This window comes from Epinephelus moara, chromosome 13 (assembly GCF_006386435.1).
Source record: "Epinephelus moara isolate mb chromosome 13, YSFRI_EMoa_1.0, whole genome shotgun sequence".
NCBI lineage: Eukaryota > Metazoa > Chordata > Actinopteri > Perciformes > Serranidae > Epinephelus > Epinephelus moara.
The window spans coordinates 19,085,178-19,207,470 of record NC_065518.1 but is presented as its reverse complement, the minus strand read 5'-3'; the positions used below and the strand labels follow the sequence as shown (position 1 = coordinate 19,207,470).

The window sequence follows — 122,293 nt, the reverse complement described above, 5'->3', positions numbered from 1 at the left end:
TGCATAATCCACAAAACACCCTGTCAACTGTTTTCAGAGAAACCTTATGATAGTTCCAGAGGAAGTTGCTCACAGTGAGTTCTGCGGATTATCCAGAGTAACTGGGACACTGTTATAAAAACGACACAGTGCTGTTGAAGAGTTTCATTTTTCAGGGTGCCCCTGTGGAATAGTGGTGAAAGGCGTTTACAATGTAACTGCAACATAGTTTTTGATTCTGGCTGTATGTTGCATGTCATCTCCATCACTCCCTCCCAGGGTAGAAGCCAGTATTTTAAAACCTGAGATCATTCACACAAGGTCATATACATAGGCGTAGATTTTGGGGGTGGGAAACACAGGGGACACGTCCCCCTCAATATTAAGAACATGTTTTATTCCGTTTTATTCTACCAAAATTAGATCCATTTCCACAATAAAACGATGCAGAAAATGCACAAATTGGTGCATAGAAATTTATCAGAATGCAGGAAATTCGGCTAAAAATTTTCTGTCGGAAGACCCTCAAACACTCCATTTTATAGACATATGTGTCTGTCCCCCCAGCGGTTGGTTAGTGGTTAGCACTGCACTTAGCAAGAGGTTCCTGGTTCGAACCCTGGATGGGGGAGCCCTCCTATGTGGAGTTCGCATCCCCGTGTCAGTATGGGTTTTCTCCGGGTACTCCAGCTTCCTCCCACACTCTAAAGACATTAGGGCTGTCAAAAAAATTTTGAAGTTCGAAATATATTCGAATATATATATTTGTTATAATTTTGAACCTAAATTTGATAATTCGATTATCATTAATAATTAATTAATACTATCAATAATGTTGTATATCAGTGCCAACACCACCCACTGCGCTGTCCGCGATGTGTGACCTGTTCGGGGAGACGTACAGGGAGAGTGTTGCACCTGCTGCCTCCCTGCCTACCCTTTTTGAAGAAGAGATGAAACGTTACCAGAATGAGACACCACTACGAGCCGACCAGGATCCACTCTTGTGGTGGAAAACTACGCGCTGAAGTATCCAAACATTGCTCAGATAGCGAGGCAGAAGTTGGTCATACCTGGCACTTCAGTGCGGTCAGAACGGGTGTTTTCATCCGAGTGTCCCGTTCACATTGCGTCAGCAATAAGCATCTTATTTTTTGTGTTTTTTTGTAAAAAAATAAAAATAAATAAAAAATAATAATAATGCTAATAATAATAATAAATTTGAATATTATTCGAACTCTACTAAATTAATTCGAAAATATTCGAACTCAATTACATGGTGCTTTTGACAGTCCTAAAAGACATGCAGGTTAATTGGTGACTCTAAATTGTCCGTAGGTGTGAATGTGAGCATGAATGGTTATTTGTCTCTATGGGCTCTAGTTTCCCGGTGCAGCACAGGGTGGCGCAGGGTGGCGAACCCCGCGCAGAGCTAGTTTAGAGCAGCGCAACCCGGGGCAGACCGAGGTGCGCTGAGATGGGTGTGGCAGCGCAGCAGGGGGAGGTGTCGACAGATCCAGCTTGGCGCAGTGACAGTTTCGTGCCAAAAGGCTTCGCCGAAGGTGTGCTAAAAGCTCACCAACTGAAACCAGGTCTACTGTCAGCACAGGCGGAGCGCAGCCGGTGTAAGCAGAAGATTGGCTGACCGGCGGACAGTGCGCACACGTCACCAAAACCTCACAGGCAGGTTTCCAGAATATCAGGCACATTAACAATGCAATAAATACCCAAAAAAACACTATGCAATGCAACTATCTGCAATCAGCACATAAATGTATCTCTATATCGACTGTCCCGTCACATCTGATGTCAGATCAAAGGGGATTGGCACCATTTGGCACGTTTGGCATGCGTAATGGAAACCCGACCTGATTTGATTAACACAGCTGCAAACTAATGAGTTCACATCCCTCTCAGCCAACCACAAACAGCCGCAGCATCAGATAGGGAGTATATATTCAGCATCTGTCATCTTCTCTCGCGTGCACGAGAGAAACGCAACATTGATTTACAATTGTGATCCTCCCAGGCTACCTTTGCATCATCAGCCCGTGGAGGTCTGCTTGCAGTTCCGTATATTCGGACACTGTGAGCTTGGACCTCCCGGACCAAAACATCAGTTTCCTCCTGGGAGGAAACCACTTATGTATCAATTACTCATCTTGTGTTATGCTGAATTAGTTTTTCTTGCATGTATCCGGTGAACGAAGAATCCAAAAGAGGGTAAAATTCTTGATGAACTGAGGTTTTGGGGGTCCGCTTTAACAACATCAAAACTATATCAAAACATGTGTTGCTCAGTAGATTTTCACAAAAACATTTGTATGTAAAACTGAACTTTAAGTGAAACTTATCTATGTTCCCATGAAAGTCAGACTCCACTGACAAAAACAATAATTTTATGTTGCTGAACATGGGAGCTGCTGCTCTACGTGTCTGCCTTGATCAGTTAGTTTGTTTGTGTCATTGTGTGACTTTGGTGTTTTAAAGGGTCAGTTTGAATTCACCAAAGTCACACAAAAAACTACTGATCAAGGCAGCGGTAGAACAGCAGTTCCTGTGTTCAGTGAGGTAAAATAATGGTTTTTGTCAATGAAGTCTGGCTTTGAGGATAGCATAGGTAAGTTTACTTTCAGTTCGTTTCCCTGTCAGAAAGGGCATTTGGAAAGGGTTTGTTTGGGAAGTACTTAGCATACTAATTGTGCAAGAGTTTGTCAACCACTGTTTTGATATAGATTTACCGTTGCTAGATGCGGTTGCCTTCAATTCATGAGGATTTTTTTGTGTTTGGATTTTTTTCTTCACCATGGAGGCATTTGAGAAAAACAAAGCCTTCTGCTTGAATTCAGTGTAACACAGGATGACTAACTGATATACAAAGGTTAATTTTGGGAGTGAAATATACCTTTAATTTAGATGCTTAAAGCTCAATTACTTGCTCTATGGAGATTATAGACAGGAATGATTCATGAGAGAGGAGGCAGGAGACGACTGAACACACACATCAAGGCTAAAATGTAGCATTAATAGATACAGTCTTTGTTTATCATAATGTCCCTCTGTGTGCTGCAGATGCAGCCAATAGCCTGGAGGCACACTTACCATTCGTTATGCAGGTTTACAGTAGTTAACTCAAACGTAGGAGCTCCAAAAGTTCAGTAGTTGACTACAGGAGATGACCCCGAAACGTAAGATTTTATGGGTATAATAAGATTTATGTTGACACCCGATCCCCTGCAGTTACTCAAGCAACACAAATGAAAAGGAAGTGCAAAGAGCGGTCTTGACTGATGCAAATATTCAGCCACTTCTTCACTTGATATGAACTTGTATGAACACTAAGGAGGTAAATTATAAAGGAGCGCTGTTAAATGTTCTGAACTGAAGTGGAATAGGATTTATTTTGACACTGCCAGCCTCCAAAAACTCTTCACTACAGTGAAACGATTTTTTTTTTACTATGTAGTGTGAGTATTTTAGGCTCAAATGACAGATTATGGGTATCACTTTAAATTCTATGCTGTAGTTTTGCTCTGAGGGTTTTATGTGACAGATATTTGTCCAAGATGAATCCTTCGGTGGTTAATAAAACAAACGAATCAAGGCTTGTGTCTTTCATAAGATGAATGATCTGAGGGCTTACCAGTGCTACTCACACACCACATGCCTTAAGACAACATGCATGTATGTGTGTTTCCTACATGCAGTCAAGCTAGACAAACTGAGATGCCTCTGTGCATATGTACTGTATGGGCGGGGGTGCACTCATGCAAAACCCATACATGCACACAAGCGTTCCTCTCAGGGGTTCAGCTCCTGTCGGCCACTGCTCATTCATGCGCACATAAAACACAGTTTTCTCTGAGGCACTGCGCACATGCATCAACTTCGACTCCAAACACATACAGAGCACAGTGACGCACACCTGATCTCATGCTCCTCCTGTTCGCCCCTGGTTATAATGAATGAAACATGAACGCTACGATATCCCAGTTCATTTATTTCTTTGACTTAACACCCACAGCTCCTTTCTGTTTTTGCTCTCACAGGGATTCCAAAATCCCCGTCTCAAATCGCATCTTAAATTGTTGACAGACATGCCGGGCCTGAGAGGTTAAGTGGAGGTGAAGACGAAGGACACGAGTTGACCTTTGCACCTGAGGGTCTCATTACTGAAGTTCCAACATAGGAGAATAGGGAGGATGTATGGGGGGGGGTCTGTATCTCACTTTCATCTTCTTCATGTGTTACACACTCTTGCATGTGTGCACACATACCAACACTGCTCTTTAATAATGCAGCAGGTGCACAGTGTGCCACACATACTGAGCGCAGCAGAGGACCTATAACATATACAGTATTGTGAATAAAGTGCAGAAGAACACCCTTCACACAAATTTGGATTTTCACACTCGTCGTAACTCCAAACCTTCGCCTAACCTAAAAACATAATCCTAAAACCAAGTCTAAACCCTTAACCCTTAAACAAGCTTCTGAAGAAGTCTAAAATTGTCTTCACTTTCCAAAAATCTAAATTGGTCCTTACAAAGATAGGAATACAAGAGCACACACACTGCAACACACACATACAAGCTAATACTCTTTGACCTGTCAGCCAGCGGTTCCTGCATCTTTACTCGAAATGCCTGTCACAACTGTTCAGCATTAATCTTCACAGATGTCGAAGCCCTAATCCATCAATCAGTTGTTGACTTGGTAGACAGTAAAACATTGTGTGTACTTGTGAATTTACACATCTACTGTAAAGAACCTACTACTACTACTAAAAGAACCCTTCTGAACATACTGGAAATTCTAACATGCCAAAATAAAGTTTTGTTAAAGGTACACTGTACAAGAACTGTCAATGACTGTAAGCACGCTTGCCAGCTACAGTGAAGTAAAGCCAACCCCAGATTTACTGTCCTTTTTGAATGAGCTTTGTCTGCTTGGCATTTCGCCTGACCATGGTTTTTTTGGCACTGTGTCTGCGATTTTCAAAGCTTGCTACCTACTGCTTACAGTCCGGCACCTGGTCGCTACCTTTATCTAAAGTCCCCCAAGAGTGCTGTGAGGGTTATACGGCCAGAAACATGCCAAACACAGAAAACAGAAACAGATTATTACCTTGCTATACACATAGTGGCTCCCAGTGATGATTGAGAGGGATTTGTTTTTGAAGGAAAATCCTGCATTGTATGCCTTTAACAATCTAACTCACGGTGTCTTTACACCAGGGCCATGTGAGACTGCTCACAAGAAAAACCCTACCTTTATATTATATCTATGTTTGTCTTGTGCGTCAGGAACAAAGACAGAAGTAGTGTGAAGCTGCCTGCACTAACGCCAGCCATGCCCCATTACTTCTGTTTTTAATTGGGTAGTTTGTAAATGTAACTTAATCATTACCATAGTCAGAGAACAGCCATATGAATAATCATTTTAAAAGTTATTTGAAACAATTTTAGAAGCCACTGATAAACAACACTGTTCTGTGAATAGTGCCGTCCAAACCAAAGACGCTTATACTATGGGTTTTTACCAAACCACCCGTACACCCTCTTCCTACTAGTGTACTAGTGTACTGCTTGGGTACTGACTGAATTATGTCGGCCAAATGTCAGAAGTTGGGAGCGCCCCAAAGCTGGAAAGCCAGCCATGGCGCTTCGCAGTCGCTCCGTCGTCTTCCCAGTGAGCCAAAACTATCACTACAGTGCCAATCTGCCGAGATACTTTCGGTATCTGATCTATTTTCTTTTTTATGTCATTTCAATAATTGCCTAGTATCACTGCTTAATGAGCAGACACTCACACAGATTCACACATGAGCAGACAGACAGACAGACATAGAAGATTAGCTGTGTGTGTGATTAGAAAAGAGCAGAGGAGCAGAATTGCTTTTTAGTCTACTACAGCCTGCAGCTTGTTCAAAAATTAAAGTTTTGGTATTAAAGAGAAAGTTAAGTATTGAAAAAAGGTACCACTGGATACCTGTACTGCATTTCATGTGCCAAACTGATCAGTTCAAATGTGAACGGTACCCAAATCTACTCCCTACCCACTTCCACTCCATTTCTGCTTTCACATGGAGGGTCCACCTCATGGAGTGCCATCAAGAACCAATTAACAGGGAGTGGAAGTGGGTTATAATACCCTCCAACAGTGAGTCTGCATTGGTGCCGACTTCCCTAGTCCCTGTGCATCTGCTCAAACTAAAACAGACATTTTATATTGTCACACAGACCTTAAGTACTCAAAGGTTACATTGTATTTAGGATCAAATATACCCTACTCTATTCTAGAAATAGTAGATGTGTTCATTTGATTGTAAAGTGTTGTATACTTACAGGGACTGAAAAACCAAGCAGATTATAAACAGAGTGAATAAAAAGAAATGCCACCAAAGAAGCTTGGGAGTAATTTTAATTTTTCTCCATGGTTACAAAAAGTTACGACAGTTCTTTCCGCCAGGGGAGTTCGCCCAGAAGCTGTCCACTGTATTTATACCCTATACCCTAATGAACAGTGTTTCACTCAGCTGTGAAGGCCACGACAAACAGAGTTACACTCCGACACGGAGTAGGAGTTGGGAGGGTCGGGTTTGGAAAAGGCCCTTTATATGCTGTTTTGGAAGGAAATCCCCAACAATGTATTTTAACTTCATTTAGTTTGAGGTACTTGTTCGGGCATCCCTTCGAAGGCATTGCACATTAATAAAGTTAAGTCCCAATAAAACTTATGCAATGTCTGCAAAAGTAATCCTCCTTCCCGTGAGATATTTCCAGGTAATATGCTGTGGCAGACAGGGTACAGTGGGAGAGTTTGTTTTTGTTTGGTAATGAAAGAGCAAAGCCGTGTCAAGTCTGCACTTTGGCGATGCTGACCTGGGATCCTCCGTCGGGGGAGTTGTTGGGCTGAATCCCCACAGCAATTATCAAGGCCACCAATCTTAGTCAGTTACACTTTTGAGTAGAGCTAGAGGGAACTCATCTACATGAAAGTGCAGTACGGGTTGAAGCAAACACTGTAACTACATGAATAATTTGCCTAATTACACCCTCAAAGCAAGTGACAACAAATGCATGAGCTGGCACTGCAAACCACAAAACACACAGGCAATAATATGGATTTCATATGATGGGATTACAATAGGCATGGGACTCACACACACATACATATGCACACAGTTAATCCCCCCCAACACACACACACTACTTGTCCACATACAATTAGATAAGCGAGTGCTCAACAAGGCACTCAGCACCCACACGCTTCCATTTCAGAGCTGCTTTCATAACCGTAGAGCTCAACTCAACCGGCCCACTTTGACCAAACTCTATCAAAAGGAGACCCTCATCCCTCTCCAACACAGGGTGTCACATCCCGCCTGCCTACTCAAAACCAACTCTCATTTTCCCCGCTGTCACACAACGTCTAACCCTAATGGAAGCTGCCCTCCGTCTCCCCCCCGCCGTGCCATTAAATATGATTCGCTCACACTCGGCTAAACCACATTCTCTTATGGAGCAGTTGAAAATTGCTTTGCAAATCCAATCTGCTCTCTTTCTGTAATGGGTGTAAAAAGTCAATATTAGAGAGTTGAGCAGTTTGATGACTTTGATTAGATTCTCATTCCCAAATGCCATCAGAGAAAACAAGTTCTTTAATAATATTTTGGAAATGAAAGCGATTCATTTTGCTGAGCCGTCCAGGAGAAGAACGGACTAATCATTCCGTAATTGAATATGAGAACTCGTCTCTCTAATGTCAGTAGTTTTGTGAGTAAACAAGTAAAGACTGTGACTTCAGTCTGAGTTCAAAACGTACACCAACATTTACACACTAGTTTAATTTTATTTGACCATTTCTACTCTGCAGTAAAACAAGGCAAAAGACCAACCTCTCCTCAACAACGGACAAGTCCCTAAACTGATAAGATGCAAGTTCAATATGGGCATCGGTCTGCTTCAAAGTACTTATCGGATTGTCAATACAACTTTCTCAAGTCAGAATTGTGGGGTCTGTAACTTTCCAAAACCACCAATCTGACATTCACACCCACTTTCCGCCGTGATTGACCAGCTATGTGGAAGAGAGACATGGACATAACTTCATATCTTACATATCCGCATCTCACCCTTCTCTATAGCCAGGCTCCCATTCCATTTTGGTGAAAATTTCAACAAAATTTCCAAAAAAAAAAAAAAAAAAAAAAAGAAGCAAACTAATGCTAAATTTAACATAACCAGATTTGGAGATTTTTTTTAATCATTTTGTCTGATAAACTGACGGCTTAATTGTTTGGATTCTCTGTTCAACTGTGGGGACATGAGAAAAACATTTTCTTCAAGAAATTCAGGTAATGCATGCTGAGTAACTGATACACAAATGGTAATTTTTCAGGTAAAGTATTCTTTTTTCCCCTCTATTGATAGTTCAGCTTAACAGAGTCAGGTAAGATGGGAGAGAGAAGGGGGAATACATGCAGCAAGGGGCCGCAGGTTGGAATCCAGGCCACTACAAAGGCTTCAGCCTACGGGGTGCACACTCTACCACTGTACCTCTGTATTCTGTCAAGCTTCACATAGGCTTACATTACGACTGGCTTTTTTTTTTTCCAAAAAAATTTTTTTTGGAGATGGCAGAACTGTTGTTGTTGCTGTTTTTGCATTGTGACTAGCACAAGAATGTTTCCTTGTGTCGTTTTTTACTGTAGCTTTCTGCCTGTCATCGATGTAGTGCTGTTGTGCTTGTTCTGGTGTCTTGTTTCTTTGTCTTTCTTTTTATGTCAGTACCATGCTTGACTTGACTTGGCTTACGATACAATGACATCACAGTGCCTATCCATCTAATCACTGAATCTCACTTCTGCCTGCTCAGCACAGCAAGAGGGGAGACGGAGAGATGCAGCTGATGTGCTGCTACCAGAGGAGCCGCTGACTGATTTTAATCTGAACAGTCAGTAAGTTGCTTAAAGGGTCTAAAAAGTGCAGGTTTAAAGTCTTGTTTTGGCCTGCAATTTCTTTGTCTTATCCATTTTGGGACTCTTTGTCCCAGATGCTGTTTAATGAAGGCACTGAGTCAAAAAGGAGAGGTTTAAAGGTTTCATCGGGCCAGCCCAGTGTCAAATAAGAAAAGAAAAAGTACCACCTTGTGGTTGTATGCCTCCACCATCCCGTAAAGTTGCCCCCCCCTCCTCCCCACTTAAGATAAGTGTCACCAATTCAGTATCTGACCAAATGTCTCCCCTTCTGTTCGAGAGTTATGGTGTTAAATAATGTCAAGAAAAGCGTTTTTGTAAAACATTATGACGTCACGTCAAGTCGACCTTTGACCTTTTGGATATAAAATGTCATCACTTCATCATTTAATCCTATTAGACATTTGTGTGAAATTTGTTATGTTTTGCATATGATTTTCCTGAGTGGTGGCCAAAACAATGTTTTGTGAGGTCACAGTGATCTTGACCTTTGACCACCAAATTCTACTCAGTTCATGAGTCCAGGTGGATGTTTGTGCCAAATTTGAAGGAATTCCCTGAAGGTGTTCTTGAAAAATGTGTCGAGTGCTAGGTTACAGTGACCTTGACCTTTGACCACTAAAATCTAATCAGTTCATCTTTGATTCTAAGTGGACATTTGTGCTAAATTTGAAAAAACAGCCTTCAAGGCGTTCTTGAGATGTCACTTTCACAAGAATGAGACAAATGCAGTCCCAGTGACCTTGACCTTTGACCACTAAAGTCCAATCAGTTCATTGTTAAGTCCAAGTCGATATCTGTGCCAAACGTGAAAATATTCCCTCAAGGCATTCTTGAGGTATCGCATTTACAAGAAAGGGATGGACAGACAACCCGAACAAATAATGCCTCAGGCCCCGGCTACCACTGGTGCAGAGGCATAAAAAAAGACAGTTGGGTCAACCTAAAGAGCACGTCCACCCACAGGGAAAGTGCCCGATATGCCATATGGCCAGTCACGACACGAACATCTGCACGCCTTCTTGCCATATTGGCAGGATGTAGCAAGTTGAGTCCTCTATAATGACACCCTTCTTTGTGTAAGTTAATAGAGATGTTTATATGTATTTATGTAGAAGCAACATTCTAGCTACAGGCTGATAAAACCCCTTTAAAAGATGTGATTATCTCATCTTAAAACTGTCATATGCCGAATCACTGAAGGATGCACCTTGGACAAGCCATACATACACATGCAGTAAGGCATTGTAATGACTTCTGGGTGGTCACAGGTTTACAGTAATCTCTGCAGCAGCTGCTTCTGCCTACTCAGTGCTCTCGCTTTGTATAAATCAGCATTAACTGAAGCCTTTCAAAGGTTTGATTCTGCAGCCAACCATGCTAAAGGTGGATGCACTGCACTGTAGGACACAATGAAATATGTTAAGTGTGCTCCCTGGAGGTACCAACTGCATATTTGTTCACTTAGTTCATTGCACTTGTGGTTTTGATCCTCGCAGTCGCAGCTGAATGTGTGGAAGGGCACCTTGAGGGTCGATGGAGGGCCGCTGCCCTTCGAGAGGCTGACAGAGTCATTTGTCAAACGGGAAAGGCCATGAATTTGCTGCACCCGCTGTCTTATCCGCATGTTTAACCCCCTGCACTCCTTACACACACACACACACCACCTGCCCCTGCAGTGTACGCGAGGGGATCCGGATCTGATGGAATTAGAGTGAGATGGAGTGAGAGAGCGAGGTAGAGGGAAACAGGGAGAGAGAGTTTATTTAATTAGGGGAAGACAGGAAGAGGACTGAGTGACATCATTTCAATGTCGCCTCTCTCCCCCCGATACAGTTCACTGTCAAGAGCTCCATCTGGTAGACACATGACACACACACACACACACACACACACACACACTGCCTTTCAGTATCCACACGGACACACAGACCAACACGTACGCTGCATGCTCTCTCACTGAGTCAGAAGTTCAGGAAAAAAAAAAACGCTCCTCCATTTCACACATCCGCGCTATTAATCAGCTCCTTCATTGCCACCATATGGCTCTGACATTCTGCCCATGTCACTGTTCATGCAGGGGGCCATCAAACCAGCCCCTTCACATGTCACACACACACAACCACACCTACACACACACGTCAGATACTGCACCATGTGAAGACACTGACTGTGTGGATCAATTTAAAGGAGTAAACCAAGGTTTTTTGGGGGGGTATTTCCCTTTCAGTTGGGGCTGTCATGGTAACCACAATACTGCAATACCCCGCTACTGACAAGCCATCTGCAGGAGAGCACTACAACAGCTATGTTTATGTTTTTTTCTTTTGTTTTCATGGGATCATCGTGTATTTACACTCTGCTACAAATGTCAGCAATTTGACGAGGTGCTGAGTGTGTATTCTGCACTGAGTGCTGCACGTTTCCATTTTTTTGTGGTTGCCTAGAGTTGAAAAATATTCAACTTTGGTTAAAACGCTGCAGCTGCTCACCACTATTACTTTTTACACAGCATACACACATACACTCAGAAAGGAGGAGGGTCGGGACAAATAGCCTACCACGGAGACCAAACATCACATTGCTGAACAGCAGGAACAAAAGCGGTGAAATGAAGCCTAAACCCACACAGGCCGGTGGATCTGTCCTCTCTCTCTACAAGCGTCAGCCATCCCTTCATCCTGAGCAAGTACCAACCAGCAGCAACCAGACACAACAAAAGCGTATCAGGTGAAAAAAACACTGCGCCCCTTATTGCCACTCATGTCCGTTCTGTATTCTACATTTATTAACAATAAGCAAGCATTTCATTTGTTTAAAAACAGTCATCTTTCTCATTTAAAAAGCAATAATATACCATAGAGCAACAGCGACAACAACAAAATGGCATATTGCCCTTTTGAGCCACCCTTAATCACCACCAAGGAGATTCCTTCAAAGCCCTACTGTCACTCTATCGTCTCTTACAACGAGTCCGTGAACACCGAGCTGGCTTCATCAGGGTTTCTGACATGACAGTACACTCAGAGCGTATATAGCTTGTGTTCAATCAACCACTCATAATGAACTCTTCTCAGTCTCAACTTGAGGTCCACTTAATTAGCTTTAAAGACATGTCTTTACTTCATTAAAAAAAGACAGTTACATACAGCTCCAAAAAAATAGTAAGTGGACCTTGAGTTGAGATGATTTTGTCAAACAAGATATTGTTTGATTAGCATCTACAAAATGTGATTGTTGAGTGATTAAAATAAATAACATATGTGTGTCCCCAGTGGATTGTTTCCCAGTCTCCTTGAAAGTTGCTCAATATAAAAAGACTGATGAAACAATAAGTAAATTATGTTAGAAATGTACCATTCTGAACTGCTTAATATTCTGACTAATGCAAGCTGTGTGGAGCACAGCAGTGAGCTGTCACCTGAGCTGTAACTAGCCTGCATTAGCCACCTGTGGGTCCATATGGAGTTCTGTGTTATAATAAAAGAGCAGTCATCAGCAATTCAACCGCAACCAGGACTCCACCGACTACATGTGACGTTGTTTTAGGTTTGAATTGAGGATTTCAATTTATTAAGTGTGTAAAATGCAGATGGGCTCATTTTCCATAGAAAGTAGGCTAAAGGTTGGGATCACTGAAGTTGTACTTAGGCACAGCCTCACTTTGAGCTAAATGCTAACGGCAACATGCTAACATGCCCACATTAACAATGCCAGCATGTTGATGTTTAACAGGTATAGTGTTAACTGTGTTCAGCGTCTTAATTTAATGTATTAGAATGCTAACATTTGCTAGTTAGTGCTAGATATAAAGTACAGCTAATATCTATGTTATTAGTTTTGCAAGTATGCCAGGCCCCCAGGAAATGTGGCTGGTTTTAAAACCAACTTTCATAGTGGCCAAACAGTGGAATTACATTCGTCATGTGATGCACTGTGGGCCAAAAAGATTTTTCCCCATAGATTTACATGGGATACATTTATTTGAGCGTCACAACCCTCACAAAATTGCTTGTTTCACTATCAGAATATGATCCATTTGGTCCGAAAACAATGGAAAGTCTAGAGGAGCATTTAAGATAGCGGAGTGCTTTAGCAGAAGTATTGTGCTCGGCCAGCAGAAGTCACTGCTCTATGGGCCACACAGTGCAAAAGCAGTGCCGATCATCCAGGTCATTTTCAGGCCCCCAGGAAAGCAGCTCAGCCTTGCGTTTAATTTTTCCCAGTGGCCACTTGTGGTATTGCAGCGCAAAAATTCCCTGCAGCTCAAAAAGCGTTTTCCTCATTGGCAACATTGTAATGAGGTGTCTGTTAAACTGTTGACAGGACATCTTGAACTGCAAACAAGATAAATTATCACTCCTATGAATTTTTGATCCATGGAGGTTTTATGTATTTGTTAAACTAACTATGAGTCAAGTGGGAATTTGCTGGCAGAGGCAGCGGGAAAAATACTCTTGCGCATATTTAGTGGTCCGCATACTGTGGAAGTAAAATCTGAAGCTAGAAACCTTTTGGTGTATGCATCAGGTGGGCAACTCCACAGGACTGAACAGGTGCCATCTTGGGATCCGGTATCTAGGTATTATCATACATTTATGGTTGCTGAACTTTTTTTGGTCAAATGTCCACTGAGCAACTTTCATAGGAATGAATGGGGCCCTGCCTCCAATCTATCTAGGTCTCTTTATACATCCATTGTATTTGGTCATAGACTAAATTATTAGATACAATAAAAGTTTGACCTGATGATGGTGCCAGATGAAAAGTCAGGGGTTTGAACTTTGGTACAGACATCACTATCTATGCATAATTCCATGGCAATACTTCCAGTAGTTGTCAGGATATTTCAGTAACATCCAAAAATGTCAGCCTCATGGTTACGCAAGGGGAAAATTTACATATTAGTTCAGCCTGTTAGCATGCTAAACACATGCTAATTAGCACTAAACACAAAGTACAGCTGAGGCTGATGGGGAATGTCATTAGTTTTATTTAACAAATTAAAATTAAAACAGAGTGACCAACATTGTCATCCCAAGAGCTTCTAGCATGGCTAAAAACACAAGTTTATCTACCAGGGGACTTGTGCAGGACTGAGTGTCTCTGTCCTTTCTGAATCAGTAAGCAGAGAAAATGGGCCAATCCCTTTTAAACATGGTGTATTTCTTTAAAACTCCAACCATCGCCCCATGGAGGCTACAGAGCTACTGTAGCATACCTGCAGAGTCCCAGAAGTGTGGGGCAAACATGCATGCATTTTTAAACAGTATACAGTGTATGTGTTCAAACATAGGAGCCTTTCTCTACTCAACTGCAGTAAATGTATGTTCTGTGTGTGTGTGTGTGTGTGTGTGTGTGTGTGTGTGTGTGTGTGTGTGTGTGTGTGNCCTCCCATAGCTGGATCAGTGGCTAACCACAGGGGATGAGGTGTCCATAAGAGCTGTCAGTGAAATCCAGCATGACCGCATTTTATGCATGAGTAGGTGACATTTAATGGATCTGTTTACACAGATGGAAAATATGAAATATTAGTTAAAGAGGGAGACACTGTTATTGTTTACATGAATAAAATCTCTCTGTAAGGCACTGCTGCTTGAGGAGGATTTCAATACCAGAATTTCTGAACAGACTGAGGAAACTGCACTACAGCGAAATTAAAGTCTGAACTCACTCAAGACCAGAGGTGGGACTAAGGGCTCATTTACACTCAACGTTAGAGACAGACATGGACGGAGCCTTCTGTCTGTACTCTGTGTTCATTTCCTACATATTTATGCACGTGTTCTGAAAGCTTACAGACAAAACAGAGCAGAACCACCGAAGACTGTGGAGGCAGTGTAGTGTATTTGAAGCAAGATACGACCGTAGGAGACGACGCAGAAATCTTAGAAATGACGGAACAGAACGAATTTATAATGTAGTGAGGAGAACTTCTGTCAACATTTTAGGATGTATTTAATGACCTCACAGACCTCTGCCGTCTACAATGCTGCCTTCTCAACCATTGTTTCGTTTATTGTTGTGTGAAACATTTGGCTCCGCCCTCTGGAGCCATGTATCTATAGCCCTTTTTAGATAGGAATTGTGCAAATTTGCAGGAAAGCCCATTCAGTCTTTTTTCAGCATTGGCAGTATAAAAACAAAATCGGGGAGTGCGGCAAAATGCCGGCTACCTACTTTTGTTCATACAGAATGTGCCTTTTTCGGGGCAATGGGGGGCGTGAGCAAGTAACAAAATGTGTAGCTCCGTGTGTGACGTAAACAGTGATGTGGGAGGGAAGCCGTGGCTGCTAAGTCCTTCGGCGATTCTCTTATAAGTTGGCCCATTCTTCGCCGGCCCCGTCATCTGACGGATAATGGCCTCTTTGTTTGCGAGGACAAGGGGGCTGCACAATTCCTGGTCTTCCCAGTTGCTCATCTTTACAGTGTCTGTCAGGTTTGCATTTCCTTCTTGCTACTAGCTGCACGCTAATTCCTGCTATCAGTTGTTTCCTGTTTATTCACCGCCAGTGGCTCGCACGTGCGGCGTCATCAACAGCTCCTCCCTCAAGTCATCAACAGCCCCTCCCGTTGCGGAAGGCCGCCTCGGTCTGTTTAAATTAAAAGGGTTTCGCCAACATGAGTACCCTATGAGGCGGAAAATTGGGCACCTCGGATCAACTCACCTTGGATCAACTCACGCTCACAGCTTGCCAGCAAAACTGCCCAACATTCGCGGAAAATCTGGCAGTGTAAAAGGGGCTTTAGAAATGGCGGAACCGAATGGATTTATAATAGTGAAGAGAATTCTCCGTCCACATGTTGGGATGTATTTAATGACCTTACAGACCACCGCCGTCTACAACGCTGCCTCCTCCACCATTGCTTCATTTGTTGTTGTGTGAAACTTTTAGCTCCACCCTCTGGTGCCATGTATTGGCTGCATCTATGCCAACATAATGTGTTCACACCAAACGCCAGTGAATTTTCATGTCACGTTACTCGCGAGAGTTTAAACGCTAACATATTTTGTGTTGACTCGCTTCATATGCGAGAATAAGTCATGTCACGCATGCGTGAAATCGCTGAATCGATGAATGAACATACACTGGAACGTCTTTGACGACATATGTCCCAGGAGGATCTCAATGCTGACTGACTATCGTGGCACAAATTGGTCGCTGAAGTTAAGATTTTTCAACTCGTAGGATGCCAAACCTCGCTGACCATTTAATTTGCATATTTCATGTCATATTTATATCAGCTTTATCTGTAATTCACTCGCGCGAAGTTGATTATCTTAAATGTTCAATATCTTTAAATCTGACCACAGGAAGTATTCACTGTTATTTCAGTGAGCTGTACTCTGGTCAGGTAGAAAGCCTTTGAAACAGCATTTTACATTAAGTATCTTCTCACTGTTTAAACCTGACACCTCTCATGTTCAAAGTCATCTAGTGGGCCCGATAGGACCATTTGGCGGGCCAGTTCTGGTCCCCGGGCCTTATGTTGGACACCCCTGATCTATACAATCAGCACAGTTTCAATGTGGGCACCAAAGATTGGTATCACCAATTCAGTATCTGACCAAATGCCTACCCTTCTGTTCCTGAGTTATGACACTGAGTAATGGCCAGAAAAGGGTTTTTGCAAAACATTATGATGTCACAGTAAGAGTAATTGAAAGTAAAATATCTTTGCTCAGACGGATGATTAAGAGATACAGGGCTTGTGTACAAGGCCTTGCTCCGAATTTAATGCTGAAGGGCTTTATCAATGGATGGCATGTGCTTACAAGCATTTCCACATTTCTGCAAAGCAACTGGAAAATCAAAGTTCTTCTTTAAATGCTTTGTTTGCAAGTCTTGCATATCAAAGATGTCTAAAAAATCTAAATTATAATTCAACAATTTCAAGGTTTAGCTTGAATGGTAAACCTACAGTTTTAGTGTTATGTAATGTGTGTAGATACTTTTGATTCAAGGAAATTACAGGAATTTTCAAAAGAAAAAAAAATCTAACCTCATAAATCTCTGTGGGGGGAAACAAAGATACATTTGTGCAGCTACAGCAGGTGAATGTGAGCTCAAATTCATGCGTGTGTGTTTACAGGCAGACGAGTGCTGCTGATAAATTGCACAACTGTGTTTTTACCACTTTACAGGACTGACAGCTTATTTTAAGCTCTGCCTCCCATCCATCAAAGTAACCATAAGTGATCACAACAAAAACACACACAGTGGGCTTCTTTCCGATGCGTGAAAACGCTGCCGTGGCATTACAAGATGACCTCGGGGTCATGCTGAGACAGATCAGGAGCACACGACAGAAGCACCCAGCCAGCAGGAGCAGAAATCATCAGGGAAGCGGTAAAACAGCAGGAAAATTGTTTTGCTCATAACCCCTTGTCAGTAGGGGTCACGGTACAGATTATTTTACAAACACGTCAAAGCGTATGGGTGCCATTACTGGTAACACACGCTAGCGGGTGGAAATGGGGGGATCATGGTGGTTTTTTTCGCCAATAATAAACTCCCTTGATAGCAAATGCTTGTAATGGACTGCACTGAGGTGAGACGTGACGGAGAACAAAAAAGGAAAAATGCAGCTTTAGCAAGCGCCACAGAGAAACCCTTCTGCTGCTGCTGAAATTGAGTTTTTCATAGAAAATTGCTGATGTTGTATCACATTTATTACATCACTCCGATATATAAAACAACAGAGGATCCAACTATGACAAACCTCCCTGAACATTTGTAGATATTAAGGATGAGGCAAATAATGAAAAATCTAAATCATCTTCTGGACATTTCACGGTCATATGTTCTACTTAAGCACACACATATTGGCTTCACAAGCCACATTAGCACAGACATGAAAGTCAAGATATCGCGCTGCTCACAGAAAATTACACTCCTGAGGAAAATTGAAGTTCGGCACAGGAAATAAACAGACGGTTTGGGACTTAGAGGAAGAGACAGCTCTTTGATGTCACGAAATTAAAGTTGTCTGTGGCCGAGAAAACACTTGACTGTCTCTCTGCTCTGCAGATATGTGAAGAAGAACGGTATTAATTTTCACTTTGGAGAGGGTGTCTCTGCACATGTGCACATCAGGGGGACTGCAGGAGTGCCTACACTATGTCGGGCTGTACACTGATCATAATGTATGTTATATATAAATCCGTTGTGACAGTGCACGCTACGTGTGTGCGCTGACACATGCCGGGGAATTGAGTCAGCCGCTGGAGTTCATTACGTCCTCAGGGTCCAGTGAGGAGGTTTAAGCTGGACAATTAGGGCAGAGTCAAGTGTTTCCGTCAGTGCTACACACTTGACACTCAACATTCATCACAATTACACAGTTGCCATCATTTTTAATAGTGCTTCGATGCTGTCATCTGGACTGCAACAGAAGCTTGCAATTAAATTGCGGTATTTTTCACATTTACGGCCTGTGACACTGCAAATGCATTTTACAAATGGGAAAAGGCTGTTAAAGGAAACCATTTGAGACAATTAGAGAGCAGGTTTTAACTCTAAATCAGATGAATTGACAAAGGTCTGGCATCTCAGGGGATCAAGAAGAGTGTGACAAAGAAGATAGATACCTCCTTTCAAGCAAATAAAAATAAATTCCTCTGATAGATATTCAGGGAAAACCTTGATGTTGCATTACCCACATTTCTTTTGTCCCATCAGTGCTTTGAGGCGTACACACCTCTGCACCTCTGACTCTAAACTGCAGATGCCGGTGTTGGAATACATCTGGAAAATAGCCTTTCCACTGCTGCTGACTGTTGGAGATTTAAAAGAGATGGAGAAAAAAGGGTGGGGGAAGAATGGAGGCTGACATAGTGAGAGAAAGGCTGGGAATAAATGTAGGGGGAGATGGAGGGAAAATGAGAGCGAGAAAAAGGAAAAACTGTTCTAAAAATGATACATATTCAATGCGGCTGCACTGCAAAACACCTGCAGTGACACTGAAAGCCAGCTACAAATGTACTGATTGATAAATGTATGTATGTGTATGTATGCGTGTAGTGTGTGTGTGTGTGTGTGCAGGGAGCGTTACACGCAAAGGTAAACACACCTATAAAAGCAATTTCACAGCATCTGCGTAGGAGAATGAGTTTGTATAAAACCACGGGAGGCAAATATACTGTAGAAATAAATGATTCTCAAGACTGCTGATAAAAAAACAGAACCTCGCCAGATACTCGGGGCAAATATCTGATCTGCGGAAATATATCAAAGCTTAGGAGTACAAAACAGATGACTCAAGCCCAAAGCCCCCTGCCTCACTCTAAACACACTCAGTGACAGCTTTATTACACACACCACTCAGGATTCTCTTCCCACACTCCATGTTCGTCTGCGTGTCATGGGTGAACTGACCCTGATGCAATCCAGGTACAGTATGAACCCTCATCGAACACTCAGCTGCAGATTGTTTTTTAGAGAGGTTCAGAGGAATGAAAATGTGTGAAAAAATGTGGAATCACATTTGGAGACTATGAGATGGCTCTAACTTTAATACCATAAGGATACAACAGATTGAGAGTCTTTATATTGTCAATACAAAAAATAATCTGGACAATCAAAAGCTCCATGATGATATTAACTGTAGAGTCTGATATTAATCACAGATATTTTGGTATGTCTTAAACAATAGTGAACGGAAAGGAGTAGCTCAATATTTTGAAAAAATAACCCTACACTAATTTACTTTCTTCCCATAAGGTAAATAAGTAGACCGATGTCACTCTCATGCTTAAGCATGGTATCGGTCTTCTCTGAATTTCTAACTTTAAGTATTACTTACAACAAATTAACTATAGACTGTATAAAAATAATGGATGTAGCCACCGTGACGTCACCCACTGGTTTGTGGACCCACGTTTTGAAGCCTCAAGTGGCATTTTGGCTGTTGCAATCTTGTTTTTTTGGAGCAAGAAGCAACCATATTTGGATGAGAAGGTGAAGTTGTGAAGGAGGACTGATCTGACTCATAGACTATGGTGACGCCTCGAAGACAGCCTGTCACTCAAAGCAAGAACGCCTTTATTTATAAGTAAGTTTAAGCCTTAACAAAATGTAAATGGGCGAGGTCCTTAAAAATTCATTCCCATACAGTTCTCGTGATTTTTTTTCCGACCCATATGCTCTCACTCAGTGGATGGATGATGTCACAGGAAGCTTTGTGGTTGATAACTATGTCAATCTCACAAAGGAGGACGACACTTGAACAGTTTCCTTTAGTTTGTTTTGCTGTTGAAGCTAACGTTAGCTAATGCGCAAAAAGGTAGCGTTGCAGAGAAATCCAATATTCTTCTTAATACCTCCCCAGTTTCTGATCAGGTGGACATGATAACCCTTAATAGACATGATGTTATTCATCCCTACAACAGTAAATACTTTTTCTCTAACCTGATATGAAGCGTGTGCTGCACATGTGAGCATTTTTGATGATCTTCTCCGTCCAGTCCTTTCATTTTATCGCATTTAATCCTAGCTGCCTTTGTTCTTGTTGACGGGCAGTGGCAGCTGGTATGTGTTCAAATTTAAGATTTGAACCATGACTCCGTCTATTCTGTCTCCAAATAACACAACAAGACGTAATTGTAAGTCTCCTATGTAGTCTACAGCCCGGTGGTGGAGAGTCGTGTTTTGCCTCCAGCTAACAAACTGACGTCAGTGTGACGTCGGTCTATTGAAACCAAAACTGCTTTTTGTTCCAGGCCATAAACATGTGTATTTCTGCTGTAAAGTTGGGCGTTTTAAAATGGGGGTCTATGAAGATTAACTCGCCTCAGGAGCCAGCCTCAAGTCGCCATAAGAGGAACTACAGTTTTTGCCACTTTTACGTAGGCTTCATTTTTCAGCTCCAGAGTTTGACACTTGATAATAATTGAGCCATACAATGGTCAGATTTGTATCTAAAAACAAGTTACACTTTTTTGTAAATAATGCCTTTATTTTTGTCCTTTCTACCCAAATAATCTAACAATCATTTCAGTGAATATGCTGAAAAAAATCTTAAATTTAAAGTGTTTTTTTTTATGTATGGAACAGTTACATAAGAAATTGCAAAACTCCTTGTGAAAGTTTAAATAATCTGGTACTGCAACAGTGAAGATGTGATTAATAGTGAGGATGAAAACTGCAGCATGAAGTTGACATAAAAGAGACAAAATGGGCAGATGGTGGGAGGGAAAAGTGAAAGCACTGAGTTAAAGAAAAAGTTCAACATAAAATTGCTACCATTTTGTCATCTTGAATCTTTTCTACACACACTTGCTCAGATTCTTGCTGGCAGTCAGTGAGACAATGGCGGGAGTGCTACTTTGGAGCAAATCAATTCATATAAAAAGCAGGAGAGGAGGTATAATATAGAGACTGGAGGTGAGGAAGAAAGGGGGAGAAAACGATGACAGGACTGAGACCGTGTCCTTGCAGACCTAATTCAGTTTCCTCTGCCACAAAGAAGGTCACTCCATATCAAACAGTGGACAACACCATTTAGCTGGTGCCAAAGACCCGATGGGCTTAGCAAGGATTAGACTGCAAGCACAAAAAAGCTCACTGGCTGTAATAAGTACAGACAGAACAGGGTTAGCTGAGTCCCATCATCATGCTGAAATTATGGTTCAATTATAAAGCAGTCTCCTCCTGTTAAAATCCCTCAGACATATGTAGCAGAAAGCAAGTTTCAGTCTTCAAGAGGTCTGCAAAGCACAGTGACACCAACTATGGCTATGCTGTCTGTAATGAGCCTGTAATGACCCTCAACACCATAACTGAGGCTCTTGATTCTGATCATAGTTACTATCATAATACGTTTAAAGATTCTATTTGATGTCATGTAATTCATTTTGCAGATCCTGTGTCATAAAACAAAGAATTGTCCATCAAAGTTGGGTACAGACATCAACATCTGTACCAAATTTCATGGCAATGCATCCAGTCTTGTCTAGATATTTCAGTAATAGAAATGCTGATAATAAACAGTCCCGGCAAACTCACACCGACGGCACGACTCTGTCATTAGGGCTATACCCAACTCGAATCAGATTTGGCTGTTCAATATGAATATTTGACTAATCGTTCCTTTATTTTCATATAGAGTTTGAGAGTTTGAGGATCAGCAGTACGTTCAGTGTGTCATTGCCATTTGCGTAGGTCTAATACAGTAAACAAGCTAACTGTGCTAACGACAGATTGAGAATGTTTAACAGCATTTTTTGCTGACTCTACAGGTCAAACATAAACTAGAGGCTGTATCATGTTCAGCTGCTGTGAGCTGTAGATTCACCACTTCTAAGCTCTGAGTCTGACTGGACAGAGCCTCTCCTTCTCTGGGCAGCTTCCTCCGTGTATGCAGCTGCCTGTACCGAAGAACAGCAAAAAAGAGAGGAGCGCCTACTCTGCAGCTACATCTATGGACCAAAAACCCCCAAGTAGCTTACTCTGCCTACTGACTGGCAAAAAAATTAAACAACCGAAAAACTTGAAGAAATCTCAGTCGTCTGACGGGTGTCCCACTGATGATTTGAAACTTCTATTTTCAGGGGAAGCGTGTGTGATGCTAACAGTTAGCCCTGTCACTGTGAGTGAGCGGGGCGGGTAGACTCTCTGTCACTGGCACAGAGCTCACAATCCTGCAGCAGTTAGTGAGTGCGTTTACATGGACAGTTTAATTCCCTTTTCATTCGGAATGAAAGTTCATTCCAATTAAAAGTGATCTTGTAAACACCTAATTCGGAATGAAAATGGCCAATGCGACTGAAAATTCATTCCGATGTAAGGGGCTGGAATTTTCTGTTTCTAATTCCGAATGAAAGAATTTCTCGCACTTGTATACACTCATTCCTCTTTAAGTTCATTCCGGTCTTTCTGCGCATGCTCGTTTTCTTGCCCCTCTGGCACGATGATGTATATAGCGCGCGCACGACTCGTTGCCTAACCAGTTTCCATTCCCCAAATCACAGTCTTCTATCTCCCTTCTTCGACCTTCTACGTTCCTTCTCCTCCTCAACAGACGAAGCATTAACAGAACAAGGTTGTTGCCGTACTGCTGCTTCAAGAATATAAGCAAAACAAGCCCGAAAAAGGCACTAAGAATGGCGTCGTCAAGCATCTTGTTATCCAGAACGAGGACTACAGTGTTTTCTTCCGGTAAACGTAAACATGTAACATCCGCCCCGCCCCGTATCCAATCAGACAATGTAGTAGAAAATTTCATTGTGTAGAAATTAGAAAATCTAAAATGTAGGTTGTTGGTTAATGTTTAATTACTGGTTAACAAAGGTCGAATATTGTTTGCAAATAATAATAATAAGAATGATAATAATTAAATTAGCAACCCTGTTCCATAGCAACCAAAAATGTCAACCTCATAGTGACACAAGAAGAAAACTCAGGGGTCAAAGCATTTGAAAATTTTGCCTGGGAACTGTGAATGTTTGTACAATCTTTTGTGCCAATTCATTGAGTAGATATTGAGATATCTGACCTGCTGGTGGCACTAGAAGAAAAAGCACCAAAGTCATAAAGAGTTTTCTTTGAGGGACTTTGAATATCTGTAGCAAATTTTATGTCAATCCATCCAACAGTTGTCACAATATTAAGCTCTGGACAACAAACGTGAACCTCATGGTGGCGCTAGAAAAGGTTAGAGGCTCACTAAAGTCAGATGAGTCATTCTCCAGGTCTGTACAAACTATCATGGTGATCCATCTGACTGTGAAGTTATTTTAGTCTGGTGAACAAAAATGAGGATAAACTATGACCTCCAAGAAGTTGTAATGATATCTAAAAAGGCTGCCCATACAAAACCTGATCTCTGAAAAGTTTTTACTTTTAATTTGTTTCTATTCACTCTTCGTGAGTCATCTAATCTCTTCTCTCTTTAGTGAATCTTCTATAAACCAAAAAATGAGGTCTAAATTCAATAGTTTACAAATATGCCTGCCTTTAGAAATGAGTCATATTTTTTTCTTCTCTTTTTTCAAAGGCGTACAATACTTTTCTGCAGCCTCAAATTCAACAAGTGAAATTTTCTTTGGGAGTCCACGTTTTAAGTTTTATAATCCTGGTTGTCATGTTGACGTGGACTTCAGTGTACGGTGAGGTTTCAAATCCTTTCTGCAGTACTTACCATTTTGCTCTAAGCTCTTACTGAACACTGTTTATCGTGGCTTTGTCATGACTGACATATTCCTTTATCTGTATCCTCAAGGATAAAGGAATATGTGTTTACATCTGTCATCAGAGTGCTCTACAGATTTGACCCTGGCATTCCTTTCTAACTTGAGTCTGTATTGGTAATATCTAGAGGTCTTACTTTTTTTTGTGTGTGCGTGTTCAATGTGAGTTTCTCTGAATATCTCTTACATCCAAAATTGTGCAGCTCACAGTGCAGACATCCAGAGCACTGTGGGCTGTCAACAGTTTAGTGCTTTCTAACCTGTTTGAGCATCTCAGTGATGGCACCAAATCAGAAACAGGACAGGTGGTCAGAATCTTAATCAACCAATTCAAGAAGATATACAAAAATTGTTTTTAAGAGAAGAAGGGTTAATAAATTAACCAAATCAAACCTACAAAATGTGATCATAATAAAGACCCTAGCTTTGACAGCTGGATTAAAACAAAGATAGTTTTGCCAGCTAAATGCACTGTGTGAGCAGTATTGTGTTATTTTGCATTTAAATTCACAAGTACACCTTGTGGTACTTGTACTCCTGGTTGGTAATCACTACTTTATGGGATGCACTGTTTGACGCAAAAGACTGAATTTATGCATTTCGTTTGAATTTTTGAGTGAATGAGTCAGTTTGCTTTTGTTTGCCCTCAAGGATGCTGTGTAGGTGTTTCATTCCCATTGTCTCGAAAAGTCCATCTGTGTGTTGATCTGTTCGATTGTTTATCATGGTGTGTGGTACGCTGTGCAACAATAGAACAGACAGAATAGAAAAACAAATCTTAAGAACAAATATTAATTTACGTAATACATGACTGACAGCAGGTGTAACAACATGAAAGGGGGACTTTTCATTCTCACACATAAGTTGTACATACATTGCAGTTTCACTTTGTTCCTTCTATTTATCTCATGCTTGTAATAGAGTGGTGCAGGGTTGACATTTTTTTGCAGGCCAACCCCAGAGGTTAGCTTCGCCCTGATCCCTCGATAGAAAGCCAGTGAAATTTTTCCATTGGATTTTGGGTTATGGCAGAAAACTTTATGGTAAGTTTATGGTAATTGTGAACAACACTTTTATGATTTTTGAAGTGTAAATACAATCACCTGAAGCTAAAGTTAGGCTATAAACTAGGCTGACCAAACGTCCTCTTTTGCCCGGACATGTCCACTTTTGACGTCCTGTTTGGGGCGTCCGGGAGGTTTTTATAAATTGATGATAATGTCCGGTTTTCCTTGTGTGTGTGTGTGTTAGAGTGCGGCACGGGCCGCATATTTCTGTCCAAACCCGTCCGAACCTGACAGTCATTCTCTTCTGTTATGTCCGAAACCGAACCGAGCACATTATTTAATAACTAAAGCACTGAGTTTGTGTCACACAGTTGTTATGGTTACAAGCTATTTAACAGGTCGGGCGTGCACCGTGGGTGCTCCGCGGAGAGGGAGACTTCCGTGTTTGAGATGGGAGCGGGAGGCGGGAGGTCCGAGGCTTCCAGCGAGGGGAGAGGGAGAAATATAACAAAATAAGATAAAATAGGAAAAACCTGTCTCCTTCTTTTATTTAATTTTCAGCGTTTAAACAAGACGGAGGCTGGTGGCGGGAGGTCCGAGGCTTCCAGTGAGGGGAGAGGTAGAAACAAACAGCCAATATGTGTGTGTGTTCTGTTCAGGTGTTGTCACGTAAATAACGGTCCCCAAGCAATAAACAGGACAGACAATAGGATTTTATTTATTTTTACACTACATTTTCACTGAAAGCTGACCGAATCCGACCCGAGCCTGAATACAATTTATACATTTTTGACCGAACCCGGCCCGTCGGGAGCCATCGGGCTCGGATCGGATAGCCACACTCTAGTGTGTGTATGTGTCCCCTATCTATAGGGGCCTATCTGAATTTCTGTCTTTGAGAGATATTATTTTGTAATATAACTGAATTTTCTATCCATACATATAAATCTTAAACTATGTTAAAATTATAAGGCATCTTTGAGTAAACTGCGAGTATCATTTAAGTAGGCTATCTCGTGGCCGGGCCGAGTGTCCTCTTTTTTGGAAATCAAAATATGGTCACCCTACTATAAACAAATTACACCACGGCTACATGACATTAACATCACCACCCCAATGAGTAGGGCTAGGTATTGCTTAAAAAAGGACAATACCATTACCCCTAAAGAGAGACCATACCAGTACAGTAAAGCCATACATTTCTAATTGTTTTGGTGGCATCTCGGCACACTAAACTGCCACCTCTGTCAAACACACCATGCTCGACTTCACCACACCACAGACTGTATGGGTGCTGCTACTGGAGTTTAAGCTTCGGCGCTGGGGACAGTTCGGAGAGTCCACCCGGCTGCGCGCAAACAGTGACAGGGAAAAGTGTTAGCATCACACAGCTAATGTTACCTGATGATTATTAATGAGTTTAACAACAGAGTCAAGCCGCTTCGGTGTCGGTGTGAGTTTATTGGGATCATTAAATGGTTCATTGCTAGATGTTCGCTGCTGCTGCTGATGTGTTAGCTCATGCTAACTGGGCATACACTGACCTGACAGTTCAATGGAGGAAAGTGGCTCTCGAGATGGCAGCAACAGAAAGTTTGCTGATCTGGCGGGGAGTCAGGACGGTCCAGGATCAAATGCAGGTATCGTTTGACTGGAAATGTTTCGATACAACTTGATACCAGCTTATTTCAGTTGATACCTTAAGCCCCCAACAAGATTTTAGCTATCTTTTAAGTTTAGTGCAAGCTACACTGTGCGACATGGATGTAACGAACTTGGGTTCTACATCAAATTTGATGTATGCAGACTGTACAATGACAGTGCCTACTGAATCACAGGCAACAACGTATGATGCAGTAGCTTCCCATACTGAGCGTGCAAGGATGCTGCATGGATTATTACTTCTCTAACTGTGAAGCACAACATAGAAGGTCACATTATCAAATAACCTAAAGTATTGTGGGCACTATATACTGCTGTGTGTCTGTTTGCTAGCTGCTAGGTTGCTCACCTGGCTGCTGCAGCTCCGCCACTATTTCCTTTCCTGCTTTGTCCAACTTTTATAAGAGAATAAGAACTTAAGGACACATCATAGAGGCAAGGCTTCTGCTGCCACAACTCCACAAGGTTTTCCTTTTTGTTGGAATCCCATACATTTCTTTTACCACATTCTGCATCCATGGCGAGCTGCTAACTGTCTGTTTGTATGGGTTGAGCACCAGTACATAATCTCATGCTGCATTTCTATTGGTTGGCTCGTAGACGTACGTCGTAATAGCAGTCACACAGTGAGATGGTCATCCCAACTTTCCGACACTGTCAGAGTTTTATCCCAGGCTGTCTTTGATCGCAAGACTGTGACAACGGCCATCCTTGAACCTCTCTCACTGTGTGACGTAGGACCACTGTTTAAGAGCCACGACCAAAGATATCACCATGTTTCTTTCACGTTGGCCATCTTTCATCTGGGACAGCCCAAAATCGCACAGTGTATACCGGACTTTAAAGGTATCTAGTATCAATACCCAGCTCTAACAACAAGGCTGTCTCATTTAGCCACTTGTTAGCAGCTGCCTTTTTTATTTCATTAGTAGGGTTTTTACTTTACGAAGAATGAAAGTGGAAAAATAATCACAGACCTTATTTTCGGCGTCTTACCAAAAATCCAATTTAAAAATCCCACTGACTTCAAGACGAGAAAACAGAAGTGAAATAAGTACAGGTGCAAGAACTAATTTCTGGGTTCTTGGACTCATGCCTGCAGCACTCTCTTGCAAAATATATTGGAGAAATGAATGGATTCAAAATCCGAACTTCCCACACCATCAGCTGAGACATATCCTAGTGGAGCTTAGACAAATCCCTCTGTGTCTTGAGATTAAATTTTGGGCTTCTCCCAGCCTCACTCAGGTTAAAAACTTTTGGCATTAGATAATCAAGCGGCTCAAGTGCCACAATGATGGAGGTCTGCTACCTGGATATTCAAAAAGACAAGGTCAAGTAAATGCCACTCTGCATTAATTGGAGTCAAACAAACAGAGGTCCTCTTGCTGTCTGTGAGGTTAGTTGTGCCAGAGCCCCAGCTGTGTGTTGCCTAAAACCCCTCTGGGTGACTTGATGGTCAGGGCCGGCCTAAATGGTTTTCTCTCTCTTTCCAGCAGATGAATTGAACAGCAAGAAGATGATAAACAGGCTGAAATGATGGATGCGAGGGGGGGAAGATCTTTCAATCAATCTGTCATCCGCAGTTCCCCTCTCATCCGCAGGAAACAGGACTGATGTCATGGTCGATACAGGCAGGCTTTTGTCACCGCGAGATGTGTGTTTGTGTTTATGCATGCGTGTGGTGCACAGTACCTGCTTTTGGTGCAGCAATGGGAAGGGTATGAATTTGTTTGTTTTTGTTTGTATGTGTGTGTTGGGAGTGTGTTGTGCTGAAGTTAAGTGGGCAAACTGTCACCATCTGCTGCCTGGAAATACCCGCTGACGTTACAGTACACATCAGACAATATGAATACTCACTTCAGCAGTCGCCGCGGTGGGAGCACCTCTCCTAATCCAAAACATGTGTGCTATGCAAGTGTTTGATCTTGTTTCTTTTTTCAGTTAAATTCCCTTACAACAAGATCACCTCCCTAAAGACTCTTAAGATTCTATTAAAGGGAAAAAATACACTTTGAACTTTTTTTTTCTTTGAAATTTTTTTTTTTATATATCTTAATAGGCCTTGATATTTTGTTATATCACAGTAGGAAAAACACATATATAAATAATAAAAATGATGGCTGAATGTAAGTGAGCTGCTTCAGTTTCAGGGTCCTGGTAATGTGCATACTGACTTACTGATTCGCTGTCATGACTTATTGTATGTTATTAGTAACATCTGTGCTTTTAATGTTATGACAGGTTAAATTATCTGCTGTGAGACACATCTTTGTGCGTTAGGAGAGTGTCGGTTTGTATAAATTTATCATGATTGAGTATCTCTTGACTGATTTAGACGCAAAAAGTGGGGAAACTCAAAATAATGAGTTTGTCAGTCCTGATTTAAAACCTCTTTAGATTTTAGTCTGAGAGTAAATTAAGAAACCAGAAATCCTGTTTTCTAGACAGAACATTTTAGTAAGTACTCCTTCAATGACATCTAATGACATCCCGCTTTTAAAAACTGATCTTAAATCCAGGCTTTGTTAGAGAGCTTGTCTGCACCACCTCAACTGTTCAAGTTGACGAGGACAGTCTGAATGCATCATTAGTTTTGGGAGATCCTCCATCTCATTTGCAGTTGCAGGTCCAGCCTGCCTGTTTTCGGTCCCCTGGAGGACTCAACCCGGTAGGCTGTTAAATTGGAAACAGTATGAGTGAAAAATAACCTCAAATTAAAGGTCAACACAGTAGTTTTGTCAGAGTGTTTCACTGCTTCTCACAGTCTGCGTCAGAGTTACTTATTATTATTATGAGTTATTTGTGTAACCTGACACCAGGAAACCTGATGCCTGATGTCACTAATGCTGCATGTCCCAAATCCATATTACACACTAACTCTGAGCAAGTTTTGAGTGTGTATACTGGAAAAGAGACAATAAAATACATCCAATACTAAAAACTGACCATTTCTGAGTGTGCTGTTGATGTACACTATTCTCCTACAATGAAATACACTATAGAGGAAATAGAGGAGAAATGAATAGGGTGCGGTGGAGTTTCATGAAAATCAAAAATATTAAAGATGGCGTCTGTGATTCTGAGGAGAGATCATTGATATTTGAACTCAGCACCCAAACAAATACCCCCCTCCCCTCAGTGCTGCCTTAGAGGTTCCGTATTACTGTCCATCTTGCTTTAAATTATTTTGTCCCACAAAAGAAAACTGATATCCAGGAACTTTTAGAGCCACGTAGGACTGTTGATGCAAGATAAAATACTTGGGATTATGCCCCCAGACTTATGGTACAGTGATAAGAAACACCTTTCCATACAGGACTTGTCAAATTAAGCGGTGTGTCCCTTTAAGGGAAAAACAAGAAAACGCAAAGATAGAAAAACAGTGTTTGGCTTTACATAAAGTAAATATAGATAACCATAGGTATTACTGATGTGAGTCATACCTGATGGATCAGTACATATTCTGAAGAGCACATATCGTACAGCACCTTGAGTTAATCCCGCTGCAGCTCGTAAGCAGTCTGGGAGAAGCTGGCGAGTTCATCTCAGCAGCAGAAATCCAGAGCCAGAGTGCTGCTGGGAAAGAAGCCAGAGAGCAACATTGATTATCAACATTATCACCTTTATTCCTACTGATTCAGTGCGTGCATGCACACACACACACACACACACACGCACGCACAAACACACAGACGTCCAAGGTTATTGCAGGGTTGTCTCGGTTTAATATTGGCTGCTGCACTGAGAGCGAACAATGAATTTTTCAAGGTCTTGGATTTCCCACATAAAAACAAGAGTTTTTTTTTTTTTACCTTCCAAGCAAGCCAGGCGCTATTACTTTGTGAGTTATGTGAATCTGAAGGACTCGCTCGTCCTCCTCAAAGCCAGGTTCATCTCTGCTGTTCCAACTAATCAAACATCATACAATGAACAAAGGCTCCTTAATAAAGCAGGGGATTGATTGGCACTTTGAGACAATCAATTCTCCTTAAATATCTCATTTGGATGTGACGTTTATTAAATATTTTTCTTTTGTTATCCTGCTGTTTTGTTGATGTTTTCTTCTCTGCAATTATGACCTTGTCACATCTTTGGGCATAAAAAGTAAACAAAAATCAAATCAAACTGGTACTATTTTTGTCCTTTAAAAGTTTTGAGATCAGCACAAAGGACTCCTGTTCACGGGGAATGGGTTTGAAATGACAGTTTTGGCAAAGTTGAACAATTACTGAGGTAAAACGCAAGAAACAACAAAACAAGTCCACACTACTGCTGCCTAGAGTGAAATGTGGTAAACACACAGGGGTGTTTCATGTTGTGATGGTTGTGTCCAACACATGAGCAACATTTGAAGACGTCCCTCTTCAAAGCTTGGGTGTGGAGTTGAATTATGGCTTCATTGAGCAATAATCCTATAATTATCTTTAAGCATATTTTAACACAAGTGGACTGAGAGAACACTAGACTTCTGCATGTCCCTGGGTCTGAACCATTACCGCTCCGGCATACGATACTGTAGTGTAAAGATATTGTAGCCAGGACAGACGCTGGATCCGCAGCTCAATTTCAGCAACTAGAGTAGCATTAATGTCATCACATACATGGCCGATACAAACACAAACAAGTCAAGGGAGATTGGTAAGACAGAAAACTGATGAATGCCATTCAGGCGTAAATAAAATTATATTGTGAACATCACTGTTCATGCAGCAATTATTTGTCGACGAAGAAAGCTACCATGGCTTTTGCCCTGGAGGCTGACATTGTTGTTTGTTTAGCCAGCTGACAATTATGTGGTTGCTGCCGCTGGCTGACAGATTACACTTCATTTCAACAGTTTTCCCAGGCATCACTGTTACGTGTTCAGCGGTGCACTGAAATGGAGCGGACCCCTGACTCAAAGTCGGAGAATCCTGCAGCGAAAGTTTCTCTTCGAGCCTTGGCACCAACTGCCTACACTGCAAAGTAACCAAAAAGAAAGACGAACCTAACAAAATGAGTGTTTCAGAGATAAGAGAAAATGTTACTAATAGTTTAACCTTCTGCAAACAGGAGCTAAAGGCTCATGGCTGCTGGCCCCCACTCAGTGGCCACAGCAACCCAAATCCAGTGAATGCAAACCCCAGCTCTGGGGGACTGGACAGCCCTGACTCCCTGCTAGATTGGCAAACTGTATGTTGCTGCCATTACACAGGTTAGACCTGGTGCTACCATTTGTCATCAGCAGCACTGGGGGGTTTGCACTGGTTGAATTTGAGCCACCACAGGTCCAACACCCGAGCTGCTGCCTGTTGTCCTACTAGAGAAGCAGTCCACAGCGGCGGGGAGCGAGGCAGTCAGACCATGGAATGGCTACTTAGCTAATTCTTGCCTCGTTTAGGGTCTGATAACAGAGAAAGAGAGAGCAGGGCAAGGAGGGGCTGAGTGAATGAGCTGCATGAAGAAGTAAGATGAAATACGATGAAATGGGCTGCTATGGCTCAGAGGTAGAGTGGGTTGTCCACTAATCGGAATATCAGCGGTTCAGTCCCTGGCTCCTCCAGTTCAAATGTCGAAGCATCGTTGGGTAAGACACTGAACCCCAAATTACTCCCGACAGCTGTTCCATCGGTGCGTGAGAGCTTGTGAATGGTTACTGGCACCATGTAAGGTAGCCTCGGCCACCAGCTTGTGAATGGGTGAATGTGACATGTTGTTCAAACTTGCGCTTTGAGTGATTGGACGACTAGAAAGGCACTATACAAGTGCACTCCATTTACTATTAAAATCAAGGTATGGTATGGGTTATTGTATGATGATTTTTTTTTTCTTTTTTGGCCTTTTCTAGATTTCTGCCCACCCAGCTTTATTTAACCATTAAAAAAGAAGTAAAAGAAACAGTTTGACATTTTGGAAAAAACGCTTAATTGTGTTCTTGTTGAGAGTTAAATAAAAGTCAAATAAACATATTTCCCAAAAAGTAGGCCTATTGCTTTAATCCATCTGTCTAACACTGTCAGTGGTTTTAATTTAGTGAACCTGAAAACAATGTACATTAGCCACGTTATTTGTAAAATGCAGTCTGTAAACTTCTTGTGTTGAGTTGCATTTATAAGTATCTAAAACAGAGGAAAACATAAAACAGTTTGTTCTGGTGCACTTGTGACGTTATATAACATAAAGGCTTCCGCTACTATTGCAGAATGGCGGATGAGAAAATCCTGATTTTTAATTGGGTTTACTTCATAAAATATTGCTAGAGCATGAGTTCAGGCTGAGTTTATGACGTATTCAGGCTCATGCTCAGTCAAAATTTGGATCCTGATCAAAGACTATTTTCCCTTCCAAAGCTGCTCATTCAGCTCCATCATCTCACATCCAGCATGTTATTACTCAAGCTAATCTGCCTTGTGTTAGCAGCTTCATTGTTTGCCTGCATGTCAGCCGCATTGTGGGCTGCTGTGGCACCTGAGCCAGGAGGCAGAGCGATGCAGGTGATTAATGCTCGCAGGAAACAGTGGATAATAAATAAACAAACCAGCCACCCATTCGCTGTTCAAGGAAGCAGCGGCTGTCTCCTGCCATCTGTTGTAGAAATAACTTTGCTGCTGCATGTTTGATGGCATCAATGTGACAGGGAGATCTATATGGAAGAGCCCCAGAGCTACTTTATGTTTGAATGCGTGTTTTCTTCACGTGATACACACATATCTGGGTGTGTTTACAGCATGTCTGTGACCCTGGGTGTGTGACGCACAGATGTGCTGTATCCCAGCCAAGCAGGTGTTGTTTAAAGCAGTGATGTGTCAGGCAGAACAAAACGGATATTCGTGAATGTTTTGGACAAAATGTTAAAGATAGACTTTCACCAATGAAAAAAAATTTCAAAGAGCTCCTTTAGTTTGTTCTTAAAGTTTCATTCTCTACTCATCTCTTGTGATTGTATGGCCCAAAAGGCTGCACAGATCAAAAGTGAGAGTTTTACATAATGTAAAGGTTGGACAGACAACGCCCCCTGGTGGTTTCATATAAACATGACTGTCACTATAGATTTTTACCTTAATGCAATTAGCTTGTAAAGAAGCTTCATCATAACTACACTTCAGGAAAAGAGTTAATATCAAGATAACTTTTTTCATTCCTAATTTTTGGTAGATGTTGTAGTGTAAATATTTATTTCTTTTGTATCTTTACAAGGTGTCTACACCTACCACATACATAGATGACTTTTTAAGACCATTTCAAGATGGTCTTTAACTACATTTAAGACTGTTTTTATTTATTTTTTTTTACAAATCTCCTTTTGTCTTATTCAAACAGTACAGGTAAGTATAAAAAATAAGTATTAATTATGTGGTAGGTTTTATGTAGGAACATCGTTATCAGTGAGTTATCTACATTTGCAAACAGGTAGGTTCAAGCATGAAGTAAAGTAACAGTAAGTTTAAAGATTATTAACATCAGAAATGTGGACTTTCACTCATAAGAGCTTGACTCATTTTGACAAATTTCTATTAAAAGTTGGATAAATGAAACTGGATGGAATGTTTGTGGCAATTAATACATCACAAATTCAAATTCAAAACTATCAAATGGCTTTTAAGGCATAATATTTATCAAATAAATAACAATATTTTTTATAGTCTGATGGGAGTAATTTTTATAAAAAAAAAAAAAAAATCATAAATTTCAATTAGACTATTTACAGAAATTTAGTCATGTCAGTTGGGAGGCTTTGAATCAGCATTTAGACCTCCATGTTGGTAAAACATATTTAAACAGTAGCGTAATAAATGAAATACTAAAGCAGCTTTCTGTAGGGTGAAGATATGGGGTCGCTTTTTGTGACCACAGAAAATAGGGTTGGGGAAAAAAATCGATACAGTATTGTATCACAGTTTTTTGTGTAGCAATATGATATCGTCACACAGTGCCAAGTATTGATTTTTCTTGTCATATTACACATGAATTATTAATAATACAAATACAAATTAAGCTATTATTACAATACAAATGAGCTTACTTTAATAATAAAATCAATTGCTTTTTCAGTCCACTACATACATTTTGCTGCAAATTTAACAATTGGAGTAAGAAAAACAGACTGAAAATTACATCTTATTAGATAATACGGATGTGGACAAAGTTTTCCTTTACGTACATATTTTACAGTTGAAAAAAGGTTCAAGAAAAAGCAATATATTGCAATATTTTTTATCACAATACTTAAAATCGCTATAATATTTTATCATATTGTGATAATAAAGTATCATGGAGCCTATAATAGAAAATACGAATCTGTTGTTCCCCTCAGTTTTATGAATTGTTTTATTCATCTTTTAACTCACAATTTCTGCCCACAGCTAAACTGTTTGGTTTATATAGTTTTTATAGTGTTGTCTGTAGCTGCAGTAGCCAGCCCTTATCAACACAGTTGGAAGTTAGCATAAGCCACCATATGCTGGTATTAATACCCAAGTGGCTGCTAAATTAGCTTTATTCACAAGCCAAAAATATCGATAGTATTCCATTAAGTGGATGGTAAATTTTGCAATTCACCAGACACAGTGGCAGGTGACAAAAAAGTTAATTTCCAATCATGGTTATCAACAAAAAAAACCTCCATGTCTCATCACTTGTCCATCACCAACGGCAGACACTAACCGTTAGCGACTAGCTAGCTAACGTTAGCTGCTGCTAGCTAACATATTTCTCTCAGGACTCGGTGGAAAACAAAAACAGAACTTAAAGGGAGACTGAATGACTTACATTTAATGAGACGGACACAAACACGACTCCAAATAAATGCTCTGCGTCTGCTAGGTGTGTAAATATGTAGCTAAACTGTTAGCTAACAAGCTGCCACTTGACAAGCTAATACTGCGTACATAGAAATTCTATTCATTCTGTTTCTATGGTTGCGTCAGTGTGCTCACAGCCTGCTCCGCCCCCTGCTGGCCAACAAATGTACTGCAGGTTTAAATCATGATAAAACCCTGGATGAGGCCCTGAGAACAATAACATGATGTGGAAGATATGGCTGCCTGAGTCATTTTAATTAAATGGCTTTGTAACAATAGCTTTTCAAGCCTCTAATTAACCCAAATTACAAAAGCAACAACAGCAGACGTGTTCTCACGGTGGACGTTTTGACTGGTCTGACACAGATGTTAATAATAACATCATGTGTTCAGATGGGCCGCATCCAGGGCTCTGGTATTGTGCCCGGTGGCTCACTGGCAGAGCTTTCTGAGACCCCTGAGTGAAATGGAGCCATCGTTAATGTTATTAGTTCCACCTGCTGGATGACACGTCCAAATACCTCCCGGGAAAAAGCCCTGGGAAGATTTTTAGAAAAACAGTGGCAAAGTTCCCAGACGTTTCCATCTGAAAACTGCAGAAAAAACACCAATAAAACATAGAAATGTGTCATTCTGAAAAAGTACTATGTTCCATTTCCACTGCAACGACATGCAGTGTTGATCTTAATGGGCATTTTTCACAGCATGCCTTCTGACTGTCACAGCAGGAACAACACAGGTGTTACTAATAACGCTCAACAATGGCTGCGCTCATTACAGCATCTCGTTAATCTAACTACACACACCTGTGCTTCTCCAACTCAGACATGTCTTCATGCCATCATCCGTGCCACTTTAAAGACAGTAACAACCAAGCATTTTTAAAATACTTTATTTAAAAAGGGGAATTGTGAACTTTAATATCTCATTTCCCTCCCACCAATGTGTACTGGTATGTGCCATGAAGTAAAAGCTGGCCTGGAAGCTTGTCTCCGCTTATAATGCAGATCTTATGTATCACAAAAAAAAGATGCATATTGCAGCACATTAATACTTGAGTAGAGCAAAAATATTTTTGTGAACATCATGCAGAGAGTTTCCTAATTCCGACATCACAGGCAGTTTGATTCACACACACCATTCCATCACATTCGCAGTATACATTTGTGGTGTCAGCTACAGCTATAAATGCACAGGTAGTCACTCTCACACATTCCCACACACACTTAATACTTTTAGAGTTGCACACTCTCTCTCACACACACACACACACACACACACACACACACACACATCACATTTATAACAAGACAAAAAGATTAAATTTGGTCCCTAAAAACCAGTTGATCAGATGGCTGCCATCACTGGCGCACAGGCAGTTGTTCATGAGAACCAGGAAGTATTCAGTACCAAACCAGGGTTAGTTTCAGTGATGCTGACAGTCAGTAGCATCAATATGATGGAGTTAACTTTTCATGTTTTCTTTGGGATTTGGGAGTTTACTTTCTCACACCCCATCCAAACACACCTTCAATTAAAAGGATATATTTGCTGTTACAATTATGAGTCAGACGTCTACAATACAATCTTTGTTTACGACCACGTTTCTCTCAAATGTCCACAATTATAGCGAATGTTCTCTAAACTTTGATTTGTTTGCTTCTTTTCTTTGTCAGCCTCTAATTGGAGACATTTTTGCTGAACAATTTAATCCCATTACACAGAGCTGGCTTCTCCCGTGAAATATAAAAATCAATGAATAACTCCCTCAGTTTTAAAACCACAGGCAATTTTCACACAGACACATTCTCGCACAAAAATCGACACCTGTTCGGTGTCACACGCACAAACACATTCATTTATAGTATATTACATATTTATAACATGAGGGTAACTATTTTTTTTTTTTTTTTTAACCATACAGGGAAAACATCTCGCCATCAAAAAGATTAAACAATTGCACATAATGATTGGCTAAAATATTTCAGGGAAACATTAAAAAATGGCATTGTTATTTAAAAATAGATCAACATTTGAACAAAATTGTACATTTGCTTTTCTTTGTCCTTTACAAAATGAGGACATGATTTTTTTTTTTCTTGGAATAAAAAAAAAAATGTAAGAAAAGCTGCTGAGAACATAAAAAACAGGCAGATTTGTGTACAAAATGATGAATTTTAAAACAGGCTCTTGCTTTTCTTCAGATTCTTTTGCTTCCAGTTTGGCAGAGCGTTGAACTCGACTCGACTCATTCCAAGAAGTTTCTGCAAGACATTATAAAGTAAGAGGAAAACAAATATTACTTGGTCTGAGTTTCATATTGAAATTTCCCTTTTGTCGTCAGTCATTTGTCTAATACTCCTGTTGTGAAACAAAACTCTCACACACTGGAAATAACCACCTGCAATGAAACACATTGACCTAATAAAACATAACTTTAAGGCCTTTTGATCCTATTCAAGAGCAGCCGGGCGCCTACCTTAAAGTCCTCGTCAGAGAGGTAATCTTCCAGGCGCAGAGGGTCCACTCCCTCTGGTGGCGGCTTCCTGGTCAGCTCCTCGATGGAGTACTGCTGCTTACTGAGCTGAGACAGCGCCTCCTTTACTAACATCACCTTGTTCTTGGAGCTTTCGGCCTGCATACACATATGAACTACAGTAAGTAAACAAATATCTTCTATTTGATTAAGGTAGATTTAAATAATATCAAAATATGTGCAACACATTACTTTATTTTGAATCTCTGCTGTAATCTGTTACACTGATATCTGTGGAAATTCTTCTCCACACTTCTTTTTTCTTCTTCTTCACTGACTTTACAATAAACATGATTCTGCATGCCAGCTTCAAACAGACGTATGTCAGGGGTGGCGCTTTTTCTAAACAGGCTGAGTGGGATGATTTGGATTCACATTGACTATGTCTACATGCACACTAATACGCCATCATTACTCTACATATGACAGTATTCTGAATTTGCTGCAGATCATGTTTCCTGTGGATATTCTAAATTCAACCAGTTCGGTTCAAACTAACTCCAGTTTGTTTGCCCACTAAGTGTGGTTCGTTTGGGCAGGTGTGAACACAACAATCGCACTCTGGTGCGCACCAAAACAACCAGACCGAGACCTTCTTGAAGAGGTGGTCTTGATCCAGTTACAAATGAACTCTGGTGCGGTTCGTTTGTGGTGAGAACGTGTTCTGACCTGGATCTGAACCAACTGCAGTCACATGACACATTGTTTGGGTTAAACATGAGCATGTTACAGTCCTGGAGGATTATTAATGTGCACCTCCTCCTGTACTGCCTTAATATGCACATTCAGCACATCCAATGCATCAAAACATTGTTTTCTAGGTCTAGTAGTTTGCCTAAAATGAACAATGACAGCAATATAGTCCACGATGAGCAGCGCTAAAATCAACCTGCGTAGTTGTCCCTCCATTGTGACATTAGAAAGTGTCACATTTATCTTGCAAGTGTACTCTTCTTCAACGTTTTGTTTACTTCCTGGATTTGGAAATTCTGACCAATCAAGAGCAACTTTCTCACGCAAGACATTTGATCTGGTCTGCTTGTAAATGCTGCCGTGAGAACACGAATCAACTCTAGAAAATTATGCGACTGTGACAAAATGAGTCCCTGATATGGACCAAAGCAAGACAACTCTAGGTCTGAAAGCACCCTTTTTCAGAATAAAGGCAAAAACGGGAATATTTTGTGCATGTGAAATAAGTACCCCACCTTTGGAGAGATACTGGTGTCCTTCTCCCAGTATGGGAAGATGTTGGTGAAGGTGAGAGGTTCACAGCCTGCAAGGATCAGATATGCCAGAGGGGGGCGTCGGGGATTCTTCTCTGTAAATCATACCACAGTGTAGAAGTCACGAAAAACATGCTTTTGAGTTCAGTTCAAAATCCAGATATCTGCTGTAATACATGCTCAAAATGCTGACTGCATAACAGTTTACTCATGTAAATGTTTGGCTGCTAAAACCTTGCGTCCTGATCAATACGTCTGTGACCTCTGACCTTTGCAGTACTGCAGCACCGTCTCCATGGCACACTTCCTCTGGTTGTTCCAGCGGATCTTTGCAGAGCCGGTACATTGTGTGTCCTCAGGCTGCCAGCCCTGCCACAGGTACACCTCCATACGGTTATCCAGCAGGAACAGGGCTGGAGGAGAGAGCAGAGCACTTTCATGTACATCCAGAAAAGAAAATCCTGTGAAAGAGTCTTTTAAACACCTGTGTCTTACTGTTCAGTTTTCATCAGTTCAAGGTTTCAAACAGGGAACTGAATATTTTCGTAATTTTTGTGTTGTGCTTCTTTGTGTGCGCCCTTGATGAGACTCTGTACGAAATATCTTTGATTCAGACTAAGGTCAAGTCTTAAGAAAAGGCAGAACAAACACTTTTTCATGATGAATCTCTGTACAAATTGTTCTGATGAATGACTCACAAGGACCAAACATTTTACAGATACATTTCTACTTGAGACTCCAACTGACCATCAAACCTCAAACTAGATTAAAACATTGGAAGTACTTTTACCCTCATCTATATTCTAGAAATATTTCTTAGCTTTATAGAAAGCATCAGACAAATAACACTGCTACAGGTGTGTGTGGTACCTGGCTGTTGTGCGGAGTAAAGGTTCTCCTGTAGGAAAGGCATCGCCATCACCCCCTCAGCCACTCTGGCTGGATACAGTCGCTCCTCCCCTTCGAACACCCCAGAGCTGGCGCTTAGCCGGAACAGCCGAGGTGTGTAGTTGTACTTCCCTGGATCTGGAGACAACACACACACACTCTAGTTAAAACTCAAAAAACAAGCATAATAGGTCCCCTGTAAGTATGTGAATGTGAGGACGGACCTTGCAGCATGCAGTCGTAGGTCTTCTTATCCTGCGAGCCCAGAGCCTTTGTAAACTCTGAGGGCTCAGATCCCTCCTCCACCTCCTCAACTTTCACATTGCTGCTGCTGCTCAGACCTAACTCTGCAGGATTCCTTGAAGACACAACCACAGTGAATACATCAGTCCACATATATCCATCTATTAGACATCTATGTATCCATCTGTCTGTTCCTTACCTCTGTGTTAGCTTGTCCGCAGCTCTTTTGGCCACCTGCCTGGCACCGACATGTGCTTTGCAGCCGTGCCACAAGTAGAGGACGCCTTTCTGAGCGTTAAGAAGCGCCAGGCTGGCACGAGAGCGCAGACTGGCACGCTGGCAATTTACCTCCACCAGTGAGGCCTCCACCTCTGCCTCACCGCGGACACAGAACAACCTCCAGCCATCTGGAGAGGTGAATAAAACATGGTTAGAAGAGTAAAAGAGTGTTCAACAAGTCCTTACTCACTGAGCTTGATACAGTACTTTTCCGTGAACCAAAGCCTCTGCATAAATCATACAGTTTTTCTTTACCTGTTTTGTTGGCGCTGTCTTCTCTGCTGCCCTTGTGGATGACCAAGCCTCCCTGGAACAGCTGGAGGAAGCACGGAGGCTCTTTTCCCTGAGTCACCAACACCTAGACAAACCAATCAGATACACACAGAGGAAGAAAAACACACATTAAGCTCCTTTCTATGCACACACACCGGCTGGTTTGACTCAGCGTGTCAGCCCCGTGTGGCAGGGATTTGAATCTCCATACAACAGCACTACCCACTTGAAGGTTTCTCATTACGACGCACTTGTGCTTGTGAACCAATGCTAAGTTATTCTGTCCACCCACTTGGTGTTAAGGTGGTCAACAACTTTCTTGTACTGTTGTTTGAGTTTTTTATTTTCTCCCAGCTCTTCATGAATGTACGCCGGATGCCCATCTCCTAAAGCTTGCTTGCAATGTTTTGAAAGAGTTTAATTTCTCTTCGAGCAAACTGTGCCAGTGGAAAAGCCCCAATACTCACTTGTGACCCCCGATGGCTGCCCAGCTCCACTGTCATCAGAGCCGACGTTCCTTTCTCACTGACGCTGGAGCGGCTGCCTTGCCAGAAAAAACACGCCGTCCTCTCTCTCCCAGGAGCGCCGGCACTCAGCTCCCCGGGTTTCTGTCGCTTTCCAACTGACAAAACAGGACAGAACAGAACCAGAGTAAACCCAGTGGACAAAATTAAGACTTGTGCCTCCAGTTGTAACCCTTAAACTTAACGCTTAAGCCACTCTTCTTAAAAGCTTTTATAAAAACACTTAAATTCATCCAGCTACCAAGTGAAGTCAGGTGGATACTAATGCCACTGATTTTCTGTCAGGTCTCACTGCTTTATCATCTGACACATCCTCTGTTTATTCTTCAGGCTACCTCTGTGCCAAACGCATGACTCACCCAGTGTGGTAATAGAGTACTTCCAACGGATGATGTAGGCGTCGCCCTCGTGCAGTTGGCCCAGACTCTCTTTAGGCAGTTCCTCCTCGCCGTGCTCTTTGATGTGCCAGGACTCTACAGCTACTGTAGCCAACTCCGCCTGTCTTCCGTCATCTGCCCTCACCACGCCGTGGCCCCGCTGGACGTTCACTCCCTCCAGGATTGTCTTCACCGGCTCCGGCTCGTTGTCCAGCAGGGCCTTGGCGTCACATGGCTGCAGTTCCAAGTCGAACATGGGTCGTTCGATGGTGTGGACTGGGCTCTGAGCAGATAAAGAACGTTTTTAGTTATTTTAAAGTTGAATGTAACCTTTGTAAGATATTTTTAAATCAAATTTAAGACTAACAGACAAAATAAATGGGGCACAGACATGACGCCTCAGAGCAGAGCAGGGTTTTTTACCTGCTATACAGACTCCGTCCTCTTTGCAGTGTGTGGCTGCTGCCAGCTTTACTGTGTGTACATTGAGTTTTGCCAAGTTATAATGCAGTTAATTATGCAGGGTTTGGAAGCGTAGGCTGGACTAACTGGTGCTGAATTAATCAACTGGATAATTTGAACAACAGGATGCATAGATTTGATTCATTTATGTTAATGGGAAATATAAAAACACACACAGTGTTGCTCTACTGCTTTGCGTTGCCTCTGTTACAAGGTATTCATTTTGTCCTTTTAAAACAGATTGTACTTGTTTTTTTACACAGTTCAGTCAGTTCTGTGGTCAGTGTAGCAGCTCCAGTTGATTATAATGGATGTGCTGCCACATCCATGTCCCAGGTTTTTCGGCCATAAGACTGAGACTGATTTTAAGACAAATCATCTTTTCCTTATTCAAGTTTTGCAGGTAAGTATAAATGTTAGTAGTGTATGTGTGGTCCCATTTAGGGGTAGGCTTTATGAAGGAATATGGGTATTAGAGTGAGTTAGGTTAATCTACATTTTGCCAACAGGTAAAAGCAAGTATAAAGTAAAGAGACAGTTTTTAGTTTAGTGGTAGGTTTAAAGATTTTTAACATCACAAATGTGCACTTTTAGCCAGAGAAGCCCAGCTCATTTTGACAATAAGAAATTAAAAGATGGATGAATTAAATTAGATAAAATCTTTGTGGCATTAAGACCTCACAAATTCAAATTTAATACTATTGAACTATTTTTAAAGCTACACCATGCAGGGTCCTCCTACCACCACCACCACTTCCACCCACTGGTAGGAGGCCCCGGGGCAGACCCAGGACACACTGGAGGGATTACATATGTCATCTGGCCTGGGAACGCCTTAGGGTCCCCCAGGAGGAGCTGGAAAGTGTTCTGGGCAGAGGGACGTCTGAGGTGCTTTGCTTGGCCTGCTGCCCCTACAACCAGGCCCCGGATAAGTGGATGAAAATGGATAGATGGATGGACTATGCAGGATTGTCGGTTACTGTTTGTAAGCATGCGAAGTGAAAATAAAAGCCAACCCCGGATTCATTCTGGTGTGGCATTTCGTCTCACTATATTTGCCGTTTTTTGGCACCGGGTCTCTTGGCACCTGGCTGCTACCTTTTCATAAAGCCCTGATGTCACCAGAGCACTGTAGGGGTACACGCCCAAAACTGCTGAACACAGAAAATAAGGATATACAGGCAGAGGGCTGAAAATACACCACCACACACTTCTAGTGGCTCATAAGTGATGGCTGAGATGGATACCTTCTGTATGAGTCTATACATTGTTTTGTTTTTTAGGAAACTCCTGTATGGTACAGTATATCTTTAAGACCTACTATTTATTCAATTGAATTTAAGAAAGACTTTTTAAGGACGTGCAGACACCCCGCAGGAACATGGAGTCCCTGCTAAGTTAAAAACATACACACCCTTCGTCTAATCTCATCTACCTTGACTTCCTCTGCTAGAGCTGCTTCCTCCTTCTTCCTCTCGGCCCAGTCCAGGAACTTCTCTCTGAACAGGGATGTCTCATTGTGCTCGGACAGCCGGCCAAACAGAGTCCAGCTCGGGCGACCCTCCCCCTTTCTAGAAATCACACACAAAAGGAAATCATTTAAAAACATCCAGTCTGTTTAGCTGCACTGACACGATAACGCCACTAGGGGCTACCATAACACAACCAATAATCTGATAAGCTTTGCGCTCCATTCAAGCCACAATATATCAGATAAAATCCCATTTATCAGTTCACCACCAGTGTACTTTATAGCTGCTGCTGTAAAAGATGGTAGGATTAAGGTGTGATACTCACTGAGGCACATCTGTATTGGTGCAGGAGGCGTCTAAAGGGTTCACTCTGCAGTTGCTGTAGTCGTAACTGCCGCTGTAAAGCTGTTTGCCCAGTTTCACTGCAACTTTTCTGTCACCCAAGGGCACGTCTTTCCCGTGCCATACGTACACCTCGCTGCCAAAATCAAACACTAAAACCTGGTGTGGGCATTGGCGGCAGGGGAGAGAGGATGGACTGCGGTTATTACATCATGCAAAAACAACAGGAACAATCTGTCTCTAAATGTCTGTCGGGACTATTATGGGTGCTTTAAGGACATCTCTAACTTTCATACGATCCCTTTTGACACTTTCTGTGCAGCTCCCAGAATTTCCCAGGTGCAAAATGAATCAAAATAGTTTTCTACATCAGTCAAAACTTCCCAGACACATGAGGTCATTACTCCGCAAGTGGCGTTACCTCTTTGGAGTCGAGCAAGGTGACACTCGGGATGGAGGCCCAGGCATCTTCGTGAGGCACCAGTTTGTCTCCCTGCAGTCTGTACACACCATTAGAGTCTAACACCCCACTCTCGTACAGCTCGTCCTCCTCCGGCTCCCCTGCCCCTGTAACACACACAAACAGTTAGTTTCCAGAATGGGTCTGCCTGTTTCAATTTTGTTTTTACTTTTTAGTTTTAATTAGTTTCAGTATTAGTTTTCTTTTATTCAGAAAACTACACAATATTTTTCCATTTAGTTTCATTTTTTCAGTCTTCCAAGTCTGGTTTTTATTTTCATTTCAGTTTACTAAAACTAGGTGTGAAAAAAACATTTTAATTAACTGTAATAAGCTTCACACACACAGCCAGAGGAGCTGAGTGGTTAGATGTAAAATCCTTCAAATGCTGATCTTAAATCTTAAAAAATCTGAAAAGCATTACAAATGTGTTTTGAAACAAAGGCTGCAGCTGTCATCAACCTTCTCTAAAAGTACCCTAATAACTTATTTTCTATGTGATGTATTAATCTCTGTTTGTGCTTGAGCTTAATAAAAACTGTTTGTGGTGATGTTACTAAAAACAAAGCAGCTCAGGAATGAGGATGAAAGGAAAACAGCCTCAGTCAGATGTGAACAGTAGTGGCCGAAATCATCTGCTCTTTTATAGACGCGAGTGCTCGGTCCAAATACATTCCTTCTGCTCTTCTTCTTCGTTATTTAAAGAGAGACTCAGTGTGAGTATGAACCTCTGTACTTGGTATGTCCTCCCAGCAGGCTCCAGAACTCTTTGGCCCATCTGCTCTCGGTGTTGATGCCCTCCTCCAGCACCGTCACCTGGGACGCCTTACACCCGAGGTCCCTCTTGGCCTGGACGAACGTTGCCATCTCGGACGCCTGGTCACACGAAGAAGAGTTCATCACGCTGCATTAACACCTGTCTAGACACTCAGATCTTCATTCTGTGTGTGAGGTTCTCTACCTTAGCTTTCTCAATGACATTGGCGAACTCTCCGCTCCACATGTAGCAGTGCTTTGGTGTTATGAGAAGGAAGCAGTCGCCGCTGTTTAGAGAGTGGGCTGTGGGCTCCACCAGGCGCACCTGGACGTGCCTCCGACCTGCAGACAGTGACAAAGCAGCTTTTACTTCCAGAATCTGAAACATAAATCACTGACATATATTGTGATTTTTTCACACACTCCAGCAGTTTAAGTGTTATGTCATTTGCGCTTCATTATAGATGGTTATAGGTGATAGGTCACTATATATCACACCTCCATTCACACACATATACAAAACAAGCACACAGTTTATTCTTTCCTGTTCCTGACCTTTGATGCGAATGAGCATGAGCTTGTTGAAAGGCAGCGTGCTATTGTTGGTCACAACATCAGTGGATTTCACACTGCGCAGGTTGACCTTGCGGAAGTTCTCCTTGCTGGCGAGACCCGCCAAGGCCACATCAGCCAGGTTAGTTTTCGAGTGTTTTGCCACTTTGAGGGAGAGAAAAGAACAATTAGAAACAAAGTTGACCAGATTTACAGCCTCAGGTAGACAATATGAAGCAGGACATGTTTTCAAATTTCTCTTTTCAAGTGGGCTGTACTACACAGAGCACCACGCAACTGCAGTGCTCGCTTCCTCTTCTTTATCGTGTAACCTGTAAAAAGGCCACTGAGGTCAGAGAGCACCGTGAACAATATTTATAGAGAGGAACTGAATATAGGAAATACACAAGCGGCAGACTAAACTGAATATCAGGTACATAAAAATGCAGCTGCTCGTACTTTCAGAGCAGCCTTAACGTTTGCTTTCAGGCAGTGTGCTTACTGATAATAAACAAGTTGAGTTGTTCTTTTAAAAAGGGAACCTGTTTTGTGGCAGGTTTTATTTGCAGACTGAGGAGACAGGTTTTTGTTTGGAATCAACTGTTTAACAAATATGAAAAGTCCACGTGGCCTTTTGTATGTGTACGTGCAGTCATTACACAGCAAACTTTGGTCGTGGGTTAAACTTAGAGTGGTGTTTCAAAGCTGTTGAGCCGTATAAGACTCTTAAGCCTAGCTAGGGTGTGAACCGCAGATCTGAGCAGTCTTACTCCTCTCCACTTGGATCCTCTTTGTCTCCAGTGAGGCCACGTTAAGCCTCTGCTCTGTGTAGACCTGGCGGATGTCATTGCGGGCGGCCAGAGCCCGCAGAGGGTTCCTGGAGCCTTGGTTCCTTCTGGCTGGGCGTACTGCTCGCTTGTGTTCTGCTACAGCTGAGGTGAGCCTAAGACAACAACCAAACAGTGGTCACTTTAAGTTTAAGAAACCAAGGACTTATTATGTCATTAAAATGGTTAAAAATAATGTCAGTGATTTACTATAAACTAACTTTGGTGTATCGGCCTGAATCTGGCTGAGGTCCTCCTCTGTCAAAACCATGCTGGAGTCCTGGAGTGATGTCGGTGAGATAGATCTGTAGAAGTTCCCGAACGTCTCATCATCATCCAGGGTCATCACTTCTTTCTCTGTCTCTGCCGTCACCTCGACGGTGGATGTCTTGCTTTTGCTCACACCTGACCAAACCACCATGACAGGAAACAGGAAGTGTTACACAGAACTTTTCTCTCGCTAACAATGCTTTTCATGAGCAGGACAAGGACAAGGTCATGGTGAGGTGATTCAGATATGTACAATTAGTTGGATATCCTGTCCAGTGAGTGGCGTTAAGTATTCACTATGGCTATGTGGCAGTAAAAGAGGCTTAAGAATGAAATTAAGTAACACATTTGTATACATACATACACAACAGATCCTTAATAACACAATGTGTCACTCTATCATCTTATGTGGACAGCAACAACAACAAATATGTGGACTGTACCTTTATTGTGGAGCTTATCGAGGAAAGACTCGAGCTTGTCGAGCCTCTTGTCTCCTTCCACCTTCACATCAGTTCTGCTGGAGATTTCTGTTCAGCAAAAACAAACAGAGGCCTGATTAATGTTGGCTGGGTGCACTCATGGGCCACTTCACACAGAGCGGATATCGCCCACTGATAGCACCATGAATTGTGCACAATATGGAACCGCTATCTGCCCTGACTCAAGGCCAAAAGCTGCGCAATCCTTCTGTGACTTTGTCCGCCAGTGTTGTAAAACAATATTAATTTTTGGCATTGATAAAACTTATCAAATGTCATAAAATAACTACAAAGATTTAAATTATTACTTTAAATATTCACAACATCCAACAAACGTTAGCAAGCTAATCACTGTATTGATTAACTTAATGACTCACACACTGACTGTAGGAGGGGAATAAAGGGGAATGTCTACTACCTTCATGTGGCTTCACAGGCGTGGCATTAGACTTTTTGAGGGCGATAAGAGGTGACTCATCCTTCCCCGTGTCTGTCACAAGACCTGGAGGAAGACGAGGGGGGAATTAGGCCTCAATTAACAGTCATTTACATCATCAATTAATCTGGAAATCATTTTCTTGATTAAGTGTTTTTTCTAAAAATGCCAGGAAATAGTGAAAAACTGACATAAATGACATGCACTTTGGACTGACCGACTGCCCAAAGTGCATAGATTTTCAGTTTTACTTTCAAGACTGAAAAAGAAAAGCATCAAATTGTAACATTAGAGAAACTAATAATGTAATGTGTGCTGTGTAAACCACTGTGCTGTAGCCTAGAGTGTCTTTGTATAGAGAATCAAAGGAACACAGCAAAATTGCAATATGCTGTTGAAAAGGCTGCAAAAATTGTCCGTTTTTCACAAAATCCTATTCTTTAGCTAACTGCTGATATTTTGTTTTTCTTTGCGTCAACTTTTCATAATTTTTTTCTTAAAAAAAAAAAAAAAAAAAAAAAAACTCATGTAGTTAAAGACCTTAAAGACACTTGAAGGAGTGCAGGAGTCATGCAACAGTGTGGAAAGTTTGCAATTCAGACTTGGCCTCTCGCAGCAGAACAACAAGAAAGCACAACTCGTTTCAAGCCACAGTGAGTAAACACACTGCAGTTTCACCTCTCTTGGCCATGCGCCCAGCCACAGTGAACTGGACGGAGTCGTTGGCTGCTCCTTTGCCTTTGCTTTTCCACTGCTCCTCCTTGTCTTTCAGGATCTTCATCCTCTCTGCCAGCGACACCTTGGGCGCCACATCGACGTTGGACTTCTGTTGGAACATTAATGCAAAGATTTTGTTTTTAGGAATGTAGGTCATGCACTCTGCCGTCCATTTATTTCACGCAGGCACAGACAGCTATGAAGACACGGTGAGGTCATCTTGATAGAGCAAGAAACGCTGCATAAGGATATGACAGACGGCAGAGTGATGGTGAGGAAAGACAGTGGAGCAAAAACTACACCTCTTCTTACTGTGTTACTCAAACAAAGAACATGAAGAATGTGGAGCTCTGACAATAAAACACCCGAACCCCCCGTTTATATACCTCAGCCATCCATCACACACTATTCATTAGAGCTTTCCTTATGTGATTTACTCCTGCTGCCATTTTTGCACCTGAACTCCACCATTAAAAATGAATTAGCAGCGCTTTACTGGCCCCTCCGGTCCCACTGGACCCCGGGAGCTGTTTTAAAGTAATTAATGATATTCCACTCCTAAATATTTGAAGCGTTTTATGGCCCTGCCTGGGTTTTTACTGGCTGCCACCCCTTATTCCTCTGCTAATAACGAGCAATTCGCTGCGTGTAATGTAGCATGGGTTGACTTGCTTTCTACACACAACACAGCCTCACAAACACACACCTTTCGTCACATCTGCATGCTACGACTGCAAAACACAAGCACACGGAAAAGAAATTCTGAGCACATAATGAAGCAAAGTTACTGTACAAAACAAGACTCTCTACATGGTTGGTGCCTGTATGGATTCATATTCTAGCAACAGCAGCTGGCAGTTCAGACTGCAGGAAGTGGAAATAAATGACAAACAAATGATCCGGATTACTGAAACCAAACAGCTCGTTACAGTCGGAGAGGAATTTTCATTGTGGATGAGTGATGATCTGTGCGATCTGCTGACTGTCATACTTTAATTCATGGCACCATCTTTACTGTAAGCTCTGAAGAGTCCACTTAAACATTCACAGATGTCAGCAGCAGCTTCAAAGCGAAAAAAGATGTTTGGTTATGGTGGTCAACTGTAGCCGCGCTGATGTCAGTGTGGTGCCAGAAGAGCAACGTCAGCAGACTGTCCTCTGATTTTATGACATGAATTTGATCTCGATATAATAGCATAGGCTGAATGACTTGAGAAAAATGTCTACTTGTAAGTTCTTGCCATTTAAAGGGGATCTATTGTGCTTTTCGTGATGGATTTCTTTTATGGTCATCTGCTCCAGGCACGCTACTGCGAGTGTTATTGCATTTTATCTCGCACTGAATGTCCTGTGTCCTTTGTTGGAATGCAACACTTGAATCTGAATGTCACAATTAATTTTGTTGTATTCCCATGCAATGACACTAAAGGCTGTCTAGTTCTAGATCTAGTTTACGTTACACACACTGTTACATGTAGCTACATGCTTACATCAGGTAAACATGTCATCTTGGCTGTCAATGTTGGTGGTTTCTCTCTGATTTTGATCATATTCCTGCTGGAACATGTTTTAACAGCTTTTACTGGTGACTTTTAATGAGAGAAAGTGCCATAAGACTCTGTTAAAGTCGTTCCCTGGCTGCAATGACGGTGAGACGCTGACCAATCAGAGCAGACTGGACTTTTGCTGGAGGTAGACTTAAAGAGACAGGCAGAATTAGCATTGATAAGCTAAAGCTAACCCGTTAGAGTTAGCTGTCTTCAGAGTTGGCAAAGTTGATATTTGGCGCTTTAAGGTACACTTTGCAGGCATTGTTGGTTAATCACCAGTGAAAGTGAAAGCCAACCCCAGATCAGCATTTTGCCTCACTATATTTGCATTTGTTTTGGCACTGTGTCCGCGATGTTTGCAGCTTTGTAGCTTCCACTTGGATGCCTGATGCTACTTATAATCTGCCACCTGGTTGCTACCTTTTTGTAAAGTCCCCATTTGACTGGAACGCTGTGCCCGATAATGTCTTTAACACAAGGAAGTAGGGAGCAAAATGGCAGAGTCTCTCTGTAGATAAATACACCACCACACACTTCTAGTGGGTCAAAGTGAAGATTCAGAGCGATGACTTCTATATGAGCAGAAAAAATCCTGCACAGTATACCTTTAACTTTCAATCTAATTTCCACAGCTTGTTTAACTTGGCTAGTAGGTTATCTGAGTACCTGATTAATATAATGTTTACAGCTACGGGTGGGGGGAAAAAGTCTGCAACATATTTAACATGTTTTAACATATTTATCGCAACATATTTAAAATCGCAGTAACTTTGAATTTCGACTAAAGCCTCATGATAATATCGTATCATGGAGCCTCTAGTGATTCCCATCCCTACTTACAGCTACCATTCAACATATCGTACTAAAGTATTAATAATTTAGAAAAATCATTTATTAATTTTGTGAATCAACAAATAGTCACTGCTGCATTACTTAAATCTCAAAGCATTTCCACATAATGTCATTTTAAAGAGGTCATTCAGATCTGTCTGAAACAGGTCAAAGAGACTCTGTGACTAGAGGGTCAAAAGTTTAATCCTCACAACAGTCCTTGTGTCTAACAATATATTTACTGTTGAACTGTCCCTGAGCAGCGCTCTCCATCCCTGCATAACAAATCATTTTTGATACCCTGGCAGAGAAGAAGCTGGAAACTGCCATATAACAAAAAGCCAGTCACATTCAAAATAGCAAGCCTGAGGTATCCTGTGTGCTTTGTCCTGAATTAATGTGACACATGCTTCAATATCCAAACAGCCAAAGAAACAAAATGGAAAAACACCAGTTTCCCCTCAAACAATCTTCCACTCAAACCATAGCGACCTCTGTCCTCATCTCTGTCTTTGTCTCTTACTGGGTTTTTTTTTGGTACTTTAATGTCAAACATGTTGCATGCAGTGGTCAAATATTAGCCCGCATGGGACGAAAGTTCAAAGAAATACACTTAATCACAGTGGTATGCACACAGAGACACCACTGGGGCTGAGCATCAAAGTGAACTCTTGCTGATTTCATGGAAGAATATGATACATCTTCTGACATACAGAGCTGCTTCTGCACGTCTTTACACAAATTAGACAAACTCTGAGACTGAGAAGATGCTTGTTCTTGCACCTTTAAACTATTAGTGCTTGTTGACCACAAGAACAATACAGTACAATACTACGATAATGCTTGCACATGCAAACTACCATATCTGTCATCTCACATAGCCCTAAAGCGTTCTCAAACACTTACAGACCGCCCCAGCCCCTCCAGCTAGCAGCCCATCTCTGGACTCAATCAGAGAGGGGAAATACCTTGGCCTGACAGGACCCCAGAGAGAGAGGAGGAGAGGAAAAGGCCTGGGCCTCAAACCCCCACAGGAAACCATTTTTCTCAGCCCTGCCTCACTGTATGGTGAAGACAGCCCCTCTGCCAAACCACTGACTCAGATATCAACCGAGTGAGGGCCAGCAAACCACAATCATGTACCAACAGCAAGTGTGTTGACAGCTGTGATTTCTCAGTGGTAACTCTCTGAGAGTGTGTGAGAAGCTGTCCAGAGCTCAGGTAGAGAGATAAGGGCCGGAGAACTGTTTAGCCATTACGTCCATGCAGAGAGGCGCGCATACAATGCATACGTGCACACACTCACCTGAAGGGGCTGGGAGAGGCTGACAGACTGGTGTCAAAGAAAGGGGTAGAGTCCGCAGGTGAGGACAGAGGAAACTGGAAAGGAAGATTAAGGGAGGAGGAACGGTAGGAAGAGGAGAAGAGGAAAGGGAAATAATCAGAGCAATATAGAGGAGATAGAGCATAGCAGGGCAACATTACACAGCTGGAGAGAGCAGGATTTAGCATGGACGACTACAGAGGAGACATGGGTCATTTAAAGCCTGGCACAAAGTTTGGGAAAATGGGAGAGAAAGGAAACAGGAAATAGAAGGTTTACAATGCTGCATGCAGAGAGGAAACCAAATCTAATGCAGGGTATATCTCTATTGCGCCATAAACGTATTGTGAAAGACTGCGATATTGCAACCGGGGATTTAGTTAGTTGAAACTGATTATCAGTACAAATCTGCACTTCAAAATGTAACTATCGGTCTTTGTTTTATTGTCTCTTGAGTTCATTCATTCATTTCCTATCCCAGGAGGAGGCAGGGTACACCCTGGACAGGTCACCAGACTATCACAGGGCTGACACATAGAGACAGACAACCATTCACACTCACATTCACACCTACAGACAATTTAGAGTCACCAATTAACCTGCATGTCTTTGGGCTGTGGGAGGAAGCCGGAGTACCCAGAGAAAACACATGCTGACACAGGGAGAACATGCAAACTCCACACAGAAGCCCGTTACATCGTTATTGTGATTTTACGCACGTCTTCCTCATATCATGCAGCCCTTGTATGAAACTAGCCCCACTGTTCCATCATAATCCAGTCTCACCCTGTTGGTGAATGTTTGATTCCTTTCAGTGCATTATCTTGTGTTTTTGAATTGCCTGTTTATCTTTATAAACACACTCACAATGTATCAGAGATAATCCACTCATCTTTAGCGGATTATCTCTGATACATTTTCTGGGAATCAACACACCAGGGACAATATGTCCCACTTATCATTCATCTTAATGGACTGAATAACTAGTCTTCGATGAGTCATCGCTGGAATAAAAAAAACCCCACATTTAGAAAATCCTTGGGGATTTAAAGCAAACAGACACTAAAAGAATATTTTGAAATCATCTATGTGGAAAGTAGACTTTATAATATGTAATTTAACGTACTGTCAAAACTGAATTTAGACAAACAACAGTTTGTTTTCTTTTTTTAATCTAGACACAATTCATCACGACCTAATGACATACTGCAAACAGTCAGTCTAACTTATGATTAGCCATCATTATTCAAGACCCTCTTTAAACTGAATTTACAACGAGGCCTCACTTTACAACACAGCCGTGCTGCACAGAACAGCTTAGCGGGCTGAACAGGAAACATCTGGAACTGGTTGAAGATGACCACGGTGCGCACCATGCATGTTACATTCCCCCGTCTCCCACATATCAACCAAAGAGCAACAACATCTGCTCTGGATTGGCAGTGTTTAAGATAAAATGACATGCCTAAACATTAAAAACCAACGGCCTTTCCTCAAGAGAGAAGCGGAAATGTAACAAGGATGGTCACAGGGAGGGGAATGCCCCGTAGCTAATGCCGACATGGCACCGGTGCCAGTAATTCAGCCAAACCATGTATTATCTACATCTCTGATGTGAGTTAGTTTCTCAGAGCTCTACGGTAGCAGCCGCAGAGCACAGCAGGTTCCAGACCGACTCACAGGCAATAACCTCAGATAGAATTAAAGGAGCAAATCCGCAGACATTTTGGACACCACTTTGGCCCTCTTTCATGAGTGATGCAGCTTTTAAGCCATTAATTTTAATAGACTTTGTGTTGACTTTTCATAATTAGGACAGACCACACAAATACAAAATGACATCAGTGTTCAGTTTTCAATTGAGCGAGGATTTGTTCAAATATTTGGCTGCTGTACTTACTTATTAAGTGGCTTTTTTCCAGACTAAGAGTAGATTTATTCTAAGGTTAGCTCATCCTTGGATGAAGGATGAGCCCAAAACCAGAAACCCCCCCCCCCAAGAGGATCATTGACCTGGACAGACGTCGGGCCACGAGATGCTCTGAATAAATAAACATGACATCACTTCAGTATTGGTGTCCAATGGACTGTTCTGGGGATATCCATGTGGCATTCATAGGATTTTTCCACTGCTGCAGTACAGTTCTTTATTTGCACTGTCCATAGAGTGATTATCATAGAGTTCAGTGTTGTTTTTCACTTGAAAACTCAGCGAGGGTGGTCTTGTGTGTATAGGCGAGCATGTAGAAACCTGCGTGCACTCCTGTCAACACTCCAAATATGTCAGTTACCTTAGCATGTGTTAAACATTAAACCATCTATGCTGACATGTGTAAAACTGTATGACCTGGATGTTTGCGAGACATGGAGTCTACAAAGAACACAAAAGCCTGCTTGTGGAGGGAATTCTGTTTAAACTTCAAGGACAGGAGAAAAAGGAGAGTACAAAAAACAACAAAAGGAAGAAAGGAAGCAGGCATTAGCTTGGAAGGTTTGCAGGTGTTTGGTCACGGTGTAGGATTTTATTTTCACAAGGGGGGAAGGGGCGTGTCTCTTTTTCTCTTTGGGAGGCAAGCTAAGCCCTGGATCTCTGGGCTTTGGCGTCACCACTCCCAAATCTGCTGCACCCCCCCTCAAGCCCTCCTAACCTCACACCCTTTTGGCAGCGACTAGGGGAATATAAGCTGATTCAGCAGAGGAAGAAATGTGTCTGCAGCCAACTCTTTCTTTCCCTGCACACACACAAAGCTGAGGGGAAGCCTCGACATGTGGCAGCGTTTGCTCTTTACTGTTGAGCCACCCCCCCAAAAAATTCAATGCACTCCAGCTCCAGTCTTGTAAACCTGTTAGAGAGATGACGAAACCCAACAATACCAAGAAAGAGTTTGCTCAGGAGGTAAAAACCTACCTTTTTCTTCCAGGCGTTTTCAGCATCATGGAGCTGACCGAAGCGCTCAGCCAGTGACGTCTGGACCTGCTCGGATGGTTTGGCTTTCTTTCTATCCTTCTTCTCACCTTCACTTGTGAACTCTGCCAGTCTGAAAAAGGCAAACAACACTTTAGTTCGAATTCCCATTCAAATACACTGCCTAACCCAATCTTACTGTGCATTTTGGAAAGCATTTTGAGCCTTGAGCCTAAAGTATTAAAAGCCCCTTTTACACTTCGGGAATGTTGTGCTATTATCCCATTTTGCCACTCTGTATAAAAGGTACCGGCAAAGAATGGGGGGGGCAGATTTGTTTTGTCATTAAGCCGTCAGCAGAGGTAGTAACAGCTGAATCAACGTCTGCGTAAAGGCCAAATAACATCAGAGCTGGCGGCTAAACAGTGCACGTCAAAACAACTGCCTCAGTTACTTTTTTTGTACAATCCCACATCGGCGGCAGCTAGGTGTCAGCGTTCATGGACATGCTGCCAACGACACTTCTCGCTACTGTCTTATTTCCAGCCTCGCTGCCCCTGAAAAAAAACTAATTTTTCCCCCATTCACTATCTGCTTGTACATCCCAGCTCCCGTAGCAGCTCGACTCCTCTCCTCACCACGGATGTATGAAGAAACTCTCACCTCGTGCTACCGTTTTCTCTTGTGTCAGAGAATAGTTGTTGAGGTCAAGAAATATCCCAAGCTATACAACCCAAAATCCAGACTTTATAAAGACGATGGTAAAAAAAAGTTATTGCCTGGCGTGTCACAGCTTTGGAGATCAGCAGTTCAGGTAATAAATCAAGTTTAATTAGAGTCCACACATGCTTTTAAGCTAATTAGAGGAGGAAAAGTTCAGATCTTCTAGTAAAAGTAACAGTAACTGTGTGTGGTCTTCTGTCGACACACTGCAGCGCAACATTTCCTATTGGTACAGAAGGTGGTATTTGATGCACGTCATTCAGCACTTCAGTACTAGTGTGCTTTCAGCCTAAAATGGTGAGACTACACACACACACACACACACACACACACACACACACACTGGAAACACTCCTCTAATTAAATGAAAATCCCTTTTATTTGCATGGACACAAAAATGCACATTTAGGCTCTATATTTTGTCATAATGTGTGTTGTGTTTGTGTACGTCCAGTAACCTCTGTTTGAGTGAGGAGCCCTGGCTTCCATCCAAACTGCTCTCCAGTTCCTCAACATCCTCGGACACTGAGGACGTCTTCTCCAGGCTCTCGTCAGGCGAAGGACTCCTCATCTCCTCAAAGCTCGCTCCGCTGTTGCTGCTGCTGCTGCTGCTGCTTCCCTCCCTCTGCTGTCTCTCCATGCTGAAGCTCCCTCCGTCTGTGATATCATCAGATAATGACTCATCCTCTCTGTCGTTTTCCCCATTGACCTCTTCCTCTTCTTCTTCCTCTATCTCCTCCTCATTCTCCTCCTCTTCCATCTCCTCCATCTCCTCCTCACTCTCGGGGTGGCTCAGGGTGACGCTGCTTTGTCGGGCTGGCGCGCAATCTGGCGTGGAGCCCTCGCTGTGGTCCGACTCCACGCTGGTGGAGCGGCTTTTCTTTAGGATTCCCTTGATGCCCCGTGGCCCGGAGTCTTGGCGCTGCAGCGAGGCAGGCTGGCAGGGAGGAGAGGGAGGGGGAGAGGCGTCTGTGTTCTTGCTGAGGGGGAGAGCCCTGTCGGAGAGGAGACTGGAGGGCTGATGTGGAGAGGGAGAAAGAGGGAGAGAGAGAGCTTTTTTTACTACCAGCCATAATATTTATAATATTTGGGAAAAGACGATTAAAAGTTGCAGGACTACTTGAGGTGCAGTCTATGGCACGTAACCCTCTCTGACGAAACTGACATTTTCCAGTTTCAGCTCCTTTGCAGTTTCTGCATAAACAGTGAAAACCACAGAAATAGAACGAGACAATCACTTCAAATCAGTCGGTATTTTTCAACCAAAATTGTCCAAGTTAAAAAATAAAAACGACCTCATGTTGTGTCAATCACTTTTATACACTGACTTTGACACTTAAGTCCATCATTGAAGTTTTCAGAACAGGTTAAATTTCCTGCGTTTTTTAGCATCTGTCAAAAGCCTTTAGAGACTTGTTTGACCAAGAAGCATTAAAGAAAATGTGGTGTAAGCTGCAGGACACATGCATCCGCAAAAGGAGAGAGGAATGGAGTGCACAGAAACATTTTATAAGTCAGATCGCCTATTTTAGCAGGTCAGATAGTTATATTCAGGTGGATGATGATCTCAAGGGGCAGGACCACACACAGACAGACGGAGAGAGCAACACTGTGGACACAGAGAGCTCAGTTCCTTCAGGTAGCCGCAGTGCCAAATGCCAAACACAGGCAAAGCCGCTACAACCAGGAAGGTACCTCAAGTGGAGGTAGGCAAGGGAGCAAATTCATCTTTGCATTCTGTCTCAAATTGCAAATTTTCATGATGAATAGAACAATAAAATGCATCACATTTAGCCTGCAAGGTTTCTGTGTGTAACAGTTAAAAATAATGCATACAAAAAATACAGACTTTGTGTGCAATGGCCTTCAGTGTGTATGACAGGCCAAGATGACGTTCTCAAACTAGTGAGTGTAACACACTAAACAAAAACTCTCAGTTAAGTCAAAACTTAAACTGAGAGAGGTTAATACTGTCTGTACTTCATTTTCCACATTAAGGTGCCCACAAGGGAGCCATTATGGTTTGTTTATACTTTTTTTTACCATCTTTAAAGGGCAAAGATCCCCTCCACACATTTGACATATAAAAATAAGCTGCTTTGAATGAGAGTCTGTGTGTGATATAGTTTTCAAACAAAAATCTCCCATTTAACTGGTTAAAAGTTCTTAAAGGGGACCTATAATGCTCATTTTGGGTTTTTACTAGACCATGTTTACATGCTTTAATTTTCCAGAAACATTATTCTCCTCATATTGTACTGTATTCACCCACTGTCTGAGATGTCTGTCTCTTTAAACCCCACTCCTAAAAAAGCCCAGTCTGCTCTGACTGATCAGCGTTTCCAGGGCTATTGAATCTTGGTGCCTCTGGATTGTGAATGCAACTGCTGAGGATGAATGTAACGGAGCATAGTGGCACTTTTCACTGTGGGAAATCACCAATAAAAGCTTCTAAACCAAATTCTTCATGACCGGACATGTTGCAGCAGGAATATGAGATGAAATCGGGAGAAATTAACAACATCGGCAACCAAAATTACATGTGTCCCCCAACAGTGGAACTCAATCTCCATTTTCTTTAAAACTAGTCAAATGACCAAGGCCAGTGGTTTAATGCCAGTTCTACTCTCATTCTATTTCTATGGTGAAAACCCTTTTTCTTTTTCACATACACTTGCTTCTGTTCCAGCTGCTGTGATTTCTGCCTTCTGCTGTTATCAATAAAGCCTGGGTTAACAGGTCAAATGGGACGGGTGAAGAGGTTAAAGAGATAAGTAAGAAGACAAAAAGAAGACTTGCAGCTGGAGAGAACTGAAACAATGTTGATTAGAAAAAGAGATAAAGTGAAAATCCTGACTGAAACAAAGAGAAACAAACATGGTGTCAAGACATCTACACGACTTGTTTGGGCGACACTCATGTTTATTCGTTTTCTGTGAGAAAAAAACATTAACAAAAAACACATGTCAAACTTGTAATTGTGAGACACAAATTTTTTTTTATAGTCTGAGCTACCATGACATGTTAATAGCTTTAAGTATGTGAGTGATTGCGCGTTTAATAAGCATTTAAAAAGGACTATATGTTCCAAAGATTCAGTTAACACATGCTTATGTGTGTGATATGCTGTTGCTTGGACGCTACAACAGCAGCTGGAGCAACAGCAGACGCCCTACGACAGTCAAAGGTCATGAGGGAGTGCTGATTTAGGAGGAGATGAAGGGAGACACAGATCGTGAAGCCTGCTGGGCTTAAAGGTGCAACACTAACCAGGTGGTCTTCTCAAATAAAAACCACTGCTGTGGGGGCATTGTGTATGGTATACAGTACATATACATACTGTGATTACTTGTGAGGATCTGGCTGACGTAATCACATTTTATCCAGATGAGATTAAGTGTGTGTGTGTGTGTGTTTCAGCTCTACATAAGTGACGTGAATCACAAACTACACATCCACCTTAAAAAACAAACAAACAAAAAACCTAAATTAAACCAGACCCAGACGTAAAAAAAAATCCAAAGGTAAGTAAGAGTTTTGGAATTGTCTCACATGCAGCGCAACAGCAGAGGTTAAAATACGATCTTTCCGCAATACAATCCAGAGAGAGGCCTCTGAGTTATGGAAACCATGTGGCATCTTTTATGTGCAAAACGTCATGTTATAAACAGGAAAATATACTGACCTTTTCTTCGACAGTGGGAGCATATTCGTGCTGCTCCTTCCATGACGGCTCATCTGCGGCCTCATTCTCATCCATTACCTTGCTTCTATCAGTTTTGGGAAGGCTGAAATATGAGCGGAAAAGAGGACGAAGATGGTGGAAACAGACGGGAAAGAAAATATGTTCAATAAATTTGATGTGAAAAACGATTCAGCCATTACATAATGGAAATGCAGAAGAGAGCTGGCTGTAAGGTGGACTCAAACCACAGCGTGAGAGACGTAACCATCATTAGACTGCTGTGTCACCATGACAATGTCCTTCTGTTATAGATCTATTACCCGTGCCCGTACCCGTTTAAAAATGTTTAGTTTTAGTATAGTTTCTGTTAGTTGGCCCACTAGATGACTCTGCACACCTTACACTTGTGAAGGCTAAGAGGTGTCAGGTTTAAACAGTGAGTAGTTACTTCATGTAAAATGCAGCCTCAGAGTCTTTTTCACTCTGACCAGAACACAGCTCTCTGCAATAACAATGAACACTTATTGTGGTCAGATGTAAAGATATCACACACAGTGCAAAATGGTGTCAACCAGCAGCTGCAGTACAAAAGAATCTGTGTCAGACTTCTGTCTCAAAATAATATGGGTGGAGCCCTGTTCAGTGCCTCATGTTGTGTTCACACCGGGCACGAATAAAACAATTCGCCCGAATGAGTTACATGTCAAGTCAATGAGAGGACATGGTTAGATGTGAACGCGAATGATGCAAAATATGTGAATTAAGCAGCACGAACGAAGGGAGTAACATGCCTTAGTCATGAGCCTACTTGTGAGAGTTGAAAAATCTGAACTTTAGCAACTGATTTGTGCCACGATAGCCAATCAGCATTGTGCTCCTCTGGAGGGGTATGATGCTGAACACGTACTGGCCAAAGTTCACTCATTGATTCAGCGATTTAACACGCCTATGATGCAAGTCAACACAAAATATTCTAGCGTTCAAACTCATGCAAGTCACGCAATGCGAAAATTTGCATCATGTCTGTAGTGTAATTTTGTATGAACACAACATTACACTACAAAAACTTCAGATTGTAAATGGTTTGTAAGGCAGAGGATGACTCAACCTGCTTCTTCAATAGCTTCCACTTAAGTGTGAAATTATAAAATAAAGTCACATGTAATGAAAGTGAGTAGTAGACTGACTGAACATGGAAGACTTCCGACTAAATTTACACATATTTTTCTTTGGATATTGCGAGCTGTTTATCATTTGTTTTGTAAATGGATGAACGTTTTCAGAGTGAACTTCTTTACACTAAAAAAAAGGGAAACATTTGTTATTTATAGGTTATTATGTAATGGGTTTACTGGTCTGGCCCATTTGAGATCAGAGTGGGCTGTATGTGGCTCCTGAACTAAAATGACACCCGTGAATTAAACTACATTTTAGCATAATTTTAGTTCCAGTTACCTAAAATGTTTTTTCATATCTAGATTTGGCATTCAATTATGTTTTAGTTCATTTCAATCAATAAACTTGCTGCAGAAGATCTTGTTTTCCTACCTTTTTCCCAACACAAAGGGCGTTGCTTCGATCAATAAGCAGTCACTGATATGGCACCTTGTAATCAATGCAGGCACTCAGCCAGCATAATGATAAAGACACTGAACTTAGAATTCACTGAGACAACCACCCAGCTCATAATCATCTCATCTGATGTGTGTTTTTGACCTTTGGAAGGCAGTGATGCTCTGACTCATTTTAGTTTTAGCCTCCTTCAGACTTGATTCATTTGCACAGTAGGAAAAAAAACAGCAGAAATACAACAACAAAAGCTTATTTTGTGTATATGAAAATGTTTGGTGTGTTGCATGCAGTGCATCTAAGCTCTCCTAAAAAAGTCACTGACAAGGTCCAGTTACAAATAGTCAAATATCCTTATATAACCTCTGAGTTGGGTGGAAAATGAGAACACTTCATGGGTCACTTCAAACTTCGTGTGGCCAAAACGGACAGAAACTAACCTAATTATGTCTTTAACCTATCTACACACACACACACACATTGGGAAACACACTCATAGATCATAGAGATACACTCAATCTCCGGCTCAGTCCAGGCTCCAGTTGCTAAAGTGCTAAGTACAGTTTGGCTCTCACTGCTGCAGCTATTAACTTCAGTCAAGTCTGCATCACCATGGCTACCACCTAGCACTGTTGTGTGTTTATGTGTTTATGTGTGTGTGTGTGATATTGAGTGTGTGGCATTAAAGGCCAGCTCTGCAGGTTTATCTGGTTTATCTCTGCAGCTGTTTACATCATTAGCAGATCTTTCAATAGGTCTGTAATTACCTCTGTGCTCCACTCAGTCTGCTCGGTCTGTGTGTGAGTGTGTCAGTTGGTTTCAAGGTGATTCTGTGTGTCCTGTCTGCTCGTGTTGTGTGGCTCATGTTGTGTACCACAGACCACAACATCTATTACCCCAATGGTGAAAAAGAAGACTTCATTCAAAGCTTAAATGCAGTTAGTCGGAGACTTTCCAGCAGCAGCTACACAATTTCTGGTTTCACTTTCTTTAGAACTCAGTTCAACTGTGATTGAAAATCAGTTTGACCGTGCCTACCTGATGGAGGAATCCTCTTCGTCACTGCTCATTTGCTGACACTTTAGCCTGTCGTTGGCACACCGGCCGCTGCTCCCATCCTCCGTCCCCTCCAGGTCCTGCAGGCAGAGAGGAGGGCGGCCGTAGCCTAAAGGTTAGGATTATGTTTGCAAGACGTTCTGCTCACCTCCTACACCAGCTGTTAAAAAACAAATCTCGGTAAGGGGAGTGAATGAATGAATGAGGCTCCACCCATACACTTGAGTGAAGCAGTTAACCCTTCAAATGCTCCTGTCAAGTTAGTCAGGTCATAGCTGTGGTGTGCAAGTGACTATGAAACTTACTCATCCTGAGTACAGAGAGTAAAAACTTGAGAACCGAGAGACATGAATACTGCCTGTCCTATATTTTCCACATTAAAGTGCCCACATGGGAGCCATTATGTTTTGTTTATACTTTTCTTACCATCTTTAAAAGGCAAAGATCCCCTCCAGACATGTGACATGTAAAAATAAGCTGCTCTGAGTAACAATTTGTGTGTCATATACACACAGAAATCTCCAATTTACCTGGTTACAAATACTTAAAGGGGACCTATAATGCTCATTTTGGGTTTTCACTAGAACACGTTTATAAGCTTTAATGTTCAAAAACATTATTTTCTTCATACTGTACTGTATTCACCCACTGTCTGAGACGCCTGTCTCTTTAAACCTCACTCCCAACAAAGCCCAGTCTGCTCCGATTAGTCAGCGTTTCCAGGGCTTCTGAATCTCGTGTCTCAGGATTGTGAATGCAACTGGGGGATGACTATAAGGGGCACATGCCACATTTTTTGCGCCCTCAAATTCATTGTTTTCAATGTGGCCATGCAGCAGACGCCAGAGCCCTGAGATAAACCGGCTCAACTTTTGGAACGCGGCAGTGTGCACCGCATGTCATGTGATGAGAAACAACCAATCACAGCCGACAGATACCTTCCCCTTCTACCGCAACTATCAGTGTGTGATAAATATGGAAAAGTTGATCACTTTAGTGCAGAGCTGTCAGAGCTTTACATCTGTCCCATGGACGATATGTCCACATACAACGCCTGAAGGAAGATCAGCTCTGCACTCAGGGTTTGAGGTAAATAGGCTATGATATGGTGGCATATAGCAGATGCAACCCGCTGCCACGCCCATGAAAGTTGGCTTAAAAAAGGCACAAAAGCAGTGCCCAGCATCTGACCTCGCCTTTTCCATGCAGTTAAAGACGTGGCATTTGTACGGCCACTTACGGAGTACAGTGACACTTTCTACCGTGAAAAATCACCAATTTAAGCTTCAAAACCAAATTCTTCTCGACTGGACATCATCCAGCAGGAATATGCGTTAGAATCAGGAAGAAGAGAACATCATCAGCAACCAGGATTGCATGTTTCCCTGATGTTAGCATGTAGCTACCTGTAGCAGTGTACTTGTAGCCGAGGAGCGACTGTGTCACGGTATAGCAGCACTTCCTACTGTTACAAAGGAATAACCGATAAAAGGTTCTTAACACAACTGGACACGTTACTACAGGAATATGATCCAAAATCGGGGAGAAATTAACAACATCAGCAATCAAGATTACATGTTTCGCTGATGTTAGCATGTGGCTACATGTAGCAGTGCATGTAATGTAAACACTATCTGTCACGAGATGACATCAGCTTGTCTCAAAAGTTGAAAAATGGTTTTATTCAGAACGGCCTGAATATTTTTGCTCACAAGGATTACTTTTACACACTTTTACCTCATTATTTGAAACTTCGGCCACATTCAACACAAACATCCCACACTGTAACATTACATGTATGACAGAAAATAAGGAAAAGCATAATAGGCCCCATTTAAAATTACATCTGCTCCTCCCTCCTTACAAAATCCAGAATTTATGCTAACATGCATCATTTCAAACGTTTCAATGGTTCCTACTTCACTAAAAAGTCTATGAAGTGTGCACTTAAGGCTTTCCACATGGCTTAAAGTGAGTTACAAATTGGACTACAATTGGCTCCAGACTAGATGTGATGTCATACATCATGATGTATAAATGATACCTCAGACTTAAGGTGAGCTCAGAGAAACGTTCCCCCTTCAGCAGATAAATGTGAAAACAGCCTTAAACATACATCATTCTGCAAAGTGAAGCTCAAACATCACAGTAAAGTGACAAGAAGCAGAACACATTTTTGTGTAGAGGGGAACTTCAAATACTTCTAAACTGAGTTACTCTCAATCTGACTCACCGTCCATTTTCAGACACAAGGGGTAGATACTGTACATTGTTGTGTAACCATTAGACATTTTAAAACATGCGTACAGTGGGAACTATGCAGCTGTGTGAGACCTGTGTCGGTAAACACTTAACTGAGATCCTGGGGTGACCTGGTGAAGATAAGTGGATCTCCAGCTGTGAGCCAAGCAACCGAAATCAAGTGCTCTTTTCTCACAAAATTACATAGCAAAGCTCACAGAATTAGAGGCCTCTTCAAAACGGACTGTACTCACTGATTATAAAGAAGGAACTTATTTTTCACCCAGCATGAATGCATTGACAAATGACCTGCCTTCTTTTTTACAGATTCAGGAAATTCAGTCAGGAAATTTTAAGAATAAATGAGCTGTATCGTTCTCCACAAGTCCCCATGTACACATTTTATTGCCTCCATCCATGCTGGAGAGCAGACACACTGTAACCTCACTCTTGTTCTGTCTCTCCGGCTGGAGACACTGACTCACTGGCTTTCAGCGGGGATTATGGAGGAGAAGTGAGTGATAAGGGGGAAAGTGAAGACAGCGAAGGAGTGTCTGTCACTGCTGATGACTTTCAAGTGAGACATCTTAAAATAACAGACGTACAGTAGGTCAGAACAAAGGACAGAAAAAAAGACGAAACAAAAAGTGGTGAGATTGTGAGATAGCCTCTTTGTGGGAGCTTGTTTTCCCAGCAGGTTTTGCTGCCATCTGGGTTCACTTGGCCAACCTTGGCACTGCTCCTGGCCCGTGAAGGCCAAGTTAGAACAGCTATTTACATCCAATATCATGAAACCTAACCACTTCTGAAACTTAAGCAGCCTGGGAAAGACAGATACTGTCTTCATTTTCAAGCACACATGTGCGTATCTCCCGTAGGGTCGGGGGCATTATCAAGCTGTTGTTACTGAATGCATCCTGGAGCTCTCTAGACTTCTTCTTCCCACCGTTGCTTTCAGACCTCCATGGACTGTGTGTGTGTGTGTGTGTGTGTGTGTGTGTGTGTGTGTGTGTGTGAAGTCATGACTTTGGCCAAGTGTGCATCCAGGTGCGGGACAGCTCAGTGCTGTATGGAACAGCTCAATTTGTTATTAATGGAGCAAAGATCCAGGGAGCGCACAGCAGCTGCATTGGAAAGGGCTGTGAGTAAATCAGCGAGGGAAATGAAAAGATTCAACCTCAGACTGTAGAAAAATATAGATTCAGCATCTGTGACATCACTCATAAGTTTAAAAATGTGTTTCCAAGATTGGATTTCCTTTAGTGTGTGCCGTCATTTGGTGCTATTAAATCAAGATTTGGGCAAAAGGTAACCCAAAGATAAATCGCACACACAAAATCAATAAAACAATGCTAAATATTTGGATGTTGGGAGTTGGAAGCAAGCAGCAACATCTGGGGCTGGAAAATGAAGCCAAAGAGGAAGTGCCAAAAATTGCAGTTCTTTTAACAGCCACCGGAGGCTGGCTCCAGAAGCGAGTCAGTCCCCATAGGCCCATCATGTTAAAATGCTCAAACTTTACAGCAGGAATAAACACGTTTACAGCCTGGCACAAAAAACAGTTTTGGTCTCTATAGTAAATTTCAACATTGATGACACCTGTACAGGGGGTGAATGTTTACATATCTCACCTGTTTGTATTTTATTAAGGCTTAAAGTTAAGCAAAATCAAGGGCAAGTTGCTCTGAGTGACAGGCTGCCTGTGAGGCTTCACCACAGTCTATGAGTCAGATCCACCCCATATTCTTCCATAGCTCCACTGTCTCGTGCAAATATGGTCATTTCTGGCTCCAAGTAAGCGAGATGGCGACGGCCAAAATGCCAAACTCAAAGCCTCAAAACAGCAATCCACAAACCAATGGGTGATGTCACACTAGCTACGTCCATTATTTCAAACAGTCTATGGTTAGAGGTAGGCAATAAATAACATTCGGAACAATTGATCACGGGGAATTTCCATTATCGGGATTATCGTGAAAATTGTGTCCAGGAGCAAAAGTGTTGTTTAAAAAAAATCACTTATACCAGTACCCTTAAAGTGATACTGATATAGTGCTGTTTTTCAGTGGTTCCCAAATGGTCCAAAAGTGGGTCGTACGTCCTTTCAGAATGGACCGTCAGTGACTTCGGAAGTACGGTGAATATCCGGCACAGAGCTTTTATGTTGAAGTGCTGTTTCCTGCTGAAGAGTGAGTGACTAACATGCAGCTACTGAATGTATCTGTATGGACCTTGAACTAATGACTAAGGAGAAATCTTGATGGGCCCCATGGCTGGACCAGTTGGGAACCACTGTTTTATTTGATACCTGTAATGTAAATTGACTGCCGTGCATTACAGCCATAGTATTGAATGTTTTGGTGGCATCTCAGGATGCTGAACTGCCTACTGTGTAAAATATGAGGTGCATGATGTCACCACACCACAAACTGTATGGGTGCTTCTGTGCCAGGGACAGTAATGAGAGTTCGCCCAGCCGCACACACACACACACACACACACACACACACACACACACACAGTAACAGAGCTAACTGTTAGCATAAGACCACCGGTGCAAAAAAGGTCAGTTAACTGACTGGAGACATTCTGAGAGCACTTGGTACTGGATTACTTCGGTCGATACCTTAAAAGTATCAAGTTCCAATACCCAGCCTTGAGCAGCACCCAAAGACACTGCTGGGCAACCAGCACTAAAAGAGTCTCTGCAAAAACAGGCCATATATGCAACAACCTCCAAAAATTGCAGAAGCTCTTAATTACGCAATGGCATATTTCATATCAAAAGATATGATACAACTAGGATTTTTAGATGTTTGTTTTTCACTAACAAGGATGTGTGTCCAATCTGTGATTCAATAAAACTATTTGCTCCTTAACAAAATGTAAGTTAAAGTGATTCCAGTATGCTTTACTGACATTTTAAGTCTTAAGTAAATTTCGATGAGTATCAGGATAACATTGCAAATGGAATTTATTTTGGCCAGGATAATCTTGACATGAAAATTTTGTATCATCCCATGCCTAGCTGGAAGACAAACCTAAAATACCGTACCTTAAAAAGAGACATCTTGGCAGTCCTCTTGGCCGAGTCCACAGGCTTCTCGTCAACTAAAAAGAACACACGCACACACAAGGTTGACCATGAATACACCAGTAAAAAGACATCTGTAATTGCTTCCTGCCAGTGTAGCATCACATGATCAGTCAGCGTGTCACCTCAGAATGAGGGATTAATACGGACAGTGTGTGTTTGGTATCCACAACATAAGACATTGTTGATAGTCTGGGAGATGGCGAGGTCAGACATGGTCAGCCATACACTAGCTTTTTGTAAGTACAGAACACAATCGCATGCAAGGACAGAGATGAGCACAGACACGCTTACAAAAGCAGATTTAACAGGTAATTCAATGCATGCCTGTGCACATGCATGGCAACACAAACTCCCACACACATCAGAGTCTTGCCAGGTCAAGTGGAAGTTTTCCTTGCTGAAAAATGTAGACAGAGAAACTGACAGGATATAAACTAAAGTGCTTCTAAGGTAACTTTGGATCAGAGAAATGAAATAAATGTAGTGATACTGCCCTCAGCTCGGGATGAGTGTGTTCAGACACACAGGGAGACAATCCTGCATCGGTCAGTCAATCAAGAGTTCATGGTGATTTTCTTGTCGTTATTGTGTGTGCACATATGTGTGTGAGAGAATTATTTCTCATGAGAGTTGTCTTATCAAAAACAGCCCTGACAATATGATCTTCTAAACCAAACAAAAGGAAACCATTAAATTTAATGATATTCCGAAACAACACAAATTTCTTAAGTGAGCACACTTAAATCCATTCTCCCACTCTAAATCTGCTTTTATTACCTCGCCAATGAGACATTTCAGGCTGAAACCATTCCCCCTCCAAAGAAAACAAATGAACAAACAAATCCAAATAATGTCTGCGATAAACTCCCCCCTTACCGATGGAAAAAAGCTGTTCTGCTGCGACCTAATACTCCAGTTTTTAATACTCTAGATTTATGTTTCCAGGCTCCCCTGCTGTCCAGAACTGAGCATGATTTAGTTCAGATGATGACACAATCGTTACGCATTGCAGACCGGTGATTCCCCGCAGACTGCGCTCTCTCAGCTTTGACTCCGATCCAATCTTTTTCACATCATCATCCATCCAACGTCCGAGCCAGAGACAGAGAGAGAAAAATGAAAAACTCAAGAGATGGAAAAAAAAAAGAAAAAAGTCTCCACTTAAGTTCACTAGCTTTTCCCTAAGTGTTTTCATCCATCTTGCAACACTGCTCAGTCATAGCTGCTGAGAGCTTATTGGACGGGCCTTTGACCTTGTGATGGCCAACGGAGTCTGCACATATGTGATTATTAGCCGACAGACTCCGAGGAGCGGTGTAGAGTTCATCAAATCTGCATAGTATGTTTTATAGCTTTCCCCACCGCAAGGAAAATCTAATAGAGTATTACAGTCGGAGTGAAGGCACTCAGTACTGCGCTAATAGGAGCATGACAAAGTGCAGTGGAAACCAGAAACTAACTGAACTGAACTCTTCTACAATATATTTTCTCTGAACTGGCTGAATGTTTGTATGCATCAGTGGCGTGTGGGAGAGTTGAAGCATCGGGGAAACCCTTGATGTGACCACAAGAAGCGTTCTGGCTCAGAGCACAGAGTCTTCTGCCAGCTTGGACAGGAAGCTCATCAGCCATGTGAATGCACCGCCAATGCTCTCAGACTCTCTGGCTTTCACACACACACACGCACGTATCTCAATTACAGATAAACACTGACTGTTCTTTGTTCCTCTTTCTGTGTCTTTGGCTCTTTCTAGTATGATTTTTACTCTTTTCCTCCAACCAGAGAGACACACTATCCATGTTGACTCAAGATCAATAGTCTTTTCTACACAGAGATTGAGTGATAGGGCCGCAGCGAAGAGCCGTCATTATGTCGGCTTTGATTTTTCATACAGAACCAAACAAAGCAGACATAATGCCGCCCCAGTGTGTGATTTTAGATAGTGTGCATGTGCTCTGGAAGCAAAGGAGGCGTGACGGGCGTGACATGTACCACAACAGAATCAGCCTCTAGTGTGACAAAGCATCGTCAGGCAGCACTTTCTAAACAATAACAGTAGCATATCATTGCAACAACAGTAATTATGTCATATGGCAGCTGACCTCGTCCTCTGCTCAGAAGGTATGACAGACTTTGTAATAACGGCAAATATCGCATTGTTGTCCAAAGAAACGATATATCGTATTGTGATGAAACCAGTGATTTACACTCCTAGTAAGGAGCTCCCAGGCTTCATTGTCTCCTGACTTTGCAGACATTTTCGGCTACTGTTCTTCTTCTTTCTTGCCCAGGTGCTTTTTAAAATCTACCAGGGGTCGGTCGCAGACATAACACGTCATCAAAACGTCACATCCATTCTGTCCTGCCGGCTGTCCCTTTGACACAGACATCAATTCCACACTCAGTACGTTAACATGCCTGCAGTAGTCGAGCTACACTCATAGCTCAGCTAATCAGTCAAGTCGGACTTCTCGTCTCGTCTGAGTATACATGCAGAAGAGAAAATCGAATTTCTGACCAGGTATGTCTGACTCCGCCTCGATAGGCGTTGCTGTGTCCTTTTTAATATAGTGCGTATTGAAATAAATCCGCGTTTGTCATTTTCCTACTATCCATAAACTTCAAAATGTTTAGCTCTTTTAGCTGTCGGAGCATGAGTGTAGTTTCCTTGTCTGTCTAGAAGTGCGTCTTCTGCTTCTCGGTCGTGGTGTTTGTTTGTTTGTTTGTTTTTCCGGGAGTTACTGTTACTGCACTGCTGCTACATCATCTTCTTCTTCCAAGTGACAGCCCGAGAAAGAAAAAGCGGTGCATGTGCAGAACACCGAGTCCGACTCCAGTCAGACTAAGTGGATATATGCAGCAATAGTTCGATTTTCAATCGAATTATCTAGGTGTGTTAGTTGAGCTACGGCTAGTCCAATTTCAGTGTTAAGCTGTTTACATGCATTTAAAAGTCCGGTTTCAGTCGGACTAAGCCAATTATTCGATTTTCTCAAGCTGCATGTAAACGTACAGACTGTTACTACTTCTGCTCCTGGCTTAAACGAGGAGACCACTCTGTCCCCGATCGTACCTTTTATACAGTACAGCGAAGCAAAATAATGCCGAAGCATTCCCGCCCTGAACAGGTATGGTAAACCTATAAATTTTGTATTCTGTTTTCAAATTAGTCAAGTCATTACAATATTTTTCTTTTGCCAAATTAATTATATGGTTTAGCAAGCTACATTTTACTAAATGCATCATGACATTTGATCTTAAACATTTTGGGAACATACTTTTTTCCACATACAACAGTACGAAACTATCAAAATTAAAAAAAGAAAAAAAAGAAAAAGAAAATGGCAAAAACATCCTGGAAAACACTGAGCTTGGGAACAAATACAGTAATTCAGTGTACTGTTTGTGTAAACTAGTCTGGCACACAGGATGTAGACGATTGGTATAAGCCTGTCATTGGCCGCCTATATCAGATGTTAACACGCTTCCTGTTTGTTACCATTTTCAAAATCCCTGTCACTACGTGAACCTAGTCTCACACACCCAGCCCTATCTTCACACTATGTTTTAGTGCTGTGTGTGAAACATGAGCAACAACTTCCAAGCTAGCAACCTAGATGCTGAAATGTCTTTTAATGTTTTATGAGGTGTTTTCTTTTGCAGATATTCAGCCATTTTAATGCCAGCGCTCACCTGTCCACCAAAACAAGTTCCCTCTCGACACTATTTTGTAAGGGCACTGTTGCTGCATCCTGGGCTTAGAGTTGCCCAAGCGATTGTGATTGGTTTATAGAAATACAAAAAAAATCTAGAGCATTTTTTTCCCTTTGTGGTATGGCAAAGTTAACAGACCAGAGAGGCTATCGAATGTAAAACTGCAAGTTGCAATATGCAGCAGTGAGCAGATAATTGGTAGTCTCATGTCTTTGTGTTGTGTTTTAAATTTCACAGTCTGTCATCACAGATCAGACCCAGTTTACTGAGTCTAATACCACTAATGTAATAATACTAATCACGATTCAGCTCTGCCATCTACTATTTATGCTTACTGTGCAGTAAGTTGAGCTGAAATGCAACATTTTAAGCACTTATTGCATTTAAAAACTGGCAGAAAACACCACAGATTGGACAGTAGACCAGTTTCAAGTTGGTTTTAAAGCTCTTCCTTTCTTGCACGATATTCGGATTAACTTAACTAGAGAAGAAGCCAAGAAAGTAAAGCATTGTCTGTTTACATGGTTTACACAATACTGCCTTACACATCCTGAAATACTGAGATAACCTTGGACCTTCCAATCACCTCTCTCTGTCACTATCTTTCTGTCTCTTACATTCACACACATACATACACACACACATCACTGACTGGCAAGGAGGCAAGTGCAAAGCAAGACAGCCAAATCAAATACATAAGCAGAGAAACCCATACAGACAGGCAGGCCAACCCATGAGTAAAGAGGTAGGAGACCGCTGACACAAACAGACAGACTTGGGCTCAGGTGGCTGAGTGTGAGTGGGGAGAAGCAGCCAGCGGCTCATGTGTAAAATTGGCCATTTTCTCCTCTCTTTAGCAGCAGGCTCCAAAATTAGCTCATAATGCTAGCTGGCTGAAACAAGCTTCCAGTGTACTTGCCTGAGATCAAACGTTTGCACAGAGAGACACACAAGTGTAAGCGTACACCCACTAAGTCACGGTCTTTGAACAGAAAACTCTGCAGACACGAGCCAGACATTATCTACTTATTTTGTGAAAAAGAAAAACCATCGCTCGAGGTGAAACATTCACTCTAAATTATACTGCAAACAACACAGAGCCAAAGACATCAGTGGATCTGTTTTCTTTCACTCCTCCTCAGTGGCTTAGTCTTAAAACAGCCAACATCTATAAACCAGGTAGGTGATCTGACATCAGCAATGAGCTCAGTATTCCTTTTACACTGAGTAATAGGGAGAACTTGAATGAGTTCAGTCTGCGGAACAAAAGGAAGATCTGAGTGCAGTGAAAGTGGAGAGTTCGTCTTACCCTTTGGCTCCTCTGTGTCATCAGTTTCCAGCAGCCTAGAGGGAGAGACAGAGAGAGAAATGAGGTCACTCTCGAACACACTGAAGTGATGACAGAAATTACGTGTGTGTTACAATTGAGGTTTGCAAACAAGACAGAGAAATGAGAATATTAGCTCTTACTTACACAGCTATAATCCAAACACGTACACTTAAGCCACATAAAAAGGTGCAACATAAACCAAACTATCAACAGAGCTGCCGACAGCCTCTTACTGTGCTGAGTGTGATATGCATCTCACAACATTTACTCATGCTGCTCCTCCAGTCCCATGTTGGCAGTGATATAACAGCGGAGCCTGTGTAGCCTCTGAAGATGGCCATTCATCTCTAAGTAATGGGCGTTAAATATGGATGGGGACAGCAGCTGCCTGTGGGGTAGCAGCAATGATGTAACAGGAGGAGGGGAGAGGACTGCTTTTAGCACAATAGAGAGTCGCGGTGGACATCTGGGAGGGGTCAGAGGTGACTGAGGAAGGGGAGCTGGCCCCAAGCCGATCTGCACCATCTTGGTGAGGACCATAGCAGGCTTTTCTTTTAAAGGATCGTACTGGCTGTGTACAGTCAGATCCATTTCTGATCCGTGTACACCCAACTGTACTCCATTTGAACTGCAAACATGGAAGTTTTAATTAATGTGAGCCAGTGAGCTGTGGTGAGGGGATATAGTCAGCTAAAGAAAACTTGCTCGACTAAAATGCTGCCTACTCTTGAACCAATCGATCAGTTGATGGGGAGAAAAATTCGACGTTATTCTAGATTATTCGGGCACAGTGCATTGAGTGCTCTCGACCTGGTAGCTTGTGTCCACCGAAGAGTTTTTTCCCATTTTTCTTTTGCAATGGGAGTGTCACATATACAATATACTTCAGTATGCCAGCAGCGTAATGAGGCGCTGAATGTTTGTTTTTGTTTTTCCTAGAGGGCAAGAAATGAAATAATGGAGGAGTGTTTGCTTTGTAATGCAGTTTTGCCTGTATGTTTTTGTTCCCCTTAAAAATGGCAAGCTACATCTCAAGGGGCTATCCTTTCAATTAACTCTAATTCAAACACCTTCCATCCAATCACACTAGAGGAGGGGTGGGACAAATACCACAAAGACCGACCATCACGTCCCACATGTACAAGTGCTGAACAAAAACAACTGCTGGCCACTTAGTCTGGCGGGTCCATCCTCTCTTCCTATTTGCTTTAGTCTCAGTGCAAGCACTTAACTTGGTCCCAACATTTTTTGACTTCCACAAATATTCTTTATAATAGCAACCTGAGGCAAACAAAGTGCCGTACCTGAAAAAATTAAAAAAATAAATAAATAAAAAACGCTGTTCCTCCATAGCATTCTCGCACTCCTAACTGAGCATTACCCCCCATCTAATGTCTTATTTCGTACTCACGCCAAAGGGTTTTAGTTCACCGTCATGGGAGAGTGTGTAAAGCTGCCAATATTTGAACGTAAGAGGCTGCAATAAGAGTATTTTTGGGTACTTTTATAGTACTTTTCTATGAAAAATGACTTAAACTTATAAGTTGAAAACTAAAATGGTCACCGATTATTTTAATAGTCGATTAGTCATCGATTAGTCGACTAATCGTTGCAGCCCTACTAAAAAACACATCAAACAATTGATTCAATAATTTAAATGTTCATAGGCATACAGGGGGGTTAGGGCTGGATTATGCCAAAAAAAAGAAGAGGTGTTACAAAAGGCCACACTTGAAGGTGGAGTGAAAAGCTGGTCATCATAGGCTTTATACGTACAGGACTAGTATTACCTGGGGACCTCATATAATTAGTAGTAGTAAAGTAAAAACTCCAGTGCAAATTACCTGCCAATTTTCACCAAAAACATCTCAGCAAAACAAACAGCATCTCAGGGATTTGGGGTCATATTTATATATTTTGTTTTCTCTGTGCCTCTTTCCCTGCCAAGAAGTATGTAGGTGGCACTGGCAATCATAAATGAAAGTTCTGACAGCATTAAAGGTGCAAATCCAAGAGGCTAATCTTACTGCACAGCATGGAGACTGGCAGAATAAGCAAGTTCAAATCTCAAAAGACAATTAGATGATAAGGTGACAATGTGTAGCAGAATCACTTCCGTTTGTTAAACCCACATTTAAAAACAAAAAAAAGGGAGCTAACACTGTACATCTCTGCTAGTGGTGCTGTGTAGTGTTTCTGTGTTGGAGTTATAAATAACTGTGTGCTTCATATCTGCGGGACAATGCCAGTAAATTCGAGTAAAATACAGACTAGCTTTTCCTGTGTGAATTCGCCGCACGAAATACAGTCGTGGAGGGAGTCATTTCTAAATCACGAGGTCCCCTGGTAATACTAGTCCCGTGTAAACAGGGCTGGAAGCCATTCATAATGTTGCATTCAGTTTACATGAAAAGTAACAGAGATAGTCGTGTAGAGAATGTTTAAAAAGGAGCTGGAGAGAGAAGTTCAAACCCTGCCTACTCTCTCCATATCATGACTGACAAATCACTGTATGAAGTAGGTGTCTTCTGATAGAGTGCACTGACCCCCTCAGTGCGGACTGTGCAGCTGTGTTATAGACAGCAATTAAATAGCAGATCTGACTGAGTTTCATTTGACTTTCTGCGGACTGGTGTTGCGTCTGAGTTCCAAAGCTGTGTTGAAAAGTAATTTTTACACCAGCATGTTATTATGAGTAATTTTGGGCTTGGGTTTGGCAGCCCACGGAAAATTTAGTCAGTTTTGGTCTGGCGTGCCTCAGCGCAGCTTTCCGATATAATGGGGAATCTAAAAATGCTGCGCCAAGGTATTTATGGCGTGTGAATAATACGGTGCAGTCGGAGACGGGAAATGCGATGGAGGATCACAAATTGATGTAGGTGTAACAATAATCAAAGTAATGTAACACACAGCAATCTGTGGCTGTGTAAAATACACATGAACTTAGAATGATTACACAGTGTCACTTAACATTAGCTATTTAAGGCTCAGCTTCTAGAAAGTGTGTTTGCAGACCGTGGCGATCTAAATGACTGACTGATGCCACCTAGTTCTCAAACTCCAACACCCAACTCTGAAACCACAGGGCTCAGCGACACTTCATCTACCCCACCCACACTTTGACTGCTGGCTGGAGGGGAGGGGATGCATGCGTTGGTCCTACGCTGCCATAAAACTAACCGGCAAAGAAGAACAGGGCGCAGTGGAGAGAGAGGACAAGAAAAGCAACTGCAGTACAGACAGAATAATAGGGGAAGTTGAAGTGAGAAAAGTTAAACATACATTCTTATCAAAGCAGTCGAGCCATTAATCAAACACAGCAAACTTCCTCACTGTTCTAGTACATTATGTCATATACACAAAGCATTAAGTGAAACAGGGAGAGAGACGGGATGAAGTAAGAGTACAGAAGGGATATAATCATGACTGTGCTATAGTTAAAAGATTTAACTTTAATGTCTCTAATTTGTGCGCCTAACTGCTGTGAAGCTCAGGTCTTCATATGGCAGCCAGGTACTAGAACTGTGTAATGCTTCAGTCATGTAAACAATAATTAGCCTAAGTCCCATTCAGTCCTGTTTATAATCCAAAGTGTGTAGCTAACCCCAACGTGCCAGTAGCACAATTACTGGTGTTTAGTACACATGCTTAATGACAAACAGAACATCAGACCCCAAATACTACAATAAATCATGAATAAAATCTTATATGATATTACACAGATGCAGCTGATTCATGTAACACGCATTGATGTATGGTCTTCCCAATCCCACAGTCTTACTCTGCTGTAGGATGATTTCACATGATTCATGGTTCTTATCTGATTGGTTTGCGTGCTGAGTGCTGCGAAAGATAAAGAATCACATTTCTGTACAAACAGTGCACACACAGTTCAGCAGCCAACATTAACTACTAAACTAAGGAACATGATGTTGGAGCAAGGCAGACAGAAGGATGGGATTACATTTCCATTAACAGATAACAAAGGAAACACAGATTCAGTACTGTCCCCTGACCTAACTTAACAAGGAAAACTTTTAACATCCAGTCCCAATACAGCAATTGCCCCTACCACTTAGCCCTTACCCCTCTGTTTTGTGTGTTCACATCTAAAGGCAGGGGCGTTCAGATTCTTGTTGGTACTGAGAGGTAGGGCAATGTGTTCGGACTACATGGCCCTTCAGACCGAGGTTTTTCAGAGGCACACTCCAAACTGAGAGAATGGATTTGGTAAGAGACCTGGATACAGCGTTGGAGGCACTGGAAGCAAGCTAGCAACTTCCTGTTAAGCACTCTGCTAACTTGAATATGCATAAAATGATTTAATCTTGTGGCTCTTTGAGACTTGTGAAGCTCAAAAAAAATATCTACTGATTTACAGATGTCTCTTTCCTGCAAGTCTTTGGAAAAAGTCTTTTGGGGCCCTATGGCATCACGTGACGGACTCAGGAGTTGTAATTCCACTGTTTGGCCATTACAAAACCTGGCTCCAAAGCCTAGCTCACTTCCTGGGGGCCTGGATGAATATTATGAAGAATCGTCGGTAAGATGGCTGCACAAGTAACAAAAGAATCCCACAGAGGTATTTTCTTTGTTAATAAAGATATACAAAATTACAGTAACCATTGTATTATCTTAGTTCAATGACATTTTAATGTATCATAGTTCTTTTCTTTCTAACAAGCATAACATAAGACATTGCAAGTATGGTAATATCTTAGTGCTAACTAGCTAGCTAACTAACGTTACATTATAATTGCTGATTTGTGCATGACAGTCCTGAATTTCGGAACAGTTCCATGTTGTATCTCCCCCAAATTTTTAAATCCAGCAGCAAAGTTGCTGCACTTGTTACTTCTTCCCTAACATCAGTGCAAACTGGCAGGGTCGGAGCAATTTTCTTTTGAATTTGATGACTTTTTCGATAGGTATCATGAAACTTGTACGGTATACTATGCAGGATTACTGTTTATAAACATGCTCGCCAGCAAAAGTGAAAGTAAAAGCCAACCCCAGATGTCTCGTATGGTGCGTCACCTCATTATATTTGCGTTTTTTTGGCGCCGGACACATGGCACTACCTTTTTACAAAGCCCCCACCTCACCTGAGCAATGTGAGGGTACAGGGCAATGAATATCCCCAACTAAGAAATAAGAAGCAAACAAGAAACAGGCAGAGGGCAGAGTCTCTGCAGAAAAATACACCCCCACACACTTCTAGTGGGTCAGCGGTATTGATGAGAGGGATTACTTCTGCCTAGAGTACACACATTCTTTTGAGAAAATTCTACATGGTATATCTTTGTTGTAAACACATTGCAAGCGTACTGACAACCGCAAAAGAAAACCACACAATTTAAATCGCCACAGCAGAAGACGCCATCTCTGCAATGCCCAACAACACTCGTCACATCTGTTAAACATCAACGCCAGCATCGATGACTACCAATGACACATCAGGGTCTTGAAGGGTTGTCACGTTTCATAGGGGAAGATTTCAGCCACTACGCCCATAACTCTGTTATGAGGCGTAAGACGGTACTAAAAAACAAGGGGTAGGGGTAAAAATAAGAAATGGGATAGTAGATAGTTGATTGTAAACGCAACAATGCAGTGTTTTGGAATGTCACTCTTCAACTGTAACTTTATGAGGGAAGAATTCCTGTCTGTCAGAGAAACATGTTGACAGTTTTCATTATCGCTGGAACAGCTGAGCACCAGTTTCCTCTATGCTATTCCTGTAACAGACACGTCAACATGTTGCCTCCGAAGGTTCACTGAATACGGGTGAAGCTCTAATGATAACGCACATGCAAGACAACCAGGAATTTTAGATATATTACATTAATATGTACAATTCAGAAGTATCTGTAAGCTTAATAAAACAACTTCAATTACCCCCCAGAATTGAAGGTGACATATTGTACAAATACACCACCAAAATCTGGGGATCAGCAGACAAGTTATTAGCCAATAACAATAGCTTCTATATAGCCTCCTCTGTTGAACTCTGTATGTTGCATAAGAAAGCCTCCACACAAGAATGCACAGCTGGACTGTGACATGCGGTGAACGTCATAACAAAACTGGCAAGATTAGTAGCTAAGGTGACAGGCATGCGAGGCAAACACGTCAACATGTCAACCCTCTTTCCTGCTCTCTGTAATTAAAAATGTAGTCCGTAACTCTGTTTGTGACTTTACTCTGTACTTTGCCAAATATTCTTTCTGCTGTGGTCTGACAAAAACAGTTCCTTGTGCATTGCATAATGAGCAAAAATAATAATAATGATTTCCTCCATATCCCAATTTTAAGCACAAAACTGATGCTTTGAAAGATTTTTAAACAGGGCCAATTTTGACACTACATTTTGACATAAGCAGAGTCATAAAAACCAAACACAAAGCTTTGCTATGAGAGATGATAGTGAACACCTGATAGCTGAGATTCGCCGAAACATGCCACGCTGCACGTACTGTATTTTGCAACTATTACAACACAATACATGCCTTTCCAAATCTTGAAAAATAATTGGTTCATAATCTCCAACAAGCCATCACTCACAGCCCTCTAGATGTCTTGCTTCATTAAGCACAGGGCATGAAAACTTGGCAGAGCCTAATAATCCTACCGCCCCTGCAAGCCCCAATCTCTGACATTATCTCAGCACTCTGTCCATCTCAGTTCATCTCTCTCCATCGTCATTCCCTCAGGCTGTTTTTCAAGAACAGACAAGTCTGGCTGTGTGAATCCCCGGCTTGATTACAGCTCAAACATCCCCAAACCCACGACTGGGCTTGTTTTACTCCATCTATGCACAAAAATCTCAAGAGAACATTCCTGGCAGCCAATGAGAAAACTCCGAAAGTCTTTCAGGTCACCCAGACAATACCGGTTTGTTACTCCCAGATGTGTTGAACATGTGAGATCCCCCAAATGACTTTTAAGTGAACCAAAACAAGCAGCTTGAATATCATCACAGCAAAACATGGCAAAATAAATGAGGCAGTGCCGTGCTTTGCACACATGGCCAATTTTGGAAATGTGAGCAGCCATGTTTACTTCAAACAGGAGATAGATCTGAGCGTTCTCCAAACGTGTCACCTTGTTGCCTTCTCTTCTCTCATTAACTACCAGCAAGCCCTTTTACAGTAATCTAATGGTCGTCTTAACCAGTGGAAATGCAAATGTTTTCTAAACAATGGGCTGCCTCATGAGGGAGCTACTGTTGTTGATTCAACCGCAATTAGTGGGGAACGTTATGCTCCAAGTTCAAGCAGATTTACATGAATGGTTAGTAAACAGTTGTAAGCAGCATGGAGGCCAGTGAAAATGTTGCCGTGGTTACTTTTTTTTTAATATATCTAAGCCTACTTATTCATCTCTTTCTCAAGCTCGATGCAGACTAAATTTTAGATGCTGTGGTGCTTGGACAGAGAGGGAATGTTAAATTGTGGCGGCCCATCACTGCAAAGCAAAGGTGCTTAAATGAGCACATCCACCCAACTGCCATATTTCCATCACTGCCGATCGGAGCCAATCGAAGCTGGAGTGATAAATACCCGAGACTACTGCAGTGTCATTTAACCCGAGAGTAAATTCCAGTTGTAACTTTTCCCATTAAATATAAAAGATAGATGTTAGCCGGATTTTTGTCCAGTGGGAAAGGGGCTTTACTGGAGTCAAAACTGAGACACATGAGAATATCTAAATAATAAATTATGATTTTATTGCAGTCTGTTCCTGGGATTATGCTAGGCTCTCTCCCCTGGCTTTCACAGTCTCTGTTCCTGGACAGCTTAGTGTTTCATGTCACACAGCCAAGTTTATATCACATTGAGAACAACACTGTGGCTGGTCTGCTTCGTCTTTAACTTGTGACAACATAAATAAACTCACCTCAAGTGAGAGGATGTCTTTAAGGAGGAGACAGCTTCGGATTTAGAGGATAAAACTGTGTCTGCTTTGAGGTGAGTGGTAGCCTCTTTTTCCTGGGCGGGCTCATCATCAGTGTGCTCCACAGGTTCTGCTACTTTATTCCTCAGCCCCCTCCTGGTGTATGTGTGCTCCGATCCATTATCCTCATATTTTCCTTTCTCCTTGGTTTCTGAAGACACTGTTTCGGATATGTCTCCAATTTTCCTGTCCCTACGGACATATTTGGATGTGAATTCATCTGTGTTGCCATAGCGCTCGGCGAGCTCCCTCCTCCTTTCTGCCTTGTACCGGGCAATCCGCTCAGCCTTGGTCTCTGGGGCCGAGCTCTGCAAGGTGTCTATTCCATCCATCTCAAAGTTCAGTTCAGTTCAGGGTTTGAATGCAGGTGAGAGGATTCCAAGTTGCTACTTCAACCCAGATATGTAGATCAGCTTTCTTGTAGATCTGCCTCGACAGCGGTGTCTCACTCCATCAAAATCATCCCAGTGCTGCGAACAGAAGAGGAAGACATCATTAGTGCATCATGACTGTAGAGGACAATTTCAGATGACAGGCACTCTAACACCGTGTAAAACTGCATGCACCAAGGCAGCTTTCATAGGAGACTGGCTCAGCTGTAAAGCTCCGAGCCAAGCCCTGCCCTGCCCCAGCTAACACCCCCCAACCCCCTGTGAGAATGATGTCAGCCAGCTTTACTCAAAGACAGCCGACCACCGCAGTGAGCCTCTCATATAACCTCTATTCCATCGACTCACTTGGAGCCAGTTGGAAAGAGGGAGGAGAGAAAGTCAGACTCACACATCAAATAACATCTTCATCCCATTTTATTCCACACTAAGTTGAGGCTTTGTGCCAGAGCCAATTACCTCTTCAACATTATCCCACCTCACAGTGATTCTGTATTTACTACAAACACAAAGCATGAGAATCTCTAAACTGCCCCTAACTGTGACTATGTGCGTCAGCCCTGTGAAAGACTAGTTTCAACAAGGGATTTCAACAGTCCACCATGAAGCAGGAGAATAGTTTTGACTTGTTATGCATGTTAATTTTGCTACTCTTAAGTTTACTATACTGTGCACCACCTGGGTCTGGTGGGAGATAGCTAACAGCGCCCCTCATTTGGCGACTACCGCTATTAATGCTTCCTGACCTATCAGTGTTGTTGTTGTTGTTGCCACCCTCAGGTCACCCCTCAAGTTGCCCCAGTGAGTAAGCAGTGGTACTAACAGTGTTAACAATGCAGTCGTACTAACATTGTTAACAATGCTAAAGAGGTTTTGCAGAAATTAAGACGCTTGCTCACCAGAATGGCGTTACCAGAGGTATTAAATGAAAGAGACGCACCACTAGCTAGCTCCCATGGCCAAGGCTAGCTAACCAATGGAGACTGGGTTTGGGCAGTGGTCACCGCATTTCCACATGTTAACGCAGCTAGCCAGCTGTCTGGCAGCAAGGCCAACAGAATATAAAATAAAAGGCAAGACATTTACATCACAAAATATTAAAATTTCACGACCTGTAAATGGATAGCAGTTTGAAATGCACTGTAAAGCTCACTGACTCAGTGGAGCACTGGGGTAAAAGGAAAAGCCTTTTGTATTTTACATCATTTACTTTTTTCCTGTAGAGATTAACTGGTTAGTTACTGGTTAATGGGCATCGGGCTATTAAAAGTAAAATTAATCAGAGCCGACATCCCTAGTTGCAGCCTATCCACAGCAAACACAGCCTCCTAACCAATGCATTCTGCAACAAGCTTCAGCTCCCTCAAAAAGATAATCCCTTTAACATCTTCTTCCACATCTAGCACAATAAAAAAATTTCACTCTTTAATAACTTTCGACTTTTCAAATTAAGTTTAGGAGGTACAAAATCAGGAGGTTCAGCTGAGCTCATTTTGTTCCATTAAGCATTCACAGAGCAGAAAACCACACGTATGGCTCGGATGCAGAGGTTTGAAAACTGCACTCGCTTAAATGCATCGCCAGCTGACAACAGCAATAAAAAATTATGTGTGCACAGTCTCTGATTGCTCCAAACCAAGCACAGAGGCTTTTCCACAGACTATTTCTCACGGCGCAAGTGCAATAACGATGCTTTGGGGCTTCTGTCCGAGGACAGCGGGGAGAACAGAAATGATAAAATGAGGTATGTGTACTGTATGTTCGAGAGGGGCAGAGGTTTAAAGTAGCCCCCTGGTATCGCTCAAAACACAGGGCATTCAGCACACTGGTTCTCACATTTATGGCCAGGGACAGGGATATGGGAAAATATAAATGAAAAGCGCTGTGTCTGGACAATGTTAGCAACGAGAGAAGAAAGAGGGAAAATGAACAATGGTTCAATGCATGGGGGAATAGAAAGGTGAGCCTGGTCATAAGGTGAAATAAATGAGCTGACTCCATTAGCCTTTTTTGGAATGATGACATGCTTGAACCAATCTCAAGTGTACCACCTCTGACCCACAGACCACCTGCTGGGGCTATAAAACCAACCCAGAATCAAGACTCGGGTCCCCTTAAAAATATGGCTTTGAAATATTACACAGGAAATGAGTGTATATGTTGGGGAATATGTGTCTGTGTGTCAGTCTTTACCTTGACCTCCACTTTCCCTCCTCCACCTAACATAACAGTGCTTGGCTAAACACCACCTCCCCTGAGTAAATTTAAATTTCGTCCAACCATAAACTGTAACTCTGTTGAACAATTACATGGTGTCTGCTCCTCGTTATAAGCCCAGAGATGTCCGAGACACCTACACTCAGGGAAATGTACAGCACGCTCTGCACTACGAAGACGTAAACTCACCATCTGGTTGTTAAATTCACAGCGAGCGCTTCCATTCCAGGTACTCCAGCGACAAGTATCCATAGCCAATTAAATTTAGCCAGAACAGAAACTAGAATATATTCTAGGAATGTAACCAGGATCAGATGTGGCTAAAGCTTTTTAAATGGAATTTACTGCATAATATGAAAACCAAAAGGCCTATATGCAGGCAGAATCAATTGGTAGCGGTAAATCCACTGCTACCCAGCCGCAAGCTTTCAAGAGCTCCACAGCTCAATAAGAAAAGGATGTTATTGGAGTGGTATTAGGTTTCTGCTGGAAAAAGCTTAGTGTGACAAGATAAGGGTTAAGGCCATTAAAAATATAAATAGTAAAAATGCCAAAACATATCTAAAATTGAGGCAGCAGTACTGTAAACTGTGATGCTCCCTGACCAGTCTAAGACAAACTGACATTTTGGTCATCAAAAACCTAATGCAGATATCTTGATTTCTGGCATCTAGCGTATTGCAGATTACAACAAGCTAAAACGTCTCCCATATGCCAATCGTGAACTCCAAGTTAGGATTCCTTCAGTGATAATTGTCAAGGAATTTTTAGCAGAAGCCAAAAAGCCACTTCCTATGCAAACGCTATGATCTATAAAAACAGACTTGATGGGGGAAACTTCGAGTCATGCTTACGAACATTTTGGAGAGACGAACTGGTGATGCAGATCGTGAGGTGGAAAACTGATAGAAGAAATTTTTGGCTTTGTCCATATGTGCATTTTTAGTATGGATCCTAAGCAGCAGTGACGGACTCAGGATGTTTGAAGGGCAGGGGCGAAAAGGAAAAAAGGGCACCTACTGCATGACATGGGGCCCCATTGGTGCGCAAGAAGCTATTGTGTCATGTATGTCTTCGTCCTTGATTCTTAATTAAGATTATATAGACAATCCAGGGGCGTTGGTGGCTTAGTGGTAGAGCAGGCGCCCCATGTACAAGGCTGTTGCCGCAGCGGCCCGGGTTCGAATCCAGCTTGTGGCTCTTTGCTGCATGTCATCCCCCCTCTCTCTCTCCCCCCTTCACGCTTATCTGTCCTGTCCATTAAAGGCAAAATGGCCAAAAAAACAAACAAAAAAAAAAAACAAGATTATATAGACAATCCAGGCTAAAAGTATGTTTAAAATGTTTATTTTATAAACTAAAGAAAAGGGTTAGGGCTAGGGTTTCCACTCAAGAGAGCAGCCAAAAGAGCACATCCTCTCGTTTTTGTTAATCAAGAGGGCAGCTGATAGGGCACATCCTCTCATTTTCGCCACTCAAGAGGGCACTTTAGCGCAGTGTTTTCAACCGAGGCCCCATCAGTGCTAAGCAGTGCTTTATAAATAAAACCCCAGGTGATTAAAACCGGAAAAAACTCTGGATAAAGCAGTTTCCCGTTCAAGTTTCGTCTTGTCGCTAACGGGCCACTAGCCCAGCACCTGCTAATGTGTGCTCACCTATTTTCTTTGATAACTAAGATCCAAACATTCAGGAGGTTTTTACCGGGAGCCAAATTATCCAAAGAGGATTGTTCCTCTCCAAATCAAACAGATCTGGTGACTTAAACAAGTAAAAACACTGAATAAAAAAAGTTTCAGCTCAAAAATCTGTGCTTCTTTGACAATTTTTAGCTCACAGGTGGCTGCTAACTACAGCATCCAAGGCAAAAACACAAATGGTGTTTGATTCAAAGCTACCTGAAGAAACATGGTATTGCATGGCAGATGCCCTATGTAGATATAAGCAGCTCATTCTAAGGTAACAAAAACATGACAATTCTTATTTTCAGGTGATTATAAACTCCAGAAAACATACTTATTATCTTCCATTTCTGCCTATATATCCCAATAAATCCTTCACACTGGACCTTTAAACTCAATGTCACTGAAAAGTCTGTGAATTGCCTTATGAAGGCAGAACGTTCCCGAGTTTGGATGTTGTTTTCAGGACTGTGCTTACATAATTCACCTAGGTCACTACCTATAAAAGGAGTGCTAACAGTACGCTAAAGCTTGTCCGAGGAGACCCAGAACATCGAGGCTGCTTTGTTTGGAAGCTGCGTGTGTTATTTTAAGCAACAGGGGGGGACTGAAAACACAGATGTGAGTCATACATGAAAAATCAACACCCCTATCAGCAAATGTGAACTCACTCGCGAGTATTGTTTTGGTAGGAGTTTTACACTGCCAAAACACCCCAAGGTGTCTTTACCTATTTATGGTGATTTCTTTAGAAATACAGGCAAGTGGAGACAGAGCGAGCAGAGACGTGCGGGACCAAACCTCACTGGGAGGGCTCTGAATCAAGTCCAATGTGCAAGTATTGATGTACAGTATGATGACAGGTGGAGAGGGAAATAACTCAATGCACTCAGTGTCACACTCACCACAACTGAAGGGTTTGCTGATGGACAGAGTGTAAGACAAAATATCTCTGACATCAGTGCATAGGTCTCACTCAGTATGTGGTTATACCAGTCCTACCTGCCAATTCATGCTGGCAATATCATTTCTGCTCCTCTAGGGCATGTAAACAAACAGCGTCCTCTGTTTTCAGTCATTAGAGTTTTCTCTCTGACCTTTTCTTGTCCACTGGGAGTAGTTACTGGCGACAAGAGGAAGATCTGTCTCAACAAAGGCCAAGTGTGTCACTTCCTGACCGTGCCCCATATCCTCCTTCATGAATGCTTGATTAATCAGGAAACGTTACTCATAAACCTGACAAATGTCCAAAACTCTCTTGAGAGGCGGGATGAAAGAGGGCACTGAGAAAACTTTGAAAGGGTTCAACAGCCAGACATCCTCTTCGTAGTATCAAATTTAGTGTCATCATTTCCTCTTGTAGGTCTAAGTACTTCGTGATGGCCCAGTTTTTAAATATTTACTTCTCTGCAAAGACCTCTAGCAGTTATTTCGGATTACATAATACATGTTCTGGCCCGTCTGACAGATGCAATATACCACAAATGCAGAAGTTGCAAAAGCCAAGTCAGTTTAAAGATGATTCAAAATGTGTGAGGAGAATTTTCACCATCTGTTACAGCAGACAAAATATGTGGATATTTTTCTACCTATCTATCTTTAGCCCTGTTTCCACCGCACTGAGCAGTACAGCACGGTTCAGTTCGGTTAAGTATGCTTTTTTTCCTGTTTCCACTGTGAAAAGTTGTGGATGCTACCAATGGAACTGTTTCGTACCGTCCCCATTTTTGGTCCCCCTTCTGTTGGGGTACCTAGCACACAGATCTGGAACTAAAAGGTGGAGCTGTGGACACTGCAGTCTGTTGATTGGTCAGTAGCAGACGGTCACTCTGCTCAGGGCTGAGTTGTGGCTGGTTGGCTCATGTAACCACTGTTCATACTGTGGAGAGTTTTACATACATGCGTAAACTTTAACCATAAAAACAAAGGATGTTTTGCTGCCTCTCACAGCAGCTGTAGTCTGAGAAAAAATAACTTAATTCACTGGGCCGACTGCCAGCAACGTTAACGTTGAATTAACTTGAATTACTCAATGCATGAGCTGACGACATGAATCCATCAACATACCTTAAATTTCACTGAGACAACTCTGACCATAACTTCAGTTTTCATATGACATACACTTTAATTAATGAGTGGATCTTGAAGCGTTCATATTAATTTCAGCTGGGTTACGTGAACGGCATATCCCAAACATCACTCCGAGAGAAAAAAAGCGTCACAGAACAATGACTACGTTTACATGCAGTCAATATTCGGGTTAAGGTCAATATTCCGGTTTCTGAAACATTCGGAATAACCTGTTTACATGCGTGAGCAAACAGGGTTATTCCTGTATACATGGTAATTGTAATCAATTGGAATATCCCGATCAGAACAGCGACGCACGGACAACGTGTCGACGCACGGAGATCGTCATGACGCACTGCGCGTCATTTTAGCTTCTTCTTCCTGTATCCAAAAACAACAACGAGGGCAGCACGGCGGATAATGAACAGCCCAGGGCCGGTAGCAGTCGCTTTCGTCGTTTGCGCTTTGGTGCTGGTACTGACCCACCACCAGTACTTGACACTATTCTGTCTCTCTGTCTTCATTAATGGAAGGCGAGAACGTGAAGAAATAGGAAATGGAGCCGGAGCTGTGCCATCCATATCCATGCTACCCGTTTCCACCAGAGCCCCCCGGACACTTTGGATGAAGGTGCGCAGTCAGGACTGGTGGGAACGGGTAGTAATGATGGAGTTCACCGATGCCGACTGGCGTGACAATTTCCGTATGTCGCGTCGATCCTTTACTAAACTTTGCCAGATGATGGAGAGAGTGATGGAGCCCTGTGAAATCACCGTTCGCACACCGGTGCCTCTAGGGATGCGTGTTGCTATGGTGCTATATAAACTAGCAAGCTGTGCAGAGTACCGTGTGATAGCCAATCAGTTCGGAGTGCACAAGAGCACCGTGAAGAAAACAACAAGTAGTTCCTGCACTCAAAAGACCAAGATTCCTTGCGAATAGAACATGCGCAGAACTCAAATTAATGTTCCGTTCAATGGGGATATTCCGACAGGCGTATACATGACCAAATATTCGGGTTAGAAAAGGAGTAACCCAGGGGTCATATTCGGGTTTTTAAAAACCGGAATATGAGCATATTCCGGTTTTTCATGGTGTTTACATGGCCGTGCACAACCGGGTTATTGCTAATATTCCGGTTATGAAAGGGTTATTGACTGCATGTAAACGTAGTCATTGTTCCTGTGGGCTCCAGCAACACTAAACCCCTGAGCTTGCCTGAGAAGGACTAAATGCACAAACCCGCTATTTTTAAATATCCCATGGAGAGAGACTCTCACTGCAGCCTGTTTTAGTTTGTTCTGAGAATATCAGAGTGCAGCCTCGTTCTGTGGACAATAAATGAGGAAATACAGTGAGTGTTGGATGGAGCAGTGAGTGACAACAACCCTGCCCACATTTAAGAGTACTGTTTACAGTGTAAACACTAGGGTCTAGGTACCATGTCTGAAGGGTTACTTTTGGTTCCAAAGGTACCATACCGAAAGTGTTTGGTGGAAACAGAGTTTATGGTGTCCATATATTCTCAATGTCCTACTGTAATCTGTGTAGCTTAGTATAAAATTTCGGAAAACATGAGTCAACTAAAGCACCTGAAGGAAATCCAGTCGAATTTCATTATGTCGCTGTTACTCACAGACCACTGATGTCATCATCTGAATGGGTGAAGCAATGGGAAGCAGGCTTATTATGGGAAAAGAGTACATGTCACACAGATTGATAGGGATCACGTACACATTAACTCGCTGATTCATTCCAAGACAAGAGCCAGGCGGAGAGCTGCCTCAGAGGCGAACGCTGACCTGTTGCCCACCAGCCTGTGTATCTTTTCAGAATTCACATGTCCATGCAGGAGGACAGAGCAGGAATGCAGGCTACACCCCTTTTCATAAACAGTGAATTTGCATAGAAAACGTAGGGGATTTTGACTGCATAAAAATATCAGGGGCTTTCTCTTCAAGTAGTGTTCAGACTGAAGCTTGAATAAACAAATTGTAGCCCAAGTCCAAGCAACAAGCATGCAAACATTTAAGGTATTATATGCAAGTGTCCAGTTCTTTATATTGACTCAGTTCAGCCTCATGAGTCTCTTCTCTTTATCTAATGTTACCTGAACTCTTAGTTAACACGACAGATATTTACACCTGAAACTTCTTCCATTTTGAAAGCTATGTTAACAATGCACACCTCTGTAAAGTTGCTTGAAATGGACAGTACAAACGATATCTCTTCACAACACTTTGTATTGAGACAACATGTTGCCACCGTAAACCTTCAGGAATCCACATAAAGCCACTGCAAACATCAGAGCGACTTTCCTTGGCTGTACAGAAAGAGAGGAGGCAGTTAAGAGACACAGCCAGCTCCTGACACACATTCTTCCTGAGGGAAGAGGGTGGAGAGTGGAAACTTTGCTCCACCGAGAAAACCAGGTGCCAGTGCATGGACTGCAAAGACAGCAGGCAAAAACAGAGCGGCGGTCCATTTTTAAGAAAAGGTCCTCAGCTGGTGCAGCTCGGGGGAATTTCCAGCCAAGCTCAAGGACCATAACGAGGCAAAACAAAAGATGGAAGTGTCTTCAGTGCAGAGGAAATCGGAGTGACTTTCAAAATGATTGTTTCCTTGCTTTGAGGTTTGGTCACGCCATGTGTATCCCGAACTATTCCACATCTTACCTTGTTGTACCTACACTGTTCAATATGCATTCAGAAAAAGCAACATTCGAAAGCGCAACAAGGCATGTGTCCTATGATTTGTACAGTATGCTGCATGTTTGTGTGCATGGGCGTGTATGACTGCCACCAGGTCATGTGACCAACCATTAAAAGCAGATAGGCCTGAGTACGGGTCACCAGTCCCTCATCCAATAACTCCATCTTCTACATTGAGCATTGGCTTCTACACGATCTATCCAACCAACCAACCAAACAAACACACCAGAAACCAGCCAGTGAGAGGGGCGGGGTCCAGGGTGTGTCACACTTTTTCAAGCCACCCTCGTACAACAATCAACCACATACTGAGTGGACAATGTGTTTCTCATTAAAAAGCAATCATTCAGCTCTTAAGGCGGTTTTAAGTGCCCTGCTTGCAACCACTGGCAGAGTGAAATTTTAATTGTCGAAGCTCACTACACTTCACGCTGTCGAAACGGGGCCTCCGCTAATAGAGAGCTTCAAAAGGATGGTTCTGACAGGAGGGGTGTGTTTGTCTAACATGGCTGAAGCCCTCCATACACATGACTCAACTCTCCCCTGGCTTTGGGCTGTGAGGAAAATAGGAAAAGGGGGGAAAGGAGGAGGAGGAGATAAAGCGATAGGGAAGGATGGTGGGTACAGCAAGAGAATGATGAAAGAAGATGGAGAGGATTGAGGGGAGAATGGGCTTTTGTGGGGGTGGATGTGATGGCTTTGTGGGGCATGTGTCTCCAGGGTGCCAAGGGGCCCCGGTCTGGAGGTTGGAGGGAGGACAAGATCTTCTGCTGCCGCTGCAAAGAGGAGGAGGAAGAGGATGGGGCAAAAACAGGGCCTGAGACTAATCCATCTCCCCCTCTCCCTCCCCTCTCTCCCCTCTGTTTCTCACACAGACACAAACTCCCTCAAATCCCTTTTACCAGAAGTCCCGCTGACTGCAGCCAGTCACCCGAGAGCCAGTTGACATAACAACCCCCTGGGTACTCATGCCTGCGCTCAGCTTTGCCTGAGTAACTGACACTGTAAAAACTGTGCTGACCTGCTTGAGGGCGGAGCTGCCATTGTCACTGGGCAAAGACAGTGTGCTGCTTTCCTTGAAATCTTTGTCAACAGAGACAACAGCATATGTCATTTAAAATAAAATTATAGAGTAACACATACTAGCATCTGTGTTTTCCTCTATTTTTTTTTTTTTTTTTTTTTTTTTTTCAGGCTACCTCTTTGTCTTGGCCTTCCGGCTTTCTGTTTGCCGCATTCAAAGGACCCATTTAATGTGACGTATGGGAAAGCAAACAAGCAAACTCACACAGAAACACACACTGCAGCGCACAACTGAGGAATCACAACACGAAAACAGGCCGACGGAAATACACACTGGCTCTCCAACAAGGCTGCAATCATGGAAGCTGGAGTGTGGAGTGGGAAGGGTGGGGTTTATGGGGCTTTATCTAGCTAGGGGATCGGGCACACACACCGACACACACACACACCGCAGTTGGACTGCTTTCAGTGGGTTAATGTGGGCCAGAAACAAACACCCACACATTTTTTTTTTTTTTAAACCGGACAGATGCACTGTAGTAGCTACAGTTAAAGCACCTACCCTCACACCGATTGCTGCACCCTGACATACGGAAAGCATTGCCTCACTCCAGCAACACTTGAAGCGCATTAAATTTGCCAGCCTTTGATGGAAAGAGTGAGAAACGTTCAGATTTCCAGAGGCATTCATCAGCACATGCAATCAAAGCTGGTTTTTAAACTTGAACTAGTTACTTCGCATTACAACAATTATTCCACTCATGATAACATGCATTGATCCTAATTTAAAAGCATGTTGTGACTGAGCTTTCTCTCCTTAGAAACCATCTAATGCGATTTCTCCGCCTGTCAACAACTTATCAACATGGACTTCATCCCCAGAACGGCCGTCTGTAAGATACAGACGAGGCTCAACAGAGAGGGAGGGCAACATGAGGTTGGGGGGGGGATCAGTGGGGTGGAATGTCTCATCCGGTGAATCCTGCTGGTGGGGCTTCTCTCTCCACTCTGCTCTCTGGTGTCCACCGTGCAGAGCAGACACCATCTGGCCAGCTGGAATGGCACGGAGCAGGGGGTGGAGAGGTTAAGGGGGTCTTCTGTCTTTCAGGGGGATGGGTTATGGCTGAGTGATGGAGTATTAACAGTAGTGGTATTAACCATTTAATGTCAACTAAACTCTTTTAAGCAGGAAAAAATATCCAGAGAAATACAGGAATACTGAGGCAACTGGGACCACTAGCCTTTCCTGTAAATATGAATATGAAATGCCTTGAATGCTGTATAAAGGTTAAATATAACACATGAAACTGACTCAAAGTGTTTACTGCCTCTTCATGTGATATTTTGGTTTGTTTTTGGGGGAATTTATGTACCGGAGCATTTCTTGGCCTGGACCAGCCAAGGTCTCTACTAATTGCCTGGCAACCTGTGAGTCACAGTTTCCAGCCAAGAAATGGTCTGGCACATAACACCCTGTAAAATCACTTAAAATTCAAGTTTTTGTACAAATTAAACAAACATGCTTCGACACTATGTAAGCTTTTGAGGTGGGATTAGCAAATTTTGGTACCTTTGGACAGAGCCAGGTTAGTGGGTTCCCCCTAGTGCCTTTTACACTGCCTGTTCAAGGCGAGAATGTCATGCCGTTATTCCACCACGCTGTTCTTTATGAAAGGTACGATTACAGAACAGGGGGGCAGAGTTGTCTCGCCTTTAACCGGCAGCGGAGGCAGTGACAGCACCAGCACCTGATCCTTTCACACTGCCTGTGCAAAGCGTAAATGTCATGCCATCATTGCACCTCACTGTTCTTTATAAAAGGTCCGATTGGGGGGACAGAGTTGTCTCGCCTTTAATCGGCAGCAGAGGTAGTGACAGCGGCCAACATGGGACCAAAGACAGGATGGGTGAGATGTTTTGACAATGTATTATGTGTGCAACCCACCACTGGGAGATTTAAAAGCCAGCTAATTGCAGTTAGCAGCTAACCCAACAAAGGAGAACAGCAGCCGAAAATGTCGGCAATGAGGTCCAGGAGCTCCTTACCCCCCGAGCAGACAACGAGAACAGCCACCATACAACACGGACGGTCAATGATTGACACTGCCATGTTATGTCGTTATTGTTAAGAAAGCGCTGTCCATAGGAATGCTATGTGTCAAACTAGAGGCAGACTTTGTCATGTTACATGTCTCAGCTGTCGCGCCACTTTTGCTTCAGGGACACCGGCATACTATCTGAAATCATGCCCTAGTTTGGTTTTGTGTAAAAAAGCCAAGCAGGCATAACAAAGGGACTTTGTAGACGCCCTATTGTGCAACCTCTGTGTAAAAAGGAATCCGGTTTCTGTTTTTATGCTAAGCTAAGCTAACTGGCTACTAGTGGTAGCTCCATATTTACAGTACAAACATTAGAGGGTTATCGATCCTCTCATCTAACTCTTGGCAAGAAAGTAAATAAGAGTATTTTCCAAGGGTAATTGTTTTAATTAGTTAGTTTACGACTACAAATGACAGTGATGGTGACAGATGATGGGTTTTTTTTTGGTGATGTTGCAGGTGGAAGCTGATGAAATTTCTCCTTAAACGTGAAAAATCAACCTTCCACTCTCCCTAACAGATAATCACACTGATTCAACCACAAAATACAACTGGTTCCTTAATTCCTGTATACCTAATATTTATCACGCTACAGCAGAGAAATGTTTAAAATCATAGTGCAGTATACAGATTGTGCGTACACTTCCCGGCAAATAAAATGAGGGCAGCAGTATTTGACTACTGCCTTACAGATAAGTACAAGGCAACATTTAAAAGTCAAAAAAGTTTTCATTAAAATGCTGCTGTCCAAACACAATGCTGTGACTGTATCCCTACATGTGGGTTACAATGATACATTTGTTTGTGCATGTTTTAGTAATAAACGTTTCATGGCAACATCTGTCACTCACATGGGAAGAAAAGGCAATAAATCCCTGGTTGACATGCACAGAAGAGGTTGGCCATAAACTTGCTTGTTTTGAACGCAGACTCAAAACATTCCTTTATTCAGAGGCTTTATTTTCAGTTGACGGTGGTGTCAGATGAAATTCTGCTCTGGCACCGGGCTAAAACAAAGTGAAATGTAGTATGGAGAGAAGCCCTGTGCTGCCCCTGCACATGGAAAATATTACGTGTGCACAAATCAAATGAAAGTCTGAAGTATAACCATATGTTGATGTGCCATGCAAATATTATACTGGTTAAAGACGTCATTGAAGTGGGCCCTGGCTGACCAAATACAGTTAGCCTCTCGGTGACGAAGCTGGACACGGTCCACTCTAACTGCTAGCTAGGTTTATAAATATGTCTTAGTGGAGATTAGCCTAAGGGTAACCCCCTCGCACTCTTCCCCGAGGAGTTCCTATTGCTCACTTTGTCACATCCCTTCTGCTTTATATAAATATTTGCACTGCAGAGCTTCTTGGCTGTGCAGCTGACATCAAACCCGACTGAGAGCTGAGACGACAGGATAGGTCAGACTGGAGAGAAGGGAGAGATGGGGTTGAGTGGGTGGATCTTGTGCTTGACTGTTTGCAGCCAAGTTTTGCAGTTCAGCTGCAGCATGTCATTTAACTGTTAAGTAACACATGTAGGTGAAGCTTCGGACGCAATATGCTCAATCAAAATACTAACAGAGCTTTTACAGTCGGGCTACTGATCTGAGTGTTTTTAAAATGATCACAAACATAGGGCCACAAATATCTATGTACAATAAATCACTGAGAAGCCGTTTACGCCATCACTCTCTCTGTGCAGGTGCAGCAGAAGTGCATATTAGGAGAAGTTTAAACAAACTGACAAGAGTGAATCTCTTCTAAAACTACCGCAGGAGAGAAATCAGCGAATCATATCGCCAATCCAAAATAGGAAAAAGGAACGAAACTAAGTCTGAGGCAATCTGGGTGCACAAGTGTAGGCTCCTTATTCCAGGCCTTTCCCACTACAGCCTTGTTAAAACCCTAAAATTACCCATTTAAATGCAATTTACAATCCTAATTTAACAAGAGGGGTTTTTTTACATCTCCTCAATTACTATTCAACTAAAGAACACCCAGTGTACCAAACTAAATCTCAAACTAACACCTCCATGACAGAAGGTTGGCAAAACCAAAGCAGAACTTACAGAATTAAAACCCAAATGAGAGACCAATGAAGAATCCGGAGCACAAATGAGCAAATACCTGCGAGTGACCACCTGTGAGGGGATATTCGTGCTGAACGTGAGTAGTGCCAAATGTGATGGATGCATTTGTTAGCATGCTTGCATGTACATACTGCGAAAAAAGATGTTATTGGTACATTTTCCATTTTCTTACGTTCCATGCCTGTCTCCCGAATCACTGCCCGACAGGCAGCATTTCTCATATTTGGCAGATTGTATTTTTCATGGCCGATATTTATACAATATAAGCTGATTAACACAGCAACAAGCAGGGTCAACCACGCACACTTCAATGCTGTTGGCTGAGGCTGCACTTTTCTGGTCAAGTTCACCAAAGTTGAACTCAACGCAATGCAAATTTGAAAACATGGAAATTTGCTTTGCCGCCAGATGCAAATGTTTTTGCCCCTTTGCTTGCACTGAATGGAGGTTACCGGGAAGCGAATATTTGCCCATAAAAATTTTGCAAATGTTTGACCATATCCTCACACCTCTTCCTAACTGGAAGCGATGCGAACGAGCGAACATCAGATTGTCAAAGCTTTTCTTAATGGAGATGTCGTAACCAATGCTGTGTGTCAGGGAACAGGCTAAGAGACGTGTAGCTTGCTTGTCAAACGGTCGAACTGGCTCTGTTTTTGCGAAACTTCACCTTTTTTCAGAGCAACAGCAAAATTCCTTGGCTCGATAGGTGCCCTGAACACTGCTGTTGATCTTAGTATGTCTAGACATCACACGTCATTCACCAGAGTTTGCTTGCTTGCATAGAAGTTAACAAAAGCCGAATATCCACCAATATAAATCTCAAGAATGTGTGACCATGCCCTTAGGAGGAGGGAAAGCTAAAAACATGGTTCCCAGACATTTACATTTCCAAGCCCAGTTCCCTCAAATTCCAGGAACCAACCAGGACCCACCCCAGTTTGAGATCAACTCTGTCAACAGTGAGAATTTTTATGAGAATAAGCAGGCACTTCAAACGCTCACAGACAACAATTAAAAAGAGACAGAGACAAAATCAACTATCTATGTCTTATTTAAAAAAAAAAACATTCAAGGCCTTGTTTTTCCCCCTCAAATGTACAAACTTTAAGGGATTTCAAGGACCCTGCAAAAAACCAAACCACCATGATTCAGCCCCTAAACTCCTTGCTATAGCTTTCTCGTAATGACAGCAATTCAAGAATTGAAACTTGGTCTACAGTTTCACTCTTGACTTGCTTTGAGGGGTGAAAAAGAAAAGGAATGACAAGTTGACGTTCCAGTGTCGAACAAGACAAGTCTCTGCAGCAGGTAACCTCATCCCCAGCACGCTCCTCCACCCTCCAAAGGCCCTCTCACTAATGTTGAGTAACAAGATCCCTGCAGGGGCAACGCGACGCCACCCTAAAGACTGACACGAGGCGTTCAGGTGAATGATAACACAGCTGCATAACACTCACTTCTGGGAAACAACAAAGGGCATCTGTGTCTTTGTTTGGGGTCTTTACATGGTCCAAAGAAGAAGCAGGTAAAGAGCAGTAGAATTACGCAAGCATGACAGGAACCACTCCCTGCTCTGGCTGCTCTGCACAGGCTGGGTACTCTTCAATGGCCGCCAACTTTCTGTTATTTCTCAACACAACAATACTCACACAAAGACGCATGCTGTTATTAATGAGTTACAGAGCACAACAAGCATGTGCTGTCCTGCTCAGAGCCTGACACACAGACCCAGTGTGCGTCTTATCAAGGCATGCATCAGCTTTCTGTTTAGTGTCTTGCACAACACCAGCTGGCTAAGGTAGGTCTCGGTAAACCTGTTGTGACACACGGGCCACTGCGCTGTTGTATAGGAAAATTACAGTCTAGCAAGACTCAAATACCATAGCCCTTGGATATGAAGCTTCAATTCACCATTTGGGAAACAAAAGACACTCTACAGCGACTCGTGCAATGATTGACAGCACTTTTTGAAGATACAGTATGATTAACTTCACACTGTATCATTTCTTTCTCCTTAAAATTACATTGTGAACACAAACCTCTGAATTCACAGCTGGGTGACAAGTGATAAGAGCCAGGTCCAGCTGACACCTCGCAGTCGTCATATTTCAAAGGAAATCAAACAAGTCTCGTCTGTGGCAGTGTGCACAGACATTACCCAAGCAGTTTGCAAGTATTTGCACAACCGTGACAGTGTGACACAGATAAACACGACTTTGATTCCCGAGCATTTCATGCCAACTTGCATAATCCAGTCTGCAGTGACACTACTGTTAGGGTTTTGGAGTTATAGAGTGACAGCCATTTCAGCTCTCTCACACTGTCTTATCACTTTGTTTTCACAGGTGGTTTTGCACAAGTCAAACCACACATGCTCACCCGTGTGTCAGTGTTTGCAAGGAGGCTGACTCCACTCAACAAGTCTCTGTTGACCAATCTGCCAAATCTAAGGCAAGACAGTGGGTGAGAGGATACAACCAGCTGGCTTGGATGTGCTGTCACTTGATATAGCCTGCAGCCAATGGAGTATAAAGTGTTTTCTCCATAGGATGCAGGTGTACAAAAAGCAAGCAAGTGCAAGATTAAGGAGCAATAATAAAGTGTCTATTGTCACTGTGGGAACTAGATTGATGAATAAGGAAGGAAACCACTCTGACAAATGCAATGACAGCTGTTCAATGTGTGTGTATGACAATGTTTCGACACTAAACCACGCATCATATGCTTCAGTGTAGTATTTTGTCCAATCATATGACAGTCACAGATGAGCATTTCCTGTTTAAACACTTAAAATCAGTCAGAGGAAGCTTATGGTGTCTGCAAATGCAACAACACACTCATTATACAGTAGTTACAGCATAAACTGGCATTAAACACTGTGTGTAACATACCTGCAATCCTTAATGGAGGTCTGCACACGCGTCAGCCAACACAACATCCACGGAGATATGAGTGTAGGACCTTTAAACAGCTGTTCAAATATTAAAACACACTCACTACGTTCAGGTTCAAGCAGCAGGTTAGCTAACTGTGTTTTGGAAAGTTCCTGACGATGCTAACGTTCACCGCAGCACGTCACTACCAACGTTCAGCCAGCACGAGCGAGTCCCAGACGACAATAGAAGATAAAACATAGAGATAAATAGACGCTATTCTTCGTTAGAAAAGAGTTTGACTGTTTCTACTCATCCTCCATGGAAGCTGAGGGGAGACGCGGCTCTGTAACAGCCGAGCAGAGAGCAGAGGCGGCGGTGAGAGCTGCCGCTGCAGGTCAGTAACTTCAAACTTAAACTAACTGCTCGATCCTGATTGGCCCAGACTCCCGTGGTGATGCGTTCACGCTGCACTGGTTAATGTGGAGATTTACCCCCCTTTGAAGTGTATTTTTCGCTATTGTTTTTCGTAGTTTGCAGTAAGTAAATAAATAAATAAATAGATAAATAAAAGAAGTAGGAAGTGACGAATACGTAACTCAATCATTTTCACATTTGTACATTTTCGGTACTCGTACCTGCTTAAGCATGTAGTAGTCATGGTAGGCATAGTAAGAGCAGTAGTAAACCATGCTGCATTTACTGCAGTAGGACTTCTGCAGGCAAAACATAGATAAGCTTTTAAATGTAGTTGTTGCAATAGATAAGAAAAGAGCCTTTTGGTTTGTGAACCTTGGAATAATGCTGTGTCTACTTGATAAGCCCCTTCCAATAATCATTTAAGAGTAATTCTCCACTTAAAGTACTCGATTATTTTATTTAATTCATTATGAGGGGCCAAAAATGGTAAAACTATCTAATATTTCAAACACAAAACACAAAGAAGAGAGAAATTCCCATAATTAATTCAATTTGTGCAGCAAAACCTTTTCCTGTCGCATTAATTATCCATTGACCCTTTAGATTTATCATTGGAGGGCCAGGTTGGGGACAATTGCCCAACAACAGGAGTAGTTAGATTTGACATCAGCGACGCAAATGCTACTGTATGAACAAAACTAAAGAGAAAAGAAGTCATTGCTGATACCTTCTTAGTCAGCAGTGGAATGTAACTAAGTACATTTACTCAAGTACTGTAAATGTGAGGTACTTTGCTTTACTTGACTATGCTTTGTACATATCCAATACACTTTAGAGGGAAATATTGTACTTTTTTCACTACAATTATTTGATAACTTTAGTCAGTTATTATAAATTAAGATATTTTGCACAGACTCGATGAAAATACACAAGTGCAGCTGAAACTATTAGCCTATTAATCATTGCTCATTTTTCATGCAAAAACATTTCATGGTTTCAGCTTGTCAACCATGAGGACTTGCTGCTTTTCCTTTTTTTTATTTTATTTATTTATTTATTTTTTACATAAATAGCATTTCAATGTAGGCCTGTTACTAGTAACAGAGTGTTTTTACAGTGTGGTACAAGTACTTTTACTTGAGTAAAGGATCTGAAAACTTCCCCCACCACTGTTCTTGATACACTCCTTTAATCAACTATAATTGTAAAAGCTGCATTGTTTCTTGTAGTCGTGTATTTACCATTGCAAATCTGCTCTTTTTTCTGTAAACGTATACCTATATTTCCGACAGTACTAGAACGCATCATAACACCCAGGTTAGTTATCTGTGTGTGTGTGTGTGTGTGTGTGTGTGTGTGTGTGTGTGTGTGTGTGTGTGTGTGTGAATCTGTATCTGTTACTGTCCAACACACACATGCAAACACACACCTGATTTATGTTGGTGATTTTCTCACGCACCCAACAGTAAAATGTAAAGCAGGTGAAGCCTGCATCTACACTTCTTCTGTAGCTGTAGCTCTGAATGAAAGGGCTCACTGTAATGTTGAGGCTGCAGCGCCCCCTGCTGCTCATATTTACATACTGACTGTACCTCGTGGTTTTATGTTACACAGCCAGTGATCAGTGGCTGTTTCATGACCCAAGAAAAATAAATAAATGAATAAATAAATATCCTTCTAGGCTACATAAAATCCCTTCCTATTAACTGATTCATTTCCTTATTTATTTTATTTTTTTACTGTTGTATAATAATAATAATAATAATGATAAATAAAAATAAAATACTAAATTAAAATAATAGTAATAGTAATAATGGTAGAAGTAGTAGTAGTTGTTGTTGTTGTTGAAATTACTATTATTAATTAACATTTTATTTTTTCTTTATCATCAAATTTTATATAATTATGCTGTAATCAAACTTACTTATCAACATTATTGTTGTTGCCATTTAATTACCTATTTATTTATTCATTCATTTATTTATTTCTCTCTCCTCCTCCACATACCCACACATTCCTCTGGCCACAGTTATTCATAAATATAAATATATTAACTCTTCCACACATGCACACAAACACAATTCTCCCACTAACAAATACAACTTCAAATCTGAACCATGTTTTAATCAATTTCAGTTATTTATTTATTTATTTTTGTTAATGTCTGTGTATTTCGTTATACCTTTGTGTGTTTCTTGACCCATTTATTCAGATTTTTTCCCTTTGATTTGTCACCTGTCTGTAGGTCATGCTTTTAATTTCAGAATAAAGATAAATTTGTCACCTGTTTGTACTATGTCACATTGACTGACAAAAAACAGTTGTAATTTGAGAGTAACGAGAAGGTAGGTGAAGTCAGTAATAAGCAGTTGACTCTGAAATGATTCGCCTGTTAGCAGATGTTCTCTTCTTATGGACAAAAGGTTGTAAAAAGAAATAGTCACATGTTTCTGTCTGATTCACAAACATACATTTTATATTCATATCATGTCCAGATGAGATTTAACTTGATTGCATTTACGCATGGCATAATGCATCTGCAGCACGCACACTGAGATTGTATGAGCATGTATTATTGTGTGTGTGTGTGTGTGTGTGTGTGTGTGTGTGTGTGTGTGTATGTGTGTGCTCTTACATGTGCGTGCAGTGAGTATGATTAATGACCTTGTCCTCTAATTAGATTAGTGTATTGGTTGCTCTAATATTAAGTGTCATGTCACCAGAGGTTATGCAAAATTGCCTGTTGAAACACCCAGAGACTAAAGTGTACACACACACACACACACACACACACACACACAGACAAATACACACATACACTCTGGTATTAGGATGTACAGGGTGCATTTTCTGAACCGCTTGAATATGTTTACTCAATTCTCCACCATGTCAGAAATAATCATTTCCTGTCGCAGAAACGCTGCACCCAGTGAATAAGTGACACCCAGATGATGAATGTATTTACAAATGGAATTCTGTCTTTATTTCCTTCACAGATTTGTGACTGTGTTTGTGTTTTGCACTGTGTCATTTTACATTTTAAACCCAAAGCCATGCTGGTGATGCAGTCGGATATCCATCGTCAGCGCCGATCACTCTGCTCCTCTCATCTCCACCACTCCGTCCTCTTTCAGTGGCAGGTTAGTTAGGAAACACCAAGCCCACCTGTCAAACACACAGCTGTTACTATTAGTTACTGATGACTGGCAGATATCAAACACATGTTTCAGCTATAATGAGATGATTTCCACCGACCCCACTGTGTGGCAATAAGGGAAATGTACATCATGACTCTGGACATATACAGACTGAGTTTACCGCCCTGTTGCACAAACATGAACTGTTTGAATGAGTGCTCTAATGTGTAATATACCGTATTAGTGGAATAGAGCTCCAACATTTAATCGCTTAATTAGCTGTCAACTATTGATCACCAACTAATGTGATAATTGATTAATTGGTCTGAGTCATTTTTTAAGGAAATAAAGTCAAAATTCTCTGATTCCAGCTTCTTCAATGTGAATATTTTCTGGTTTCTTTACTCCTCTATGCATGGATGGATTACTGAATGGCACAGGCCCACGGGCCCAAAAGTGTCAGCTGCAAATTTCACTTAAAATAAACATGTGCTGACCAGGAAGAGACCCTAAATGACCACAAAGAGATGCAAAGGAACTGCAAAGAGACACAAAATAACCACAAAAAAGGCAAAACAACCACAGGGAGACACAAAACAACCAAAAAGGACAGACATTACCTCAAAGAGACACAAAACAACCACAAAGAGGCACAAAATCACAAAAAAAGACTTCAGATTATCTTACAGAGAGGCAAAGGAACTGCAAATACAAATTAAATACAAAAATAGGCAAAACAACACACAAGACAAGACACAAAACAACCAAAAAGGACACACAAAATGACTACGGAAAGACACAAAATGACCTCAAAGAGACACGAAATTATTTTAAAGACACACAAAATGACTACAAAGACACAAAATGACTACAAAGACACAAAATGGCCACAAAGAGGCACAAAATGACTTTAAATAGACTCAAAACTACCTCTAAGAGATGCAAAGGAACTGTGGACGGACACAAAATAACAACAAAAACAGGCAAAACAACCAAAAAGGACAAAAATTACCTCAAAGAGACACAAAACAACCACAGAGAGACACAAAATAACCGAGAAAGACACACAAAATGGCCACAAAAAGGTACAAAATGACAACAAAAAGACTCAAAGTTAACCTAAAGAGAGGCAAAGAAACTGCAAATATGTACAGTACATACAAAATAACCACAAAAATGAACTAAACAACCACAAGGAGACACAAAACAACCAAAAAGGACAAACAAAGCCACTACAAAGACACATAAAATGACTTCAAAGAGTTAAAGTAATCAATCTATCTGTGCTCAGGGGCCCACCATCTCATAATCCGCCCAACACACAGTTTGACAGAGACGTGTCCTGGCAGGTGGAGATATTACAGTACCTTGTCTGGGCTCATATTAGGACACATCCAGTTGTACAGGTAGTAATGAAGGCTCCTGTCATTGATGCTGAACTTGAGCGTCTCCAGGAAACTCATGTTATCCATCACATCCAGAGCACAGAAGACGTCAAAACCTTTCTGTCAGTGAGAAAAGAAAACAGTAAACCAAATCTGATGCTAATTACGCTATTAACATTCTGTCCTATAACAGTTTTATTCTGACACACTCACAGACTTAGCCAGGACCAGTGTGTCCTCCATGAGGTCAACAGGGTCTGTGGCGGTAGAGGCAACGTAAAGCAGATGAGCTGCTCTGAGGCCGGCGTGCACTGGGTGATTCAGCACCTTGTAGGAGACGCCGTAGAAACTCACCACGTCTGTCAGCGTGCCATCATCACCCTGTGCGCGAGGAGGGGAAGGTGAATCAGTTATTTCCAGAAAATGGCGAGGAAATCTCTTCTCTCTCCAGAGAAATTAAAAATTGAAATTGACAAATTGTAAGGTCAGACCTCCACAACGTAGGCGTCAATCACATTCTCCCTCGGCAGCAGCCAGTGCTCCACTTCCTGCAGAGACAGCATCGGGCTGAGGTGGAACTTGCTGAGGTTTGCCTGCAGTAGTGAGTGTACCTTTGCAGCATCTTTTTTGGTCATGGGGCGCAGGCCTGGTGTCTTTGTCACCTGTTGGAGAGAGGAGGAAAGACAAGAAACACTCTCAGTGAGTGCTACAGAAAAATCTGTTACCACAAACCACTAATAATTATCCTCAATATCTTTAAAAATTTTGTATATGCCTTTTCCCCAGTCCTATATTTTCATCAGTCAGGTAAAAATACTGTGACGTCAGGCCAATGTCAGACCATAATGGCACTGACGGATTCTCGCCTCTAGGTGGCAGCACAAACTAACCTCAGGCAGACGGTTGAACTTGAGAGCTCTCTGTAGGGGTATGTTCTGTCTCAGCCCTGGGTAGCTCACGTCCGTCAGTTTTCGGAGATTCAGAGGGCGATGCCAGCACCTGAAAGATTGAGTTTGTTTATTTGGTGGGGACAGTGAAAGTAGAAGGTTGCTTCAGAAGAGAATTACCAAAGATGAGATGTATAGGGTACAGAACTAAAGCTAATTTGTAGTCCTCACTGTACCATGCTTATTTGAAAGAAATATCTACATTACATTTAAAACAAAGACTGCATGATTGCTACTTAGAAGGGATGAGAGTGATGATTTAATTCGTCATAGTGTTAAAAACTCTAAAAACTATGATATATTCATGACTAAAATAAGCCGTTACCGAAGTTAAAGTCTCCCTCTACTTGAAAATGTGTTTTCCTTATGGTCATTTCCCTCTAAAATGTCTGACCTTGACTGTTCTGCCTTGTACCTGGGCAAAGTTTGTCACTAGAGAGGTTTTCAGACTCCTCTACTGAGTGGGCAGATGTGCACTTCCTTTAATCTGAGATTTAAACGCACCCTGGGCGACCTACGTTAGGTACGTCACTAGAACTAGAACTGGAGAGCCTTTATCGTCATTGCATAGGAATACGACAAAATAGTTGTGACAGTATTTAGACAAGTATTTCAAGTGCAGCAAAGTGCTTAGTGGATGGCAGAATGGCAGTAGTAAACATTATTTGATATATAATACGAAAGTCAATCACCGTCTAATACAGAAAACATCCTAACCCTTATACACAACATGGGCAAAGACGCCTGAAACGTCCAGCACAGAGCGCGCTTGTCAGTACTTTTTACCTCTGGTCATTGCATTTCAGCTTCAGAAATCATGACAGCAGTGTTAATTTGTCAAGATTATCTTGCTGGACAAAAACGTGGAAGTACCATAAACATTTGTTTGACACAGATTTCTTGCAACAAACCAAAATCCAATGGAAAAAATCCCATCTGCGTTTTGACAACGGAACCAGGGCGACACTAACTTCCACATGGCCTACAGAGATATGTCATCCCCGGAGCTCTCTATTTCCATATACTAGACAGAGTACGCCCCCTAGTGTTAAACACAAGAACACTTTACAGATGGATACAAACACCACCACAGAAATGGCAAATGTTTTTACGCCATCGAAATATGCGCATGGAGCAGTACCCAGACAAAAACAGGACCAATAATGCATGACGACAAATAAGTGAGGAAGTTGTCAGTAGTGAAGCCAGTTTTGTGAAATATTTTGTTAACATATGATCCACTATGCATACACTCTGAATGTAACATAGTTAGCATGCTACCAGTGTTAACTAGAGAAACATGCCGTCAAACTTTTCACTCAGAAAAAACTGCACGGATAGAGCATCGGACTGTTATCTAATTCATTTTTACGTTGATTTCCTGTGGCACAGTCCATACGGTCTGTCCGAAATCTGCCGCAAACATTTTTCAACAAAATCAAGGCAAATTCTGAACTGAAAAAAAAGGAAGGAGGAGTTTTGCAAAGACATCAGAAATCAGGGAGGATCTCATAGAAATAAATAAACATCCCATTGACTCGCATACATATGGGGTGCCGTTTGTAAAGTGGCTCACGCTGAAAACGTCAAATAAAATTTCTCCAAACATGTTTCTTGTTATTTTAGGTAGTTATTATGACGCTAATGTATGTTCAAGTGTCCATTTCCCCCGATAAGTTGGTTTTAATTCATTATTTGATTCTATAAACACAGTCTGACCATCTCGAGCTTTTATTTTGGTACTTCCAGTGACCGGCAGTGTGAATTTGCATATTAGCTAAATATTTAGTTTCACCCAGAACATTTAGATTTAACATTTAACATTTAGATTTAGATTTAGATTTAACATTTATATTTAGCATTTAGATTTATATTTATATTTATATTTATATTTAGCATTTAGATTTAACATTTATATTTAGCATTTAGATTTAACATTTATATTTAGCATTTAGATTTAACATTTAGATTTAGATTTAGATTTAGCATTTAGATTTAACATTTGGATTTAGATTTAATATTTAGATTTAGATTTAATATTTAGATTTAGATTTAGATTTAGCATTTAGATTTAATATTTAGATTTAATATTTAGATTTAACATTTAACATTTAGGTGCCACATTTAATATTTAGATTTAACTATTTAATATGCTTCTAAGTTAACAAATATTGCTGTAAATGTGGTAAAAGGTGACATTAAAAAATTCTTTTTCTTTCTTTACAACACTTTTTTAAACACTGTTTGAAGCTAAATGTGGCAAAATGTTGATGTTATTTTCAGCGTGAGACACTTTACAAACGGCACCCCATACATACATACATATAGCTATATGGAGGCACGGCATGTTGGCACTGCTCTTTTAGCACTAGACAAAGTGGAAAGTAAAAGCTACTGCAGCATACTGGTGGGCGAGGCGGAGGCCAGAACCAGAACTTCTCAAAGGAATGTTCCGGGGATGACGTTCTTCTGTTGACCGACGTGGTTCTTAGCATCGCCCTAGTTCCCTCGTCAAAAAGCCTATGGAATTTTCCCATTGGATTTTGGATTATTGTAGAAAATAAGCTCTGCGGCAAACAAATGTTTAGGATACTTACACATTTTGTCCAGCAAGATAATCTTCACAATGAACACCAGTTTCATGATTATTGAAGCTTAAACGCAATTGTTAGGGGTAAAAAAGTTAACATTAGGCTATAAACGAACTACGCTATGGTCACATGTCGGCGTGATGATGTTCTGTAGTCTCATTTACTTGTTAGCTTTTTTTAAGACTCATAAAAGTTTAAAATTAACAACTCTGGTATTTACTGACGTATTTTATGTCATAGTACAAAACGTGAAAGTCTGCTGAGCTTGTGTTAACCACAGACCTTATTTCAGGCATCTAACGAAAACCCATTGACTTCAAGACGAGGGCAACAGGCGTGCTGAAATGATAACTCATTTCTGGGTTTTAGGACTCAGGAGAAAGAGTAGATCTGCCTCTGGTCCCTTTTCTGAATGTTAAACAAAATATGATTTATGGCAGAATATTTTTACATACTTGAAAACACGTCTGGAGGGGGGCTTTAAATTTGGGTTTAATGCTCAAAAACTCAGCTGATCTGCTCCATCAGGACTGGGTCGTTGTGTTTTTATCAGATTTGATTGACAGTAACCTGGCAGCTTCAAAATAAATGACATCATCTTTCCCCAAATGCACTCTGCTGCTTCAAACAAAGCAAACATAAAAGCAAAAATCTGCCATGTGACATAATCAAAGTTCTTGTGACTTGGCAGAACATGTTGTTTTCAAGTCAAATCCCATCCCTCATATTAAAGAGGTGAATTAAGTTTTTTATTTCCAGGGGCTTTAAAAGTGCTAATTGCGGCTTAACTTTGCCTTTAAATCAAATATGAATCAATCCAGCTCCTACCTGCAAGAGCTCAGCGGTGTGGGCAGCACTACACCAGCTGTGTAGACAGCCTGGTAGAGGCCCTGCTGGTTGACCCGTCTGGTGAGCTCTCGGATCAGAACTGGAGTCATCCGCTTGAGGCGCAGCTTCTTATGAACACACAGGAATTTGACCCGCACCATCCGCTTCTCCCTGCAGGAGAGCACGTTTTGAACATTTGCTTTGAGACACTTTCAGGTAAAATTGCTACAGTTTTGTTAGCAAGTGCTCTGAATGCTAATACAGCTCGTCAGGTTTCACACAAACACATACCTTTGCATATATTTATGAGCTACTCACGTCTCGTATATTCGGACGTCTGCAGGAAGAGCAGCAATGAAGCCGACTAACTTGTTATTGGTGTCTACCCGCACACCACAGTGCCACTGGGCCAGCCAGTTAGGAGGTTGTAAAGCCCTTAAGAGGAAGAGAATGACATTGTCTGCAATATGATTCTGTGAATACATGCAGGGCTTGTTCAATAAACTCTGATTAAGGACAATTTCCAATAAAAGAATTGAGCACGAGATGACTCAGCTGAATGAATAAAAGCAGCTTTCTTTAAGCTCAGGGCCACAGACCTGTGCCAATTCCTGGAATGCTAATATTAATTATTGCTATCAAAGTAAATGTTATTATGTGTTGATGTAAGTGTTCCCTGAAGGTGGAGATACCGTTTATGCAGATCAGAGAGGAAAAAAGGCACAAGTGGAGAGATTAGAGGAGCTGGCTTGTAACTGATAACTGTGTGTCGGAGGGTCAGGCTGGAAAGTCGAGTGGGAAAAATGATGTTGTTCTTTCTTAGACTCTCAACGCCTTAATTCCTTTAGTGGAACTCAGAGGGTAAAAGAAATGTGTCGCAGTTATACTAAGCTGTTCTAAGGTGTGATGTGTGAACATAAAAGAAACAGATTGACATTTTGGGAAGTACGCTTATTCACAGAGAGTTAGTCAGGAAGATTAATACCACTCTCATTTCTGTCCGTTAAATATGAGAGTCGTCCTCCTTCAAAATACGACTATATTTTATTTGTACAAGCAGCTTATTGCGACCAATATTTACGTTATTGGAAGACAGCTACCTCTAGTGGCTGTAGTAGTTATGACAAGGAGCAAAGGACGAAGTCAATTAACGCAGTAGTAAGTGATAAAGTCTGCACAGGGAAGAGGTTGGGATCGATGAATGGGTAAAAAAGAAAAGAAAAAGCCCCACAGAATGTTGACCCAGTAAACCCAATATATTGGTAGGGGAAACACTGGAGCTGTTTTAGGAATCACTCCAGTGGGTCATTTTAGGGGCCAAAAACAAATGACTGAAGTGGTTGTATGGGTTGGAGGACTTACTGAAAAATAAGGCTGCTTTCAGACCTCGAGTTGTCTCCTTTGGTTTGAATCAGGGACTAATTTGTTCCAAAGTTGCATAATTGCCTAAAGTTGGTTTGTGTTCTCACGGCAGCATTTACAAGCGGACCAAATAAAATGCCTTACGTGAGAAAGCTGCTCTTGATTGGTCAGAATTTCCATGAGGGAAAAACCCAGGAAGTAAACAAAACGTTGAAGAAGAGTACACTTGCAAGATAAATGCGACACTTTCTAATGTCACAATGGAGGGACAACTACGCAGGTTGATTTTAGCACTGCTCATCGTGGACTATATTGCTGTCATTGTTCATTTTAGTCAAACCATACAGTTTGCACCGCACCAGAGTTTGTTTGTAACCGAGACCACCTCTTCAAGAAGGTCTCGGCCCAGTTGTTTTGGAGTGCGATTGCTGTGTTCACACCTGCCCAAACGAACCGCACTTAGAGGGCAAATGAACTTGAGTTTGATTGAAAGTAACCAAACGGCAGGTGTGAAAGCACCCTGAGACTTCAGCTAGCAGCTAGTTAGCTTAGCTTAGCACAAGGTCTGGAAAAAAGGAGAAAGAGCTAGCCTGGCTTTGTCCATGCTATCAAAATTTACCTACCAGTACCTCTAAAGCTCACTTCATATGTCGTTAGTTTGTGCTGGACTGTTCCTTGGCCAGGCATAGGAACTTTCTTAAGTCTCCACTCAATGCCTGGCAGCTACTCAGCGCCAAGAAATAGTCCTGTAACCCCTCCTAAAACTGCAAATATTTGTTTTAAATCTGTTTTTGGTCCCCAGGAAGTGCGCTAAGATTTAAAACCAGATTTCGTACTGGCCAGATAGTGTAATAACATCTGTTACGTGATGCCCTGTGACCCAAAAAGGCTTTTTCTCATTGACATACATGCCGATAGAGACAAATGTAAAATAGTGGATACACACATTTTTTTAACCATCTTTACACCAAAAAATCTGGAGGCAAAAAGTGACTAAATGTGCCTGCTTGAAGCTTACCATTGCAGATACTCCGGCGAGAACTCAAATCTGATAGTGTTGTCATCCTCTTCCATGTAGTTCTCACTGAGCAGGTTGCACAACTCTCTCAACTGCAATGACAGATGGAAAGCACTGAATTTGCCTGTACATTTTTCCCAAACGTCACACTAAGAAAAGTACAGTTCCTTACCTCTGAGAGACACCATTTGGACAGACGTGTGTGAAGCAGTTTCTCATGATTTACAAACCTGCAGTAAGTAACTCACCACCGTAGGGCTGCTCAGATCCAGAGTGTCCCAGGAGAAACCTTTAGGTAGAGAGTAGGGCTCCGTGCGGACACTTGCTTCACCCTCTACTATCGGGCCATGAGTCTCAACACTGTCACCTGAGGACATGAGCACACACAAAAACACATGAGGGAAACATATCTTGATTCTCAATCTTGTAATTATCATGAATGATGTATGGACTTTGTGTAATGGCTTTTTAAAATGAATGCTCTACAATAACGACAGCGCTAAAATAGGATTATAGAGTTTCCCCCTCTTAAAAGCATACACTAGAGGGGGCCTGAACATTAAAGTCTGTGCAAATGAGAGATCCATCTCAGTTGTAGATCCATGAAATTAGTATGCAACGTCATGTCGAGGCTTTAATCAGCAGAGGAGTTAAAGGTATGCTGTGGGATTTTTTAATGAAGGGGCAGAGCAATGTTTTTTGTGTCATGTTCTCTACCAGCTCATACCCTCAGGTGCCATACACACACACAAAACCAGGGGAATATGATAACACGTCTGTCAGTGCTGTTGGTCTAAATGGGCTGCAATAGATGGGAGTGTGCCAACAAATTGGTAGATGTAGCTTAAAAGTTGAACAATTTAGGGTTTAAAATAATCAAAAGACGGATTTGCAATCTTGACTTTGTGCACACTGAATAGCACATACTTTTACACCTAAAGGAAATGTTCAGCATTTTGGTAAATACACTTACCGTATGTGCTGTCTGCAGAGGAATTAGATGAGAAGATTGGTACCACACTCAAATCTCTCTATTAAACATTAACCTGCAGTCTGCAGCCGATTAGCTAAAGATAAAGACTGGAAACAAGGGGAAACAGCTAGCCTTGCTCTGTCTAAAGTAACAAACCCCCCTACCAGACATCAGGCATTGATGACTACACAGTTCTTTCCTAAGATAAAATGAAACAATATGAAACAGATTAATGCAATAATGAACTATTTCTTTTCAACGCGCAATAGATTTAAAGGGAAAGGATCGCCTCAGGTATAGGTTGCATTTTCCGATACCCGATCCATCTATTTTGATGGTATCAGGGCCGATATTCAATCCAGATATCGGATCGCTGCATCCCTACTATTGGTAGCGAATTTCGGCAAGAGAATCCCCACAGCCAATCAGTCCAGTCCTGACATTCCTTTGTTACAGAATTTTTTTTAAACACATGAATATGTCTCCCTGCCACTGAATTGCAGAAATTTGTCTCAGTGACTCAAGTCTCAACTCTGTATTTTCACTGTCGTCAGAGTTGAGAAACCTCTGAGAAGCCTACGAGCACAGCAAAAGAGCTGCTGGTGATTTATTCCTTTGCTCCTTATTTCTCCCAAGGGGGGGGATTTAGGTGATACCAACACATTCTCACTCCGACCTTGTCACACATCGACATTTGGTCATTGACCACCACTTCTAGATACAACGTGCAAGGTACCCTGGATGCGTTGGTTGTTGACGCCCTGTCAACTTCTGCCTGTTACCTTCATCGTGTTCTTTCAAAATACACTTCCGTTTTCACAGGAAATTTACCGTTTACATACAATCTCTTTCAAAATAAATGCACTACGTCGGTACAACGCCGCAAAAATTGTTTTTTTTTAACTTCAACAACAAACGCACATGGTTGGGTTCAGAAAAAAAGAACAGGGTTTGACTTTATGATCTCACGGGATGGGAACACCACTCTCCCGGGTGAAGGTTAGTGTTTGTCGGACTCATTCACCACCACCTATCTGCCCAACTCTTGACTTTTGCCACCTTATATTCGTTATTTTCTGATGAAACCAATAAAATTGTGAGCAGTAACAATTTCGTTGGGAACACTGTAAGAGATTGATGAGGGTCTGATAGGGACCATCTTTGCAGCTCAAATAGCCCATAAAGGTCAACTAATATTACAGTAGTAATAAGGTCAGGTCAGTAATATCTAAAGTAATATTAAGAAAATTAAAAAAAACTGTGTGGCCAGCAAATTTGAGGGCATAGGTTTTGAGAAGGGTATTAGTCAGCTGTACGCTGTAGGTGGGTGATTTCAAAGTATTGATCCAGAGAAACATACATTGAACATTTAACCTAAGGTAAAAACATTGCTAAGTACATAAACCTTTAGTAAGGTCCTCTTAATGGGTCGTATTAAGAGGATACTGAGGTGGGGATTATAGAGCTCCTGGGGGCATTGATACACTCCCAGTCCAGCAAGGATTCAGCTGTTCCCCCTGTTTCCAGTCTTTATGCTAAGCTAAGCTAACTAGTTGCTGGCTGTAGCCTTATATTTCCTAGAAAAATATTCTAACAGTATCAAGTTTAAGGCAATACTTTTTTTTTTTTTTTTTTCTTTAGTTCTCCAGCAAATAATTGCTGGAAGAGAAATTCCGTCTTACCCAGTCTGGGGACAGGCTGCGTATCCCAGAATCTGTACGTGTGTTTTTTGGCCTGCTGCAGGTTCTTGGGCAGGCTTGGGCCCAAGGTGAACAGGTGGAGGGCTCTCTGGATCTCCTGCTGCTTCCATTCAGGAAGGGAGTCCAGCTAGGGCAGAACAAGACAGGCAAGGACAAGTTAGTATATAATCTTTCCTAGAAAGATTGATATCTGACCGCCACACAGCAGCACAAGTCAGCTCGACCCACACAGCCAAAACTGATATCTCAGAAGGCACATTTATCTGTTTCATGTGTGATATGCGTTACAGCACACTCACAGACAGGTTCATGAGCACACATACTGTACATCACTGCATGTATGCATTCACAGAAAGACACCAACCATAGCAAATGGGTCTCTGGGACCCTCTGGTCTCCAGGCATCTCCCTTCTTTTGCTTCTTTTTGCTCCTTTTACGACTCTTGTCATCTGTCTGCACCTTATCACTGCAAGACATGTCCACACACAGGTGTTTCTGTATTGTACAGGTGATTTTTACTGAATTCATTAAATAAAAACAACAAAGAACTGTAAATACTCACGAGTTTGAATCAGTCATTCTGAACAAATGCGAGTCCTTGAAGCTGAGGGCGACTCCGGGTGTTCTCTGACACATTTGTGGTTTTTCGGCTCTTATCTTAGCGAGCAGCGAGGGGAGGAGAGTGACCGCCTCAGTCACCCAGCCCAGCTCCCACCCAGCCCCACAGATAACTGAAAGCAATGCTAACAATTAAATATAACTTCTCACGGTCTTCATATGTCAGACAGTTGCTGGATATAAGGCGCTGTGGCAGATTAAAGCTTACAGCAGCTTGATCCAAGCAGCGCATTTAATTGGTGGAGGTTGTCTAATTGCTGAGTTCCCATATAGTCTTCAGCACTTTCTCCAGAACATTATATCTCCTGTGGACTGATCATTGCTGCACTGACTCATCAGTTTGTCCATAAACTTTTTGCCAAGTTGTTGCTTATTATTACAGTGACAAGAATAACTAAGCATTCAAGTATAACTCATACAAATGGTCACATTTAATTAATTTTCACAACAAAGTTGCACTTACTGTAGTAAACTGCGTCTATGTCACACTGGCATTGCTTAAAAGGTTTTAATGATGTTTATCTACATATTTACGCATTTTCTCACCAGAACAATTATTTAGACAAACCAGTCTTTGATAAACAACACAACATTCTTTCAGTTAAGCAAATTTGAATTTCAGAGACACTTTTCTGTATCAAAATAAATGTTCTTTGCCAAAATAATGGTAAATAGTAAAAGGTGATTACCGAAATGTCTTGTCCTCGTAGATTTAGATCTTATTTCATCGTTACATTACTTACACCCCAAGTGAAAGCATAGTGTTTTCGCTATTTTGCTTCCACAACATGTTGACTTTCAGATTAGTGGAAAGAAAAAAGCCAAAATATAAATGTAGGTGTTTATTTAAGTTCAGAATTCTATTCTGTAAATGTACTTTTTTTTTAAAAAGTACATATTTCAATAGTTTTCCTCATTAAAGTTCAGGGGGGAAAAATGGCAGCACAGTGGTGCAGTGGTTAGCATTGTTGCCTCAAAAAGGGTTCCTGGTTCGTACCACGGGTGGGGGAGCCCTTCTGTGCAGAGTTTGCATGTTCTCCTCATGTCAGCATGGGTTTTCTCCAGGTACTCCAACTTCCTCCCACAGTCCAAAGACATGCAGGTTAATTGGTGACTCTAAATTGCCCGTAGGTGTGAATGTGAGTGTGAATGGTTGTCTGTCTCTATGTGTCAGCCCTGTGATAGTATGGTGACCTGTCCAGGGTGTACCCTGCCTCTCGCCCAGTGTCAGCTGGGATAGGCTCCAGCGCCCAAACGACTTTACGCGGCTATGAAAATGAATGAATTTCGGAAAATAATAAAAAATAACTGTCTTAGTGTAAGTAATAAACAGAGGAAGTTTGGTGATGTCTGTAATATTTATTTATTTATCCATCCATCCATTTTCATCCGCTTATCCGAAGTTGGGTTGCGGGGGCAGCAGGCCAAGCAAAGCACCCCAGACATCCCTCTCCTCTGCATTGTTTTCCAGCTCCTCCGGAATGAACCCAAGGTGTTCCCAGGCCAGATGGGATATGTAATCCCTCCAGTGTGTTGGGACGTGCCCGAACACCTCTAACAGGAGACACCCAGGAGGCATCCTGATCAGATGGCCCAACCACCTCAACTGATCCCTTTCGATGCAAAGCAGCAGCGTCTTTACTCCGAGCTCCCTCTGGATGTCCAAGCTCCTTACCCTATCTTCATGGCTGAGCCCAGCCACCCCACGGAGGAAACTCATTTTGGCTGCTTGCATCCGCGGTGCCATTCTTTCAGTCATTACCCAGAGCTCATGACCATAGGTGAGGGTTGGGACGAGACCAGGAAATTGAAAGCTTTGCCTTCTGGCTCAGCTCCCTCTTCACCACAACAGTCCGGCACAGCGCCCGCATATATTAATTTATTTATTTAACCCTGTTGACCTGTCTTACTTTTGTCCATATGAAATTTTACAATATGTATCTTTATACTCTGAGCCAGAAACCTCCACTTTAGTAGCACTCACATTCACCAGACTTTCCACTTTTATTCCTCTCTATATTCTGAAGATTATTACAGAGGGGTTTGTTCATATATCATTCATAGCCTGATTTATATAACATTTCATTCCTATAAACATGGAGAAAATGGAGTTTTTATGGCTGTTGTCAGTATTGCAGATTTATGGAGTGATGTAAAAACCTTTCACTTTAACACGTTAACAAAATGAAACAAGAATTTTGAACCTGGCTTTATCCAATATTCAGATTTCTGGTCTGGAATTAGATGCAAATCAGTGCATATTTAATTAGATAACAACTCATTTGAATACTAAAACATCTCATTTCAGCAAACTTGTAATACAAGAAATAATTGTCTTATTGTAAGTCATCAACTGGGGCAGTTTAACGGTGATATCTCTGCATCTATTGTGCATCATGCACGTTCTCCTCCGCACACCCCAAGAGAGGTTTACTGCACTCCCTGTGGAGTCTGTTGCATGCTGCTTATATTCATCTTGGGAGCATGTCAATTTTTTGTATTTACATAGCTCAATATAACAAATCACAAATTTGCCTTGGGGGCCTTTATAATCTGTACAGCATCCTCATGAGCCCTTCGTGCCTAATACATCTGTGTAACCATTTGTGCTATAAATGGTCCAGCTCCTTTGATCTGAGTGTTTTTCACTGAAATATACATGTAAAATAGATTTATTTTTCATTTATAAAGTGCAGCCTGGAGCTATTTCTGTCTTTATACTTCATGGTTTCGACTGTGGTATTATCATGCCGCTGAAATGCCAATAGGAGAAGGATGCTACTAACACCTGTCACCATTCAGACTGAAGGACTGGAAACTGTGGAGACCTATACGTACTTGGGAATGCTCATGAGAAGAGGTGCATGTTCATATTGAGGTGTTTTCAACATATATGTCCTTAACTACCCTTTTCATTGTCCCAGAGAGGAAGCAGCCAGTGTTGAGATGCAGGCAGGGTGACCGAAGTGGTGACACAGCCGGCTCAGCTGCTCACCCCGGAGGCAGCAGTAAGGCTACAAGAAAGTCCCTTTTCAACAACACGCAACACGTCTCTGGTGAGCCGATGGAGCCTCTGATACCCTGTATATTTATGTCTGACTCAGTATCTATCGCCATTTCTGTTTTCCTCATTCTGTAAAAAGACTCTCCCCAAAGGTTGTTCAAATTTCATCTGTGCTGAAGCCCTCTTGAGTCACTGAAGAAATCACCAAGGCTATCAGGATGTGGAAAAATAATTCACCTATTTTGTCGTCAAGGTAGGTACTGTAAATCAGTTTGGATGTATTAATGATTTCAGTCCACCTGTGGTGATTACTGTCACACTCCACACGCTGATAGCATATTTACTGTCTGATTGTGTCAGAGGAACTGATTACTGCTGTGATTCACAGCATAAACATGCTCAAATGTATATGCACAGGCCATAATGTCATCACTCTCCTTTTTGTCTGTTCGGACTTTTTTCACTGATGTCTCCAGCGTCATTTTTCTTTTGACTTGCCAAAAGATAAATTAAACATTTTGGACAGCGCAGGTAACTGCTGCAGAAGAGTGTGATTGGCTGGTTTGCAAATACCAACACCGTCCTGGTGAAGTTGATGCTTTACCCTCAGCACTGCAACTTAATGAAGTTCAGCGTGAGTTCAATCAAGGAGACTGTCTTTATGCCACATTCATTCACAATTCTTTCTCTATCCCACTCACACCACTTGCTGCTGCCAAACTTTAAAATCTGTTCTCCTCTCTCCTGTCAGCTGTCATTTTAGGCGCAATCGTCATGCCCTCCTTCACCCCATTCACCTCCAGTCACCTTATCCAGAGCCCAAGACCAGCTCATCAAAAGTCGATTCCTCTACACATCCTGATCCTTAGCTCCCTCTTCATCTCCACTAGCATCTATACTCCATATGGGGGATCCCTAATCCACTACGTCTTTATCGTCCTCTGGAATAGATGACATGATGAGTCAATATGTTTCCAAATGATACTTTTACTTATAATATGAATGATTGTCAATCAATGAGAAACACAACACATTACGTTCTCAACTAAACTAAGCTGAAGAACCAGTAGAGAACATCGAAAAAACCAAACATTCTTAGAATCCTCTCAGAGGGCTCCTAACTTAGCCTTAAAATTTTTAGGAAGGAGTCCTAGCTTAGGAGTGATTTAGGGAAGTTCTCAGAGCAACTCTGCGCAAGTAAGGGAAGGAATCTTTTACCTTAGTGAGGAGGTGTGGTTGACCCTGTTGTTGTATGATGCATTCTTTTAACAGATGTGATTGGTTGTCACATATACGCCCCTTTGTGAGCCTGCAAGGTGTGGACTAGGCAGAGGCAGTCCTGGCTAGTTTTATGCCCTGGGCGAGTAAAGAGCAGTCCCTTCATAAATAAAGAACAGTCCCTAAAGTGCGGTGAGGTTTGTGGACCGTTACCTGCCACAAAGAGAGAAATGTGAATGGCTTGTTTCTCCTCTGACACGCCACATACCTGTGTGCCGTCACGGCTCGGTTNCACATCCGCCAGGATTCGCCTTTCCTTTCTGCTGCTGGTTGAAACGTGATAATAGGGGCGCCCCAGCACCCACTCCACTAACTTGACGTGGAAATAAGCGGTAGTCTAGAAAACTGGCGATTTTTTTTTTTTTTTTTTTTTTTTTTGAAGGGCGCTCGTGTGCCCTCACATAGATTGGCCTAGGCGGTCGCCCACATTGCCCATAGCAAAAACCGTCCCTGGGACTAGGACCCTACAATACCAGAGTAGCGACACACATTGGTCAAGCGGAAAGCTGGTCACGTGCCCTCTAGTGGCGGGATAGCGCGTTGCTTATCCAACCAAGAACTGACTGAACTTCAGTATTGCTGCATTGCTGCCGACCAGGAATTCTTGCGCGTTTCCAAAATCAAGCAAACCTAAAAGCATAATCTATCATAATCTACCGTAATAGGAGCATCGGTGATCCGTTTACAGGTAAAAAAAAAAAAAAAAAGTTGTCTACCATAATGTTACTCTCTACATTTTGAAATAAACAAATTATAAGCATGACTTAATATGACCAAGACACCTAAAAGTAAAAACAAGGCCGTTTTCATCAACTTACAAGCAAGTGCGCGTCAGACATACTGTAAGTGAATGGGTTTTCTGGTCGGAAAGGTAATGCCCTCATGCCCCACTAGAGGGCGCGTGAGGCTTAACTTCAGCATACCACAGGAGTCAATGCAAGTGTCGTCTCTCTGGTATTGTAGGGTCCTAGTGTGGACACCCAGTGGAAATGAGATGAACTGCTGACTGTGAAAGTGTTGTCATTGTTAGTGTGATCACTCTGCTGATGGAAGGTTGAGACAGACTCAAGTCATCACTGCTGCACTGACGCATTTTTCACTTTATTTCTGATGTTGTAGCATCAGGTGGGAAATGTGTGCATATAATGACATAAACCACACATATTATCCCTGCAGGATCTAATCTGTAGCATTTCATTTACTCACATCCTGTATTTGGAAGATATTTCTCCAAACTCTTTGTGTTTCCACCATATTCTCCTCTCTCTCTTAACCCTCTTAAAAGTCCTCCCCCCGCTCCTAACAGTATTTCACCTTAAGAGCTCTTTTAAGGACTAAGATGCTCTGTGAATTACTTTTATCTTAACAAGGACCTAGTCTGAACTTTAAGGGGATAGTCTAAGAAAACGTCACAATTCTAAGAATCATGACAGATCATAGCAGTAGAAAAAAAAAGGTATCAAATGAGGTACTCTATTGGTATCGGTATCACTGTAACGGTACTTGTATTGGTACGGTATCCTCATTTTCCAGCCCTGATATTCACGCATGTCATTTTGCAGATTTGCTTGTTTTACATTATTCTGTTAGTGGAATTAATGTATGCAACTTAACCCCTAAAATGCCTACATTGAAATGTCATGTATTCCTACCCAGGCCTGTAGATGGCGCAAACACACTTACAACAATGAGCCACATTATCATTACAGCCAGTCAACGACATACTGCAAAGTGGCAATTTGTTGTTTTCTGCTCAGGGGATATAAGGACAAGCAGGCAAATGTATGTTTACTGTGTGAGTATGTGTGTGTGACTGAGCATGCAACTGTGTGTGTGTGTGATTGTGAGCATGACTGTGTTCTACTGGTTCCTGCAGCACACACACACACACACACACACACACACACGCAGAGCCATTACTAATCTGTAAATAGATCTGTATTGCTGTGATCTCTCTGCCGAACAAGATCCTCCTCGCTTTGCCTCGCTCTCTCTTCTTCTTCCTCGTCTCCCTCGTCTGTCTCGGTGTCTGTAACTCTGTTGTTTGCGAGATTGGATGAATGAGCAACAATCTCTGCATCTCTCTTGCTCTCTGCTGACTCTTGTCTTTCAGCCTCTCTGACTCACTGTCTCTCAGATTTCTCTTTCAGCCTGTTGTTCCAGCCTTGTCTCATTGCCTCTCACTTATGCGTTTAACTCAACTCCATTCTTCTCGACTGTCAAATAAGTCGTCACCATCTCTAAATATAAAGTAGATATTTCTAATTAGTGCGAATGATTAGGTCATTAGATATCTGCCTAAATAATAGATAACTGGCGAGCAGAGGAAGCTTTTCTCTTTGCTTTTTTATGTGTCTGTTTGTCAGAGCCGGCCCGATGCATGAGTGAACCAAGTGGCTGCTCGGGGCTTCATGGTCAGCACAAGTGGCCCCAAGAGCACTTGAAATGTTCCACAAACAGCAGAGAGCAAGGTGCGCATTCTCCGCAAATTACGCAAGGGCCCCGCCTCCCTCTTGCATCAAAGCTGGTTTCAACATTTACAACCTCCATGATGACACGACCAAACAGATTTTACTTTCTTGTCACAAAAACAGAAAAAAAAACACCATGAGAGTGAATTGTGGGAGCAGTAGTCAGGTAAACTGTGTTCTCTCCTCTCCAAATTTGATGCCAGAAAATATCAGTTACGTTGTGTTGATGCGTAAACTTGCAGTGCATCTCTTGGCCTGTCTGTGTCTTGCTTCTTTACCACAGGGCATACTGGGCGATTTGAATGCACATAATAACCATCAAGTGTTAAGTCAAGCCATAGCATAGATAGTTTTATATTTGAAAATGTATAAGAAGAAATCTGGGAGAATTGTATTGTACTTGTATAATTTACAAGTGCGTTATGTTTCAATTTGTCAGTAGAGAAAATGTTGGATCATCAGACAGTACAATCACAATTTCAGCTGATCCATATTCAGCCTCAGACAGTACAAACACAAACCCAGTGCAGCTAGCTTAAACAAATAATGGCACAATTAAAATGTTGGGGAGTGCGGCAAAATACCGGCAACCTACTTTTGTTTATACAGAATGCGCCTTTTTCGGGGCAATGGGGGGCGTGCGCAAGTAACAAAACGTGTTGCTCAGTGTGTGACTTAAACAGTGAAGTGGGAGGGAAGCCGCGGCTGGTCAGTCCTTTAGCAATTCTCTCATAAGTCGGCCCGTTCTTCACCGTCCCCGTCATCTGACGGTTAATGGCCTCTTCGTTTGCGAGGACAAGGAGGGCGCGCTATTCCTTGTCTCCTCAGTTGCTCATCTTTACAGTGTCAGTCAGGTTTGCATTTCCCTCTTGCTACTAGCTGCTTGCTAATTCCTGCTATCAGCTGTTTCCTGTTTTCCCTCTTGCTACTAGCTGCTTGCTAATTCCTGCTATCAGCTGTTTCCTGTTTATCCACCGCCAAAAGTCTAGGACCGGCCTTGCTGTTTGTTTTTCTGTCTGTCTCTCTTTCTTTCTGTATTTGTGTCTTTCATTGTCACTTCAACAGGATAAGATAAACAGCAAAACCTGACGTAATAGTAGCACAAGTACAGAAGAGCCAGAAAGCATGCAAACTGAGCAATGTCTGCTAAAAGTTTGCTAACATTAGCAACCAAAACTAATGACCATACCAGACCGAGTTTAGCTGATCGTATTAAATGGAGCAAGCATGTGCTTCACTGCCTTCAAATTAAAATGTTCAGAAGTGAAAGAATGTGCTGTTTCCTCTTTTAAAAGTTTCCAAGTCTCACTTTAGGAACGTATGATTTGAGGTCACTTAGCATTTAGCTTCACAGTTACACCAAGCTGTCATTATTTCACACATTGCACCCAATTAAATGTGTATCCATGAATGATTCTATGTTTTGTCTGTTTATTTTTTAATTTTTTTAAGTTTGGATTGAAATGGCTGAAAACCATATCTCCACTAATGTTGAACCCAGACAGATTGAAGGATAACATGCTCAGAAACCCTTTAAGGTGACATAAAAAAAATGGATATTTATTCAAGTACAACATGACAATTTTATGAAGTTGTTTTTTTTTAGACTAACCCAAAAACAAAAGCCAACCTTCCAAGAAATTAGACTCATGTTGGATGATTCCACAGCACAAAATTAACATCCAAAGTCACTGCTCAGTGTTACTGTGCAGCACAGTGCGTGCAGTTTATGTGCCATGACAAGAGGTGCAAATTGATTTAGCATCTTGTGTCAAAAAAGTTTTAACTATAAGGGTCCTTAAAGCAACTATGCATTGAATATATATGTGTTTATAAAATAATTCAAATCAGAATCAGATGGCTTTTTTTTTTTCGTACTCACCGATTGATGTCAGTGTCCCTGGCTTGGATCCATGGTGGGGAGGGAATGGAGTCGACTGCATTGCCATCTGTCACTTGTGCCTTATTCTAAACGGCCACCGGAGGGAGCCAAAGACAAAAATTTCCAAATTCTACTTGGTGGAGCAACACGTTCTTATCTCAACTCGTCAAATATTGCAGCTTGGTCAGTGGACTTTCACATCTACATATGAGGCACTGGGTATCTTCCTGTGTTTATTGTTGGGATGCTGTGTCAATTTCTGCATGTTACATTCATTACGGCCATTTTAACAAAACAAAAAAAATTCAATAGAGTGTCTTTAATCAATTGTTTTGATTGCCCAACCAGTAAAAATGGTACCAGTGTATGTTCAAATATTTCAGTTCCAGTGTGTATAGTTCAGGGGCATCTATTGGCAGAGATAGTATAATATTCATATTTATTGTTTTCATTAGTTTACAATCACCCAAAAATAAGAAAAGTAGCATTTTCATTACTTTAGAATGAGCCTTTTATATCTACATACGGAGCAGGTCTTCTCCCATTATGTCCACCACGTTGTTCTACAGCAGCCCAGGACAGACAAATCAACTGGCTCTATATAGGGCTATTCTGTTCTGCAACCTCACCACAATGGTAAATGGACCTACACTTGTATAGCGCCTTTCTAGTCATCCGACCACTCAAAGCACTTTTTACACTACAAGTCACATTGACACACACATTCATACAATGGTGGCCGAGATTACCATACAAGGTGCCACCTGCTACTCAGTTTATTTATTTATTTTTTTAACTCACACACCAATGGAAGACACTGAAT

At 41.9% G+C, this 122,293-nt stretch overlaps 2 protein-coding genes across 3 annotated transcripts; both read right to left on the bottom strand.

The window, feature by feature from the left end:
- Positions 1 to 36,460: 36,460 nt before the first annotated feature.
- On the bottom strand, positions 36,461 to 98,254 carry svild (supervillin d). Of its 2 annotated transcripts, XM_050059720.1 has the most exons (29): positions 97,874 to 98,254; positions 80,649 to 81,175; positions 72,729 to 72,763; positions 67,663 to 67,718; positions 62,349 to 62,446; positions 59,742 to 59,844; positions 56,515 to 57,074; positions 55,337 to 55,466; positions 48,685 to 48,832; positions 47,989 to 48,072; positions 47,532 to 47,618; positions 47,040 to 47,223; positions 46,762 to 46,934; positions 45,995 to 46,156; positions 45,645 to 45,781; positions 45,412 to 45,559; positions 44,645 to 44,790; positions 44,207 to 44,382; positions 43,845 to 43,980; positions 41,930 to 42,230; positions 41,514 to 41,668; positions 41,029 to 41,131; positions 40,694 to 40,901; positions 40,476 to 40,609; positions 40,234 to 40,389; positions 39,633 to 39,776; positions 39,346 to 39,458; positions 38,081 to 38,236; positions 36,461 to 37,865 (listed from the first exon to the last, which is right to left on the bottom strand). In XM_050059720.1, the coding sequence occupies exons 2-29, from the start codon at positions 81,035 to 81,037 to the stop codon at positions 37,779 to 37,781; spliced, it is 4,509 nt and encodes a 1,502-aa protein (XP_049915677.1). In that variant the 5' UTR covers positions 81,038 to 81,175; positions 97,874 to 98,254; the 3' UTR covers positions 36,461 to 37,778. The 2 variants fall into 2 exon arrangements, with proteins under 2 accessions (XP_049915677.1, XP_049915678.1); XM_050059721.1 differs by lacking the exons at positions 80,649 to 81,175; positions 97,874 to 98,254 and adding an exon at positions 72,894 to 73,017 and having other exon boundaries at positions 36,462 to 37,865.
- Positions 98,255 to 101,232: 2,978 nt separating this feature from the next.
- LOC126399791 (glycylpeptide N-tetradecanoyltransferase 2-like) lies at positions 101,233 to 112,926 on the bottom strand. The gene is made up of 12 exons (XM_050060053.1): positions 112,780 to 112,926; positions 112,581 to 112,683; positions 112,199 to 112,343; positions 109,792 to 109,910; positions 109,544 to 109,635; positions 107,482 to 107,598; positions 107,164 to 107,334; positions 103,688 to 103,796; positions 103,289 to 103,459; positions 103,011 to 103,178; positions 102,780 to 102,917; positions 101,233 to 101,440 (listed from the first exon to the last, which is right to left on the bottom strand). Exons 1-12 carry the CDS (start codon positions 112,851 to 112,853, stop codon positions 101,417 to 101,419), a joined length of 1,431 nt encoding a protein of 476 aa, XP_049916010.1. The 5' UTR covers positions 112,854 to 112,926; the 3' UTR covers positions 101,233 to 101,416.
- Between the last annotated feature and the right edge of the window lie 9,367 nt (positions 112,927 to 122,293).

Bases quoted from the DNA above. Each gene is read 5' to 3' on its own strand.
- svild (XM_050059720.1), bottom strand. From the start codon at position 81,037: ATGGATGGAATAGACACCTTGCAGAGCTCGGCCCCAGAGACCAAGGCT. The intron at 45,560-45,644 runs GTAGAGAACCTC...TCGTGTGACCAG, and splicing joins ATGTCATTGAGAAAGCTAAG to GCGTCCGAGATGGCAACGTT. The intron at 38,237-39,345 runs GTGGGGTACTTA...ATGTGTATGCAG, and splicing joins ACACCAGTATCTCTCCAAAG to GCCGAAAGCTCCAAGAACAA.
- LOC126399791 (XM_050060053.1), bottom strand. From the start codon at position 112,853: ATGTGTCAGAGAACACCCGGAGTCGCCCTCAGCTTCAAGGACTCGCAT. The intron at 103,797-107,163 runs GTAGGAGCTGGA...TCAATCTTTCAG, and splicing joins ACACCGCTGAGCTCTTGCAG to GTGCTGGCATCGCCCTCTGA. The intron at 103,460-103,687 runs GTTAGTTTGTGC...TCTCTCCAACAG, and splicing joins AGTTCAACCGTCTGCCTGAG to GTGACAAAGACACCAGGCCT.